The sequence below is a fragment of the Saccopteryx bilineata genome, chromosome 5 (genome assembly GCF_036850765.1).
Source record: "Saccopteryx bilineata isolate mSacBil1 chromosome 5, mSacBil1_pri_phased_curated, whole genome shotgun sequence".
NCBI lineage: Eukaryota > Metazoa > Chordata > Mammalia > Chiroptera > Emballonuridae > Saccopteryx > Saccopteryx bilineata.
In genome coordinates this window covers 257,236,228-257,380,406 of record NC_089494.1, presented here as the reverse complement: position 1 = coordinate 257,380,406, position 144,179 = coordinate 257,236,228, and the positions used below count along the sequence as shown (strand labels likewise).

Sequence of the window (144,179 nt, the reverse complement as noted above, 5' to 3'; positions counted from 1 at the left end):
ACAGTTTCTGCCAGAAAAAGAAAATAGCCTGGCATTTCAAGAAGCAAATTCAAGTCCAAGTGAACTTCTCACTGTTTGTCTTTCTGGGGAGCTGTGTTCTTGTCAGTGAGCCAGGGGCACCGAGGCTCCGCAGTAAGGAGGCCACGCCAGCCTGCCCAGCCTGTCGTGAATGCCCTTGTACCCCTCTACTCGTGCGTCTCCGGGCCGCACGTTGCTCAGGGACTCAGGACACAGGAAAGTTCGTGTCTGTTTGCGTTGGAAGCCTGGGGAATACGTCGGAGACAGAGAGAAATCCCAGGTCTTTCAAAGTTTATGTTAGGAACATAAATAAAAAACGGGGCCCGTGGAGGAAGGTCTTAGGGTTTTCTAATGAGGTGACATAGACGTATTATCATAAAATAAAAAATGAAGATCTGTGAAGGGCTCTAAATCCCGTGAGGCGGAGTCACGTACAGGATCTTGACGAGTCTGCGCAAATCAGGTCTTTCTACTTCCACGCGGTGAAAGGGAGCGGGTTCCCATTCGGTGGTCCGCTTTTGTTGCTGCTGCTCTGTTGTTCATTTTTAATGAACCAACATGCCGACTTTCTGTGAAAATGAACTAATGAATTCACACTTCGTTCCTCTGTTCCAAACAAATATGTGACAGAAAAACAGTGTGTGTGTGTGTGTGTGTGTGTGTGTCCAAAGGACATTGTCAGGAATAAAGAGTGAAGTGCAGATGACCTTTCTTGGATGCGGAAGGAAACAAAGGCAGAAACCCGGGAGAAGGGCGGGAGCTGCAGGCCTCCTGGGCTCGGGTGGAGGGTTCAGCTTCCTCAGGGTGACCGAAACAAAACTTAAGCCACTCCGCAAAGTGGCGAGCCAGGAACGGGCTCACTACTCATGGCCAGTGGATAGCTATGTGGGGTTTCCCACTTAAGAAAATGAGAAAAACACCCGTGGTCCACCCTACCCCACCCACCCCCGGACCTATGGATGAGAGGGCCAGAGACACCCAGGCACCATCTCCCAGTGAGGAATGGGACCACACAGCTAAACACACTGAAATGTACACACCCACCACAAACTAATCCCCAAATGTTCATTACACACAAAGAGCTTTTGGACTTTGCCTCCACTTGATTGAAAGGTTGCAATTAACAGGAAAACTATTCCCACTTCCCACAGAAGAGTCAAAAAGAACAACACTCTACCAGCTTGGCATGCCGAAGGATTGATTATGAATAATGGATTGGCGGGATTTCTACATCACCCAGAAAAATGCAAAGGCGGGCAAAATCTCTGCCCAACGTTCAGGTATTTTATTCATTTTCCTCCCCCCACCCCCAATAAATTTACATTAGACACAACCCTTTACCCTTTCAGATCACAGTTCTTATCAGGATATATGGGTCTTCCCAAAGCTTGACAAAACCAGAGCTGAGAGCCTCTTAAGATACACTGTTTCTCTGTCCTTTCTGGTTCAGGCTTCTATAAACCACACTATTAAAATATCTGGGTTCTATCCACCTTTTACAAGAAGGCAATGAGCAGCACACATGTAAGGAAACTATGCACTGACAAGATGCTTTCCAAAGGAGCACGCCAGTGTACCCTCCCATCTCCAGTGTGCAAAAGTGAGGAAAGGATGCGGTGGATGTTCTGTATACTAAAATACTTACTAACTTCGTAAGCAATAAGTGATATCTCATTACTTCAATTTGCATTTCATAGAGGCTGAAGTAATTAAAAACACACACTTACGCCTATACTATGACCCAGGAATTTCACTTGTAAATTCATGTATATGGCCACCAATTCAGTCTTAGAGTAATACTCAAGGGAACTAAGTACATATCTACCTTAGTTGTTTTGTTCGTAATACCCACACCCTGGAAACAACTCAAATGTCCCTCATCAGTAGAATGGATAAGTCAGTTGGGGCACCTTCATAAAATGCAACATTACAGAGAAATTTAAGAAAGGATGAACTCCATGCAACAAGAATGTCTCTCACAGACATTATGTTACATAAAAGAAGTCAAGAACAAAGAAGAAAATATTGTAAAATTTCATTTATAAGGCTTTTAAGGACAAGCAAAATTAACCAATGATAACAGAAGCAGAGCAGTGATGGAGGAAGAGATGGTGCAGGTATTGACTGGGAAATGGCAGGAAGGACGAATGGGTGTTGGAAAGTTCCTAAATCTTGATCTGGATGGTGGGCAGATAGGTGTACACAGGTGGAAAAATTCATCGAGCTTAAAGTTAGTTCAATTTATTGTACGTACAAAGATTATGCCTGTATAAAAGGTCAAAAGGGTGGAAATAAAAATAAATAAGAAAACAGGAAGTTTGAAGAATTACATAATTATACAGAACCTCTTGTGAAGGTCCCGTAAGGTAAATGGTTCATTGCTCTATTTTATTATTTTATGGGAGTAAGAATTGGCTCTCTGATGATATCATGCTTTGCTGTTCAGGGAGTTAGATAATGAACTCACTGAACTATTTACACATATGTTTGAAGGTTATAGGAAACTGGAATGGTGCCCACAAGACTTCAAGAGTGAAGAAAGTCATTTTAGCAATTACCGTCTGGCAACTCTACCATCTCAGTGATTATTTAAATAACACTTTTAGGGACAGAAAACGATAAGCCTAAAAAGGAAAAATGCTTCATAAAAATCTTCAATAGCAGGGAATGGTACAATACTAGGAGTCAGAATAATTGTGTTTGATTGTTTATTGGGAGGCTCTTCAATACATTTCTGTAACACCACATGTCCTTGGCTTTCTCATACCTTTCTCTTCAGTCTCCTTTAAGTACCCCCTAATCTTCCTCTATTCCTTTAAGTGTCCATGCGCTCTAGGGCACCATCTTTCTAGATAATAGCATGTAATTTTATAATTTTAAGTATCATTTATACCTATACCCATATTTCTCTAAACCTCCCAAGTTTACACCTCTAGATTGACCTCTCACCTGATCTTTGGACTCATGCACCTGCCTGCTTGACATCCCCATGAGGCATCATCTCAGAGGCACCCTCAATTTAAAATCTTTATTTTCCAAAACTACGCCTCTCCCTGCTTCTCCACCTCAGGCCAATGTAACCACACACTGACACACTGATCAAAGCCCCCCAAATCAGAATCAGAGAAAGATTGTTCATTACGTGGTGAAAGCCCTTTCCTGCGTTTGCTTTTATTCATGGCACTCATCAGCATTTTCCATGCCACAGATTAGTATTATTATTATCTGTCTCTACAAACAAGAAGGAAAGCTCCGTGAGGGCCGGGCTTTGTTTTTGTTAATTGCTGTATCCTCAGTGCCCAAGACAGTATTTGTCATGGTACAGGCTGTGCTGGTCCCTGTAAGACAATGTCCTCACAACAACTCTGACATTGGCATTTGTAGGTAGAAGTCAGAAAATCTGAGTTTAAGTCCTGATTCTCTCCCTAGTCATTAATTGCTTACTTATATAATCTCTCTGAACCTAAATACTTTCATCCATAAATTGGAAATAATTAAACCAGTCTCACAAGATTATAATGCAAATTGCTTTAAATGATACAATGTTTATGAACCTGTACTTGATTGACAGGCATCTTATTTATATAAATTCTGCAATTTATAAGTATGCTTTCATGAGATGTCAAGTATACCTTTCAAACAATATTATCATTTAAATAATATTTATTTATTCTCATAAATATATATTTCCTATGTAGAAATTATGAACGATTCATAGAAATATTTATTCTCAGTGAAATAAGTCAGGCAGCGAAAGAAAAATAGCATATGATCTCACTCGTATATGGAATCTAATGAACATAATAAACTGAGGAAGAAAATAGAAACAGAGGGGAGGTCACAGGCAACAGATGGACAGTTGTCAGAGGAAAAGAGGAAGAAGGGACAGCATCAAAAAAGGTAAAGGGATTAGGCAAATTATGTATACATAGACATAGATACAGACAACAGGGTAGCAATAGCCAGAGGGAAAAGAGGGTGGAGCTGAGGAAGGGGGGGGAGGGGGTGATATGAGGCAGAAAGAGACTTTTCATGGGGCGTGGGGGGACACAGTGCGGTGTGTAGAGGATGTTGTATTGAGTAGGACACTTGAAACCATGTCAACACGACAAATTAAAAATACAAATGTTAATTTTTTTAATATTTTTTTCAATTAAAGTTGATATAAAAATCATATTGGTTTCAGTTGTACAGCCTAGTGATTAGACAGTTATATAACTGAGTAAGTGAATATTTTCATAATGAAAGTTCCTTAGAATTCCCACTCTCAGAGCTAATCATTGCTAGCATCTTGGTTATGTATTTTTCAAGTTTTCTTAGTGTACATATCATCATGCATGGTATTTTAACCTGTCTTTGTGTTAATAATGTCACCCACATTCTTAAAGAACATGACTTATAACAGATGTATTTCTTTCTTCTGAGCTCTTATTGATGGTCTATGGCGCTGATTTACATGTTTACAACTATAATAATATATATTATTAATAAATTTTTGTCATTGTTTTTATAGGTGGAATGCCCAAGTAGAATTACTGGATAAAAATGAATTAAGACCTTATAAGGTTTGCATTTTGCCAAATTTTATTTTCAAAAATATCCCCTAATTTACAGTAAAGCGAGTAGTGTATAATTGCCTATTTCTGCACATTCTCATGCAATCTGGAATTATAATATGCAAAATAAAGACAAATGCCATTGTGGTATACACACATAAAAAAGTGTTATTATTATTTTATTTTTATAAGTAATGCTATATTTTAATATCAATTTTAATAATGACTTATATTTGTTAAAATGTGTACTACTATATTTTTCTTTTCAAGTAAAAATTTTAAATTTACCCATCTAATAATAGTAATTTTCAATTCTTTCTGAACGCCATTCCAGACATCTCTCTACAAATAGAAAGATATAAGAACAGGAAGGTAGTTAAGGAAGAAGAGAAGGGAGAGGGTGAAATAAGGTTTTATTGGAAATAGTCAATTCTCTTTTTTTTTTTTTTTTTTACAGAGACAGAGAGAGTGTCAGAGAGAGGGATAGATAGGAACAGATAGACAGGAACGGAGAGAGATAAGAAGCATCAATCATCAGTTTTTCTTTGCAACACCTTAATTGTTCATCGATTGCTTTCTCATATGTGCCTGGACCGTGGGCCTACAGCAAACCGAGTAACCCCTTGCTCAAGCCAGCGACCTTCGGTCCAAGCTGGTGAGCTTTGCTCAAACCAGATGAGCCCGTGCTCAATCTAGCGACCTCGGGGTCTCGAACCTGGGACCTCCGCATCCCAGTCCAACGCTCTATCCACTGTGCCACCGCCTGGTCAGGCCTCAATTCTCATTATTTATGGATTCTGTTGCTACAAATTTGCCTACATACTGTATTGTAGTGATCATTTCACAATATATGCAACTATCTAATCCTTAGGTTGTACACCTGAAACTAACATAATGTTATTATATATATGTCAATTACATCTTGATTTAAATTTTTAAAATTAAAAACAATAACTTAATGCTATCCCAAAGTCAATGTTCTCAGTGATTTAGTCAATCTCTGACATGCACAGAGCCTCACAGAATTGAGTCACTCAAGTTGCTCATTCCCAACCGAGGTTACACAAGGCAATGCCCTGCCTTCTGGCTTCAGAGTAAATAAGTGTTCTTTGTGCATTCTATTTAGTTCCAAGTGTTTTGTATTTTTGAGCTTTTTATAGGGATTTCACTATTTGACTCGGCCCCCATGCGTTGAAGTGCCAAAGCGCTGTCCAGTGCCAAAGCGTGAGAAGGCCATGGTGCGCCTTAAGGAGAAAATGCATGTGTTAGATAAGCATGGTTGGCGTGAGTTACAGTGCCACTGGCTGTGGGTTCACTGTCTATGATTCCACAACATGCCCTATTGAATGAGGTGTTTTTAAAAAGAAACACACGTAAAACATGGTTCTGTGCTGATCAGTTGACGACAATGCTGTGATCAGAGGCTCTCGGGAACCAAACCCTGCACTTCCCCTAGAGCGGTGGTTCAGTATTCCATGAGTAGGTTTTTGCCGTGACTTTATAGGACATAACTACTGTGGACGTCAAGAATCAGCTGTGCTTTAAAAAACTTGGAAATAAAGTTTTCTAATGGACCGTGCTGTATGTGCTACAATGAATGAAAACATAAAATTTACTTTTACTTGAATTAAGTGAAAGTATAAATCTATATAGAGTTAAAGGATTTGCTGAAAATTACTCAATTTCCTTCCCAATGAGAAATGTCAATTCTTAAGCGATCCCTCTGGATTATTAAATCTGAAGAGATGGGAATGATTTTGAACTTGCTAAGAGGCTGCAACCATCATGTTTTTAAACTCTGTGTCAACTTTACCATTCATAGGCTCTCTGATATGGAGATATTGGAACCTGTATCCTTCCGGATCCACATGTCTTCCCTCCACATGTCACCCTGAATGTGTTAAATTACTATTGTGGCATTATATCATTTGTAGTTGGAACTGTGACCATAAATTCAACAGGTCTCAGACTTGATGTGTTTTTAACCTGATTCAATATTCAACACCAGTACTCTGACTGCAGTTTCTTTGCTCCTGAGCTCTGACTTTGCAATGAAGTAGTTCGGTACTATTGTTTCTATTATTCTTATTATCAGTGACTACTCGATTGGAACTGCATGGTTATATTTAGAACAGAGGTACGCCTTTGCATTGCACACACACGCGTACCACGCACATGCACACATGCACATAGAGAACCAAGCACATCCACAGCACCAGAAAACCCCTCGCCGGCCCGTTTACTAGGTTACAAACTGCAATACGTCTGGGAAGCAGCAGCTCCCGCTGTCAGAGAAAGCCAACCACCCAGGGACACTATTTCCAAGTCCAGGGGTCACACAGCTTGGCGCATATTGACAGTCTGAAGCTGACCTAGAAAGAAACAGTGGGCTTGCTGTAGTTCATTGATCCTAAGACACACCCCTTTTTTTTTTTTTTTTTTTTGGTCACATTTTAACATTTCTTAAAATAAAGTGTGCCTTCTAATTGATGGCATGTCAGAGTTTAATCGGCAGTGGTTTTGGTTTGTTTCTTAGTGATACACAGAAGTAATGGTGTGTCTTAGAATTGATGGCATCTTTGATTTAACAGAAGGCAGAGGTTCCGACCTGGAAAAGCAACCGTGAAGGAGGCTGGGGGAACAGTGGGTGATTGACAGGGAGAGAAGAGGTTTGGGTAACTGGGGCAGAAAATGGCAAAGGTGAATGAGTGGGAAGATGCACCGTCATGGTCGGAATATTTCAGTTAAAAGACTGCAAAGGTCATTGAATGACGCAAACACTGCCTATTATTAAGCCAATATGTGATCTATAATTAAATTAGGTGGTTGAGTATGGTGCAAGGTAGCCAGATGCTTAACTACTGTAATAGGAAGTCAGTATATAAGGTCTTCAATTTATAAAACAAAGGATAGCAGTAGAGGCAGCTTATGTAGAGACAGAGGAGTAATTACCGGGAAAAGTAGGAGGAATAAATACGAGTATGTGTGTAAGCTGCCGCTTTAGAACCTATCACACAGGCACGTCTTACATGGTAGCTATTTCGTTATCGTTGTTATAAGAGATAAGATGAGGACAAAGGAGGCACCTTGAAAGCTCAGAAACGGAAAGTTGAGATTAAACTGCAGAGGCTTAAAATTCGCTCTAGAGGTGCTGTCTTATAGTCCATTAAGTTTCCTGTAACAATGAGGTGCCCTGATCTTCTCCCGGGCAGGGGCCTGGTGCTTATCTCAGACGTTTCATTATCTGTTTGTCTCTTTCCCACAAGAGGCCAGAGCTATTCGTGGAGGGACCTGACGGGTCTGATTCTCCTCTACATCCCCAGCACCTAGCAGTATCTAGTACACAATCGTTATTTGATAATAAACAAAAAACTGCTTACATTCTCTAGCTAAACATTTTTAAACACAGTGAGCATGGGCAGAGACAGAATTGCTGGGTTTATCTGGAGTAAAAAGGGGGAAGCATGCCACTCTTGTTGAGTGTAAGCTACATACGTCTGTCTGCAACTCTTTTCTCTGGATCTACTTCATTTCTCGGCAAACGGGGTGATGGGCAGAACAGAAAATTCCTGCTTTAGCATGCTGCCTTTCGTTTCCTGGGTAAGGCCTAACAAGACTCAAAATAGTTCATGTTCAGTCTTTTTATGTATTGTTTTACAAAGTTTCTTATTCATACACTAGGCACATTAAGCAGCGCTGAACAAAACAACCTGATTTGACTCCAACTCTTGGTACAGATCTCCAAGGCTAGCAAATGTCCTACGTGCCTCCCCAGCAGTACTGTCCCCCACTCTGCAAAAGGGCCGGTAGCGAAGGCTTTCTGGAAAAGTCTATGGGGTTGACTGTATTTCTTTTTACCCCATGGCTTATCATGCTTTTCTTATTAGCTTGACATTTTGTCACAGATTATTAAAATGAACAATGCTTCTTAAAACAAATGAAAAAAAAAAAAAGATGCTCTCTCTCATGTCCTAAATTTTACTCTTTGTAGACTCACCGAATTGCAGGATTCTAAAACATTTCCCGTCACCGACAAGAACGACTGGCTTTTTCCTGCGTAGTAGCCAGGATTGAGAAGCATCCTCGGCTGAAACTCATCACTTGATGGTGCCTTTGTACTTGTAGCATTTGGCTCTACCCAGTAATGCGGTGAGAATAATTCCATCTCGCCATGGGAAAGCAAAGACTCCGTGAGGGTTGGGTGACTGTAGTGAAGGTCACAGGAAGGGCTGAGAGCACACTGCATGGCAGAAAGTGACTGGGTGAGCAGCCGTCTAGAAAGGAGACCTGGTTCTCTTCCTGCCCCTGAGTCTGACAGGCCGTGTAACCTTGGGTGTGTCACCTCGTCATTCTGGGTCTCATCTTTCTTATTTGAAAAATGAGGTTAAACTAAGAACCCTCCCAGTTTGAATTACTCGAATGATGGAAACCGAAACCATCCTGGATCTTCTGAGCTTTTTCCACAGTTCAGCAGAAGATAGATTATTTTCTGGGCTCAAACCTCTTCTATCACTAAGAACCGAAGGCATCTCTGTTTCTCAATTTTCAGTTGCTTACTTTGATGAACAAGACACTATCTATGAATAGATTGAGGAGCTGCTGTTTGCCAGGTGCTATACTAGACAGTGACAACAGGAGGTGAAGATAGCCACGGCGCCCTCAGGGAGCTTGCTGTCCGCAGAAGGGTCAGCCACAGCTACAGCGCTGTGGTGTGGCTGCAGTAACGGACGGCCAGCCGACAGATGAGGTGCTGGGGAAGGCTTCGAACATGCAAGCTCAGGTCTGCCTTTCCTAGGAAGTGCTGGCTCCTGATAATGGCCAGGGACAAGCCACTGTGGCAAGGGGTGACAGCAGGTGCACAATCAAGAAGTTTCAATGCATCCAGAGAACAGCCAGTCCTTCTGGAGCTGGGACAGAGCTGAAATAGAAGTACAGGTACAACAGATAAGGTTGAAGAAGTGGGCTGAGGTCCAACCACGAATGACTCCTCTCGTTGATGTGGGCTGTCACTTTGGAGTCCTGTTCTATTCATTTATGTTCCGCCTTGCTCTCAAAAGGATTTGAAGTTGTTTGTTTAAATGGGAACACCGACAATGAAGACTGGCTTAAATAATAAGGGAATGTGTTTGACTTGGGTAAGGAGAAGCCTTGAGACCAGCTGGGGCTCCCAACTGACTGACCTAGAGACTCTAGTTCAGGTTCCCTGCAGGTTGGGGATCACCCCTTCCTCTGCACTTTGACTTCCCTCCAACAGCCAGTGGTTTCCTATTTGGAGACAAAAAATATCTTAGAGCTCTGAGAACCTTCCCGTCTTGTCTCTCTGGCTTGAGCTGGGTCACATGCCCATTCGTGAGTCAGCTCTTGAGTCCAGGGACCTGCCAGGTGCTGGCCGTCCTAGGCCTGGCTCCCGAACCACAGTGCCAGCGTGGAAGGGATTATCGGAGATGGCTCACATCCACCGCCCCCCCCCAGAGCTGAAGATGAAGCCAGCCTCCCTGAACCACGATGTTAAGGGGCACATCAGTTATTCACAAAGGGTGAGGTGAGAAATGGATATGGGCTCTATAAACAGCAATGCCCATGGAATTTAGAATGATTCCAGATATATATATATATATATATATATATATATATACACACACACACACACACGCACACATATACACATACACATACACACACACACACATATATATATACACACATACATAGGTCAATAGATACACACATATATATAAAACAATAGTATTTTAATATAATATTTATAATATATACTAGTATTATAATATTATTTTATGGTACATATAATCATATATACTACATAATAATACATGATATGCCCTGGCCGGTTGGCTCAGCGGTAGAGCGTTGGCCTAGCGTGCGGAGGACCCGGGTTCGATTCCCGGCCAGGGCACACAGGAGAAGCACCCATTTGCTTCTCCACCCCTCCGCCACGCTTTCCCTCTCTGTCTCTCTCTTCCCCTCCCGCAGCCAAGGCTCCATTGGAGCAAAGATGGCCCGGGCACTGGGGATGGCTCTGTGGCCTCTGCCCCAGGCGCTAGAGTGGCTCTGGTCGCAACATGGCGACGCCCAGGATGGGCAGAGCATCGCCCCCTGGTGGGCAGAGCGTCGCCCCTGGTGGGCATGCCTGGTGGATCCCGGTCGGGCGCATGCGGGAGTCTGTCTGACTGTCTCTCCCTGTTTCCAGCTTCAGAAAAATGAAAAAAAAAATAATAATACATGATATGATATTATAAAAATAAGATTATGGGATAATAAGAGTAAAATGGTGAGACAAACACCATGGAAAAATTACTAGATAGACTCCAAACAGTAAAAGTCACAGATATTAAAGATGAAGTGGTAATTTCATTTTGAGCTTTCTAGCAACCAAAGCAAAAAAAAAAAAAAAAGAGAGAGAGAGAGAGAGAGATTGAGAGAGAGAGAATGGCCAGTCAAAAAAGTCACTATAGAGGAGCCAAGCTATTTCTGGCTCAGAGTCCGCAGAGAAAATACTTTTCCCATGGCTCTTTATAGAAGGATCATTAAATAATATTGTGGAACTGTCCATTGCATTGTTACAGTATAAAAAACAGCAGGTTTTAAAACATCTGGCAACACCAACACAAGTTTAACTCAGGCTGCTCTGAGATATTTAGTTCAAACCAAGGCAACTCTGCGCTGCCTTGTATTAATCCAAGGATACAAATCTAAACTGATCCGAGCCATGTTTCTCCAAACTTGGGTAAAATGAGGACCAGGAGAGGTACCGTTTTGGCCTGGCAACTTTCCTGGTGGTAGGGGATCTAAAACATTAAAGATACACCTAAACCAACATGGATGTAGACTGGGTGGAATACCAAATGCGCATGCGATTTGAAAGAGAGGTCATGAAGCCCCAGGGAAAGGAACGCCCACACTCCCCCCCCCCCCCCCCCCGGGGGTTTGTCCAGAGCAGAGGTCTGAACACACCCTCCCTGTATTTCCACCTCTGGCCGGCTGGCAGTCACCCTCTCCAGTCCCTTGTCATTCTCTGCTCACGCCCCTCTTCACATTTTATTGCAGTTACTGGTTTCGTACCGGTCTTCCTTGACGGAGACTACGGAGCTGGCCACTTTGACATTCTCATTCCCGGCATAGTGTCTGGGTTGGTATGAGGGGCCAATGAATGAATAAGTTAATGCGCTAAAGATGTCTGGTTTGTCCCCAACAAATTCATTTGTGGAGGTCCTAACCCCCAGGAGCATGAGCCTCCTTCCCCACACGCACCCCCCTTCTAGGCCTTATTCCAGAGACTCACGGGGCCCAACTCATTTACATAGGAGCGCCGACGTTAACGAGCTATGGGATTTGTGCCTGGTTGACTAACTTTTCTCTGTTCCTTCATCTTAAGGAATGATATATTATACCTCAATCAAAAACCATAGTCCAGCACGTAGAAACTCCTGCTACGGACCCCGGACACGTGAGACTCCTTGCTCTCCTGCTCTCCCTGTAATGAAATACATATTTCCCTGTGGCAGGAAATCGGCAGGCCTCTACGTACTTTACAACGGTAAGGTATTGTTCTCTGTTGGTATTATAATCGGGAAGCCATCTACCTCAGGCGGAAAAATCAAGGAGATGTTTAAGTAACAAGATAACAAAGAAGTGGCCTTTTATTTTGGAAAGAATTAATTATTGTGAGCCCAACATCCACATTGGCATCCTAACATTTTTTATTAAAAAGCAATCCTGGTCCACTGAGCTTACCTGCCAGCTTTGGCTGAGGTTTACACCTCGAACAAATGTTTTTCATCTCGTGATCCGCTATGAAATCAGCCAAATCCTTGTGTGTGTAAACGCAGCCTCCGTAATTTGCAAATGTGGTGTTTTTTATTTTGTTTTATTTTTTATTTTTTGCCTTGTGCCTTATTCTATGCAATTTTCATTGTTTAATTTTTTTTTCTTTATTGCTTCTCAGTAGCTGAGTGTCCCATAAACCAAGCAAAGATCAGAAAGGGAACACTCTCCATCGTGGGTTTGAGGTCGTTTAATCCCAGTGATCTTTGGCTTCCCAAAAAGTAAAGCCAAAACTGAAACCACTAAAGTACTTTTCCAGACCTAGCAATAAAGAGATTATTTCTATTCGAGTCCATTGGCCATGAAAGAATAGAAAAAAGTCAGCACTATTATTCCCTCCAAGCCCTAAACATATTTGTAAGAATTCCAAAACTCCAGGATAACGTTCTGCTTCATTTAATGTGACCCAGTATTAACAGTTATTAACCGGGGACAAACGTGCTGTAAACATTAAAGAACTTTTCTAGTCTATACTTAGCATCATCTATGGAGAATCCAGGTACTTGTCACACATTTGGAATTCAGGAGTAAATCATAAGTGTGCAACAAATTTAAAGAATAAGAAAAGGCAAGCCAGGTCGCTCCGAGCAAGGGGGAAGTGCTGGTGGACATCCTGACAATAAGGGAGGAAGCGAGAAAACCACCAAAATGGGTCACCGGTCTATGAAACGCCAGCGTTCATTTCTGTAGAGGCATGGAGTATTAAATATGCTGCAGGCCCCGGGACATGCTACAGTACAGCCTAGTGGAGGATGACAGGGCAGCTGCAGGACGCGGGGCCCTGACTAGCCGGTCACTTGGGAACATTCACTTCATCTCTCGAAGCCATTCTTTATCTCCAAAATGAAAAGGGTTCTGTTGCTGCATATTGCACATGGTCATCCTGGGGGTCCAACGTAAAAGAGCCACATAGATTCGCTTACTTGGTTTCGTACCTTGACCAGCCCCTTCTCTTTCTCGGCTTCTGGACCCCACACTGTCTTGTTTCCCTCTGATGCATTGACTATGTCTGCTCAGCCTCTTCTCCTGGCTCCACCCTGCGACCTGTAAACTTTGGAGTATTCAGCACTCCTGTAAACTTTGGAGTACTCTAGAACTCAGCACTCCTTCTTTTCCTCTACAGTCTTCCCCTAGATGTTCTCAAATTTTATGTGTGATTCATTTTGCTCCTTATGCCCACGTGTATAGCTCTAGACCTAACCTCCTTTCTGAACTCCAGACTTATAAACCCGACTGGAAATTTGAATCCTCTCTCACTGTACAATAACTATCTCAGACGTGATGTGAACAAACTAGACCTCTTGATTCTCCACCATCTAACTCTAGTCTAGTCTGTTTTGATCAGTGTCGCTCATTCAATTGCAGAAGTCAAAACCACACAGGAATTATTTTGACTCTTGTCTTTCTTTCTTCTCTCACATCCAGTCTACCAACAAAACACATCAACTACTTCTGAAACAGGCCTCAAATCTACTTCTACGATATCCTATCACCATTGCCCTTGTCTAAGCCACCAGCTTTGCTCATCTGAATGTGCACAATCAACTCCCAACTGGTCTCAATCAACTCCACTCTATTACCTATTGGCCTAGGTTGCAATCTTTTTCTTTATATTTCTTATAAACTTTATATAAATTTAATGACATAAACAATGCTTATATAAAAGATAGCATCTTTAATATAAAAACCAACAAATAATAAAAATACCCATTTGTGTAAAAAATCAAAACTCAACAGAAGTCCTAGAAGGATACACACAAACTCTATGATACATTTAACTTCATGGAAAGAAAAACAGGAGAGGAATGAAAGCAAAATAGATTTATTTTTATATATAGCATTTTCTTATTTTATTAAAAACAGAACTGGAAATGAACATGTCAATATGTTCAAATGTCAACTCTTGGTTTAGATATTTGAATATTATTTTCTATAAATTTTTTCTAATTTTCTCAAAATAAAAAGAAAAACTCAGAAAAGGGAAGATAAAGAGCAATAAAATGAGCAAAAATGTAAAATGTCCCTGAGACAAAGAATTAATTAAAAATGTAAACATGTGCTATGCATAAACAGCTGGCAAAATATTTTAATTTCATATAAAAGGGGGGGAAAAGTTTTACTGTGTTCCTGACTTTAATTGAAATGTTTGTATGTGACTCTATACTGTACAAAATCTTGAAAATATACATCATGTTATAGGAACCTGTTCAAAGTCCTCCAATGCCTTCCCAGCATTTATAATCAAATTCAAATTCCTTCCCGTGGCACACAAAGATCTACCTGCTCTGGCCTCCAACCACCTCTCTAGCCTCCTCTGTCGGCAGGCACTCTAACCATCTGGGTCCCGGCCACGCTGCCCTTCTGTCTCTTGTCTGTGGACCAAGCCCTTTGCCTTGGCCCTTCCTTCACCTGGATGGCTTTTACCCCAGTCTGAACTTGACTGGAACCTTGTCATGGAAGCCTTTTCACACCCGTCTGCCTTAAAGAGACTTCCCTTGACCAAGTGGTCTGAGAGAAGTCCCCCACCACTCAGGTTCACACTCCACTATCACTCTCTCCACAGCACTGACAACAATCTAATCTTTCACTATGGACTTCTATATTGGTTTTTCTTCATTCCATGGTCTTCACCCCCTCCCTCCTCTCAGAGCAAACTCTATAATTGTGGAGGCCATTCTAGTTCCAGCGCCAAGAATTGTACCTGGTACATAGGAGGTATATTAATCTTTTTGATTGCCACATAACAACTTACCATCATTCTAGGGAGTGACACTAACACTCATTATTAGCTCCCAGTCCTGGAGGTTAGACATCCAGGCGCAGGTGGGCTAGGGTTCACGGCCAGAGCAGTAGAGGGGAAGTCAAGGTGGCAGCCAGGGTGAGTTCTTGTCTGGAGCCTGCGGATGAGAATGTAGCTCCAAGCTCCCTAGGCTTGATGACAAAATCCAGCTCCATGAGGCCATAAGACTGAGGTCTCTATTTCCCTGCTCTTGGCCAGAAGCCATTCTTAGCTCCGAATGGCCACGTACCCTCCTTACCACGTGGTCCCTTCCCTCTTCAAGCCAGCAAGGCACATTAACTCCTCCTTGTGCTTTGAATATGTGACTTCCTTTTCTACACTCAGCTGGCAAACTCTCTGTGTTCAGTGGAGTCATGTGATGCGATCAGGCCTACCTGGATAACCTCCATATCCTAAGATTAACTCGCCAAGTCCCGTGACTCCATCTAACTCGACCACATACACAGTTCTGGGATTATATAAACCGTGTACACCACAGGGGATGGAACCTTGGGGCCCACTGTGGAATTCTGCCTACCACAGAAGGTATTCTACAAACATTTGTTGGATACAAAAAGTGAATAACAAATGTGCTCATCTAAAATCATAAATAACCTCACCAATGTTAGCACTGAAGTCATTATGACCCATTACAAGATGTCCCTACGACATCATGAAAAGGTTAAAGTGAGTATGAGTGACTATGCTCCATCAAAGCAAGACTATTTTTTTCTTCAAGTGGTGGGGCTCAGAACGGCAAACCCTAGTTAGCTGACAAAGTTTAAAAAAAAACAAAAATAAATGAACAAAAATGATATAGGCTAATCCATAAGGCTGGCTGTTCATTTGACTCAGCTACTTACTGGCTCTGATTTGGGGCAATTTATTTAACACATAGAGTTCAGGTTTCTTCTTTCTAAAATGGGAAGTGACTTCACAGGTGGTTGTGAGGTGTAAATTATTAGTTGCGTGTACACTACCTAGTCTGTTATCCAGAGCTTAGCATTTGCCTGGTTATTATCTCCCAGCAGTCTGGAGAAGTCAGCTTGTTTAAAGTGAAAACGCACAGATTGGTTTGATGCAGGCGAGGTTGTTCAGTGGAGCTGCAGGGTAAATGAGAGGAGTTAGGAGTGTGTCTTGATGTCAGGAAATTATTGTGTGTGTGCATGTACACCATCCACATTCTTTTCCCACAGTAAGTTGCCACACTGAACACTTTCTTAGCCAATTCAGTGTAGCCAGTTTTGCTTCTAGGTTAGGAAAAATTCTTACTTCTTCAGCTGGATATCACGCAAAGTCACTGACTAAAGTTAGAATACATTTTATTATAAACAAAACTTACCTTTAGATACTACAATCTCCGCATAGCAAAGAACTCCTAACATGGAAACAGCACAGTGGGTGGGAAGCAAACTCCAGCCCGGCCATGGAATAGCTCGGTGACGCTGGACGAATTCGCATCGTCTTTGTACCTCAGCGCTCTCATCTGCCAAACGGGAAGCAACAATTCACCACACGGCCTGTTGATGGAGGCGAGGACTAAGTGATTCATGTATGCAAATGCTTAGAACTACGCCTGGCCTCGAACAAGTGCTACAAAATAGTTTGCTACAAACAAACAAAAAAAAAATGAGAACTTAAGAGAACAAACAAAGCCCGGCTAAGGGCACCGCAGATCTGCACGTCCTGCTCACCCGGTGTGTGCCCCTTTCCTAGGTGGCAGAAAACTCTGCCTGCTCCGCCTGTCACTCTTCCTTTCTCTCCCCATCCCTTTTGGTGAACTGCAGACAAGCACCAGGAACGGATGAGATGTGCCAGGGATCGGCTGGGGAAACCCTTGTCGGATGACAGGGAGGGGAGAGCAGGGAGAACGTTTGGACGGTAAGACATGTCAGGCACCTATGGAAGGAGAGAAGGAAGGCAGACTGGCCAGGAAGAGCACGGACCACAGTCTCAGCCAGGGCAACGGGGAACCCACAAGCAGACACTGCCTGTGAGAGGAACCCCGTGTCAGGCGGAGAAGGCCTGGCTCTAGGCGCCTGCCACCCTCCGATGACAGGTAGGCAGAGCCCAGGGGAAGCACAGCCTTGGCACACTTGGATAGGAGAAGTCCAACAGCTGCCATCAGTGGAGCTGCCCACAGCAGGCTGTCTTGGAGGAAGATCTGGGTGGCACGCTTCCGGGACTGCCCCAGCCCTGTGATTCCTTCTACGCGGGTGAAACGCATGCATGACTACGATGTCTGCTGAATGCTGGGCTAGGCCGTCCTTGGAAGAGCAGTGCTGAGAAGTGGGCAGTACACAGGGTGGTACTGCACCACTTGTTATTCTTTGGGGACCAGCCAGGAACTCGGTACAGTTAAGAGAGGTATTAGCAGAGGCAGATAAAGGTCAGTTGAGGTCCTGGGCACAGAAGAAAGTATCGGGCCCCTTACATTAGAAAAAAGTGTAAAGTTGGGGTTTTGCGTGGGCCCGGTACACCCGCCATTAAATCTGCCTCTGGGTATTAGCAATATCTACCGAGACTAAATGTATATAACTATGTATGTATGTTCACTAATTCTTCTTCTAGCCATTTGGCCTAAAAAAGAAAAAGAAATACATACACAAAAAGTGATTAATGAAATTTTTAACTTATTAAACGACATTCGGTACATACTGTGTGCCTATCCTCTTTGAAGAGCTGGAATAACAGTCGTAAAAGAGAGGAAAGTTCTATGTACTTATATTTGAGTGGGGAACACAGAGATGATAAGCAAGTGAGTGGCACATTGCGATTGTTTATTAAGCATTCCGTCCAATTTCAATTCCTGGGCTTCACAATCTCACGATGTAAATGTGTTTTCTGTTTATGCTCAGGGAGTTTTCATTATCTTCAAAGCTCCATTTGTGGTACCGTATAGACTTGCAATTGGAAATAGTTGTGTCTAATTTTTATAGAATTGTGCGCTTTACAAACAGCTTTCATATCTACTGTCTCCTCTCCTCCATATGCACCCACACTGACTTAGGTGAAGGCAGGCATTATTACTATTTTGATCACCCTTGAATCTCCAGAACCAAGCCCGACGTAAGGTATAAAGCAGGCAGCAAATAACTGTTTGTTGGAGGAGTCAAAATTAAGGGTATAGCTAAGGACAAAGAGCCACATAGATAGCATAGCTAGTTATCTAAAGCAATCCTGCTAGTTCTAATTCTTGGACTTTTCCAGCTACACCGTATTAACAATTTCTAGAATCATCTAAACATAAAATTTTAGTTATCCGCATTTTACTTAGTAACCGCCAGTTCTTTTAAATTTGAGGACCTGGGAGTTTTGCTCTTTTGTTGTTAAATAAATTATTAGATATTTTGTAAATGGTTGGTTCACAATATACGAACTACCCTTGTAAAACCTGGAACCAGTAGTAACTAGAGTTCAAAGTATAGAGTGTAAAAAAAATATAACGCTCAAATCTGAGCATCACAAGAAATCTGACTTGTGCTGTAAGTTTAACCACATTTGCGTGACTTGGACCAGTCTTTCTGCCTCCCTACGAAATGAAGTGATTATTCTAATTAGTGCTGAATCCTTCTAGCATTAAAATATGATGATGCACCAACTTTTTCAGCCACGCCTGCTGGATAACTATGAACATCAGTTATCCAGGGCTGTGATTTAGTTGGCTCTGAAGGACAGGAATACACATGGCAAACCAAAGTCATTTCGGGCAGTTCTTTGAGCTACTGAGCATTCTAGGCTCCACAGATACAAACTGAATTATGACAAAGAACAAGCATTAGTTCCTTGACAGGACGAAATGAGTCAACTGAAGAGATTTTTGTCTGAGCTTACCCTCTTTCTCGGAGAAGTAAGACTCATTATTGCTCTGACATAACTTTGCAGATGCCCAGGTAAAGGCAAAGGACGTGGACTATGGGGCTTAAGCAGTGGCTTTGTACTGAAGGTTGACTGACAAAATGAGTCCTTCGATAGGATAATAGTGCCATTAGCTACATCCTTCCATATCACTAAGAATAACAAACACACAGTCTCCTCGCCTAACTTTCATGGCAGCCTCTGCATTGGAAGGAGCTTTGGAATATCAAACAGCATGTTTATCATTTCCAGCCTCTGCCCTGAATAACCTTGAATAAGCCATTCGATGTGGCTACACCTCAAGTTTCTAATCTACAAAATTAAGATAACAATATTTACCTTCCAAGATTTAAGTCACAAATGTATTTAAGCACCTGGTAAGGTCCTGACTCCAAACAGATGGTGAATCAACATATAGATGTACCACAGTTTAACCATTCACCTATTGAAGGAGATATATAGGCTGTGTCCACTTTTGCCTATTATCAATAAAGCTTTTTGAACATTCATGCATAAGCATTTTTATTTTCCTGAGACAAATGTCCTAAAGTGGAATTGCTGGATAATATGGTAGCTGCATGTTTAGGTTATAAATAATTTGCCGAACTGTTTTCAAGAGTGGCTGTAGCCTTTTACATTCCCACCAGCAACAAATGGATGAGAGATCAAGTTTCTTCACATCCCTACCAGTATTTGGAATTGTCACTATTTTTTATTTGAGCTCTTCTGATAACTGTGGTATTAATATCTCACTGTGGTATTAATTTGTACTTTCATAATGGCGAATGATGTTGAACACATTTTCATAAGTTTATTTTCCATCTATTTATCCCCTTTGATCGAATGTCTATTCATGACTTTTGCTCATTTGTAATGGGATTATATGTTTCTTTGCTGAGAAGTCTTTATATATTCTAGATATGAGTTCTTTGTCAGATTAAGTGGTTTGCAAATATTTTCTCCCAGTCTGTAGTTTGTCTTTTCATCCCCTTAAGACAATCATTCCCACAGTAAAAAATGTTAATGTTAATGTTGATGCGGTCCAATGTATGCACATTTTCTTCAATGGACCCCAGGCGTCCCCAAACTATGGCCCGTGGGCCGCATGTGGCCCCCTGAGGCCAGTTATCCGTCCCCCCCACCGCACTTCTGGAAGGGGCTCTTCTTTCCTTGGTGGTCAGTGAGAGGAGCACTGTATGTGGCGGCCCTCCCACGGTCTGAGGGACAGTGAACTGGCCCCCTGTGTAAAGAGTTTGGGGACCCCTGGACCACGCTTTCAGTGTTATAGCTAAGAACTCTTCACCCAGCCCTAAGTCATGAAATTCTCCGTTAAGTTCTCTGCTAAAAGATGCCTGGTTTTATGTTTTACATTTAAATCTTTTATTTATTTTGAGCTCTTTTTGTAAATTTGTGAAGTTTGGGTTGCGGTCCATTTATTTGCCTATAGATCACAATTCCTTAGCACCAGTTGTCCAAAGTGTTATCATTCCTCCACCGAGTTACTTTTTCATATTTGTCAAAAGTCAGTTGGGCAATTTTGTGTGGTCTAGTTCTGGATCCACACTCCAGTCTGACCCATTACTCTATGTGCCCTTCCTCCAACGGTCTTGATTACTGTAGCTACGTAAGTCTTGAAACTGAATAGAGTGGTTCCTCATACTTCAGTCTTCTTTTTCACAGTTGTTTTAACAAGCCTACATCCTTTATCCTCCCATGGACTCCTCTTTATCCCTGAAGGATATGTTTACAGATCCCGAATTTTGAGTTGATGGCTTTCTTCCTTCATCACTTAAAAAATGTTGTGCCACTTCTTTCTGGCCTCTGTGATATTGAATGAGAAACCTGTCATTTGTTTAATGGGAACCTTTTTTTTTTTAAAGATTTTACTTATTGATTTCAGAGAGAGGAGAGAGAGGAGAGAGAGAAGGGTGGGGAGGCGAGAAGTGGGAAGCATCAATTCATAGTTGCATGTTGGATATGCCTTGACTGGGCAAGCTCAGCATTCCAGGTCAACACCTTATCCACTGTGCCAGCATGGGTCAGGTGAGAAATCTGTCATTTGAGTGGTGTTCCCAGTATAAATAATGTGCCGTTTCTTTCTCACTGCTTTTGGGATTCCTCTTCATCTTTAATATTTACATGTATGACTGTAACGTGTCTTGGCATGGATACTTTTTTTCTAGTTCATCCTGATTGAGTTTTCACTCAGCTTCTTGAATCCATAGGTTTGTGTCTTCTGCCAAATTTGGGGAGTTTCCAGCCATTATTTCTTCAAATGCCTTTTTTTTTTTTTTTTTTTTTTTTTGAGTCTCAACCTCTTTCTCCTCTTCATCCAGTCCTTCAGGGACACAAATGTTAGGTCTTTTGTCGTGATCATACAGGGTTCCTGAATCACCGATCATTTTTACTTTAGCCTATTTTCGCCCGTTGTTTAGACTGGGTAATTTGTACTGTTCTTTCTCTCCATCTGCGGCTTCTTTCCTCTGATTGCTCCAGTCAGCTGTGGAGTGCATTCTGAAGTTCTAAATTTTAAGTTTCTTTATAGTTTCTAATTCTTCACTGAGGCTTTAATTCTTAAATCTGTTTCAAGCACATTTGTCATTGCTCATTGAAGCATTTTTATGATGGCTGTTTTAAAATTTTGCCAGCTGCATGGAAGGACAGAAGACAGAACTAGCGAACTGAAAGAAAGAACAATAGAAATGACCCCCTCTGAACAATAGAGAATAAGCTGAAAAGAGAGAGACAGAGAGGCAGGCAGATCCTCAGACACCTGCATGGCTACAATAAATATCCCAACATTTGTGTCACCAGAATAAAAAAAAGGGAGGATAAGAGGGGCAAGCTGAAAACCAAATGGCTGAAGACTCCCCAAATTCTATCATCTCTGTCAGGCTGATGCTGGCATTTACTGTCTTTGTTTACTCATGTTGAAATTGTCCTTGTTCTTGCTGTGATTAATCATTTTTAACTGAAACCTAGACATTTTTTGATGTTTCGTTAAGAAACTCCAGATTTTGTTTCTCTTTCGACTGCCTTTCTGTGATATCGTTCCATCTGGGGAAGCAGGTGTTGGTCCATTAGAGTCAGGTGGAGAGCGACGCCCGAGCTCCTATGGCCTCCGTTAGTGCCCGAGGAGGACAGGGGGCTCCACAGTACTGCTGAGCGGTGGGAGAGCAGCTCCCCTGTGGGCCTCCCGTCATACCCACCGGATTGGAGGAGTGAGCGTGCTCTGTTACTAGTCCCACGTGTCCTTCACTGGAACCACAGGGGCTGGATGACCTCATTCCCACTGGATCCTGGTAAAAGTCTTGACTGTCCTCCAGGTTTCCCTGGTGCCAGCCCAGTGGGAAGGGAACCTCATCACTGCAGTGCACAGGTGGCAGTCCGGCTCTCACCCATGGTCGCCCCCGGCACTGTGGATTGAGTGGAGAGCTTTGTGACCCCTTTTCAGGAATAAGAGCCCTGGCCCCCTACCCAGCCTTCTCTGACACCATCCTTGTTACAGCCTAGCCCAGGTGAAGCTCTACGCTGCCCTTCTGCCTGTCAATATGGATGGGGGTAAAGCCATGATTTTTTCTGTGGTGTTTGGCTGGAGTAGAGCTGTTACTGTCTAACCATTTTCTGTGACCCAAGACTGCCCTCTGCTCAGTCCTGTGGCTGCTGAAAGCAGGCTTTTGTTGGGGCCTGTTTTGTTTGATCTGTTAGTATTTGTAGTGCTCTGGCTCCACCAGATCCAACTTTAGAATATGTAAGTCAGAGTGACACCCAAAGACTTTGCTACGTTAGTGTCCCTCGGGTTCCAAAGTCCCTGGACTGTTTGCTTTCTTCTCTCCACCTTTCAGATGTTGCGTGTCTGTTTCATACATAATGTCCATGGTTATTAGTTGTACTTGGTGGGAGGAATAGGAGAAAATCATCTATTCCATCTTCGTGGAAGCAAAAGCTCTGAATATTCATTTTTAATTACATCTCATAGTAAAAACAATTTCGAGTGACAGTAAATAAAATGCTAAAACTAGACAAAGACTCATTATTTTTACTATTATTGTTGTGATTTCACACAAGATCAAGATTTGCAGGCGGTATTTATTTGTTCCCATCCATAGCGAAGGCATGCACGTGTCTAGCCAGCGATCCAAGCTAAAGCCTATCTCAGTAGGCAGAGAGATAACTGCTTGTGGGCGTGCGGTTTGATGGTGCTGAGTAAGCCAGCCTTCCCCAAATAAATCCTCTCTCTGGTTACTGCATAGTCTTACCAGGCTTCAGCTTCATCTCCTTAGCTTATATCTATAATACCTGCTGAAATATAAACCTCCACGGAGAACGTGTGGTACGAGTCTAGGCCCCCGTAGTGCTGTACGCTATGAACACTCACCAGTAAGGAGGAGCTAACAGATACTTGACAGAAACAAAGGGATGTGAGGCAGTTCACCGTGTCCCCCGAATATGCTCTTTTAAACACACATACACAGTCACACACACACACACACACACACACACATCTCTGACAACCAAATGAACAAACAAGAATATCCAACTGGAAAGGCCCTTTGAATTATAACTAATCTACTTACTGACAAGGGAGTAGATTAACCAAGGGAGAGGACTTGGTTTCAGCCCTTCAGGAACTGAACTCGATTAGTATTTATTAAGCACTTAGTATGTGACAGGCACCACATTATGTAGCAGGGATAAGAATGTATAAATCACTTCTCTATGCTCTCTCTTATGTGATGGCTCTTAGACCAGAAAGATGTTTCTAGAAAATTGGCTCTCTTTATCATAAATCTGTATTGCATTTCAGAAACTGCTTTTCCTTATCTCAAGCCATCGATTCTTAATATAAAGTAGAAACATCACCTGTGATTACTCATATTTAACAAATGAGAGCAGTAAAGCCTGCAAATGTAAGTGTCTTTCCCATCCTCCCCCCATGAGGAGAATTAGAGCAAAGCCTCAAACAGCAGTCTTCTGACCCCCCGGCCCCGGGACACTTTCCCCAACCCACCCCAGGGCTGTAGAGCTCCTGAGAGCCATTTCCTCCAAAACATCTGTCAACCTTTGGTTATAATCTCACCTGATGATTATGGTCATTTTTTCAAAATCTTTCCACCAAACCAAAAACTCCATGAGGGTGGAAACTTTATCATTATATTACATTATAATTTTATACATCTGTTTTTGTTGGTATTTCATTAGTATTTATTGACTCTACTGCAATGACTGCAAGCGAGTCTGAATTCTAAAATTGACCCTTCCCTGGCCAGGTAGCTCAGTTGGTTAGCATGCCGTCCATACGCCAAGGTTGTGGGTTCAATTCCAGGTCAGGACAAATATAGGAATCAACCAATGAATACATGAATAAGTGGAACAAGTTAGTGTTTTCTCTCTCTCTCTCTCTCTCTCTCTCTCTTTCAAATAAATAAATACAATTTATTTTTTAAAATAACCCTTCATTTTCTTCACCGTAATCAATCTACCTGCCTCATTCCCTTCTTAACTCTGTGAACTGTGTTAAATTAATAGAATCCTCTTACTTGCAAAATGGGCATAATAATGCTTACTTTCAAGGTTGGTAAGAGTATAGGAGATACAAATGCTAATTACTTTTATAAACTATGTAAAATTCTTAGGACAATATTTGGCATGAAGCAGGCTTCCCCTTTCCCTAGTTCCACTGGATAGCAAACTTCATGAGGGCAGGGGCCTGTCTGTTTAAAACCCATAGCACAATGCTCGGCACTTACCAGTCATTGGAAACAGACTTGCTAAATGAATGGATAAATTGATACAACACTGCAAAAGGGATGTTTAATTTTCAGTGTTACAAAATATTTAACATTTTTTATTTTTTTTTAGTGAGAGGAGGGGAGGGAGAGATAGACTCCCACATGTGCCCTGACTGACCTGGATCCATCCAGCAAGACCAGTAGGGGGTGATGCTCTGCCCATCTGGGGCCCTTCCTCCATTGCAACCAGAGCTATCTTTTTAGCATCTGAGGTGGAGGCCATGGAGCCATCCTCAGCACCCCAGGGCCAACTTGCTCTAATCGAGCCATGGCTGCAGGAGGGGAGGAGAAGAGAGAGAAGCAAAAGGGGGAGAGGTTGAGAAGCAGATGAGCACTTCTCCTGTGTGCCCTGACTGGGAATTGAACTCAGGACTTGCACACACCAGGCCGGCATTCTACCACTGTTGCCAACCTGCTAAGGCCTTAACTTTTTTTTAATATTTAACTTTACTTAAAGTTCAGGTTGACACAGTATTTTGGCAGTATACTAAATCTATGTATATCTTTTTTTTAGACTAAAATAAAATGTGTGCTCATCAATCACTTTGAATCTTTTCACTTTAACATGTTTACTCTATTATTTATTTTAATTTTGAAGCCCCTATCAGCTCTCTACTACCTACCTTTACCCTTTTCTGGGAACTAATCACTCACGCATGCATGAGATTAACACTTACTGAGTACTTGCTGTCTACCTCAAGCCAGGCTGCAAAGATTCATAAGGTTCTCTCTTTGCCTCTAAAGGATTTGCCTGCTACAAAGAAAAACCAACGCGGCCCTGGCCGGTTGGCTCAGCGGTAGAGCGTCGGCCTAGCGTGCGGAGGACCCGGGTTCGATTCCCGGCCAGGGCACACAGGAGAAGCGCCCATTTGCTTCTCCACCCCTCCGCCGCGCTTTCCTCTCTGTCTCTCTCTTCCCCTCCCGCAGCCAAGGCTCCATTGGAGCAAAGATGGCCCGGGCGCTGGGGATGGCTCTGTGGCCTCTGCCTCAGGCGCTAGAGTGGCTCTGGTCGCCAATATGGCGACGCCCCGGAGGGGCAGAGCATCGCCCCCTGGTGGGCAGAGCGTCGCCCCATGGTGGGCGTGCCGGGTGGATCCCGGTCGGGCGCATGCGGGAGTCTGTCTGACTGTCTCTCCCTGTTTCCAGCTTCAGAAAAATGAAAAAAAAAAAAAAGAAAAACCAACGCAAAAACAATTTATAATTAATGGGGGTGTTATGATAGAAGTACGAGAAAGTGCTATCGTTATAAGAGTGATTCATTCTGCTTGAGGAGCTTGCTCCCGGGAGCTCACGAGTGGGAAAGTGATTTTTCTCTTTGCAAACTAAATTGACTTACTGGTAATAAAAATAGTTTCCATTTGTGTAGTACATTGCAAAATGCTTTCACATCCATTTATTATTTTAATCTCACAAGGAAGGCTCTATAGTGGTTTTTAATATATATGGGCATCAAAAAAAAAGGTAGCTATAAGGTCAACCAATAAATCATATGAAAATTCATCCTAAAATCCATAGGTAGATGATACAAGCCAAAACAGAAACCAGACTTCACTGGAGTCTCTCGGAAATTATTCCAAGAAGAGCTAACAGCAAAGACATGCTTCTTTCCCATCATCTTCATTGTCGTTGCCTTACTTCAAGCCTGAGCCAACAGCTTGCTCATAAGTTATTATAACAAACTTCTAAGTGGGTTCCCTGATTTCTGTCTCATTTGCCTTCAAGTCATTTGCTACATTGGTCACAAAATGATGTTGTACTTTTAAATGCAACTTGAACCATGTCATTTTCCTACAGCGTTGCTCAGTCCTTATAGGATAAAGTCAAAATGCTTCTGCATAGTCATAAAACTCTCAACCATCATCTAAACTTATCGAATTTTTCTTATTCTTTATTGGTCACTCTTTCCAATAATCTTACTGATTGTTCTCAAATCTACTGTATGATTTCCACTTCTACACCTTTGTAGTGTCTTTGTCTTAGGATGTATGTAGCCGTCCATTGTTCTGTCTGGAACAATGATGGTGGACGTAGAACATGTGGTTCTTTTGTTATTGTTTGCATATAGACTTACTCAACAATTATGGTAAAATCCTGGCAGCACAATTTTTGCTCTTGTTTTATTTTCTTAATTCATCACTGCATAAAATATAGTTTGGGAACCACTAGTCCAGCATTTTCTCCTGAAATCTCAAGAAAACTATGTTGTTGTTGTTGTTTTAATTTTTTTTCAAACAGTTTTTTTTATTTATTTATTCATTTTAGAGGAGAGAGAGAGAGACAGAGAGAGAGAGAGAGAGAGAGAGAGAGAGAGAGAAAGAACGGGGGAGGAGCAGGAAGCTTCAACTCCCATATGTGCCTTGACCGAGCAAGACCAGGGTTTTTTTTGAACCGGCAACCTCAGCATTCCAGGTCGACGCTTTATCCACTGCGCCACCACAGGTCAGGCTATGTTGTTGTTTTTTTATTACACATCAAAGATTCATAACATTTATGTTATTTCAACAGAAATAAAATATTTTTTTTTTCCTGCTTAGTGTGCTATATGCTAAGGACCGAGCTGAGAATAAGTCAAAACAAGGCAGATAGAAGTCTATGGTAGATCTTACATTCAATGAAATAAATAAACAATCAAATAAATGAATAAGTTAAACCTTATAAATTGTGGTAAGCACCAGGAAGGAAATAAAGGGTGGTCTGAAAAGGAAAGTACTTTGGAGAGGACAATCCATGAAGCTCTCCATGAGGAAACAGCATTTAGAGAAGACTTGAAAGATGTGAATCCAGCCACGCAGTTGGGAGAAGAGTGTGCGGGCTGAGGAAGAACTGTGGAGTGGGGGGAGGGCTGAAAGGCCAGTGCGGCTGCGCCCAGTGAGTAAGGGGAGGGGGGAGGGGCCACTGGCAGGTGGTGCCGGACCTTACAGGCCGAGGCAAGGAACTCATTGAAAGATTTTAAGGAAGTGAATAATGAAACTGAATGCAACACTGGCTGCAGAGTGGAAAATTGATTAGAAGAAAACAGAAGAAGGAAGAAAAGAAGACAGGTGAGGAGGCTACAGTAATGGTCCTTTCAATATATTTTGATGAATGGGACTATTGGGGTGGCAATGGCAGTGCAGAGAAGTGGATGGGCTGCCGGTAGAAATGGGGTTCTTTCACAGGGTGGCAAGAAAAGCACTTCCGGGGAACCACACACGGGAGGCTGGAGTTCTATGGCAAGACCGTCTGGGGTTGAAATGGAAGGATGTGCCCAGGTTCCCGACGTCTCGATTCCACCCACCTCATTGTAGAAAAAGATTTGCCTTGTCTTCACAGGCTCAGAAATACGGCCAGTGTCCAAACATTTTGCACCATGGGTTCAGTCATGTGTGTCCCTGTCTCCACCTGGCTAGCTTAGCCTCTCAGTTCCTCCATTTCCTCATCTGCAGAACATGGATAATTGTAATATCTATCTAATAAGGCTGTCATAAGAAATGACAATAATGTCCATACAATATGTAGCACAGTGACTTAAGTAATCAATAAATGATTGAGCAAATATCAGAAGTGCTCAATTCTGGATAAATATTATAATCACCTGGGGAGGTTTTCAAATATTGATGTCCAGGCTTCACCTCGAACCAATTAAATCAGAATATCTCTAGGTAGGGCTCGGGTCAACAACAATTTCTTAAAAAGCTCCCTAGGCGACTCTAATATGGAGCAAGGGTTGAGAACTACCCAACTGTAATAAATTACCATATATAAACTATAAGGATGGAATGTGTGTATTGAATTATATCTGTATGATATAATGTGATGCCAATTAAACAAGTGGTCAAAAGAATTTCAAAATCTGTCTAGTAATTTAGTTTGGAAAAAAAACCCTCAGTAAATTAGAAGAGCACATAAATGACAGTTAGGAACAAGGAAATGTCTGGCATCTCTGGAATCAGAAGCCTATACTCAATTCCCATTGCCACCACTTACCAGTTTCGTCATTTCAGTCAAGTTACTCAGCCGTCGTTTCCTTGTTTGTAAAATAAGGATAATGATGCTGCCTCTTTCTCACGGCATGATCTCAGAGCATCACAGGATTTAATATTTGTAAAATGCTTAATGCCTGGTACATAGTAAGCACTGTGTTTGTTTAAAAATATTTATATGGAAATATTCAGAATGAAATAATGCTAACTCTTACTATTGAATCTCAGGAACATATTTTTGTCTTAAATTAGCACTAACAAATAAGCACAGTACCCTAGTTCTGTGGTGATTATTTTAAAACAACAACAACATTCTTTAGATATTATATCAAAGGTCAAATTGATCCTCAGTTCAAACTAGCTATATCTCTCATCAAGGAAGATGATGTGTTCATCTTGCCAGGACCTGGATCAGATACCGGGGAACACGTTGAAGTGTCCAGTATTCTGAAGCCCTGAAGCTCAGGTACTAGATGAGAATTTTTAAGACATGATCACCATCTACAGATGCTGCGTTGGGGGTTAGGTCCTGGTGGTGAGTTTCCCATGCTGGGTCCTCCTTGTCTCACCTGGTCCCCCCTTGCCTGTATCTCTAGCTTTGTTCTAATGGCCTTGCCTCCCACCCTCCCCCATCCAGACCACCTTCTCTCCACTGCCTCCAACCTGTCCTGCTGTTGTCGCCCCCAAGCCTTGGCTGCTCCTGCTGATGCCTCTTTCTGGAACACTCTTCTCATTTTGCTCTGACCATCCCATCCCAACCGACACAACTTTTAAGACTTGGTTCCAGTACTAACCTCTTCTGTGAAGCTTTTCCCAGTGCCCCAGGTCTTAGTAACCATTCCTTCTTTAATACCTGTTTGTTCCGTGAACAATGGCCATTTTAAAAACCATGTTTAAGTCTTCTTAAAGGCCAAGAACCATTGTCTTATTTATTTACATACACATTTATTTAAGGATCAGCACCTGGCATAGAGTCTGGAAGGAAGGGAGGGAGGGTCGAAAGAAAAAATGGCATCTATTTGTATGCTAATGGGCCAAAAGGAGGGGTACCATCAGTGAGCATGAACACATCAGTGGATCTCTATGGCCCCTGGCTCCAGTAATCTCAACGAGAAAATCGTCCTAGCACAAAACCATCTGTTTCTCATAGACCTAGGTCCTAGGACATCATCAAACCTCTGCTGCACAGAGAGACACTGTCCAGATGTCACAGAGACTCAGTGGTCTGAGACAGCAGCAGAAGAACCCCTCAAAGCTACACCGAGAGTTTACTTACAACCCCTACAGTTTCTCTAGCTTCCCATTTTTTCAAACCTTATCCTCACCTTTGAAAGATTCTCTCAAGTCTCACCACAGCTTGGAAGTCTTTTCAGTTTGGTGGAGACAACGTTTTAAGACTCACAATAATCTGAGCCCAGCAGATGAAGCGCAGGAGCTCCGGGATCCTGACTCTGCTCTTAGCTCTGTGATGTTAGACGACCGGCTTGACTCATCTGTGTCTCGGTCCACGGGCCCGCGCTGCGAGGACAGCGACGGCACTGACCATGGGGCTGTGAAGTGGAGTAAATGTTTGGAATAGCTCTTAACATGGAAAGAGCAGTAAATCCGTGTTAATATTTGATATTATAAATTGTTAATATTATGTGTTAGTTAATATTACAGACAAGAACCGCTAAATCCTCTTCCTTCATTACACCTTTCCTGAAACAGGAAGAATGTAGGTACCTCTGTTTTAATTAGCATAACATTGAGAATATATGTTCACCTTCTGTATAAACAAACAAGCCTACACTTAAATTACAAAATGAGCTTTCCCATCTACAAATCCTATGGTATTTGTCCCTTCTGGGTCGATATTAGCAATGGTGAAACTTGACAAAACGAGCAACCTTATATAATGGCAGAGAAATGGCAGGACAGCTTTGCCTATGATTTATTAAAATTCAAGCAAGGCATTCATTATCTGTCAGATGCACCAGGACATTTTCTTTCTCTCTCTCTCTCTTTCTTTCTTTCTTTCTTTCTTCCTTCCTTCCTTCCTTCCTTCCTTCCTTCCTTCCTTCCTTCCTTTCTTTCTTTCTTTCTTTCTTTCTTTCTTTCTTTCTTTCTTCTTTTTTCTCCCTAAACTGGAATAAGCTGAAGACAACTATAAAGCTTATTTTCTATCTCATTCTCAAGTCCTTTGAACTCTTTAGTGAGTCTCTCCCAACTGAAGAGAGCAGCCATCAAAGAAGAGTCCATGTGTGGTAGGGGATTAGGTTGAACAACGACCTACAGGAATTCGGTATGCATCGCTTTCCCTTCTATTCTCTTCCTAGAGGACCAGCCTTAGCCTCCTTCATAAATGAACTACAGAGAGCTCTCAAGAGGCTGGGGTCTTTAAGCTAACAAGGAACTCCTGATGACATGCCTGAAGACGGGTCCCAGATTATGTCCCCAACAACGATGAATAAACAGGTCTATAGGTTTTATTTCACTTATGTGAAATCAACAAACCATTTTTATGCATGGGTTGTGCTTAAATTTTGAACATTCATGATTATTAATAAAAGAGCCCGTGTTAGCATTCAGAAGTAAGTGTGATCCACAGACATCTTATAGCCTTACCAAAACAGAGTTCCGAAGTCCTCTGAGGAATGTGATCTGCTAGTTGAAAAGTTTTCTGGTTTTTCCCACAGTCTTTCTCTCTCCCCAGATTTTTTATTCCCCCAGACACCTGCTGAGGCAGCCTATATTGTTGAGCAATGGAGCAGACAACTGACCTCACAGAGAGCAAGACTGGGACAGAGCCCAGGGTTGTAATTCAGAACATGGTTGGTTTTGCTCTGCACGCTGTTTTCTCATGAATTCACTAGAGAGTTCACTTATTAAATAGTAATATTGCCCCCTCCCTCCATCTCGCAGAACTACTTTGAGGACATTAGGATTGACTATGAAGACAATTCTGAACTGTGAAGTGCCACACAGATGTCACCCTGACTCTGCTCACTCCATAGCATGGGCATGAGTGTCAGTGGCCTCTAGTGTAGACTGCCTGAGTTTTGATCCAGGTTGCCATTCACTAATCATGACCTTGAACACATTAGTGCTTCCATTTCCTCATTTGTAAAATATAAAACAAAAGGGCAGCTGTATGGGACTTGAAAAAGATGACTAGAACCTGGAAAACATTCCATCAAAGTTAGGCTGTGATCCAGACAGGCCTTGTCAGTGGCTCCCACTTCTCCCACTTGGTTATGGATGACCTGTGAGGATGTTGAAGAAGAGAGAAATTCTAGCTCCACCTTTGGGGTCTCCCAGTCTTGTCATGGGAGACAGGGGTTCTTCTGACTCCCCTGCTCGGTTCTTCTGCCTTTACTGTTTCCCGTCTCTCCCTTGATGCATTTCCTATCATTGCATTTACTTTCATGGATGGCTTTAGTTATCAACCATGTGCCACAAGAGCTAAGACCCCCTAACCCAGAACTCAGCTCTTGCTGCAGGAAATCCCCAGGTAGTGTACTCCCTCCCCCCATTTCTGAATCTGTACCTCTTTCAAATAACCCCTCAACCTAATCACTGACCACACCATGACAATTCTGCCAGAGAAACATCATACTCCACTTCTTGACATCTACACACATTTACTTCATTCATCTTGACTATGGCAGGAGCTTCCTAGGCATCTTAGTGCCTCCGGTCTCAACCCTTCTACCCACCACTCACTCATTCCCATTCAGCCACCTGAGTTCTTCCATAGCTTTTATCTGTTCACCATATCCCTCTAGGAAAACCTTTAGTGGTTTCCCATTGCCGACTCAAGAATATCTTTTCAGGCCTACAGAGTAGAAGCAGTCCAAAATTTTCCGACCTCAGCACAAAGAGAACTCGATGTGCCTTTAAACACATGCACCGCCTATTCCTCTCCACTTGTGCTCTTGTTTAGGGTAGGTGCCACCCCCCACCTACCCTACTCAACTATCCTACTCAACTTCTTCCTCATCCTTCAATGTCCAGCTCAAATGCTATTGACTACATGTTACATTCTCTGATTAATGATTCCCTGAGGAATTATTGTTCTTCAACTGGATATACACATCCTACGTAGGCTGAACCATAAGAATAAACAGTTTTAGTAGGTCAAAAGTGATCAACAACTTCAGATAGTTTAATCTAGAACAGTCTATTCCTCTTAGAGTATCTATCCTGCTCCTTTAGACTTGGTTAAGTGTATTCTTCACGTATCTGTCTTCATCATCATGTGTTCAGTGCCTAGCAGACTGCCAGACAGGAAGGAGATGCTTAAAATGCTTGTAGAATTCAGGGTAATTGCTATTTATGGATTTTCAAACTTTGTTGAGCTCCCTTAAGTCTAGGTCTCAACTTTTCACTTTTCTGGGGTCTGACAAGGGAAAAGTTAGTCACTCAGGGCTGTTTCTCAAAACAGAAATGTAAGTCCTTTCTCTGTTTTTATCAGGACTCTGTTCTCTCTACTACCAGCTACCCCCAGGGTCATCCTTTGTTTAGGCAGCAAGTATGTAATTTGCAATGTTACCATTCAGGAAGTTCATTCATTTAATCATTCAGTCACGGTATGTAACTGGCATTTGGAATACAGTAGTAAAGAAGGCAACTAGGGCCATGCACTTGGAGTGCCTTTATTCTCTCGTCTAGTCTTCAAATATATTACCTCAAGAATCGCCTGAAGAAATAGTGAACATTTATAAAAAAATTTATATATTTAAATACTTTAAAATATCTTATACATTTTAAGTTATATAAAACATTTAATTATAAGTTTAAATTGTTGCAAAGGATGTAATTTTTAATATATTTATATATTTAATGTTGTAACTTTAATCATTACATAATTTGAAATGTATATAGTGAGATTTGAATAACAACTTAATACCTATGACCAGTTATTAAAAAATATGAAATAATTATTTTGTAAAATTTTGCAATTTTAGATTTTTCTTTTTCCTCTTTGAACTCACATTTCCATTATACTTTGTCTCTGGATTTTATACATACAAACACACACACTCACACACACACACATACACATATGAAATCAAAACTGTGGAAGTACATATATAGCTCAATTTTTGAAAAATGTTCATCATATACTTTATTGGCAGACCAATAAGCCAAATTGCACTTTCTTTCAGGAAAGTTCTGCCTTTATTTTTTCAATTCAAATAACTGTGCTAATAAGCTTTACAATAAATATATTTTTAAAATGGAGAAATAAGTTATAAAATAAACCTTGTAAAACAGATTATGAAAATTAGCTGAGATTAAAATACTGTAGCTCTAATATATATGTAATCAATTTTCATAAATGTTAAAAGAGGATGAATCAATATGTTAGTTCTCATTAACTAATTTGAAATAAAGCAGTGAGTGTAAAATTCATGAAAAAATGATGGTATCATTTTTCTATTAGGAATGTGTGTCTCTCCCATTAAAATGCAGAGACTGGTGGAATGAAGCAAATATAATCCAGCTATATGCCATCTACAGGAGACACACTAGATTCAAGGTAAGCTGAAAGTAAAAGGATAGAAAAAATATACAAACAGTATCCAAAAGAGAGCTAGAGTGGCTATACAAGTATCAGACAAAATAAACTTAAAGACAAAATTTGTTACTAGAGCCAAAAAAAGGACATAATAATAAAAGAGTCAATCCATCAGAAAGACAAAACAGCCTGACCTGTGGTGGCGCAGTGGATAAAGCGTTGACCTGGAAATGCTGAGGTCGTCGGTTCGAAACCCTGGGCTTGCCTAGTCAAGGCACATATGGGAGTTGATGCTTCCAGCTCCTTCCCCCTTCTCTCTGTCTCTCTCCCTCTCTGTCTCTCTCTCTCCTCTCTAAAAATGTATAAATAAAATTTAAAAAATAGTTTTTTTTAAAAAAAAGAAAATAAAGACAAAACAAATATAAACATAATGAACCTAACAACAGAGATCCCAATAACATAAAGTGTGAATCAGAAAATTCAACAATAATATTTGAAAACTTTCATAACCCACTTTCAATACTGGATAGAACAACTAGGAAGAAGATCAACATGGGAAAAACAAAATTTGAACACTATAAACCAACTAAATGTAACATGTCTATAGAACACTAATCAATTGCAGAATATATATTTTTGTCACATGTCAGAGCATATGTTAAGGATAGAGCATACACTAAGAAGCCATAAAACAAATCTCAATACATTTAAAATTATTTTAAATCATAAAATATATAATCTTTTATTACCATGAAATAAAATATCATAACAGAAGAATTTTGAGAAATTCACAGATATGTAAAAATTTTTAAAAACTCTCCTAAATAACAAATGGGCCAAGGAAAAAATCACAAGGCAAATAAGACTTGAGATAAATGAAAACAAAAGAAAATAATAAAACTTATGAGATGCAACTAAAGCAGCAATCAGAGGAACATGTATAGCTATACTGCTTATATTTATACAGTAAATAAAAACCTCAAGTCAATAACCTAAACTTCTACCTTAAGAAAGTAGCAAAATAATAATAAACTAAAATTAAGGCAAGCAGAACGCATAAAATAATAAAGGTTGGAGTACAAATTAAATAGAGAATAGAAATAATAGAGAACAGCAATGAAATCAAAAGTTAGTTCCTTGAAAAAACATCAACAAGATTGACCAACCTGTACCTAGGCTGACCAAGAAAAGAAGAAAAGACTCAAATAACTAAAATAAAAAATAAAAGAACGGACCTCAGCACCAACTTCACAGAAATAAAAAGGATGGTAACTAATAGTATAAACAACGGTATGCCAGCAAATTAGAAACCTGGACATGGGACAAATCCCCAAACAGAAACAACTGAAACTGCCTGACCTGTGGTGGCGCAGTGGATAAAGCGTCGACCTGGAAATGCTGAGGTCGCCGGTTCGAAACCCTGGGCTTGCCTAGTCAAGGCACATATGGGAGTTGATGCTTCCAGCTCCTCCCCACCTTCTCTCTCTGTCTCTTTCTCCTCTCTCTCTCCCTCTCTGTCTCTCTCTCTCCCTTTCTCTCTCCTCTCTAAAATGAATAAATAAAATTAAAAAAAAAAAGAAACTGAAACTGAAATGAAAAATTTAAAGATACCTGTATAAACTTATACCAAGACATTGAATTAGCAATTTTAAAACTTTCCACGAAATAGAAGTCCAGGCCCAGATGGCTTCACTAGTGAATACAATTACACATTTAAAAAAAGAATGAACACCAATACTTTCACACACTTACAAAAATTAGAAGAGGAAGAAATACTTCCTAACCGGTTCTATGAGACTAGTATTACCTTGGCACCAAAACTAGACAAAAACATCCCTGATGACTATAGATGTAAATAACTTCAACAAAACACTAGCAATCCAAATCCAAATCCATATATATGTACATATAGACTACATACCATGACAAGAATGATTTTCCCCAGAAATGCAAGAACAGTTTGAAGTCTGAAAAAGAATCAGTGCAATACATTTTATTAACAACAGAAACTGCATTCATCTCAATAAAGGCAGAAAAAGCGTCACGTTTTGACTGATTACATAATAAAATGATAATATTTTGTATATGTTGAGCTAAAATACATTACTCAAGTTAATTTCACTGTTTTCTTTTCCTTTTGGAAGTGTGGCTACTAGAAAATTACCCATTAGACATGTATCTCACACGTGTAGCTACTATTAACACTTCTACTAGACTGGGATGGCCTAGGATGTCCTCCAGTTTGAAGAACAGTTCTCTAACAGCATGAGGTGCCTCTCCTGTATAGTTCCCTAAGTCACTTATCAGGAAAGAAAACTGAGACTGAGAATGGTCAACATGTCCAGGTTAACACATTCCACCTGGTTGACTGTCAGAACAGGTCCTGGACTTCAGCTCTGTCCTTAAAGCCAGAGTTTGCCCTATTTACATCACCGGTCTTCCTTGGGGGTTGAGTAGTCATTGAAAATGCTTAATATTTAACTTGTAGAAATTTTTGTTCTTGTTTTTTAACTCCAGGAACAATTTAGGCTCTCGTTTTCTACAATATTTTTCATTTGGATGTATCTTTCCATTTCTGTCAATGGGACCTTACTATTACCGTTACTTATCATTATCCATTTGCGTGTTTTTGGTAATTTTTTTTGTTTTTATTAATGCTTTTGTTATGCATCCCCCAGGACTACCACTCTGACCTGGATGGCTTCCTAGCTTACTTTCAGCTGCATGGCGGATGACAGCTAAGGTTTGCTTAGTTGTCTGAACATCTATTCTGTGTTAAACGTCATAGAAGATTCTCCATTTAAAATATTGCTAATCATCGTCACAACAACCCCTACCCCACACACAACGGCTGTTGCTCTTTCTCCTTCAAAGATGAGAAAACTGAGGTTCTCAAAGTTTAACTGCAGAAGTTACTCAGTAACAGAGGGAGTTAGGACTAAAACCCAGGTCTCTGACCCCACAGCTTCTAGGACCTCCTCATACACCTCCTCCATGTCACATTATGTCTTAATGTGACATAAATCAGGATCAACTCTGGGTCTAAAAACATTAGAATTTTCACATGATTTGTGCCCTTACGTGAAAATTTGCTGACATTTCTGTTTTTCCCCCATAAAATGTTTATAATTTCTTTCTGTTGAAAATTGAGATCTGTTTTTCTTCGTATTGTGTTGGTTTGTGTTTTGCAAATTTAATACAATGACTTTTGCTGGAAGATGAATTTTGGGTGCAGGAGGACATAAAGCTCTAGAGTTCTATTTAAAGCACCACCCTCAAAGTGGAGATTTAGTGCAGATACCCTGAGAGCAGGGGGGCCGATGCACTGACCTGGGCTCCTACTTTCTACCCCGCTTTCCTCACAATGCTGTCTGTCTGTCCATGCTCCTGACACCCAGCCAGACCTCCTACAACGGCTGGTGATAATGCCTGCTACTGAACACACTCTCTGATTCTTTTCCTTACTCAACATTCATAGTCTCCAAAATAAATATTTAAAACTTTTCATCTTTTTTCTAAGATTCTAAAAATATTAAAACAAATTTGACAGATTTGGCCCTGGCTGGTTGGCTCAGTGGTAGAGCTTTGGCTCAGGGTGTAAAAGACCCGGGTTTGATTCCCAGTCAGGGCACACAGGAGAAGTCACCATCTGCTTCTCCACCTTCCCCCTCTTCTTCTTTCTCTGTCTCTCTCTCTCTCTGTGTGTGTGTGTCTCTCTCTCCTTCTCTCTCTCTTCTTCTCCTGCAGCCTTGGCTCAAATGGTTCGAGCAAGTTGGCCCCAGGCATGAGGATGGTTCCATGGCCTCCCTTCAGGTGTTAAATAAAACAGCTCAGTTGCCAAGTAATGGAGCAATGGCCCCATATGGGTAGAGCATCTCCTGTTAGGGGGCTTGCCAAGTGGATCCCAGTTGGGGCACATGTGGGAGTCTGTCTGCCTCCTCACTTCTTGCTTAATAAAAAATTAATAGATTTAATATTCTTCATCTACATAAAACCTAAATATTCAGCATTTAGTCAGAATGTATCTTCAGTTTTCTTTGCATAAACTAACATCAATGAAAGGAGTAAGCTTCTAGATAGAATGTAAAATAAAATAATTAAATGCAGTATTTTCAATCTGTACCACCAGGCCTCTTTGTTCTAGTAGGAGAAAAATGAGGAAGCACATTTGAGGAGTATTTCTGAATTTTTGTGGGATATGTATTTTGAAAATAAGGTGCTTTCACTTTGAGATCACTACAACCAGTGGTTAATTATTTAGAAGATTGCAAAGGCTTATCCTTTCTATCCCTAATCCTTTGGTAGAAGTAGCAGCAGGGTCACTGTGGCTCTGTTTTGCTCAGATAGGTTGCACATCTTTGGTAATAGCGTGGGGGACAAGTCATGGAGCAGGAGCCTGAGAAATGGGGAGAAAGGGATATTAGGCCCAGGCTACAAAAACGACATAAGTAAATTACTTTGTTTCTAGGTTTTAGTTTTCCAACTATAAATAAGAATGTTGTTTCCTTTCTCTACTCACAAAGTATATTGTGACAAGTAAAGGAGATAATAAATGGAAATTCCATTTCAAGCTAGAATTACAGTGCATTTCACTGTGTAATTTCTTCTATCCTCCTGCTAAATTTGCCTTACCTCAATGTACCCTAGTCATCTCAGGGCTCCACCCATGACCAGCCCAGCAATGCTATGTTGCAGCACATAGGACTCTCATTTAGTAGGTCAGTTTCAGCCTTAAATCTCATTATTTATGACTCTGTCTAGACCAGGGGTAGTCAACCTACCGCCCACTTTTGTATCTCTGTTAGTAGTAAAATTTTCTAACTGCCCACTAGTTCCACAGTAATGGTGATTTATAAAGTAGGGAAGTAACTTTACTTTTTAAAATTTATAAAGCAGAGTGACAGCAAGTTAAAGTATATAATAATAATTACTTACCAAGTACTTTATGTCAGATTTTCGCTAAGTTTGGCAGAATAAATCTTTATAAAACAACTTACTATATAGTTAAATCAATCTTTTTATTTATATATCCTTTGGTTACTCTGCTACCGCCCACCATGAAAGCTGGAACGCCCACTAGTGGGCAGTAGGGACCAGGTTGACTACCACTGGTCTAGACAATTAGGGCTGGGATTTATCACCACTAGTATCAACAGCAAACAATTATCTACAACCTCTCTGATTATGCACAGAACAATGTGTGTCTCCTGTTTTGTTCAGGGTTGTATCCCTAGCCCATAGCACAGGGTCTGGTGCGTAGTAAGCACTCAATATTTAGTTTTTAGATAGAAAAAGGAATCAAAAAGATCTAGGAAAATAAAGGACTATATAAGACATAGCCACCGCCTTTAAAGACCTATAATCTAGTCAAGTTGCCTAGGACTAAAGATAAAAGGTAAGAAACAATGGAATAGGTAAGTCAGTCTACACAAGTGCCCAGGGAGCACCATGGAAGGTACTGGAGAGATCGAAGGCTTCTCTCTTAGGCAGAAGTACTGGAGTAGGATGACAAATCTCTAAAGCATTACAAAGAGTGACACCACCTGCAAGACATTTTATCATGGTCGAAGGTGATCTTTTATCATCAGCCAAAGATTCTAGGTCTTTCCCTGTGTCCGTGAGTCAGCCTACCCTGGACGGCCTGGACCGGCTTGCTTTTGGTGGGAGTAGTGAGAAGTGGTTGGAGTCTGGATATAATTTAAAGGTAGGCCAAACAGCATGTAAATGATGGCTTAGCTATGCTGGAAGAAAAATAGAAGTCAAGGGTGACCCCAAGGTATTTGGGCAACTAGCTACAATGGGGTGCCATTCATTGAAACGGAGAGGGAGGCAGGGGAGTTCAATTTTGCACACGTGAAATTTGCGATGTCATGAAACGTTGGGATGTCTGTGAAGCCATGTTCTAAGCAGGCTGGGGAGAGGATCTGATGTACCAGTGGAGGGGCAGGCCTTAGACCTCAGGTGGGAGCGTGGGGCCTGGACAGGCCCTTCGTGTAGCAAGAGAGAAGATGAAGTGTACAGGGAAGAAGTGACTGGAAACGGGAGCAGTGAGGGCCCGCTGAGCTCTCCTGTAACTGCTTCTGTTTCTCAGTTTAACAGAAAGCCTGAGAATGAGGTAGAAGAGGTTTAAAGATAAAGGAGAAGGTGTGAGATACTCAATGTCAGCTCATGACCTAATTATGGGTCTTAAAATTAACCTAGCAATTTCACATCCATTTACTGCCTTAAAAAAGTAAATAGAATTTAAAAATAGTTTGTTGCATGTATTTATTAAGAGTAAGAAATACTTAATACAAGCTTTATTTCAGTTGCATGTTTGTGTGCATAAATGAGTGTGTGTGTGTGTGTGTGTGTTTAAGTCTTAGAGGTTATAGCAAAAAACATTTTTTAAAAACACTAGCTCAGGAAAGTGGGAAGAAATAAACAAGGGATTCTTATTAAAGTCAAGGACCGAGTTAATGGTCACAGAGATAATATTTTCATGTGAGAACGGTTGTAATACAGACTCATAAGATCTCGATATTAGACCAGTTATAGGAGCACAGCCCGTCCCTAACCACCCACCTCCACTCCCTCCCTATGACTCCCACTATAGGAAAACTTGTCGTTTGAATATTCTGAAGGGTGGGATGCTTACCAGATTAAACGTTTTAGAATGCAGGCTGTAATTTCCCTTTTATTAAAAAATGGGGCCTTCATTAACACTAAGATGTTAATGCAGTGAGTGGAGGAGGGTCTGGGAGCTAGACTTTGAAATTTGGTGTTCTTAGTATGAAGTTGACCTTATGTAGTACCAAACTGATGGCTCCCTTCCATTTTGAAGAGCTCTGAATCCTCTAAAACCAGTGCCAGACATCAAGAAATCTCTTTTTTCCTTAAAACTTAGCCCAGAATGTCATGAATCAGCCTTTAAATGTATGCATTCTGCAATTTTAATGGATGATTGAGCTAAAGTGTATGCCTATATGTCCTTCCTCTTTCCAATGTGTTGTTGGGTCTGCAGCTGATTCCAATCAAATATAACTTTACTTAGAAAAAAAAAATTTGTTCATTTTTAAGACTTTGTATGCCTTGATTACTGAAAGCTTTTTTCCTATAAAATACATTAATAAATGTGTCAATAGGTGCTGTGACAATGACCATTTATAGTTTTAATTTCAAGGAGCTCAGTTTATTTTCTGGACAATGTAATTTAGAATAATAAAGTACTTCTCCAGTTCTATATTTTGCTTGTTAAAAATGGCTTTAAGATTATTAACTCAAACTAATTTTCTATTCACCTGACCAATTTCTGAATCACTTATGAATTTTTAAGTATTTTCTCCCTTATTTTAAAGGCAATATTACACTTAGTTCATTAGAGGGGCTACCAGACATACACATTATATGTAAAACCTATTTCCCTCTAGCAATGTTGTTCTCTCTCTACTGTATTTATTCTGTTTTATTTAAATTTGAAGCACTGAGCTACAAAAGTAGAAATGAAATTTAACTAAGAAAATGAGGGCTCATAAAAATGTACACTCTGCCTACATCAGTAAGTGTACACTAATTTATGACACTATTTAATCTTAGCCCAGTTGTAAATCAAAATCAAGTAGAGTGTGAATCCATTTTCTATCTCTCTGGGAGTACTCTATATTCTTGGATTCATTCAGTAGTTTCACTTCCTTAAGTGCCCAGAAAAAGTTGCAAAACAGGAACAAAAAAATCCATATATTTTATGCAATGTGGATACTTTGCTGTTCTTTATCTAGTTCCTTAAATAATTTTCTGTAGGCAAAGGTTACTTTTTTACTATTTATTTGAGAGACAAAGAAACATACATTTGTTGTTCCACTTATTTAGGCATTCATTGGTTGATTCTTGTATGTTCCTTGACCAGGAAGGCTTATGGGGAGGACGCTCTAACCAAATATGCGGTCAAGGCTGTAAAGTTTTTCTTTATGAAAGGAAATAGGCAAGATTAGTTCCTCTTCTATTGCTTCCAAGAAGAGCCCTCCCATGGAAAAGCTGTGTCCCCTTCCATTTGCAAGCCTCAACAAGTCTGTTGCTGAGTCAGAAGCTTCTTTTTTTTTTCCCCGGATGTGAGAACTCTTTTTCTCCCTCGAATTCATAAAGCTTCGGAAATGTTTAAATTAGTCTCCCTGGGGGTAAGGGGTGGGGATGGCAGACTGAATGTGGTGGGGAGGAGTCCCACACACAGCAGTCCTGATGACAGCACATTAAGTGCTTTTATGAAACAGGACGATTTGGAGCTGGCCCAGGGTTACCATGGGAGCTCGCCTGGGAACCTATTATATGCCTCTGTGTGGGTAAAACACCACAGGGAGCCGTGTCAGGTTCCAAGGACTTTGTTCCTCATTACTGGAGTGAAAATGTTTGGTATACAGCGGGGGCTGCATGTTTACCCTTACAGAAAACACCTTCACGTGGCCTCAGGACTGGATGACAGCACGCCAAGGAGAGGCTAAAACGGGAAACCAGCTCGAGGAGGCGCTTTCCAGGGTAACCCGGAGGGCTCCATGTCTGGGCCCACGGGCCCGGGCTGCAGCGAACCGCCCGGCCATCTGCAAGGCAACCCGCACAGGCGAGCCGGCCATAGGACCCCAGAGCCCAGGCCGAAGGCCAGAGGGACCGGTCACTGAGCCACCAGGACTGGGGGGCCGTTCCCAGTCGGACTTCCTGGCCTCAGTTTCCCCCGCGGGCCAGCCCCTCCCTGGGAAGGCCCAGTCTCCGGGACGGCCCTGTCCATAGTGCCAGGCCTCACGTGACCGCGGGTGGGGCGGAGGTGACACGAAGGAGGCGGGGCCGCGAGCGCGACCGGACGGGAGCGGCAAGGGGCGCGTTCGACCAGGAGCAGAAGGGGCCGTTGCCCCGGAATCGTCCGCGCCGCCCGCGCGTGCTCGCTTTCTCTCGCGCGCGCCCGTGGCTCCGAATCCAGTGAGCCGCCCGCCACCGCCACCGCCACCAGCCATCCCTTTTCCCTGGGCTTGGAGGGCCCAGCAAGACACGCCGCGCGCTCCCGCGCCCCTCGGCTCCGCCTCCCGGGGGCGCGAGCGCATCGCCGACGGAGCCTGCATAATAATGAGGGGCGGGGCGGGGGCGGGGCAGCGGGGGCGCGGCGGTCCCGCGCCAGCGCGTGCCGGGACGCACCGCGGGGGGCGGCGCGATTGTGAGGTGGCGCTGACGCACGTTCCGGGGTTCTTAAGCGGCCAGGGCGGCGGCGGCGGTGCCCGAGCCCATCTCGGGAGGCGGCGGTGGCCCCCGCGAGGGGTGGCGGGGCCGAAGCCGGTGCCCCTGCCTCAATCACCGTGTCCCGCTTTCACTGACTCCCCCTCCTTCCACCAGGGCCGCGCCGCCCAGATCTGGTGGCTTCTCCGGCGGGCAGCGGACAGGGCACGTCCCCTCCCGTGGCCGCCGGCCTGATAAATGAGGGAGTCCGGGTTTGGGGTGCCGCACACCGCCCCGATCCGAAGCAGCAGCCCCGGGTCCCGGGGCGGCGGCGGGGCGTACCGTCCTGACGCCGCGGCCGCCGCCCCGCTGCCCTCAGCCACGCCCTTCGGCCCGCTCCCGCCGCCGCCGTTGCCTGTCACCGGGCTCTCGGAGGCCGCCTCCCCCTTCCCTGTCCCCCTCAGCTGCGGCAGCGCGGGCAGCGCGGCCACCGCCGCTTCCTCCTCCTCCCCGTGCCCGGCGCACCGGCAGACCATGCAGGATGAGCTGCTGCTGGGGCTGACACAGCCGCCGGCGCGGCCGCTCTCGGGGGCGGTGGCCGCGGAGCAACTCCCCAGCCACCACCCCGGCGGCGGCACGAACGCGGGTGTGACCCACCTCCTCCCCTCCCAGGACTTCAAACCGAGTCTGCACCACCCCGCCTCCGCCTCCGCCTCCTCCCGCCGCTGCTGCCGCGCCTCCTCCCCGCAGGACTTCAGTCGGCGGCAGGAGCAGCAGCTGAGCAGCCAGAAGAGGAAGGACTTCAGCCCTCCGCACCTTCCCCAGCCTCCGGACTCGAAGCCGCCGCCGCCGCCGCTCCGCCGTCCCGGCCGGTTCAGCCCGCCGCCGCTGCCCGGCCCGCCCCTCCAGCCGGCGCCGCTCGCCCCGCGCCAGCCGCCGCTCAGCCTCCCGCACCCGCACCTCCCGCGGCAGGACTTCGTCCCTCGCCAGCGCCCGGCCGACCTGCCCTCGCTCCCGCCGCTCCAGCCTTCGCCGCCCGCAGCCCCGCGGCGCCGCCACGGAGGTGCGGGCAGCCCTCGCAAGACCCCGGCCGCAGGCGAGGGCAGCGCCGCCGAGCCCCCCAATGCGGGCTTGGCCCCCTCGACGCCGCCGGTGAACCCCGCGCCGGGCTCCATGGAGTCGCCCAACCACCCTCTGCTCAACAGCCCCAGCAACCTCCTGCCCGGCGGGGCGCTCGGCGCGGGCGCCTTCGGCAGCCTGCAGAGCCCGGACCTTCCGCACCCGGGCGGCGGCGGCGGCGGGGGGCCCCCCGGAGGTGCAGGGGGAGGCGGCTCCGCGTCGCCGCCGCCGCTGCCCGGCTTCGGCACCCCCTGGTCGGTGCAGACCGCGTCGCCGCCGCCCCAGCCGCAGCCCCAGCAGCCGCCCCAGCAGCAGCAGCCGCCGCCGCCCCAGCAGCCGCCGCCGCCCCAGCCGCAGCCCGGCTCCTCGGCCGCCACCCCGGGCGGCGGCGGCGGCGGCTCGCTCAGCGCCATGCCGCCGCCCAGCCCCGACTCGGAGAACGGCTTCTACCCCGGGCTGCAGTCGTCCATGAACCCGGCCTTCTTCCCGAGCTTCTCGCCCGTGTCCCCGCACGGCTGCGCGGGGCTCAGCGTGCCGGCCGGCGGCGGGGGAGGCGGCGGCGGCGGCGGCGGCTTCGGCGGCCCCTTCTCGGCAGCCGCGGTGCCACCGCCGCCGCCGCCCGCCATGAACCTAGCGCAGCAGCCGGCCGCCCCGCCCGCGGCGCCGCAGCAGCCGCCGAGCCGGAGGTCGCCCGTCAGCCCGCAGCTCCAGCAGCAGCACCAGGCGGCGGCGGCCGCCTTCCTGCAGCAGAGGAACTCCTACAACCACCACCAGGTGCGGCGGGCGGCGGGCGCGGGCGCGGGCGGCGGGCGCGCACCCGGGTGGCCCGGGAAGGAGCGACGGGGGTTACTCGCCCCAGTGACAGGGGGCCGGGGGACGGAAAGCGGGGCCGGGCTCGGGACGGCAGTCCCCGGCGGGGCGGGGCGGGGCAGGCGGGCGGCGGCGGCGGCCACCGGGGGTTGTGCCGCCCCGCAGACCGGTTCGCGCAGGAAGCCGCGGCCGGGCGCCCCCTCGAGCGCCGGGAGCACCGGTGGGGCCGGGGACGGCGGGCGGGGCCTCGCCTCGCGCGCCCCTCGCCGCGGGCCACCCTCGCGGCCGCCGCCCCGTCGCCTCGCCTGGCCGGCTGTGCCGGGGCGCCTGGGTCCCGGGAGCCGCGCCGGGGACGGGCCGGGGACGCGGCGCCAGCAGGCTCGGGCGGCCACCTCGGCGGAGCGGCTGTGGGAAGCGGGCCTGAGAAGGAGGGCGATGGTGACCGGGACGGTGCGTGCCGTCCCGGGAGGCAACCCGCGGGAACGCTCTTTCTCTCGAGTCCGTTTCGCTCTCAGCTGGCCGGCGGCGGCCCCGAGGACCGGCGGCTGGAGAGGGACGGCCGGCCGAGCGCCCGCCACCGCCGCCCCGCGGGCCGCGTCCGACGACTTGAGAGAGAAGCGGGTGGCGCGGCTCCCGCAGCTTCCACTGAGACGCGCTCTTGGGTCACACGGGCGGGTTTTCATACAGAATTAGCATCCGGCCCGGAGTTTTCCCCCTAAGGGGAGACTTGGGAACACCTTGCCGGTGGCCTTAACCGCCACCCGAGTGACCCGCGTTTGTTTCGAGTGGGCGGCGTAATTGTGAAATAACTGGGCCGGGCTGCCGTGCATCGGCCGTTCCCACTGAAGACGTGCCTGTAGCCCCCCCCCGGTGCCATGCCGGGGTGACCGCAGGCCGGGTGGGTTGACATTGAAAGGGTCTGTTGTTCTGGTTCTGACCCAGCCAGCACTTACGATGGCGACCGTCCTGTGTAAGGTCGTTGTCGCGATGAAGGGTTGGGGGAGAAGCGGCGGCGGACCTTAACCAGTGATTCCTATACTCGGGGAACTTTTTCCTTCGCCCTGCTGAAGTTTCCAGCTGTTGACCTTTTAAAGGGGTGAAGAACTATCTAAATTAGCCGAAGCGACAATTATACAGTTGATTTAAATTCATCAGAGCAACAGTTAACAGGTTTTGTGTTGTTGTTATTGAAATTGAATCCCTGGTTTCTCCCTGAGAAAGGAGAACTTGGCCTGGAAGGATTGAAAATGGAGAATTTTGAAACACTCCACTTTTTCATGATTTGCATAATGTTAAATAACTGTCTTTTGTGTGTCAGGGTCATCGTCGTCCTCTATTTCGTTTTCTGTTTGTTTTTTTTTTAAACTGGTAACTTGCTACAGAAAATTACAGGGTTTTATTTTGAATTCATAAAGCCGTGATGTGTGGAACATTAGAGAGCCATGTACCATGATCCGTATTTAGCTATAAGCTGCTTTTTGTCAGAAGATGAGTCTGGCGGTGAGTGTGAGAGGTCGCACAGCTGTCACGTGGAGTTTCAGATCGGGGAGAACTGAGAGAGCCCTGTTGTCAGCGAGGAAGAGTGGGCCGAGAGCGATTTCCCATGGTCCCTGAGCTGTGCTTTCTAACTGTGTGGAGGGTGACCCGGTCCTGTAGATTTCATGATTGCATTAGCATTTAAGAAAACAGTGTTTATACTACGTATCAGGTTGGGTTTCCTTGTCTTGTGAAAGGCGGATTGATTTTAAGGATGCTGTATTTATTGACTAGAGTAACTGCATGGTCCTATACTTAGCGTTGGCTACATGTTACCACAAAATTATTAAACTGTGAGCCTTTTTGATAACATAATTGCTGGCAATTAATACATTTTAAAAACCTCCAATTAGAGGCTTTGGGTGGGTTTTCTTTTCTTTGATGATATAACTTTTTTGCATGTGTTCTAGTTTGGAATATAATTTACTTTTGGAAATGAATGAAGTTAGAGACTTGTGTTATTAAGATCTTTGCTAGAATACTCAAAGCATATTGTAGCTTATTTTTGTATATCTCAGTGGATCCACCTATGGGTAACATTAGATAATTGCTTAACAGTTCACGGAAAGTGAAAAGAAAAACAAACAAAAGCACTTTAAAAGAAACTACACTAAAACTGGAATAAAACATCTTAAGAGTTCAGTAAACAGTGCAGAAAAGGACATATTTTCTATGTTGTCCCTATCCCAAAAGACCTCTTTTAATTTGTACAACAGAATAATAATACCAAAACATACTATTATTCACTTTTGCAGTGATGCAACTTGTTTTGGAAACTTTACAGTCTAAATATTTCACTCTTATAGTTGGTATATTTTGATTAATCAAGACCAAATTTTCAGTTGTGTGCTTAGCGGGACGTGGTTGCTTTAAGATCACAATGTAAGGTGTATCTCTAACGATCTTCAAAGTTAATTTCAATTTAGATGCATTTTTTCCTTCATATTTGTCATGTATATGACATGATCTCTGAAGGGAAAAAATTAAGTGCATGAGTCTATTTTAGTAATTGTCATGACTGATAATTTACAGTAGACCAGAGGACGAAAACTCAGCTCACATTAAATAAATGTTTAATATAGCAAGACCTCAAGTTTTTTGTAAGTAGTTTAAGGATGTATTCTGTATATTCTATTTTTCATTTTTTAGAAATCATATAAATTCTTAGCTCAGGTCTAAAATTTGAATTTTAATTATCCACTCTTTAATGCCTACCATTTAAGTAGATGTGTTTTCCCCAGCCTCTTCTGAAACAATCTCCTTGGAGCAACCATCAGAGCAGTGGCTGGGGCACTGGAAGTATGTCCTGGGGAGCAATGCATGGCAGAGATCATCGCAGAACTGGAAACATGGGCATTCCAGGAACTATGAATCAGATATCGCCACTGAAAAAACCCTTTTCTGGTAATGTCATAGCACCACCGAAATTTACTCGCTCTACTCCATCACTGACGCCCAAATCTTGGATTGAAGACAATGTGTTCAGAACAGACAACAATAGTAATACACTGTTACCCTTACAGGTAAGAATGGTATGTAAATGGTCTTATTTCTAATGTTAATCTTTCAGAATTGGAAATTGGGTGGTGGTGGTGGTAGTAGTAGTTGGTAAAAATTAATGGATTAAAAAAAGTTTTAATTTTTAAGCATATATAATTTCATTATCGGAGGATAAAATATCTATACGAAGAAAATTGGCACTATAAAAATTCTGTAAGCACGCAATAGAACATAAACTTCATAAAGTATAAAAATACTTGCTGTATTCCTTAAATACATATAGAAACTTTTAATTGGCAACTCCTTAAGAATGCCTTAACGTATTAATCTTTAACAGGCCACAAATATGAGTTACTCCTACAATATAGCTAAACTAAAATGTTCACAATCCTGCACATTTAACTATGGTCAGCTGTATATGTATGAGAATATATTTAGTACAGCTGAGATTATGGCAAAATAATATTAGAGCTTTTTACATCAAATTAAAAGACAAGTTAAAATTTGTCTTTACTTGGTTCAATGGCTTTTTTCCTAAACGTGGCTTAATAGTTATGACGATGAACATTTTTTCAGGCCTTCTAGTATTTTGTTAAAAATGCAGATTAATGAAACTTTTTTGAGGCTATTTAAAATAAAAGGTTTTTTTCCCCTAAAACCTTAGAAGATGGAATAAGATGAAAGAACTTTGTTTTTTGTTGTTGTTTTTTTCTTCCTTTCTTTTATGTGGGTGGGTGTGGGGAAGAGAACTGCTTATTTCTGATGAAAACTTCTATGCTATTGAAGGTGAGATCTAGTTTGCAGTTACCAGCTTGGGGCTCAGATTCACTCCAAGATAGTTGGTGCACTGCAGCCGGAACATCCAGAATAGACCAGGTAGGCTGCACAGTGTATATTTATCAGGATTTGGGCTAGGAGTTTAGTATTTACATTATGAGGAGGATTTATTATTTATTTTCTGATTATACCTACTTAAGTCTATGTCAGAGAGCATTAAAGCAATTTAGTTTTAAAGGGTCACTTGATTTAAACTATTTAATATAAAATGCTTTGTTTTTGTATTGAAAAGTAATTCATAATCATTTTATGTTTTTAAAACATAATGAATTTGTTTTTGGAAAAAGGAATTATATACCTAAGAGCACCTGGCTTTAAACATCATTCAAATGAATAGATATCTCCTTTCAAAATTATTTGCAATTGGATACAAAATCATGTTTACTTAACCTCTGACTTAACATTTCATCAGTGTTTTACAAATTTCTTAGTAAATTTTTTCATGAAATCTGCTACTTTGGTCTTGAGATATATTTCTTTAAAAAGCCCTATCTTAGTTGGGCTTTTTCAACTAGATAAAAAGCTTTAAGGTACAGTATTTTTCTAAATTTTATTATTGCTCATATATTGGCTTCTTCCATATATCAGTTTCCAAAGCTGGCCTTTGTAGTGACAAAATGCAATCTCTCTTCCTACATTTGAATGCATACTGGGTACTAAGTGATAAGAATTGTTACAGGATAGATACAAAACTCAGTCCTGACATATGAGGAGTCTTTTCTACGAACCCAAGTTTGAATGAGCACAGAGTTGACATTATGGGAGTCCACTGAATGGAGCTGTGTTATCTTGAACTGAGGCCCTTCCTTATATACATGGGGTGGTTTTACAAGTAATGACTGTATTAACAGACGAGTAATATACTTGTCAATAGCATTCTAATCTGGATGGTTAGCAGTAACTTCAATAAGCAGCCTCCCCACTTGTTTCAGACAAGTCCTACCTATTTACCAAAGTAGCCCTGCCAGGATCTCCACTTAGATATAAGAAGTCATCTCATGTAATTTGTAACTTACTGTCTTGTTAGTGTAAGTTAGCTAGCCGTTTATTTCTACTCATTCTCATCCTGCTTTGGTTAGGCCACATCAGTATCATTTTTGTGGTAGCATTTCTGTGTAATTCAAACTGATTATATAAATAAATGCCTAGGAGATGGTGTTTGAGGAAAGAAAAATTATCATTCTTTTGGAGGTGTCAAGGGACATATTTTTAGAAAGGAAGAGACAAAATGATTCCAAGATAATAGAATACACACAAGAGAGGGGTGTGTATCTCCAGAGCAGAAAGAAGACAGATTAGCTGTCATTGAAAGGGCCCGTGGGCTGGGGGAGGGAGGACTGTATTGAGAAAATAGCTTGCTGAGAAGGTGTCGTTGGTGGAATGCCAGAGCGCAGAGGCGATGAAAGGCAGCCTGAAGCGTGGGTTCTGCAGAGCTGCTCCGGGCTGTCCCGGGAGAGGGCCTCCAGTCCTCCCATTCAGACTTCAGCCAAGGCCACTCTGCCTTTACCTATTTTATAGTCGAGGGTTTTAAGTCAATGAATTCATTTTGTTGATGAAAGTTTTGGATTTGTTCTTGTTAATTGCTGAGATATTGACATTCCCGATGGCCTCACGAGCAAGAGATTTAATGTGATCATTTGAAGACAGTGATTAAAAAAAGATAGTGAAAAGTGAACTAAACTGAAAGGAAAGGAGGTTTGAAAGCGGCATTATCTTCCTCTCACAATCTTTAGGATGTTGTATGACACCGTGTGTAGGCCTTCCTCAGTGTGGGTCGTAGTCTCGTTATGAAAGGAGAATCAAGAACTGGGTCGTGGAAGGCCTTGGTGGCTCTACACTTTCTCTGCTCTCTTTGGCCATTTCTTTTCCTCCCTCCTCCCTGCACCCTACTACACAACGCACCCCCCTTATTTTTAGAATTCAAGGATCTTGATTTCTTGAGGGGAAAGGTTGGGTACTGATTGGCTCTAAGCCGTGGGGGGATAGTATATGCCCTCTCCACTGGTCCTGGAAACAGGGTTGTCTCCTTTGAGTACCCTTATGGGACTTACATAAAGTTTGTTCTGTTTCTACCATAAAAGGTTGAGGTATTTGAAGTTGAGGTTCTTAAAAATACAGCAGCAGCTACAAGCTTTAATTGGTATCTTAAACCGGTGGGTAGTTTTTCACTATTTGGCAAAGTTAAAATTATAGAAAATACTTAGCACTTAAATATCTGGAAAGATTATTTTCATCTCTAATCCTTTTGCATCATATACACCATTTTAACACTAATAAATTTTAGTTAACAAATACATTATTTTAAAACATTTAAGTTTTTATTTCCTTTAGTCTCAAATTGATTAGGCCTGAAAAATACTAAATTCCAGAACTGAAGTCTTCATTCTTTTTTTTTTTTTTTCCTTAAGTGAGAAGTGGGGAGGCAGATAGACTCCTCCCTCATATGCCCCAACTGGATCTACCCGGCAAGCCCCCTATGGGAGGTTGCTCTGCCCATCTGGGGCCTCTGCTCCATTGCTTGGCAACCAAGCTATTTTAGTGCCTTAAGTAGAGGCCATGGAACCATCCTCAGTGCCTTGGGGCCAACTTGCTTCAACCCAGCCATGGCTTCTGGAGGAGAAGACAGAGATGGAGAGAGAGAAGGGAAAGGGGGAGGGGTGGAGAAGCCAGTGGTTGCTTCTGTGTGCGCCCTGACCAGGAATCAAACCGAGGACATCCACATACTGGGCTACATGCTAGCATTGAGCCAACAGTCAAGGCCGAAGCCTTCATTCTTAAACCTAGATATTTCACGGCTTACCTATGATTGATTGAATTTAGTAAATGGGAAAGAAATAGCTTTATAGATTGGTTTCATTTCAGGTGTATGTAAAATTTTTAGATTGATATGTCCTTATTTTAAATAACTGAATTTTTATGAAAAATGCTCAAATTTAAAACTTTTAAAAACAAATATAAATTATTGTGCACATTTCTGACTTTAAAATGAATATTAGATATCTCTTTAAGTTTAAGAATTATTTTTTAAAACCATATTAGCTAATTACCCTTGCAAGAAATCATATTCAAAAGTGTGAATTCTATATTAATTCATTTCCTTTAGATGTTAAGGTTGCAGTCTATTTATTAACACTTGTGTATTTTAAGTCAAAGAGTAGACATACTGTAACTGAGGTTATTACTTACAGGTTTTTATATAGTCCGTCAGTTCTTTGTACATGAAACATCAGGGCTTTAAATTTGCTGTCACGGGGGAAGCCTGTGAGCTGGGTGTTGCCTTGTCCTCTGGCTGGGGCTTATTAGTATAGTCAGCTCTAGACTTGTGCTCCATGGACGTTCTGCCGCAGTCCTTGAGCATGTCACATAAACTACCTTGAATTAATTGAAGGTATTATATGCCAATCTTTAAAATTCAGGGTGTTAGGATAATGTGATAAATGATACAGTGGACACCTCTTTCAGAAAAATATATTATTTGGAGTCTTAATTCACGTTACATAATAAACAATACACAGTAGTAGACCAAGTCTACTACTAATTTTTCATTTAATAAAGAACTTCTTAAATTGTTGTTAAACTACATGAGCTTCAGGCCATTGGTGATCACCAAACCATTGCACCTATTGAAAATGAGAGAGAATGGGCTCTCTACACATATTTATGTAATGGATTCTTTCTTTTTACATTTACTGTCCTGTGTTCAGTTCTTTAATTATACTTTATATATATATATATATGTGTGTGTGTGTGTGTGTGTATATATATGTGTGTGTGTGTGTGTGTGTGTGTGTGTATATATATATATATATATATATTCTTACAGCAGTATTTTCTACTTCCCTGTCCATTTTCTTTAACCCTTCTGGCTTCTAGACTAGCTTTGTCCATTTGAGTTTTTTAAAATTATGAAAATATTTTTTTTCAGAACCACTGTTAATAGTACTTTGTTGAGGATCAGAATCATAAGGCAGTTTAAGAAATGAATGTTCATTATGTATGTGGTAGTGTTTTAATTACTCTTGGGACAATTAGGGGAAAATTCTATTCCCTACCATTGGAAAGGTGAAAGTCCAGTGGGATGAAGAAGGGGGCATCTGTGTGGACCCAGTAGAGAAGAGGGGAGAGTATGCCACTGAGTGCTGTGTATCATAGTGAGGCAGAGTATTCCCACCTGAGCTGCTAATTCAGTGCACTAGCAGTGTGGGATCAGGAGTGGATCATCAGTATTCTAGTCAAGTTGAGGAAAATATTAGCAAAACTTTGCTTATTTATTTTAAAACTGGAGAGCTAAACACAGAAATAATCTTTGTACTTAGGCAGAAGAATACATGCTCAAGCATCTGGTATATCTTTAAATATGAGGATATGGAGTTTTCTTTAATATATCTTGTTCTTTTTCTTTGGGAGAATACTTCATTGTCAAGAGGGAAGTGTTCTACTTGACCACTATTTTTTCTTTTGAAATAGAACAGGGTTTTAGCTTTATCAAAGCAAAAATATGACATCTCATAAAAAGTTCCCTTTTAATTGATTTGGAATTCCTCTTGTACTAATTGTTTTATTGTTGTCTTAATTATTTTCCAGTGTTTATCATCTTTTCTCAGGCCATCCTTTTTTTAAGATTATGATTACTTTGTGTTTTTTGCCTTTTTCAGTTTTTCTAGGAATTTACTGTCATTTCTATAAGTTTTTGTGGCAAATGCCTGGGTTTACAAATAAGCAATAAAATATCAGAATATAAGATATTATAGCTTTTCCACCAATGCTTTTTAATTTTTACCAGTTCGTTGTTGTGGGATTCTGTTATCTCAGTTTCTGAAAGCCCATTTAGTTGATTCTTTGGTTTTCCTGTTTAAAGTAGGTTGAAGTGCCCTGGCCGGTTGGCTCAGCGGTAGAGCGGCCTAGCGTGCGGAGGACCTGGGTTCGATTCCGGGCCAGGGCACACAGGAGCAGCGCCCATTTGCTTCTCCACCCCTCCGCTGCGCTTTCCTCTCTGTCTCTCTCTTCCCCTCCTGCAGCCAGGGCTCCATTGGAGCAAAGATGGCCCGGGCGCTGGGGATGGCTCTGTGGCCTCTGCCTCAGGCGCTAGAGTGGCTCTGGTCGCAACATGGCGACGCCCAGGATGGGCAGAGCATCGCCCCCTGGTGGCAGAGCGTAGCCCCTGGTGGGCGTGCCGTGTGGATCCCGGTCGGGCGCATGCGGGAGTCTGTTTGACTGTCTCTCCCTGTTTCCAGCTTCAAAAAAAAAAAAAAAGAAGGAAAAAAAAAATAAAATAGGTTGAAGTAAACATCTTTATAGAGATTCTTATTTGAAATATCTTGGCAGTTTTCAAGTAATCATGTAGCAATAAATGTAACTATGATTTTCCATTTATGCTAATTAGTACTGTTGTGTTCATGGTTACTTTAAAATGGTTTCAGGATTTCAATTTGGTTTTTAAACCAATGGCAGTTTGTGTGAACACAAATTTTTCTGATATTTGTATTTTAGGATACATAAGTGTTCTACAATCATATTTGTTTCTTTTTTCTGTTTTTTGGTTTTTTTTAGCAGTCAGATTTTGATTCTTCACATTTTATGTATAAATGAGCCATTTTTTTAAACATGTACATGTAGATCTCATAAAATCCAAATAGCAATTTTGCAGTGTCATGAGTTCTTTGTGTTAGGTGCTTTAAAATCATGTGGGATGCTGATGATGAGTAACAAAGTAAAACAAAGCTGATAGTTTTTACAGAGCTTTGCTATTTTCTTTGCTGAAGTAGGACTTTGTTTCATGGAGAAAGACTTTTCTGGGAAGGAAAATAAGCAACCTTATAGTGGGTATTGCACTATTTCAGTGGGATATAGGCATTACAGCTAAAGCTATTGAAATACATATACCATTTTTGTATAGCAGTTTCTGGAGTTGATTGTGTGGTGGTCACTGTTACCCACTGAGTAGCTTTCCTTCAGGCCTTAAATATTACCCATGCCCATTGACAGTGCATATAGGATTATTTCATTAATTTTATTGTGTTCTGAACAAGAGGGGATCAAACCCCTTAAAATGGAGGTGGGTGGCCACACACACAAAAAAATAATAATAATTAATAATAATATTTGAGTGATGTTGATGTAATGGTCACCATCAATTAAGTTCATAGGTTGACTGAAGATGGGGTATACATAGCCTGTATCTTCACCCTGAGAAGATAGCCCTGAACTGTAACCTATTTTCTTACCAAGAATTTCAGGTAAAAAGACTGTAAAGAATTTATAATATACTGTGTCTTAGAACCTATTTGATACAGCATACATTCTGAGAGTTTTTTTATTTAATTATATGAAGTTTTTATCATAAAAATTTATACTTTAAAATTCTATTTTAAACATTTCTGGGAACTTTGAATATAATAGCACCTATTGTATGGTCAGAAATTCAAGTTGAATAGCAAGGCCACGTTAAAATCTGTTGCTTGTCTAAGTTTAATTAACATTCGAGTACCTCCCTATCCTGTGGAGGATTCTGGGAAGGCTTTATATATAGTCTTACATAATTGCCATATAAAAATACAGTCTTTGCCCTCACAAACTTCAACTTAAACATTTTTGCAAAGTTTTTATGGTAAAGAAAAAGTACTATTCAACAAACATTTGAAAGCAGGGTATATTCCATAATTAAAAGGTTGCAACACCTTTGAAGTTTAGTGGGAGAGGCAGGAAATTTTTTAAAAATTAGTTATGAACAAAGTATAGTGGAAGCACAGAAGATGAAAATATTTGCATGGGTTATGAAAATTGTGTGTCGCTTTTGCTGAAGGGCCATGCTCTTCTCTGTTCCGGTTTTATTATATAGTACTTGGAGTCTTTTGATGTTCTGTACATGGTTTTAGAAGTAGATTTTAGGTATCCTCTAGTTTGACTTGGTTATTTTCTTTCCTAGAAGATGGAATAGAGTCCTAAGAGATTTAGTAACTTAAGATCAAGAAGCTCAATGCTTCTTAAAGTACGGTCCTGACCGGCAGTCTCTGCATTGCCTGGGAACTTGATGGTAAAATACACTTCAGGCCACTCCAGCTTACTGAATCAGGCGCTCTAAATGGGTCTCAGCAGTCCGGGTGTTTAACAAGCCTTCCAGATGATTCTAAAGCATGCTGAGTCTGAGACTCGCTGTTAATGGCTCAGTGATTCTCTGCACCTCCCTCAGCAATCAAGGCTGTTTCCTAGAGAACCCCTTTCTGATGGGTGTGTTCTACCACAGGAGTCCAAGTAAAAATACTACGGGGGTGGGCACCACTATTGCTCATTGGTGCTGAAACTGGAGTAAGAACCTTTTGTCTGGTATTCTTTCATCAGTCAGTGTTACTTTTCACAGTTAAATTTCTTGACAGCAACTTGTTCAATCTATAATACTGATTCTGCTCCCTTATCTTTATAAAGCTCACAACCCTAATTTAAATATCAAAGTAGAGAAAATACCGTAAATCAACATAGTCTCAGGAAAGCTTCTTATGTTTTTCTTTAGCTTTCTAAAAGACTGGTTCTGAATCTTTTCTGGATTGTAAACCCCTTTGTAAAAACTGATGAAACCCATAACCCTTTTTTCAGAAAAAACGATGTGTACTGTACACGCACATGCAGAACGTTGTATATAATCTCAGAGATTTCATGATCCTTCTTGCAGCTCATGGACCCAGGTTAAGATGGGCCAAACTCTGATTTCTGTGGAGGCTCTTTTTCTACTTATGGTTCTTCTCATTTTTTAGGGTATTTTCTTAGAGTTAGAAATGTTGATCATTTTAGGAAGTAAAGTGGCCTGCCTGGCCTCCGCCACATAATCACACACTTGCACAGGCACACACACTCCTATGCACATATCAGTGGGTACGGGGGAACGCTGATATATTTTGGTGAAGATCTCTCTAGTGATTTGGGGGCAAGGGCTGTGGTGTGTGTCTTTGTTCAAGTACATTGTATATTGAGCAGAATACTGTAAAAAGTCACGAATGTTAAAGAATCTACTAGGCAAGTTGAAGAATTTCACATTCAGCAAACAAAATTTCTAATGACACAAAAGACTTTGTTCTGAGACTTGATGAGGTAGGAAACTTCATGAACTGAGAATGCTTTTGCTCTTCCTCTGACCTTTTTGCAGGAGCTGGATGGGAGGGAAGGTTAAAAACGCAGAGGCCAATATGAAAGGACTTGAGAGAGCAAGACTTGAATATAAATATTCTAGGTTTTCGTTTGTTTTGATATTGTTATTTTATGCTTTTGCTTTTTACTATTTTACTTGTTTACACATTCATTATTGTGAAATTCTGACTAAGTCAAATAACATACAATGTTTGGTAGATGTTTAAAGTATGGTGCAATTGAATTAAGTCCTTTCCCCAAAAATATTTTTTTCAAGTACCAGTCTTCTCAGATACATGAAAAAAGTCTAAGATAAATAACAATTAAAAATGCTTTCTGTATATAGCATAATTCAGAAATCTTTATAAGCTGAGAATGATAGCAATAGAAATTATTTTGCTGCATTGCATTAATGCTGCCAATGAAATAAGATTGCTTTGATATGTGATTTTGCTGATAAATGTATTATATTGTTCTTTAATACGAGAGTTATTATGATTTAAAAAATCTTTAGTTATTAGTAGTACTATCTTGGGGTGCAAACTGATTAGTATATATTATTAGTATGATTAGTAATCAGATGTCCTATTTAATGTAAGAAGATTAAGATAGTACATTATCACTGCATAGATTACATTGAATCTTTATTTCTTCTCTTCTAGGACCGAAGTAGAATGTACGACAGTTTGAATATGCACTCTTTGGAGAATTCCCTTATTGATATTATGAGAGCAGAGCATGATCCTCTTAAGGGTAGGTGACTTTAAAAAAACCACATTTGTCTGTTTCTCTTACCATTTGTATATGAAAGAAGCTTAGAGCAGGGGTCCCCAAACTTTTTACACAGGGGGCCAGTTCACTGTCCCTCAGACCGTTGGAGGGCCGGACTATAAAAAAAAACTATGAACAAACCCCTATGCACACTGCACATATCTTATTTTAAAATAAAAAAACAAAACGGGAACAAATACAATATTTAAAATAAAGAACAAGTAAATTTAAATCAACAAACTGACCAGTATTTCAATGGGAACTATGCTCCTCTCACTGACCACCAATGAAAGAGGTGCCCCTTCCAGAAGTGCGGCGGGGGCCGGATAAATGGCCTCGGGGCCGCATGCGGCCCGCGGGCGGGCCGTAGTTTGGGGACCCCTGGCTTAGAGCTTGAGTACACTAAGTAGCACCTATGCCACGTATAAAATACTGTGACACTTGTTAATATGAACCTTTGTCTTGGTGAAATGTCATACTTTTTCCTTTGTAGCTTATTCTGATTTATGCTGATTTATACAGAGAGATGTAAACCTACCTCTCTGGGCTTGTTTTTAAGGAAAAGCCACTGTTTAGAGATAGTTTGCAGTTCACCAGAAGATAAAGAATGGGTCTAAAAGTATGTAATATAATCACTGTTCTAGAATTCTATCAAATACAGATTTTTTTTTAATTTCTTAGAGTACTTTTATTCACAGTTTGCAGTGATTCCAACCTAGAATTGTTCTAGATTAACTTTCCTGCTTGCTTTTCTTCTGTTTCGTATCAAATGTTTTAAAAGGGGATACTTTATAGTAGCTTCTCTGAGGTAGAGGATAGCTCTTGAAAAAGTTGAAGCAAATTAGGAAAAGGAATCAGCTCACTGATCTTACAGTATCAGCTTTATTATTAACTAACTTTATCTGAAGAAATTTTACTAGCATTCTTGTTTTGTTTTTAATATTTAGTTCACATTTCTTTATAAGTATATCTCATTACCTTTTATATTAATGGTGAAAATCTAGCAAACTGTGAGATTGAATGACGAGAAATATCAGTTGTCTACTATTGCATAATAGAGTATCCCAAAACTTAGAAGCTTCAGACAACAAGAAGTATTTATCGCCTCACAGTTTCTGTGACTCAGTTCAGGAGCAGTGGAACTGGTTGGTGAGGCTCAGGATCTGTCCTCGAATCAAAACCAGTAATTACTTTGTAATCTCTCTACATTTTTAATTCTATAAAGCCAAGTAAGAATTTCCTTACTAACTCTAACCTAAAAATTTTAGAATTTCAGAGTTCAACAGCAAGAGGGTGGCTCAGGGCTGACTTGGCAATATTGATCAGCTCTCTAAACATTTTTGTTTTGTTTATGGATTTTGGTCATAATGGAGTTTCTGGTTTTCCTAATTTTTTTTTTTAAATTCGAAAGCAGCTTGAGAAGCCCAAGGACTCATTAGTGATGGCTGACATGTGGCAATGGTAATTCTCCTCATAGACTAATAAAGACAGTTTTATTTGTTTTCTGTGGCTATTTTTTGCTTCTAACCAAAATCTAGCCTAGTTTTTAAAAAAAGATTTGTATATTATTAGGATCTTGTTCTCTTCCGCTGTGACGTTGACAGTTCTGGCAGCCTTTATCTTGGATCTTCTGTTTTAGAATAGAATCCCATAGCTTCTGATTATGAAGAATTTCCATTTCCTTGAGTATCAAGAAAGAAAACTCTTAGAAATTCTAATACAAAATAAAGGGAACATTAACTATTACCAGTAATAGTTAATTACTGGTAATAGTTAATTACCAGAAAGTGGAAAAAAAAATCCATTGTCGTTTTTCCCAGCCTTCTTGAAAAGGGCCTTTTGAAGATGTTCAGAGGAAACCTGTGCTGCACAGTTAATTATCCAGCCTTTCTTCCCATCGAGCCTGTGTTGTAATAAAGATGGTGGGAGACCTCGAAAGACTTTGAGGAAGGAAGTGAAAGCAGCACAAGGCTAAGAGGAATTTAATGATAACCAAAAAAAAAAAAAAAAAAAAATTCTCAAGTGAACTCAAAATTCTTTTCTTTGGAAAAATTATCTCTGGCCACCGGGAGGGGAAGGCACGCTCAGCCCTCCTCTAGCAATCACAGCGACAGGTCTGTTTCTAACTGGAGTGTTTTATATTCCACGTTACTGTGGCGGGGAACAAAGAGCAAAGGAAAAGCGTTTGAGAAGCCTTCTGTGAACAGAATAAAGACGAAAGACGAGCACAGTGGGAGCTGCCATCGTAGACCCACCTATTCAAAACAGTATTAACACCCAGGTGCCGCCCTGTGAAGCTTTTACTTGCTTTCTCACCAGTGCAGACTCAACTAGCTTCTGGTGTTACATTGCCGGTCTTCCTCCCATCCTCTTATGATTTCCTGTTTTGTTTTTCCGGGTAGGGCGTGGCTGGACCTCAGTAAAATCTGCTCAAGCAGGGCTCTGCCGAGTGGAGGGAACCCATCTCGTCTCTAGATTTGTTTTGTTGTGCCCTCTTCCCATTCCTGATCTTTAGGGTGGCACTGCCCTCTGCCCGTTTCCTCTGGCTCATTCTTCATGTCTGTCAGAAAAGCCTGTCCTCTTTACCAGAAACACAATGAATCTTATTCTGTCCTTTTACAGTGTTTTCAAAGAAGCAGACAGTTACTTTGTCTTCCTTATGGGATTAATAAAAAAGGTGGAGGGAGTTGTAGGGTAAAAAATTTTTAATGAGCTTTCTTATTGATGGAAGTTTCTTGACAATTTCTTTGTGAACTTAATTGATAAGAGATTATGTTATCTGTTGCCACACAACAAATTATCCCTAAATTTAGCAGCTTAAAACAAGAATAAACGGTTATCTCACACAATTTCTGTGGATTAGAATTCAGGGGCGGTTGCGCTGGTTGGCTCTCTGGCTGAGGATCCCGTGAGGCAGCAGTCAGGATGCTGGCTGAGGCTGCAGTCATCTGAAGGGTTGATTGAGGCTGGAGGGTCCTTTTCCAAGATGACTCACTCATGTGGCTGTTGGCAGGCAGCTCAGTTCATCACCACGTGGACCTCCAACAGGGCTGCTGGAGCGTCCTCACCGTGTAGTTGCTCGATTCCCCCAGAGAGAATGGTAAAGCTCAAGGGGAATGCCCCGATTTCTTCTATGACCTCGCTTTAGAAGTCTCACTCCATCATTCCATGACATCTCCTGGCTCTGGGGGTCAGCCTGCTCCCCTGGGGGCGGGTCTGCTGCTCAAGGGATGGGAATGCTAGGAGCAGGAGACAGTGGAGGCCATCCTGGAGGCTGGCTTCCACAGAGATGGAAGGTGGAAACTGGAGAGTTATATTCAGTTCTGCTTGGCTAAAGGAAAAGAGAGAAACTACTCAAGGTAAGAGTTAGTGTCAGTAGAAAGAATAGCAGCCAAGCAAATCTCTGGAATCCAGAGAACAGGACGGCAGTGGCAGATAACTGGCCTGAACACTGGCCGAGTGTACTGACGTAAGAACCCTCCCTCCTACTTCAGCTCAAAATACTTCTCCCACTGCTGCTTCTGTGGCTCCTGTCCTCAGTGTTTTGACATGTCCGAAGGGGCCTCCATTGTTTAGGGTTAAGGTTTTTATGCTTTAGCACATCAGGTGGCATAGCATGTCTTTTTGGGGCTCTATCGATGTTGAGTGATGGCATCAAAAGATGGAACTCTGGGCCCTGGCCAGTTGGCTCAGTGGTAGAGCATCGGCCTGGTGTGCAGGAGTCCCGGGTTCGATTCCCGGCCAGCGCCCATCTGCTTCTCCACCCCTCCCCCTCTCCTTCCTCTCTGTCTCCCTCTTCCCCTCCCGCAGCCAAGGCTCCACTGGAGCAAAGTTGGCCCGGGCGCTGAGGATGGCTCCATGGCCTCTGCCTCAGGCACTAGAATGGCTCTGGTCGCAACAGAGCAATGCCCCAGATGGGCAGAGCATCACCCCCTGATGGGCATGCTGGGTGGATCCCAGGTGCATGCGGGAGTCTGTCTGACTGCCTCCCCATTTCCAACTTCAGAAAAGAAAAAAAAAAAAAAGATGGAACTCTGAGTGTGCTTTCTTCCATTGAGTGTGCCTACTTGGTGCCAGGCAGTGTCCAGGACCCTGGCTGCATACATTGTGTGAAACACACATGCTCTCTGTTCTTGTGAAATGTATAGCCTGCTGGGGAATAGAGAGTGTATAGTTATATGTATAATATTCTAGTATACGTATAATATACTAATACAGTGTAATGTATAGATATACATGTAACTACAAAGTGTCAGATATACTATGGAGGGAGATTATAAGGTGTTTAGGGAGGTAGTAAGTGGGGAGAGGGGATATTATTTGAGATGTGGAGTAAAGAACGCTGCCACCTGAAGCCTTTTAGCAGCACAAAGATGAAGAAAATCTTGAGGGAAAGTGTCAACTAGATGAAGGGACCAGATGTGTGGAAGAGCTGTCACTTGCAGAACTGAAAGCAGAGTAGTCCTGGCATAGCGCTCTGGGGGAGCCCGACGCCCACACGCAGCCTGCCCTGTGGCCTGGGTGCCGTCCTTTGCTCTGCATTGTGAACACTGGCACACTGCTTCATGGGCCTCTCAGTGTGTGTGGCACTGACCACTCTCCTTGTTTATTCTGCAGGGGTTTCTCACCATTAACATCTGATTTTCTGATGACTGTTTTGATTCTTGGCAAACGTTTTCCTTTGCAAAGAAACAGATTCTTTTAATGGTTAAAGTAAAGCATGCTTTACTAGGTATAGTTTTGTGAATTTGCAGCTTTGTATTTGCATGCCTGTAGTAAGGAATCTGTGATCTTATGTGTGAGTGGGTCGGTTCATTCTACTTTAAACAAAAAACAAGACAGCAGTTGTTGTTCAGCTCTCTTCTCTCCATGCCCTCAGCAATTTGAAAAATGGTCTTACTGTGCAAGCATTTTTACCAAAAATTGCTTATCCCTTGCCCAAAGTTTAAGGGCAAACAAAAAAAAAATTAATTTCAGCTCATCAAAGTTGATTTGAACATTGCAGGAAGAAATGCACTTTATGTAACAGTTCTTGGTAGGATCTGTCTCAGCAAGTCATAATACCATTACCCATGTTCCATGAATAATTAAAGAGAATTCAGGAAAAAGGAATTAGAGCATGATTTTATGCCAACAAATGCTTGAAATGGATGCCTTTAAAACTTTTTATTGACTGTGTTTTTGTATATCTAGCTTTCTTTTTATTCACTGCGAAACTCCTATTTTTAAGGCTCCTGAACTAAGAATATTTGCTTAGTTTAATGAAAAGAACCCTGAGAAAATAAGGGATTGCTTCTGAAGGTGATAACTTGTTGTGATAGTACCAAATTGTCTGTTCCTGTTCCACTTTTCTTCTTCCTTAAGTCTGTTTGCCTGAACTTAACATAAAATTGAAGTACAAAGTTGCAGAATAACTTGTAGGAATTTCTGAAAGTCTCTAGAGTGAGAACTTATATTTTAGGCCTACTAATAACCTTTTGAGCTGGATGATATTCTTAGAATAATTTTGAGAGTACATTTCTCATGCAGGTTTTGGGGGCCCCTCCTAGAGGTTGTGCATTGCAGGCTGATGGAGAAATTCTCGTGTAGGATAGCAAAATCAAAGAGCTCCATGAAAAATTGTAAGAACTTGAATGGCATGTATTAAAGTATAGCACAATGCACCATAAAACCAGTGCCCGTGACACACACACCGAAGCGGTCCCGTCGTCGCTCCTTGTGCCCCCCCCCCCCCAGGGACTGCACTGCCCCCCCCAAGGGACTGCACTGCTCTCCCCCCCCCCCCCAAGGGACTGCACTGCTCAGAACTGGTTTTGTTTTACAGCCACTTACGTTTCCTGGAATCACACTCTTCCCAAAAGAGTATGAACGAAACATGTAGATTAGAATGTCTTCTGAAAAGGACAAGGAGGTCCTGCTTTGTATGCTTTCAGTCTTTAAAATGATTCCTTTTATTTTTAAAAGAAATGAGTACAACTTACGTATTCCTTTTATTTTTAAAAGAAATGAGTAGAACTTTCGCATTCCTTCCTATTTACTTCCCCCCTTTTTCCTGTAGACCACTGGCCTTTGATAAGATTATTATTAACTTTGTAATAAATTACATTTGTGTAGAAGCCGTATACATTTTTATTAACTACTCTGGCTTTAAGAAATGATCACTATTGTGATATACCTGATACCTTACTATTTTACTATCTTCTCAGACTTCAGTTCATTGTAAGAAAACCACAGTTTGTAAGAGTTTAACTTGTGTCATCAGTGAGAACATCTGCAGATTGAAAAGGATATTATGAAAATGTCGTTTTAAAAGTTCTTGTTTTAGAAAACTTATTTAAAATATGGTATCATGGATAATGAATTTTAAGTTTTATTTACTTTTATTTATTTTTAGGTAGTTGACTTAATTAGCAGTGATTCTATTAAATTTGAGAACATAGTTGAGTTCTTTCTTCTAAGCTTCATTGAATATTTAACTAAGCCTGACCTGTGGTGGCACAGTGGATAAAGTGTCGACCTTGAATGCTGAGGTGGCCAGTTCAAAGCCCTGGGCTTGCCTGGTCAAGGCTATGTGGAAGTTGATACTTCTTGCTCCTCCCCTCTTCTCTCCCCCCCCCCTCCTCTAAAATTAATTAATAAATAAAATTTTAAAAAACAATGAACACTCAGTTTAAAAAAAAAAAACAATTTGAGTGACAACAGACTGCACATTCACTTTTTTGGTTTTTGGTTTGTTGTTCTTTTTTAAACTGGAACATCAGGCAGAAATAACAGCAGATTTTCTTCAAGTCTTGTATTTTTAGAGCATATATGTATTTATTAAAAACCTGTTAATTGCCTGACCTGTGGTAGCGCAGTGGATAAAGTGTCGACCTGGAACACTGAGGTCGCCGGTTCAAAACCTGGACTTACCTAGTCAAGGCACATATGGGAGTTGATGCTTCCTGCTCCTCCCTCCTTCTCTCTCTCTCTCTCTCTCTCCCTCTTTCCCTTTCTCTCTCTCTCTCCTCTCTGAAAATTGAATAAAATATTTAAAAAAAAAAAAAAAAAAACCTGTTAATTGCCACAAAGTATCTTTTTTAGGACTTTAAATATGGGCTTATAACTTATTTTTAAATTGAAAATAAAACAAAAATAATATTTATATAGAACTTGCAGTGATAAAAGGAAGTTCATGGGACAATTAGCCCTTGGAATTAGCTGCTTATAGTATTTGAAGAGTATCTGCAAATCTCTAATGAAGATTTTTTTCCTTCAGACTATAGGACTTCTTTTAAAAGTTTATTTTCTTATTACAAAATTCATATGGATTCATTAAAGAAAATCTGAAAAAAGTAGAAAAAAAGTTAAAATTATTACTAATTCTACTGTTCTACAAGATAAAATAACCATGTTTGATATTTTGGTGTATAATTTGTCTAATCTTTTTATATATATAGATGATTAAGATATTTGCAATATTTAAACCTTTACCTTCCCTCCAACCTGGTTAACATAAAATGAATTTTAAGAATATATGTAAATAGGTTAAGAAGTCAAATATCGCCATATGGCTTATATAACAAAAAATAGAAGTCTTCCCCCTCGTTCTCTACTTCTGATTCCCATTCATTAGAGGTAGCCACTTGCAACTTTTACTTTGTTTAACAGATTCCTCATGTCATTATTTGCAATATGCTTATGCTTTATATTTCCTAAGTTTTAGGTGTCTGGTAACTCTACTTTGGCTTACCTATCCCAACACTTCCCCTGCTTTTTGTTTACATTAGGGCAGGGGTCCCCAAACTTTTTACACAGGGGCCCAGTTCACTGTCCCTCAGACTGTTGGAGGGCTGGACTATAAAAAAACTATGAACAAATCCCTATGCACACTGCACATATCTTATTTTAAAGTAAAATAACAAAACGGGAACAAATCCAATATTCAAAATAAAGAAGTAAATTTAAATCAACAAACTGACCAGTATTTCAGTGGGAACTATACTCCTCTCACTGACCACCAATGAAAGAGGTGCCTCTTCTGGAAGTGCGGCGGGGGCCGGATAAATGGCCTCAGGGCCCCTGCATTAGGGGGTACATTCTTATGATAATACCAATAATATTCATAGAGGGACCATATATGTTTTATACTGGAACTGCGATTTCAGTGGATATGCTGCAAGAATCTTTAAGACCTGCCACACCTGACTGTAGTCAGGGGCACTGACCTCTTTTCCTTTAGATCGGGTCCCCAGACTTTTTACACAGGGGGCCAGTTCACTGTCCCTCAGACCGTTGGAGGGCCGGACTATAAAAAAAACTATGAACAAATCCCTATGCACACTGCACATATCTTATTTTAAAATAAAAAAACAAGTACAATATTTAAAATAAAGAACAAGTAAATTTAAATCAACAAACTGACTGGTATTTCAATGGGAACTATGCTCCTCTCACTGACCACCAATGAAAGAGGTGCCCTTTCCGGAAGTCTGGTAGGGGCTGGATAAATGGCCTCAGGGGGCAGCAGTTTGGGACTCCTGCTTTGGATTGTCAAATAAAACAATAACAGCGGCCAACACAGCAATAGCCATCCAGTGTGAATAATCAGAATTATACCTAGTTCTACCTATATTTTGTCCAACTGGCACAAAAATATAATATTTTAATAATTAGTTTATGTGTTCCACGAGATGAAAAAGGTTGAAGATCCCCACTATATAACATTCTTTTTCATATAATTGTTTTTCCTAGAATTATCTTTGTCTCTGTTAAGTACTTGTCAGTAATTTTCCCCAAAATTTATTAAGAGAGCTCTAAAGCTTCTCTCTATACATGTAAAACCAACAAGTGATTACCTAGATTGATTTTTTTCCTGCCACCGAAGGCACTGTTTTTTAGCCCTCCATAACTGCCATTTTGGGACTTCCCTAATCCTGGGAATTTTTTGCCTGTAGAAGTCATGTTCTGCTTTCCATATCATTTCTTGCTGGTTTAGACCTTTGTTTATCAGCCCTGTTTAAAGTACCTTCCTTCGTAAGAGACACACATTTTGAGAACCCCGTATGTTTGAAAACGTGTTTATTCTACCTATATAAGGTGATAGGCTGGTGTGGAATTGTATATTAGCACTTCATAATATTGAAAGCATTGCTGAGAACTGTTGCTTATTTTGTGTTTTTGAATGTTTTGCTTTATTTTCTGGAAACGTGTAGGATATTGTCATGCCTGTGGTGTGGTTCTGAAATTTCATATAAAAGAAATATACGGGCCTTTCAGGGTGTGTGTGCACATTCAGTGGTTCCTTTTCGTTCAGATACTCATTTCTTTTAGTTCTTGGAAATTTTGGGATTTCTGTGAAAATGTCATTCTATTTTTTTACTACCTCTTTCTGCAATCCCTGATCTTCAAGTATCAAACCCCATCATTATCAGCCTTTCCGCCCTGAAACTCCTGGTTAATAGATTACTTTGTAAAGAATATTAAAGAATCATGTAGTCCTTTTTAATCAGAGCACCTGTCTCACTTATGCATTTGAGATGCAGTAATTAGGTTTTTGTGTCATGGGACCGGGGCGGCCTCTGTTTCGCCTAATCTTCATCTCCATCTGTGAAAATGTCGAGCACGTAAGAGGGGCTTAATAAATTAATGGTTGAATGGTTAAACATTTTTCAAAATTATTCATCTTTTTCAATAATATTTACTTAGAACTTCTAAAAGTTATTTACATGCATGTAAAATAGCTTGCACATCCGTCTCCAACAGAGACTTTTAGGTATTTCAGATTTTTAAGTGCGAGTTAGTGAACTTTTTTTTTTTCATAAGTAAGACAGTGCAATTGGTTTTGAAGCTCGAGGCATGTATGGCCAAGGTGTGTTTGTTTCCTGTCAGCTTACGCCCCACTGTCAGTTTTGATTGTCCATTTGATATGGATATGATTGTCATTTAAAACACTTTCGCAGCATAAAGGTTTGCAGCTATTATGTCAACTTGATTTTAATATTAATTGCATATATCTTGATTAGTACCAGTTTTATTTTAATACATTATTATACTAGATGATGAATGACTTCAGTTTAGTCTTTTGTTATTATTGCCTTTCTTTTGTGCTTATACTTTATATGAAACAAACTTTTTGATAGTCTACATCCTTGATGTTTCTTAGTATATTTTCTGGTATAGCTTAGATAAAAGTTTTAAATAATTATTAGGTGAAAAAAATTATGATCCTGATTTAAGAGTGAGTTAACGTTTTCCTGGAAACTGAAGTAGATTGATGGCTTTTATTAGATATAGGTAAGGAATGATTCTGTTGCTCTCTTGCGATCTGGTACTTTGGATCTAAGGGTCTTTTCTACGTTTGTATGATCTTATTCTTAGGCTTTTATGAGGCATGCATTGAGATTTGGGAGTGAGGTCAGGAATGACTGTCCTGCCCCTTGGATCTGAGCAGAGGTTGGAGTTTTTCAAGGTTGGTAATGACCACATTCTAAGTGGATTTTACCAGAGATCCTGTGAACCATTTATTTTCCTAATTGGAATTGGAAATAAAGGTAAAATGTAGATTATGAAAAAATATTAGAAAAGTCTTCCAAACCAGTGGAAGCAATACATTATTTAATGCACATGAGAAGGAAGTGCTAGATCTTTTTATTTCAGGCTGTGTATATATGTGTATTTTCAATATACACACACACACACACACACACTATATATATATATATATATATATATATACACACTACATACACATATATATATAAAGCACACAGTATATAACATATCATACATTTCATCTGTTGAGAACCTGACATGTATGTGCCAAGCACTGTTCTCTGGATTCTGTGTATATGCATTTATTCAATTCTACAACTGTGAGGTATATAATTTACTCCTATTTTACTTTACAGTTGGGTGACTGTGGTGGTTTATTCATAATCATTTAGTGCTAATAACTGGTGAGACTTAGTAGCTCTTGAGTTTGAGGTTTTACCACTACAGCAAACTACCTATCTTATTAATTGTTCTAATGTTAATTCTCACCCAAGCGCTTTATAATTCTAGTATGTGATTTGGATGATGCTTTAAACAGACAACAGCATGGTGGTCACCAGAGGGAAGGGAGTGGGGGTTAGTAAAGGGTAAAGGGGTCAAATATATTGTGATGGAAGAGTTGACTTTGGTGTGGGCACACAATGCAATATATTGATGATGTATTGTAGAATTGTACACTTGAAACCTATGTAATCATATTAATCACAGTCACCTCCAATAAATTTAATCTTAAAAAAGGAGTTGGCAGAATGTGTAGCATTGTTCTTTAGCAGTTTCTCACTTCCAATGAGAAATGGGAGATAATATTAAGATACTGTAGGTCCTCTAACTATTCACTGATACCTAAGAGTAAATATATATTTTTTCAAAATTATTTATGTTAAATTCTGTGGTATGTTAACATAAAAGATGTGCTAGGAGGTAATATGTACTTATTATTTCAAGATATAATAAAACCATTCTAAAATTATGTTATATATTTTCACAATAATAAGCATTTTGTCCAAATTTATTACTAAAGGATTATTTTGTAAGATTAGGTTCTTCTGGAACCAAAAAATAAACAAACAAAAAACCCCCACCTCCTAAGTAGCTTAAACAAAATAGCAGTTTATTTCTCTTACATAAACATAGCACTCCTAGAAGTGTTCTGATCATTTTCATGGATCTAGGCTTGTTCTGCTATCGGTAACGCCCGACTTCTGCCTCCTGATCTGACATGGCTGTTGGAGTTCAGCCACCTCTGCTCTCCAGCAAGCAGGAAGAGAGTGACGGGGAGGTCTCCCCGCTTAACAAGACTTGCCGGAAACTGTACCTGCCAATTTCGCCTCATGTTTCCTTGCCCAGAGCTCATACACATGGGCACATGTATACAAGGAAGGCTGCAAGGTTTAGACTTTTACTCGAGGCAGCCCTGTGCCTGTCTAGCATCTGGGCCTCCTATTATTAGCAGGAGCAGGTGTTAGTGTGTAACTACCAGTCTCTGCAAATACAGCTTTTAGACAATAGGAAGAAGAAATTGGTTTTCTAACAATGTATTTTTTTCCATATTGAAGTAAAAGTAATCTAATACACTATAGAAAATTCAGTTTCTTTTTCTTTATTTAGAAATTAAATTTAATAGGGTGACATTGATCAATAATGTTTCAGGTGAACATCTCCACAGCATTTGAGCTGTTGATTGCATTGTGTGCCCTTCTGTTACTTTTTTTAATGGCTGAATTTTTCCTATTACTAGCCATACATACTGTCCTTTGTATTATGTTATCAACTAGGAAGTCATTATAAGATAGTGGTTAAGATTATGGAGCCAAACTGCCAGGGTTCTAGTTCTGGCAGAGCTGCCTGGCAGTGGTGTAACCTTGGGCAAAGCGTGTCATCGTTTGTGGCGGAGTCTTCACCTTCAAGTGGGAAGACAGTGGTACCCAACTCGGGACTGCTGTGAGATTCAATAATTGGTTGTAGAGAACTCAGAGAAGCTTCTGGCACAATCCCTTAAATGTTAGTTATTATCAATTGGCAGGTTTTTAGTGGAAGTAGTTTCACTACTATCCTTAAGTAAAATATAACTGTAGAAGTTAACTTGTAAAGGTAAAGGTGTATTAATAGTTTCACTAAAGTAGAAGAAAGGTAATTGGATAATTTTAAATAGGCTATTTGTTTATTTTATTTTGAAGTATTTTTTTAGTTACGCTGAGAGATTTTTCTATTTAGAGATTTATAGTTTAATTAGAACATATATACAAATATATATCTATTTGTAAATAGGTATTTTTCTTTTGAACCTACCACGTACAGTGTGCCTTTTAAGTCCCTTCAGAGCCAAGAAGTCAAAACACACAACTGCCAGCAGTTCAAATGCTGTGGAGATGCTCACCTGAAACCTACACACTTATTGATCAGTGTCCTTCCATTATAGTTCATTCCTAAAATTTAAAAAAAGCTGTCAGCAATGAAAATATTCTTGTTACTTGTGTCTTTGGGTAAATAAAGTGAACAATGAGTCTGTTAGGAGATAATTATGTGGCTATTGAGAGTTGAGTGGTTTCTGTAGTTTTGAAGTTTAGCAAGGCTTAAGGCTTTGCTCAGTTTCCTTGTTCTATAAAGTCTTGCGGGAATCCCTGATCTTGGTTAAGTGTGTGTGTGTGTGTGTGTGTGTGTGTGTGTGTGTAGCATACTGTACCTAACTCTTCACATTTAGAAGATTTTATTGCAATTGGTTTGTATCTTCACTACTACATCATAACCAGAGACTCTGCCTTGTCATATTTGCATTCTCAGCCTCCTACACACTGTCAGTATGCAAGACTTCATGAACTTTTATACTGAACAGCACCACAGGTCGCCTCTTTCAGAGTTTTGATTTTCAGTCTCAAGTCAGAAATAGCAGCAGTTTTCTCAGGGCCTTAAATTGTTCTCTAAATTTGCTCACCTGCAACAAGATGTTTAGAAATAGAGATGTTCCCAAAATAAGCTATGATACTGCAGGCAAAGTAAGACCCTGCTCTTGAAGCTCTGCTTCCTGACTTTCTGTATTTCTTACCTTCTGTATATACTAAGGTATCACAGCAGTAAATGTGTTTCTATGTTGTCAGAGTGTGCTAGCTTTATTTAAGAGATCACTTAGTTAACTAATGTCATACTGCAGGAGACTCAAGAGGAAACGGGAAGTGCTAAATTGTCCTTTGAACAACAATGCGTTTATTTTGTTTGTTGACTCTGAAAACAAAATGTGCTATAGTGTGCATTTATAAATATGTTTTATATCTGTGTATCTATTTAATACATATGTATTTTAACATCAAAATTGGATTATCTTTACCTCTCGCTCTTACACTGGTAGATGATGTTTAAATTTGTTATTAACTCAAAAGCCAAAGACAGTCTTGTATGGAATATTTGGATAGACTAAAGGGCCCGAGAAATGTAGAGTACTTGCAGAGGCGGCAAAGGTAATGCAGTTAGCCTGTCCGTTTTACTAATCATGTCAAATCCATTCAGATCTTTATCAGTCCCCTGTGTGGGGGCAATACATTATATGCTATGATAGTATCTTTTTAAAGGGACTGTGCTGAAAGTTGCTAAAATGCCTAAAATGCAATCTCACAGACATTTAATTTTTAGCAGATTTCTAAGTGAATTTTAATGTACCTTTCAAATAGTCGGTTAGAGACTGAGGCATTAGAGAAAAGTTCTGTGTTTTAATGGGGTGAAAATAGTAACTATCCTTGCTGTTGATATTGTGTCAAACAAGTGTTAAAATACTAAGAAATTGGGGCCCCGGCCAAGTGGCTCAGTAACAGAGCATCGTCCCTGTGCACTGAGGTGCAGGCTTGATCCCAAGTCAGGGCACAGAGGAGAAGCAGCCAATGAGTGCACAACAAAATGGAGCAAAATGGTGATGCTTCTCTCTCTTTCTCTCCATCCCCACCCCCCATCCCCTCTTTCTCTCTCTCTAATCAATGGAAATTTTATTTAAAAATCACACATTTATTAATTTTGAAAGACTAGGATACCTACATTGTTTTTAAATTTCAAAAGTAAATGTTTTTATTTCTGTAGGGATTGTTTCCAAATCATACTGTATTCTAGACGCTCAGATTAACAATTTTTATGTTCAGCTTTTCAAAAATAATTTCAGTTAGTATACTTGGAGTTAAACATTACCTTTTTAGTTCTGAGACATATGCTATGCTCAGTAATTCCCTCCTTATGCCCCTTCCCTTTTTTCAGTTTCAATAATATTCAAACTTTCCTGTCTTTTTAAAGGTCGATTGAGCTATCCACATCCAGGAACTGACAATCTGTTGATGTTAAATGGTAAGTTGTATAAAAACATTTTTTTCCAATTTATAAAGATGATTGAATACCTTTCTCTAAACATTCCCTGTACATACATTAGTCATTTTATGAGTACAAAAATAAAGCTACAATCCTTCCTGTACAGAAAGCAGAATTGAATGTTTGAGTGTACTCCGGCTGGCAAAGCAGACACTGAAGTGTATTTTTGATAGTATAATATAGTTCGAAGATCACAAAGTTTGGAGATAGTCCTGAGTTTGAATATTGGCTTTCCAGTTTATGTGTGTGCCCTTGGTCCAGTAACTTTTTGAACTTTATTAAGTTTTCAATTTGTGAAGTGGGAATAAATCCCAAGGTTTATTGGCAGAATTAAATGAGATAATGTTTGCAAAGTGCATAGACTTTGTTATTAGTATAGCACCTGTGTTTATGTTCAACTAAGGGATATACTGGTGATTCTGAAAACATGGTTGCCATACTAACTAAATTTATTCTAACTAGAAAGTTTACAATGTGAAGTTCACACAAGTTAGAAAAAAAAATGTTAAAGAATGCTTATTTTCTTTCTATTGGACAAACATTGTATTCAGAGAGTTGCAGTACTTAACATATCCATGACCATGGGAGTAGACGGGAAGATTAAAATATCCTTCACAAAGGTATTTTTAAATCAGGGTGGGATGATAAACTAGAAATTAATAATAATAGAGGTATTATTTACTTTAAAATATATAATTATATCATTAAAATGGCTTGACTCTTCTGTTTGAACTAAAGCTTTGTTAGAAAGCCGGCAGTGAAGTTGAGGGACAGATGCTGAGTAAAAGGCCAATGTAACGCCAGACCACATGAACTAGACTCAGTAGAGACTGTAGCAACAGAAAGGCGGATTCAAGTTCAGGCTCCCTGGGAGATGGTGAAGGTGAGTAGGATTCTGGAAGGAGAGAACAGTTGAAGGATTAAGGTGAGGTGAGACCACTATATTTTGAGTTACCCACTAAAGTCCAGCCTAATCTAAGCCCTGGGTCATCTGTGAATGCAGATCTTTAAGGACAGCTATAGGTAGAATTGCTAAGGTAGCCACACTGGGGCCAGACCGTGCACTCTCGGCTGCAGCCATGGCCATGCTTGGCCTCACAACAGCCTGGTAGGCCAGGTTTATAAATTCACTGAATCATGGTGTTTACATAGACTTTGACCAGAAGCATACTAGAAATTACATTCCAGGACTTCATTCAACTTTTTTCTGCCACAAAATTAAAAAAACATGTCATTTGATAGCTGATCCATGACTTCTAAATCTAGGACTAAAAATTAAGCAGTATTGTTGAAATTGAGTTTCCAGAACTGAAAACAGATCATAATTTTTTTACTCTTGTGACTTGAATGATAAGGTAATGATTGGTTTAGGCAACAATAAATTATTTATATATTGATTCTTCTTTAAATACTTTTCTTTGAAACATTCTTTGTGGTAAATAAAGATCATTCACGTTTTATTTTGAATTTGAAAATGGTTCACATCTATCTATTAAAATCTATCTGAAGAAAAAAATTCATGAGATAATCTGTTAAATCAGTGATTGTTAAATACATAATAAATTAAAATAATTTAGAGGTATATTATAATCACATTAGAATATGTCAGTTATATTTGAGCAAAGAGCTTAGTTGCCTGATTTTACGATTTATACTTTTGGTTACGCTAAATATAATTAACAGATTGATCTCATCAGTTGCTTAAATCCCTTATAAATAATCTGAATGTTAGATTAAAAGTATGTCATCACACTATAGGTACAAGCATATTTTCTTTCAGGAGCGAGTTACCTCCATCTTGTCAACACTCTGCTTTCTAATCAGTCTTCTCAGTCTGCCTCATGAGGGCCACAGCTCAGTACAGTCAGCTGTCCCAAAAGTTCTGAGCTTTCTCTGGAAGGGACTGACTGGAGAGAGAGATGATCATGAAACCAGGACGTTAAAATGTATTGGGTCAGTAGGGACAATTTGATCCAAAGAGAAAACATTTCTTTTAAGCTCATTTGAGATCATTGGTTAATAGAAAAAGCAAGAATCAGAGATTGAGTGTGTGTGTGTGTGTATATATATATATATATATATATATATATATATATATATGATAAAGAGACTTGGGATATTTATAGGATAAAGTAGTATTTGAATATTAAAAGTTTAAAGAATTTTCTGTAGACATTAGGGCTTATTAAAGAGAGAAATAGGCAAAGGACACCAAAAAGTCAGGGAAATTTTTTTGAGCTACTGTTTAACTACTTGTAATCCATTATATTATTAACTTATATGTCCCCCTGAGAAATGTGGAAATTAAGTGATGTTAATAACAAGCCTCTATCCCAAATTATTACTAAATATTATTGACCAATTAAAGAAATTGTAGCATCTCCATACATAGTCCTTAAATTATTACATTTTTTGTATCTCGCAGACTTAACTCACTAGGCAATTGATTAAATAGGTTGTATTATTTAACCAGTAAGCATAGCTCATATTAATGACTTTGAAAATCATATTTGATAATACATTAGTATTTTTTGTATCTGTAGTGGTTCATACTGGTTGGTGCCACAGACTCTTTGAGCCAGATTCTCTTGAGTGTAAACTCAGTTTGCTTATTCCTGGCTAGGTGACCTCGGGCACTTTACCTAAATTAACTTTGACCTAGATTCTTTCGTCTGAGAACGCAAGCTGCCTGCCTCAGGCTTGCTGTGAGAGGTGAATGCGTCCATTCATCTGAAGTGTGGATCCAGACCAGTTCCTGGAAGGAAAACTTATCTGTGGCAGTAGGTGATGGTAAACAGAGACAAAAATCACTTGGAAAGATGAAAAACCATGTCTTGCGAATAGATAAAGGAGTTGGGTCTGTTTACTTTGGGTAATACAAAATTAGACAAGAAAAAACTGATATTTTCAACTATTTGAAAGATGTTACATATAGAGAACAAAGAAGTCTGGTTTTATGGCAGAAAGCCAAACCATTTGGAACAACAGGGTATATAGAGACAAATTTGGGTCCATAAAAGCAAAATGACTCTCTCAGGCAGTTCCCTAAAGTATGTTGTGCTTGCCCCCAAGTGACTTGATGGTGCACAAATACACATTACAATAAATGCATGACTATTACAATTGAAGGTCATTTGTTAGAAAATACAGAACTAGCCAAAATCTGTGATGTTATAGTGGTACTCAGCTTGTTCCCATATAATAAAAAATAATATGTAAATTTTAGTATAGTTGTTATGCAGAAAGGCAAATATAAATGTTTTGTAATCCTGTCCTCCTAGTTAATTAGTGTTATGGTTAAACTTTTATATATTATTTTAAGTAAGGGATAAACAGGGTATGGGATAAAGGTCAGCAAGTTGGTCAAACTAGGTAAAACTATGAACCTTTGGCAAATCTTTAACTCTGAACCTGTTAACTCAGATATAGAAAAAGAGGTATAATCCCCCACACATATGTCTGATGAAGTTGTATAGATTTTTAAAAAATCTTAACAAAAAAATGCCAAAGAAATATAACTGCAAGCAGCTCCTTACTTTGGAACTGACCGTGTTCCACAAATCAAGTAGAACGCAAGTTGAATTGACTGGTGGAGACTACCACTGTTAATTCAGATATTCTAGAAGAGTCCAGCTTGAACACCAAGAGACATTTTAGGAGCCTGACCAGGTGGTGGGGCAGTGGATAGAGTGTCGGACTAGGACTCAGAGGACCTGGGTTCGAAACCCCGAGGTCGACAGCTTGAGCGTGGGCTCATCGGGTTTGAGCAAAGCTCACCAGCTTGAGCCCAAGGTCACTAGCTTGGGCAGGGGGGTCACTCTGTCTGCTGTAGCCCCCGGTCAAGGCACATATGAGAAATCAATCAATGAACAACTAAGGAACCTCAATGAAGAATTGATGTTGCTCATCTCTTTCCCTTCCTGTCTGTCTGTCCCTGTCTGTCCCTCTTTCTCTGACTCTGTCTCTGCCACACACACACACACACACACACACACACACACACACAAAGACATTTTAGGAAAGTCACGTTATATAGAAATGGATAGATTGTCTAAAAATTAAAGGTTAAGTACTATCTAAACTTAGAATGACAGTTTGAATGGTTGTATTTCTATAAATGTATAAATCTTCTAATTCTTTATCATAAAAAAATACAAAACAAAAAATACTTTGTCTTCTGTAGCAGTATGGAACAATAAAGAAGGATGCATCATTCATGTGTTGTTTCTATTTGAATTGTTTCCCGCTTATCTCTCTCCCAAGGAAAATGGTATTTTTATGAATACAGTACATATGGGTTTTCTAAAGGAGAACAAATAGAACAAATGTATGGAAGGATGATATTCACAACTTAGTTTGAAATGTAAATTTACAGTTATTAACCACATGCATCTCTGTTTGTTATCAAGAGCTTGGTATACTTTTGGGAGGAAAGAAGCTATGTGAATCTTTTCATCAAAATTTACTCCGAAATGAAGTTGTATTTCTGAAGGCAAAAAGCTCTTCATATGCTCTATTAAGTCACGAACATAGGAAACCTGAATGTGCAGTCGGCTTTTGGGTTTTATGCTGATGGAAACAAGTGGAGTAGACAGCAGATTTATTTGGGAGTTGGAAAGAGGTAGTGTATTTCTCTCCTGGGCTTTGGCTCAAGCTTTTAGAGTAAGAAATCAGAATTTCTTCAGTCTCACACCAAGATAACTTTATCCTGTAAGTATTTCCAGCTGATTTGGTGTGTTTTTCTCTCACTTCCTGCAGCTGCAGCAATTCGGGTACCACTTCTGAGCTGAGAGCCAGTGCACAGGGCAGAAAGATCCTAAAGACAGTGTCAGACTTTTTCTTTTTCTGTAGCGATGAGTTAGAGCCTAATATCACTGATAACCCGGGACCAAATTGTCAAACCAGTTATACAGGCAAGGTCTTCAAGCATTTCTCTCAACCTTTTATCATTAATAAAAGATATACATACATGCACGTATACAAACATATACACACACATATATAATATTTTAACATACTTGTGCATATACATATATCTACACATGTAAACAGCCAGTTCCTCACTTTTATATGAGGCATTTCTTATAATGCTCTATAAAATATATGTACCTGGAATTTTATGTTCTTAATACAAGTTTTTAATACAAAAATTGTTCTTTTTTTTCTAAATCATATTCTAAATGATTTTTGAGAGGCATAGTGTTTAAAGAAGACTTGTTTGAAACATAATCTATAGTAATTTAATGAATGTTTTCTTGCTAGGAGTTTCTGATAAAGTTATAGCAGAACATACCCCAGAAATTCTCATAGAAACATTGGTGGAAAAGGGAGTCCGGCCACCTGTGTTTAGCATGATGGCAGCTGATTGGTCATTTCCATGACCCGGAATCAGGAGTGTTTTACATGGTTTAGCTCCATCTGCAGTCAGTTCTATTTTTGGTAATGTAGAGACTTGGAATCTGAGAGTTGTCCAAAAAATAAGTGGAATCGCTCTTAAAAGATTCTAAAATTCCTCAGGTATGAGCTAGTTGGAGAAATTTTCTACATAATTTTGTTCAAGCCTAGGAATGGGATGCAGTCTAAGATGGCGTGAGCATTTGTATTTACTTTTAGTATTTTAGTGTTGAGGAGCCTCAGCTAAAGAGCGTAGCAGCTAAGAACCTAAACTAGTTCCAGTGTCGTTCATTTCCTCAGTCCATTAAGAACTATGTGTCACATTAGACTTCATCATAATTTGGAATTTGGCTTTAAAGTTGATGAGGATAATTTCACTTCCTTTATAAATGTTTGAGCCTCTGCAGCCATGACTGAGACGCCACAAAGCAAATTGATACTGGATTGATATTATTAGACCAAGCCGAGGCCCGACAGGAGGCCCAGCTCCGGAGGTTGTGCTGTAAGGTGCTTGGGGAACTACTGACCATTTCCAACCTTAGTACAACATTGAAGACTTGAGGGAGTTCACTCCTGCATAGCCTTTTCTTGATAGCTCTATTAAAATTCCTATTTTATCTGATTTTCCGCAGTTGATGTTCCATCTCCTTGAGACGCTGTTTTTTAAGGCGTTTATAAGTCTTAGAAGAGAACTAGATAACAGAATTTTAAATTGACACTTCCACCCCTACCCTCACCCTAAACTAATATGTAGGTGGGTAAGCTTTATGTAAATTGTGTATACAAGGAAGGGCAAAAGTAGGTTTACCATTGTGAATACATGAAACAGTTTATTCATATATTAGTATTTATTAATCTATTGTTTTCTACACAACTGTGAAGCACTCTTGCCCCACCCTATGTATACACATCCACACACACCCACATAATATGGCTTACATATTTGTATACACATACAGGTAAGCTATATGGGTTAGGTAAGTCTGTAGAGCTCTGAGGTCATTGGTTCTCATGGACAGGTTGAGTTTGCTGTAGATTATAGCTAAACAAAGACAGTATAATGGCAGCAACTTTATATAAAAGACTGATGTAGCCTTATATTCATTAACTTATTTCTTGAACTATAAGTGACTAAGAAAGTTGACTGGTTTGTTTTTTGTCCTTTTTATTATAGGAAAACTAATGCTATATTTTCACCTTGTTGACACATTTATATTACAGTCTTAGTATAAAATTTAAAATATATATTTGAACACTTCAATAATAGACTATATTTAAATGGGGTGAAATATTTTCTTTTGGTTTTTAAGTTTTATACTTTTTGGAAGACATTTCTGATAACTTTTAATATTTTTGATATAGAATATATTCATTATCAATTTTTTCCAGGCTTAAAATGCGATGAACATGAAATAAGATCTGAACTTTAACAGTCGTTTTTTGTTTAGTGCCTTGGTTTTATTTATTAATTCCAAGGTAAAAGTACTTAGAGTAGACTCAGATTTGGGAGGAGGTATTTTTTAAAAACTAGTTGTGAATATTAAACTGGTAGTTTCTTATGAAAAATAAATTGTAGTAACAGATGAAAATGCCTTACTACCGAATACTTTCCCAGTATTTCACATACCTACTAATTTATGGTGATACTAATAATAATTTGTATCTGAATCCCTAGTACCCCAGAGGTAGAGTCATAAATGCTTTAGATAGCTGTTGTAAAAGAATAGAAAACATTATTAGCTGTAATATATTATTAATAATTTCTTAAACTAAGCAAGTTTGAATGTGGATTGATTTCTTTACTGTGTCTTCCTGTACTTTTTTAATGCGGGGTTTGTTATAATGTGAATTGGAACTGAAACTATTTGTTGGACTATATATGATATATCACTGTATAATAATTATAAAAATAAGGATTTAATTCAAGTTGTTCCCACTCATTGAAAAAATTATTTGTAATGGTGTTTAACTGTATAGTGTTAAAGTCCTATCCTTATATGATGAAACATATTTATTCATGAATTTTCATATGAATGAGAATAAATTGTATATTTTATGTTAATTTCAGTTTTTATACTGCTCAGATGGCCTATAATAAAAGCACTCTGTGAATGGTAAAACTACATGCAGATGTGATACAGTGACATTGTAGCTCTGAAAACAAAGTGGCGCTCACTTCCAGATGCCCAAGTACCTTCGTATCCCAAGTAATTGTTGGTGTGGGTTTTCTGTTAGTTCTGACATTTTACACTCTGTCCTTTGTTTGCATGCAGCAAGGAGTTATGGGCGAAGACGAGGTAATTCCTTTCTGTTTGCTGTGGTATAACTGTTCCCGCTTGGGTTTTACTGATCAATGTTGTATTAATTATCACAGATTTTTATACTGATCAATGTTGTATTAATTATCACAGAAAACTCACAGAATAATTGTATTTTGATTTGAGCACTTGTCAACGTTTTGAATCCTAAATCTCTTAACCTTTAAAGAACATTTTATACTAATATGACTATTTAATAAAATTATCCATTTTAAACTGTCCAGATTTTAATTATTTTTAAAGTTGTTTTATACTTTAAAAATAAAGTTGTCATTTTAATAGCTTGCTTAAGAAATATATTTAATAAATTCTATTGGAGGTGACATGTAATACATGATTTTTCTGCTCTCTAAATCTATAACTGATTGTCTTCTCTATGGTATATAATTTATATATCTAGTTTATTAATTTGATGTTTGACCCAGTTGAAGGTAACAAATGAATTAACACTATATAGAAGTCATGTTACTAATATTTTTCTGTCTTCTAAGAATATAATCTTTTCCCCACATTCTCCCTCTCGGGGTCTCTCTCTTTCTTTCTCTCTCTCTCTCTCTCTCTCTCTCTCTCTCTCCCCTGCAACAGTCTTCCCCCCAGGATTCTTATTATCTTAAGGAAAACACTAAGATTGTGTGATGCTGGACTATTAAACTTTCTATGAAAGCGGCTGACATTTTCTGTGGCTTAAACTTGGATTTTTTTTTCATGTGCAAATGGTGATGGGAGGAGAAGCAGCAAAAGTAACTTTATACTACTAGATTACTTTTTAAGTGAATGGTAATCATATTTATAGAGTTGTTATATGTGCCAAACTAAATAGAAAGAATTTTCCTTGACCCTTGAAATCTCTCTTGAGCCATAGAGAATAGACAGTGATAATAATACCTTTTGATACATATTATATGTATGTACTAGTGCTCCAATTTATTTTTTATCTAGTCTTGAGTGCATATTATATTTTGAAAACAAACAAGCAAAAGCATTTGCCACTACTGAGGATAGAAAACAACATTTTTTATTCTTAGGAAGTATTTCCAGTTTTATATTATACATCGTCTGAATTTAACTTCATTTTTGAAATCTGAAACTTCAAAAGCTTGACTGAATTTCCTGATTCTTCAGTATTCTAACTAAAAATTAGAGCTATAGAAAACAAGCTAGATAACTTTCTAAAGACCATACTTAACAACTGAGAAGAGAGAAGGGAATTAGAATTTTAATGTCTGTTTTCAGATCTTTGGACTAGCTCATTTCACTATGCTGTTCTAGTATGGAGCTTCAATTCTCTTGGGAAAAAACCCTCGTATGAAGCTTTATTCTTAAGGCATTTTTGAAACTATAGAGCAATGTAGGATTCTTTTCCTACTGTATACTTTTCATCCATTACCTTATTCATCTATTAACCCTAGCAGTTTATGTTTAATCTAATTTGGCACACTCCAGTGTAAATGTCATGATCTAGGAAGTTCTTAGGAGGAAGATAACAGAAATTCACATTGTTACTTATTCTTTCATCTTAGTTCTATACTTGTAGACTATGATTAAAGTAGTAAGAAAAAATGCCTTACTGTATTGTGTTTTTACTATTGTTCAGTTTCACTCTTTTGGGGTAGAAGAACCTACAAATATGTCCTAGTCTTAGAGCAAAAAAGAAGAAAGGTTATTTAATTTTAGTTGAAAACTATTGTAAATATTTTAGTCTAAATTATATTTTAATTAAATTTTACTTCTCTCAGCATATATGATTTTACCTTTATTGCCAATCATCTTGCACTAGATATATGTGTCTATAATTCTTGGAAAGTATGTTTAAAGTGTACTGTAATGTAAGACATAAGTATTTAGTGATTCTCCTTTTATTATCAGATTAATATGTTATCAAAAAGGAAAATTGACAAAGTGAAAAGTAATATTTTTATTGGTTGTATTTATACAATTAACTTCTCTTCTAAATAAATGTAACTTTTGTGGCTTCTAGAAAGAAAATGGTCATTTTTTAGCAATGAAGACTTGTTAGTGTGGCTATTGTGTAATATGTTCTACTTTTCATTATATCTTTTGTTCAGCTGAACTTTGGTTAATAGATTATAGATAGATATTTGCTATTTTACTAACCATAACATTTGACTTAAAATAGGACATTATTGTAGTTAGTATTATGGAATAATTGTCAATGTCATTATAATTATACTTACAATATTATAGTTAACATAAAAAGTTTGTCATTTTGAGTCACCTCTGTATCTGACATTGCTTATTACATAGTGATTTCTTTAGCCACTGCATTCATGGACTCCAAATATTTATGGTCTGTATTTTTTCTCATGATAAATCTTGTTAGACTTTATTGTATTCATGCAACTACTAAATTTGTGTGTATGTTAAGAAACGTTAAACGGAAATAATTTCCAAAGTATGAGTATATCTGAAATGAGCATTAGATAAATGTCTTATCAATTATTTGTATGCATGTTTTTCTCTACCTTTTATTATTTTTTAAATGTAGAATTATTTATTTAAAATTCATCCTTGGAAAGTTGAACCAGTTATCCACAATTAGTAACAGCTTTACTAGATCTTGATAAGGTTCATTTTGTTAAGTAAAATAGTTTCATTTTGAGGAGCTTTCTTTGCATAGATCACAAAGAATATTATTAACACTTGCTTTTTATTAATCCTTATGTCTCATAGTAAAGATACTGGGAAAGTTAAAGTTATATTCACAAGGTTACTCAGGGAACATGGATATCTTTCAGAATAATTTACTAATTTGAATTTGAATCTAGAATAATAATTTCAGTTCCTTATACTCAGTATCATTTTTTTCTTGTTTTTATACTTATACATTTCAAATGAATAATTTCAACATTTAGCTAACTACAGTTTACAGACATAGGCCCCTCCGTGTCACCCCAGCCCCAGTTCTGTGCAAGGCAACACGTTTCAGACTTGCTGACATCACTAGCGTCATTATGTGTTATATTTTTCAAAATGATAACACAAATGACATTTTATGTTGAATATTTATTACTTGTATGTATTAAGGCACATACATAGATTATATACATTGTCTCCTTATCCAAAAACAAAATTCTTCCTCCATCACAGGATAAACAACCTGTCTGCATTCTTACTTTCTTTTCTAATAAACTTCTAAAGAATCATTATTTTAAACTATTACCTTTGAAAATAATACATGTTCTCAAACATAGTTGTCATTTTAAAAAATCATCATCTTAATATCTCACATTGTTATTTCATTGCTGTTTTTTTCTTTTGTTACTTTTCTTTTACATTGTTTTTTCAAATTGAGTTGACTGGGGTGATTTTGGTTAATAAATGAGAAGTGTCAGGTGCACAGTTCTGTATCACATCATCTGTATGTTGCACGGTGTGTTCGCCACCCCAAGTCAAGCCTCCCTCCATCGCCATTGACCCCTTTACCTTCTTCTGCCTCCCCCCTCTTTCCCTGGGCTGGACTTACACGATGGAATACTACTCAGTGGGGCAAAAAGAATGCAGTCTTACCAGTTGCTACAGCGTGGAAGGACCTGCTCGGTGAAATAAGCCAGTCAGAGAAAGACAAACACTATATGATCTCACTTAGATGTGGAATCTGATGAACAAAGTAAGCTCACACAATAGAAACAGACCCCTGACTATAGAGAAGACTGGCAGCGCTCCTGGGGGAGGGCTGGGTGAAGAGGTGACAGGATTAAGCAAAGAAAACACCCTCCTAATGGAGAGGAGAAGGCACTGCATTATTTTTTATTGCCACTGTCACAATAATATTTTGGCTTTCCTCTTATTTTTCTTAACACTGCTCTCTATTTTTTTTGAACGTTTTATTTATTTCTCCTTTGTAAGTTTTCCAAGGTACTGTCCTCATCTATTCCTCTGGAGTTTTTATCTATGACATTACCAAGAACCTTAAACTGTCACCCCTGTGGAGGTGACTCCTTTTATTTCCTCGTATATAGGACTGATTTCCTTTCTCCACTTCATTTGCAATCTCCATACATTTACTTTTTTGATATCCTGTCCACTTATGAAATATCAGATACCAAAAACATTTCACTTCTTGTACTGGTTTCTGGTCTTTACTGTCCTTATATTTAGTTAATGATTCTTACCCTCCTAAAGCACAAGAAAGATGTTATCTTGCTTGAAACCCTTGTATCATTGTTTTCTTTACCTACTAAATGAAATGTCTCCTTTAGCCTGGCTCTTCTACCTTGACCACTCTATTTCTTAAGTAAATTTATTTTTCTTACTCTTAATGTTTTTTTCTTCCACTTGAGAAATTTTCTCAAAACCATGTCCTTTATAGGCCCTGGCCAGTTGGCTCAGCGACAGAGCGTCGGCCCAGTATGTAGAAGCCCTGAGTTCAATTCCTGTCCAGGGCACACAGGAGAAGTGCCCATCTGCTTCTCCACCCTTCCCCCTCTCCTTTCTCTCTCTCTCTCTATCTCTCTCTTCACCTCCCGCATCCAAGGCTCCATGAGAGCAAAGATGGCCCAGGCACTGAGGATGGCTCCATGGCCTCCACCTCAGGTGCTAGAATGGCTCTTGATTGCAGCGGAGCAATGGCCCAGGTGGGCAGAGCATCGCCCCCTGGTGGGCATGCCGGGTGGATCCCAATCAGGCACATGTGGGAGTCTGTCTGATTGCCTCCCCATTTTTAACTTCAGAAAAATATAAAAAACAAAACAAAAATACCATGTCCTTACAAATATTTCTACTTATAAATATCATGCCCTTTCTGATGCCCTCCCAGTTTTAGCATAAATGCTGTTCATTTTAACTGGGGGATTGAAGAACTCACCCATCTGTTAACCGGATTACTCCCTTCCTCTGTCTCCTTCCTATGAGGCGTTGGAAGCTTCCTTACAGATCTGTGCCATGGTTACATAATAATGGATCTCACCTCTTCTAAATGTGCATTGCTTGAGAGCAGGGAGCTGTGTTCTATCAAGAGATTTTAATTTTTGATCCCCACATGGTCTAGCTTATGGTTGCTGCTGAGGATTGCACAGGGTGTGCCCTATACGAAGATGCACTCCTGAAGGGCAAGCTCAGATGGGGACCGAAGTGCTAGACGAAATGGCTTTTTCTGTTCTGCACATGTCAGAAGCCCTCTCGACCCTGTCAAATAATTGGCACGTGTAATAAATTAATGCCGGACCTTATTTTACAAGTATTGCTAATGCCTTTGTCCTTCCTGTAATGTGTCTGTAAGTGGCTTTTCTATGTCCTCTTATCTATCTAGTTAGTCTGTGCCGTTTCCTTTCTGCCACCAGAGTCTAATGGTGTCTCCTGTTACACATCCAGTCTAAGCGTCCCCATCCTCAGATTCTTGTTGCTTTCCATAAAAATGTGAAGTGATCTAGTGTTTATGGTATAATTGTCATATTACTGTTCATTTTAAGTCATTTCTCTGACTGCTTTCTTGACTCTTAAGTAATCAAAACCTTAAACTATCAATTTCCTTTCACTTTTATGCATGTATCACCTTCATTTTTTAAACCATTGAATTTGTCCTTGCTCCTTTTATGCTTGACTTTTGATGTATCATTTTCTCAGGTCTGAGATTCAAATTACATTTGTTCTTATATTTCAGGTCGTTCTTCCCTTTTTCCAATCGATGATGGCTTGCTGGACGATGGTCACAATGATCAAGTTGGTGTTTTAAATTCACCTACATGTTACTCAGCTCATCAGAATGGAGAGCGAATAGAACGCTTCTCTCGGAAAGTCTTTGTTGGTGGTCTTCCTCCAGATATTGATGAAGGCAAGTTGATGATTTGGGCTTAAAAAAAAATTGAAATGTGATGTTTATGGGGTACGGAATTTTTTTACCTCTAGAGATTTTCAGTTAGAATAGATATCCTCGTTTTAAATACTTTGTCACTTGCTAAACTGTGGATGTAATTGAACAAATAATTTTTTAATGTTTATTTTTTTACATTATATTTTATAATCCTTACTGCTACTGTGAGCATTTTTTTATAAAAATTTTCATACCCTAGGTCATATCCCACTTATATTTTTAAGTATGTTCTTTTGTGGGAAATCTGCTATTCTCTTTCACAACTAAGAAGTGATTCAATGATTCAATAAATTACTAGATTATTCTGTGTAGTGATCAGTATAATAAGGTTTCCACGGGATGAAAGGACCTAGAGTGGGTTTGGATTGGACCTGTGCATGTTTCAGTGAAGCTTCCTGGAGTGTGTCCAGTTGTAGTATATTTTATGAGTGTTCCAGATTTCCACGTCTCGTTTCAGCTGTGTTTCTCTCCCAGACTTGACTCAGGGAGCAGTGATGGATCTCTTTATTTCACTTAGCATAATGTTGGCATGTTCTGCAAGCCAGTGGTATTTAAAGTTTAGTATACTATAAATTCATTATTATCCATGCAGTTTTATATAAAACTTTGAAAGTCACACTGAATTGATTATTCTAGCCAGTATGCTACTTAAAAATGAATTTATTTGGACAAAATAGCTATTTTTATATGTAATTTTAATAAGGATATTAAAATGTAATAAGTATATGTTTTCAGTGATTGTATTCTAGCTTATCTTAGGCTATTTGATACTTTTAAATATTAAATCTTTAAAGTAACTTACAAAGTACGGGATATTTGTAATGAATCAATAAAACTTCCTAATGCGTCTTACTGTACTTTGTTCAGATGAAATAACTGCTAGCTTCAGACGATTCGGGCCTTTGGTAGTGGATTGGCCTCATAAAGCAGAAAGCAAGTCCTATTTTCCACCAAAAGGTAAGAGTTTCTAACATTCTCTCGGAAATCAGTTGTGTACAGATGAAAGAGACAATTTCAATTACTTCTGTTTTCTTTTAAAATTGAAGACGACTACATCTTTGTATAAAAACTAGCAATATGGTTGTAGAGGCTGGTAATAGGTATGGAGTGAGGCCAGCTGCCCCTCAGAGCTATTCCTTTTCTCTGTGAGCCAGTAGGGAGTCAGGGGGCATGCTGTGCTTCCTCTGTGATGGTTTGATGATGAGTTCAAAGACTGAAATGGCTAAAGCATCATTTATGTCTAAAGCATCATTTCAAGTCATGTGAATACAGACATATGAAAAGCTGCCTCCCATTAGGAGGGGGTGGTGACCACAGGACACCTCTGCACAGAGATGTGTTATGGAATTGTGCGCCTGAAACCTGTATAGTCATGTTAACCACTGTCACCCCCATACATTCAATTCAATACATAAATAATGTTAAAACTGCCTCTCTACTCAGTGAAAGTAAAGTCTGTGTGAAGTGAGATTAAAAAGAAACCTGTGAGTAGTTTAAATATTGCCGAATTCCCGTGAGTGTTTTCCAGATAACATGGACCAAAGCAGAGTAGTGTGTTCAGTGTTGGTGAACTCAGCCAAAGGAGAAAGTGACCGAGCACCAAAGACCAACTAGAGAGAGACGGGTGTCAGGAAAGACCTAGGTGCCAGTCACTGATGCTGGGGTGCGTGTGGCTGGCCGCCGGAGGACGGAGCACCAGCCATGCTAACACACGTTTGAGTAAAGCCAGGCCCCCCTCAGCGGGGAGCAGGGAGGGCAGGGAGAGAGCTGAGCGGTACTCCACTTGGTCAGACTTCTTATGGCGGCTGCCCCGAGGTGTTCAAGGGTGAGGCTGAGACAGTGAGACTTTTTACTGTATTATTGAAGTACAGTTTTAGGGGAAAAAATACACTTATTTTCATGGCTGAGTGAATTTTCAAGCCTGAAAACACTCCACTAGATCTAGTAAATGGGCTGATTTGGGCTCTGGGAAAGGAAACATGTTAGAGTAATTGACGCAGAAAAATTAGCTAAGGGTTTCTGGGGATGAATTATACGGGCTATCTCTACTTTCTGTCATTGAGAATCATAGAACCTCCATTGCTAGTTCATGTAATATTTTAAAGAAATTTAATAAAGCAATGATTTTTTTTATGCCTTTAGACCATATACTTAGGGATTGAGAACGCCTTTGGAGCAGGGGTTCTGGTCCCAGGCCTCTATAAGAATCTATTAAAAGCTATGGCCTGGCCCTGGCCAGTTAGCTCAGTCAATTCAGAGCATTGTCCCGAAACAAGGTTGCAGGTTTGGTCCCTGGTCAGGGCACATCTCCCTCCTTCCTTCTCCCACTATTGCTTCCTGTTCCCTCTGGTTCTGCCGTCTGGCCTTGCCCCCTCCTACTCTCAGGGCTCTCCTGTAGAGCTTTCTCTTGGCCTGAAGGCTCTAACAGTGTCCTTGCATCTCCACCGCCTGTTTATCTCAGCTTAAATATCATGCGCACAGGACTCTACCAGGACCCCCCCCAGTGAGGTCAGATCGAAGTTTAGTCTGTCCTAACACCATTCTCTTCCCCAGCATTTGTCAGTTTGCAGTATGACACTCCCACAACGTTAAAAATACATGGTTATTTTATTTGTCAGAGTCTTCCAATAATCTGTGAGACTGTCTTTACTCATCTTCTCATCTTTGTGTTTTTAGTAATATGTATTAATAATTGCTTGATAAGTGATATCAACAACTGTAGGCTAGAGAAGTCACTTGGACCTGAACTAGGCAGGGGAACGCCTCACAGAGAAGTTTGGAACTAAATCCAGAAGGTGCTGAGCAAGTCGACAGATAAAAAGTTGTTGGAAAGAGTTACAAGCAGGAACTGAAGTATAATTTTAAAGAGACTCAGACTTGGTTTGTGTGGAGACATACATGTTTCTACCCGAGCCGAGGGGACAGTGCACAACAAGCCTGGGAAGGTGGGTTGGCACAAATGGAGTGAAACTGAACACTGGCTGTCTTTGTGGCTGTGGTGTGTGTGTGGTCGTCGCTGTGGCTTTTGAGGTGGTTGTTAGTTTATCTGAGACTGAAAACAAAAATATGTATATATCAGCATGCCAAATCAGGGTTGTTTTGGAACTACAATTGTAGTTCATTGTAGCCGTTGCCAAAGACCAGAGTTTCCGAACTCGGCAAGCGTTTTTGTCGTTGCCGTGATTCATCGTTGTTCATGGATTGGGAAACTGGTGTAGAAGCTTCCAGTTGGTGAAGCTACCTTGCAATTAAGGCTGTGAGTGAGGGTCGCCCTTTGTAAATATTAGAGTTCTCTAATAAATTCTAGACAACTATAGACGGTTTATTTTTGGTAATAGTAATTTAATATTTAATGGTCTTCCTTAGCTACATCATAGTTTATTCACCATGTTGCTTATTTTTTCGTGATATAAACATTTCTTTCCTAATAATCACAAAAAATAATTAGGCAATATTAAAAATATTGAATTTAAAGTATTTTCAAATTAATATGAGAATAATTATATCAAAAAGTAATATCATAAAACTTAAGCAACATTAAAAATATTAAATTTAAAATACTATTTTAGTACATTAGCCTTATATCTTTTCTATTATTATAAAACAATTACAGCTCTCAAATGCTCAGCTTTGTATCAAAAGTAAAGCCTTCACTTAAAGAAAAGCAGTCTTCATTTTCTTTTAATTTTTTCAAGCATATTTAAATTGTTTCTAACAGAAAGGTTCCAAGATGCACTGCTTACTTAATCTTATGTAATTGTACCATTATAAGTTTTTATTTGTGTAAATTGGTTTGATGTTTTATTTATGCCATCAAATGATGTATTTTTATTAAAATGTAGTAGTTCTGTGTCACATCAGACCTTTGTGGCAGTAAAAGCCACTGTTGGCAGCAAGCAGTGTGTTTTGAGTTCTGTGTAGAATATGACCTCACACTTCCTTGTTTAGTGGAACAGACGTGCACGGACTGCTGGGTGGCTTCTTCGTGTAGGACTGGGTTAGAGTGCTCCGTGTCTGCACAGCAGTCTTGTCAAGGACAGGGAGATTTTTAGGTTATTTATAGTTATCAGCTGCTGGAAATAATCACATAATAGCAAACCTGGAATGTAAATTTTGATACCTTTTAATAACAAAATCTACTCTGCCTGCTGGGGGCACGACTGATTAAGGGTTGACAGTTGGTGTCACCAGGAAAGGAGGAAGTCCGTATTTCCGGTGACAAGGAACCTGAGCAAGAGCCCGGGTCTAGCAGTCTAAACAGTCTCCAGACGGATAAGATTGTTCATCCCAGTGAGGCTGGCTTTGAAAGTTCTGACCCCTCCTGAAGGAACTTGCTTCACTCTAACCTCTTTAAGATAGTTTTCTTAGTACCATTTGGAACTTGTCAAGTTGACCGTAGAGTTATCCCTCTACTATGGAAATTCTTTGGCTTTTCCAAGTGTGCTATAGTCTAAAAATATGTTCGAGTCCTTGTTTTTCAACCGCCAGTCTGTGAACCAATGACAGTCTGCCAGAAATGAAGATTATAGAGTCTATAATCATTGGGTCTATAATCTTTATGCAACATCTGGGTGGTTTACTCGTTCTCAGACCAGCACAGAATTTCTGGAGGACCGGAAGCAGCCCACAGACCAGTGGTTGAAAAACACTGTTTACCCTGAAGGCATTTATAGAAAACTTCAGGTTCTAATGTGCTCAACTGATTAATCTTTCCAAATTGTTTGAGAAGGCATTATCACTACCAGAAAGAGCATGGGACTGACCTGAGTTTAAATTACTCAGCCAATTACTTGCTATGTGACTGCCTTCAAACAAGTTATTAACCATTTGATACCTCAGTATGTTCTCTATAAAGTAGGAATAATGTTTCTTAGACTCATGTACAGCAAATAAAATAGCTAATGTAAAAATTTTACCACGGTACTGGATAGTAAGTGCTATATATAAAGTAGCTCATTTACTGAGGATGTTTGTGTATGTGTTCCATTGGGTATTGTGTTCTCCTGTAGAAATTGTAATGATTCTAGTCCTATTTGATAAGTTTCTTTCCTTAAAACAACTTGTATTTTCTAAACAGTAATGAAATTTGGGATATTATCACATCTGTTGATATATTGCCTCCTTTGTCATGGTTACTACAGGCTACGCATTCCTCCTCTTTCAAGAGGAGAGCTCCGTTCAGGCCCTCATCGATGCCTGTATTGAAGAAGATGGGAAACTCTATCTGTGTGTTTCCAGCCCTACTATCAAAGACAAACCAGTAAGTAAACACCACATGATCACAAAGCTACAAGTACACATTTTCCAAAAAGTTTTGAAATGATTGTTAGTGGAAAACAGTTAAACCATGTTGAGTTTAGGTTTTAAAAAGTTGTTTAATTTATAGTTCCTAGATAAAAAAATAACAATTTGTTTCCAAATCCAACTATCCAAACTTTTAAACAATGGAAAAAATCATTGATAACCAATACAAAACAGCATACACTGTAAAGGGAATAAGACCCAATAAAATAATGTTCTTTTCTTCATAGGTTCAGATCCGTCCTTGGAATTTAAGTGATAGTGACTTCGTGATGGATGGTTCTCAGCCCCTGGATCCCCGAAAAACCATTTTTGTGGGAGGTGTTCCTAGGCCACTGCGGGCTGGTGAGTAGAATGCTAACAAGTTGTGTGGGATTCTTTAATCATTTAAATACAAATTAATTCAGTAAACATTTGGTGACTATCATGTATATGACACTATTGGGCAGGTAAGGGCCAGATTCCTCATATTTCTCATGCTCTAGTAGTTGCTAATGACAGAATTCTGAGACAAATTCTGAGAGCCGTTCTTGAAACCATCAAGTAACTGGAGAATTGGACACTCATCTGTCAATATCAGTAGCTAACTTCACAGACTGTAAAAAAAATTGACTTCTTATGTATAACTTTCTAAGATAGGAGAATTTGTGGCCATTTTTGTTTTTTTAATGTGAGTTGATTCTGATATGTAAAATAGAAATATAGGGTATAAAAACCAGCACTTGAGTTAAGTGAGTGATACACTCATGTTGTCAGTACTCAGGAAGCAGAGATTTACTGGAAGATGCCTAGAGGACCGTAACTGTAGCTGTAAGTGGCCACTGTACAAGGAAGTGTCAGGGCACTGTGTAGCCCGTGCAGGGGTCAGTGCCTCGTCACTGGAACACCCTCTGCCAGTATGGGAGAAATAGGCTACAGAACTGTTCACACATGTAAAAGCTCCAAAGGAAGACCGTAGAGAATAGAAAAGCATATGACCACAGAAGGTGATATAGTCTGGCACTTTAAATAGACTTGTAGTTGAGCTAACATCTGAAACTCACACAGAAGGAGTAGTTTGGAGTGGTCAGGAGTGTTAGGAGGAGTTTTCAGATAAAGGGAACAGCCTCGTCAAAGGGCCTCAGTGGAGGGCAGCAGAATGCGTGAGAGGGACTGAGAAGCCCAGGGCACCTCCTCGGGCGTCGGGGTGAGGGGAGACACGAGGAGGCACTGGACAGGTAAGAGGAGTCTGCACCTACAGCTCTAGTAGGGTCACTTTGGTTTTTATTCTCAGAGCAACAGGGAACCAAGAAAGAGTGTTTTTAACAGAAGGAGATATCATCACATTTGCATTTTTGAAAGATCAAATTAGCTAATGACTCATGGAGTGGAGAGCCAGGTTGAGAGTAGGTATTGGTAGACCAATTTGGTTTCCTGTTATTGCAGCCCAGGGGACAGGTGATGGTGGCTTGGATTTTGGTGGCAGTGGAGAAAGAGCCAAGTGAACAGATGTCATAAGATAAATGCAAAGGTTGAACCTGAGCGTTCAGTCTTTGGGCGCTAGGTAGGAAGATAGTGCTACCTTTCACTACATTAAGAAATGGTGGAGAAGGGGTGGGCTGGGGGGAAGATTCGGGTCTTGGTTTTGAAAGCTGTGGCACCACTCAGAGCTCCCAAGTAGAGATTTTAGGGAAACTATTGTTATCTAATATAGTATTTCTGCCTTTCAGAATTTTGAATTCTTTTATACTACTTCCCTTTTACAAAACTACCTACATTAGTGCCTGTTTACGATCAAACAGAAATATAGAGAGAATTTTTGCTTTTAAATTTTAATAACCTTTACAAAAGGTTTCAGAGGGAACCTTCTACTTTCAGATGGCAAGAGAAACCTGTATATTTTTTAAAGAACCACACTTGCTGCTCTTCTGCCAAAACACTTGGGGCGGCCAAGGGAGGGATCAGAGGCAGAGACCAGACTGTCGCCGTGGTCCGGGAACAGGATGTTAGTGGCAGTGGTGAGCTGATGGGATTCTAGATAATGTCTGAAAATCAGGTTCCTGCACTACCTGTGCGGCGGGGAAGAGGGGAAGGCCCGGCCCTGACTTGCCAGCTCGTCTGTCTCCCCCCGTCCTTGCTTACTCACCGGCTCAGCAGAAACTCGCTGGGCAGGTTCAGTGGGTGGCGCGGGCTCAGGAGTGCCGTTCTGAAAGTGCTGAGTGTCGCTGTGTCTGAAGTGTCAATGCGAGTTGTCCGGTAGACAGTAGACAGATGGATCTGGAGGCCAGAGGAACGGCCCCAGCGGGAGGGATGGAGGAGCTGAGAACGGATAGGTGCTAATAAAGCTATGACAGGACCAAGTCACCAAAGCCACGAGTGTAGCGAGAAACCCGGACTGAAAGCTGAGTCCTCTGGCCCTGGAAAGTCAAGGGGCTGAGGAAGGGCTGGCAGGAGAGCCCAGGAAGGGGTCACAGTGAGGCAGGAGGAGAACTGGTAGAAAAGTGGATCCTGATAGCTGGATGGAGAAAAGATCTCAAGGGGAAGAAAGAGATGAACTATGTGCAGTGCTGCTTACGGGAAGATTGACCATGGAACTTGAGTGTGGGAAGGTGACTTGGCATTGAGCAATTAAAGTGGAGTTTTGGGGTGAAAGTCTGATTGTGAAGGGTTGAACAAAGAATGAGAAGAGAGGGATTAGGAAGTATAGAAAAGAAATGTTTAGCAGTTAGGGGAACAGAGAAATGAAGCACTCACTGGAAGGAAGAAACAGTTGAGAGTTTTAAGATGGGACCAGTTACAGTCCACGGGGAAGACCCCAGTGCGGAGAGGAGCCCGGCGGGCGGGCGGCACAGAGAGCTGAGGACGGCTCCCACAGAGCCGCTGCCTCGGAGAGCAGCGCGGGCTGACGGACCAGGGAAAGCGCTGGGGGCGGGGAAGAGCAGGAAGGGATGTGCATCCAATGGATGTTTTAAACAGAATAAAAGCACTTCGAAGCAGTTGCTTTGCAGTGTTTTCTCAAAGTTGACGTGAACATCTTTTTCCTGTGAAGTGGAGCTTGCCATGATCATGGACCGGCTGTACGGGGGAGTGTGTTATGCCGGCATCGATACCGATCCTGAGCTGAAGTACCCGAAAGGGGCCGGTCGGGTGGCGTTCTCCAATCAGCAGAGCTACATCGCTGCCATCAGCGCTCGGTTTGTCCAGCTCCAGCACGGCGACATCGATAAGCGCGTAAGTCATGCACGGGGAGGAAATGGCTCATGTCCCACAGTAAGGTGCTGAGAGTCAGGGTAATAGAGTTAATATAATTCCGCATTTTTATAGTCCTTTAACTCTGAAAGATACATACATCAAAATATCTCTGAAATGTAAAATTCTTCAATGTACTTTCATCTTTAGGTATAACATAAAAAAGGTGTCATTTTAAGGCATGTCAAAAGTGTGTGTTAACCAATGAGGTCTTAATGTCCTTCTAACCATGGAGGCCGAGCTTGGTTCCGGAGCTTGTGCCCTGGAGCCCGACTGCCGGGGTCCCCCCTCCACTGTTACTCTGTGATCTGGGCAGGGGACCCTCCTGTGCTGCTGCTTCCTCGATCATAGGGCAGAACCAGTCCTGAACCTCCCTCCAGAGTTCTTGTGAACATTAAATGAATGCACATATGTGTATTCACACTGAGAACAGTGCTGGGTACTAAGGGCTATGCAAGTATTACTTACTTTTCATTGTTAAAAATCTAAAATAAAAATAAGTAATAAATATGCAGATAAACTAAGTATACAAAGTAAAGTAATTATGCTACACTTGAACACATTTACTCCCCAGTAGCATTGTTGGGTCATCACAATAAGAACTCTTAGGGAGTCCTGTGAATGCTACCTGGAAGCCAGCAGTGATTCTTAGTATTGCTACCATCTACGACAGGGGACAGGAGGGGACAGGACTCGGCTGTGCACTCACAGTACTGCCACCATCTACGACAGGGGGAAGGGGGGGACAGGACTCGGCTGTGCACTTACAGATTTCGTACTAAAAACCTGTGAATTGTTTCTGTATAAACCTAATCAATCTTGACCTGTGGTGGCGCAGTGGATAAAGCATCGACCTGGAAGTGCTGAGGTCGCCGGTTTGAAACCCTGGGCTTGCCTGGTCAAGGCACATATGGGAGTTGATGCTTCCAGCTCCTCCCCCCTTCTCCCTCTCTGTCTCTCTCTCTCTCCTCTCTAAAAATGAATAAATAAAATAAAAAAATTATAAAATAAAATCCTATTTGTTTTTAAAAAAAATAACCTAATCAATAGTCTAAAATAATCGTGTTTACACTTATACTACATATGAGATATTCTAAGAACATTAGGTAAATAAACTTTTTTATACCCTAATTAGTAGATATAACTTGAGTGGCTTCTTACTTTCTCAGTGTAACAGTGTCTTGAAACTTCTTCTTCTTGGAGGCTGTTTGCTCAATTAAAGACTGTTTGGGGAGCAGGAGAGCTGATTAACTAACGCTAATTGACTACACCATAGACTTGAGAAGTGTCATCAGTTTAATTCCCAAACCATACCATTTAGAAAGGCACAGCATAGATAGGTTCAGTTCATGCATGTAGATTGGCTTTTTTGTTTATATTGTTGCGTAAAATATTGCAAAAAAAAAAATTAAGAGAAGGGCCTCTGCTTTTATTCAAACATGCATATCAAAATTTTTTGAACTGGTTCGAACTGTAGAGTTCCTCTGATTCAGCCGTTTTCAACCTTGGCTGCATATTAAAGTCACCTGGGAGCTTTAGGAAAACCTTGGCATCTGGGTCCCACCCAGAGATTCTGCTGTAATTAGTCTGGGATGCAGCTAAGTCTCCCCCCGGGAGGCTAATGTGCAGTCACGCTTTAGACCCCGAGTGTTGTCAAAACCCTACTTTTGCAGAGAGGTGATACATCACAGAGGAGGTTATCTCCATTATTTATTTGCAGTTTTTTAATGTGCAGATGCTGAGGGAAGAGATGGTTGCATGGTCATACCTCTATTTCCAAAATGAGAGTGAAGGACCAATTATTTGGGGCAGAGTACAGATTCTTTTTTTTTTAATTTTGAAATTAAATTTAATAGAGTAAAAGTGGTCCTTAAGAACACATAGGCTTCAGGTTAACATCTCTATAGCATTTAGCCTAACCAGGAGGTGGTGCAGTGGATAGAGCATTGGACTCAGGCGTGGAGGACCCAGGTTCCAAACCCCAAGGTCACTGACTTGAGCGTGAGATTGTAGATATGACCCAGTGGTCACTGGCTTGAGCCCAAGGTCGCTAGCTTGAGCAAGAGGTCACTCACTCTGCTGTAGCCCCCCCAGTCAAGGTACATATAAGAAAGCAATCAGTGAACAACCAAGGAGACTAAGGAGCCATAATGAAGAATTGATGCTTCTCATCTCTCTCCCTTCCTGCCTGTCTGTCCCTATCTGTCCCTCTCTCTGTCTCTGTCACAAAAAACAAACAAAAAAGCATCTCTATAGCATTTGAACTGATTGCATTGCATGCCCATAACCCAAAGTCAAATCATTTTCCATCACCATATATTTGTCCCTCTTTACTTCCCTCCTGCTCCCCTTCCCCAGGGTAACCACTTCACTTTTAATCTCTGTCTATGAGTCTCAGTTTTATATCCCACTTATGTATGAAATCATATAGTTCTTAGCTTTTTCTAATTTACTTATTTCACTTAGTGTAATGTTCTCAAGGTCCATCCATGTTGTCGTAAATGGCAGTATGTCATCATTACTTATGGCTGAGTAGTATTCCATTGCATGTATGTACCACATCTTCTTTACCCAGTCCTCTATCGAGGGACACTCTGGTTTTTTCCATGTCTCAGCCGCCATGACTAATGCTGCGATGAACATGGGTGAGAGTATTGATTCTCAGATGGCAAATCAGACGCAGAACAAGTGAATTACATGGGCCTTCTCAGAAAGGCATTGACATCCCTACGAGAAGTGGATCACTTCAGATCTGTGCTACTAAGGCACTATGAAAGTAAGAATAGGCATTGACATCTCTACGAGAAGGTGATCGCTACGGATCTGTGCTACTAAGGCACTATGAAAGTAAGAATAGGCATTGACATCTCTACGAGAAGGTGATCGTTATGGATCTGTGCTACTAAGGGAGTATGAGAGTAAGAACAGGCATTGACATCCCTATGAGACGTTGATCGTTTCGGATCTGTGCTACTAAGGGAGTATGAGAGTAAGAACAGGTGAAGGACTGATGCAATTCTCTTTTACACAGACACAAGTTAAGTGCTAGAGATTATTATTAATCAGAAACATTGATTATTATCTAAAATCATAAATCAGTTTATTTATTTTTTTACAGCGACAGAGAGTGAGTCCGAGAGAGGGATAGACAGGGACAGACAGACAAGAATGGAGAGAGATAAGAAGCATCAATCATTAGTTTTTTTCATTGAGCGTTGCAACACCTTAGTTGTTCATTGATTGCTTTCTCATATGTGTCTTGACCACGGGCCTTCAGCAGACCAAGTAACCCTTGCTGGAGCCAGAGACCTTGGGTTCAAGCTGGTGGGCTTTTGCTCAAACCAGATGAGCCCACACTCAAGCTGGCGACCTCGGGGTCTCGAACCTGGGTCCTCTGCATCCCAGTCCAACGTTCTATCAACTGCACCACCACCTGGTCAGGCCATAAATCAGTTTTAAAACCAATTTTCCATCTTTGAAGTCTATGATTTTAAATTAAGTAGATTACGGTAGCTTCATAAAGTAATCTATAATTTTAAAATGCAATTAATTGAAATAATTGCATTTGTAAGATTTTATTCAATAGTTTAACATTAACTCCTGATACTTGCAGTTAGCATTTTATGAAGTATTATAGCAGTGAATTAAATAACACAGAAACTGTCTTCAGTTTGCTTAAAGTCCATGGCAAGAAATAACTAGGAGAAAGAAACCCAGAAAGCATGTGTAAATGTACCACATTGATTCAAATAGTCTTAGAGTTTCTGCTTTGCTAGATGTTCTTCTAGGTCCTAGATGCTAAGTGATGAGCAAAGGGACACTTCCCTGTGGTCACGGAGTTTGTCATCTGATGAAATGACATCCAGTTATTCCCATGCTACCTTAATATGTTTTTTGGTCATAGTAAAGTTCTTCCTTAATTATAGTTATAATTAAGATAATGAACGAAAGTAGCAGCCTGGCAATCAAGATAGAATCCATAAAGGGAAAGATGAAAGATAAAGATTGAACATAAAAACTTTTAGAATTTGTTTCAAATATTAAAAATAAAAGGCCAAAGGAAAAAAGGTTAAAAATCCTTACTTGGCAAGGAGAACTTTTCAGTTAATTTTTTTTTTTTGTATTTTTCTGAAGCTGGAAATGGGGAGAGACAGTCAGACAGACTCCCGCACGCGCCCGACTGAGATCCACCTGGCACGCCCACCAGGGGCAAAGCTCTGCCCACCAGAGGGCGAGGCTCTGACCCTCTGGGGCGTCGCTCTGTCGTGACCAGAGCCACTCTAGCTCCTGGGGCAGAGGCCAAGGAGCCATCCCCAGCACCCGGGCCATCTTTGCTCCAATGGAGCCTTGGCTGCGGGAGGGGAAGAGAGAGACAGAGAGAAAGGAGGGGGTGGGGGTGGAGAAGCAGATGGGCGCTTCTCCTATGTGCCCTGGCCAGGAATCGAACCCGGGTCCCCCGCACGCCAGGCCGACGCTCTACTGCTGAGCCAACCGGCCAGGGCTTTTCAGTTAATTTTTTTAAAAATGTAAAAAGTTATTTGCATTTGTTTGTCTTCTTAAGATACAATTTAGAAAAGCAAAATAACCCAATGTAAAATGTGTTTACCCTAACCGCAGTTCATGAAATATAAATACACGCAACAATATTATTCCATCATCTTGTGAAAGTTTGTGTTACAGTTAATCAACTTTTAGGTTGTTTCCAGTTTCTCGTTAGTGTTTTTATTACAAATAATACTGTAGAAAATACCCTTATATATTCAGTTACTGCACACATACAAGTATTTTGATAGAATACATTCAGAACAGAAATTGTTAGGTCACTGTTTTTTATGGTGGGCAAACACTACCTTATCTCAAACCTAGCTCTTAAAATACTGTTTTCTCTGCTCTCCTCAGGGAAAGCTGAGATCTTAGGCCGCCTGGACCTCTTCGTTCATAAAGTTATTACAAGCAAGAAAGCAAGGCTATCTTAGCTAATAGTAGCCAATGCTAATTTGTGGAGTATTTATCCTGTGCCAAGCCCTCTCTTAAATGCTTTCATTTGCATAGTCTTCACTCTGTGAGGCAGGTTCTTTTATCCTCAGTTAACAGATGAGGTTAAGAGGTTTAGCATTCAGGGCCCTGGGCAATTGGCTCAGCAGTAGAACATTGGTCCGGCCTATGGGAGTCCCGGGTTCAATTTCCGGCCAGGGCACACAGGAGAAGTGCCCATCTGCTTCTCCACCCTTCCCCCTCTCCTTTCTCTGTCTCTCTCTTCCCCTCCCACAGCCAAGGCTCCATTGGAGCAAAGTTGGCCTGGGCGCTGAAGACAGCTCCATGGCCTCCGCCTCAGGCACTAGAATGGCTCCGGTTGCAGCAGAGCAACGCCCCAGAGGGGCCAAGTATTGCCCCCTGGTGGGCATGCCAGGTGGATCCTGGTTGGGCACATGCGGGAGTCTGTCTGTCTGCCTCCCCCCCACTCTCACTTCGGAAAAATACAAAAAAAAAAAAGAGGTTTAGTGTTCCAACCTTACTGGAATCTGAGGTCTTCTACCAAGTCAGGCCTTCACATTGGGACTTTGACTTTCTATCTTATAAACCCACAGAAGTCTAGACGTGCCCTTTATAAAATGATCTGCAGCCTGGTCCTGACCAGCTACTAGAAGCCGGGCACAGCGCTGGCCGCAGCGGAGAGGGGCTGCCGTGGCCAGTGCCTGCTGGGGGCGCCGTCTCCCCAGTGGTACTGGGATGAAGGAGAAAGGAAAAATGCAAAAACCATTTGTCTTCTGTGACTATTTGATATCCCTTTACTTTTTACACGTAGTCATCTCTGAAAATATTAACACACAGCACACAGGTTTTTTAAAGATGTTAACTTCAAGAAAGGCGAGGGTGGAATGTTTTGCAAATCAGTCAGGTTTTTATAGTTTTTTAAAGTATTTTCTGTCAATGGAAAATATAGTAAATACCATTCAGTTTATAGTCCTCTGAAGATTAAGTTACTGAAAATACAGTAAAATTACCAAACCAAGTGCTTATTTAATCACATGGTCAATTATGAACATGAAATATCATATAAAAAGAACAAATTTTTTTTTTAACCTGCTATATGGTAAAGTATTTCTCTGGGAAACTGCCTACTGTCTCATCGCTAATGATGATGTTGTTTTTCCTGTAAACATTTTAAATTGTTACAAACTTGATTTCTGAAGCAGGCTTAATGGGACATTCTCCTCTGTTTCCAGGTGGAGGTGAAGCCATATGTGCTTGATGACCAGATGTGTGATGAATGCCAGGGCGCACGCTGTGGTGGAAAATTTGCTCCCTTTTTTTGTGCCAATGTCACTTGCCTGCAGTATTACTGTGAGTTTTGTTGGGCAAATATCCACTCGCGTGCAGGACGTGAGTTCCATAAGCCATTGGTCAAGGAAGGCGCTGACCGCCCGCGTCAGATCCACTTCCGCTGGAACTAGGAGTAGCGCCCCTGCCTCTGTTTGACAAGGACGGGGAGGCTGCATGTGGCTTACTGTGTCTGAAGATACTGACATGCAGGAGAAATAAGTGCATCTTCTGCGTTCACCCAGCTGTCGATACATGCATCTTTATCAGCAGCCAAAACACTACGGGCCTCTTGTTTTTCACCAAAACCCTACATCTCAGGCTTACTGATTTTTGTGATATTTTCATGTTAAAATAAAATGTTTTTTTGTATTTTTTCCAAGTTATTTTTATATGTAAAGTTAAAATTAGATATGAGAATGTTTTGCGTAGGGGCAAACAGTCTGCTGCTATATAGTGGGTGAAGCGTGCACTTATTTCTAAACGTGGGTTTTTAACGTCAAGATCCGCCCCAGTAATTTACCAAAGGTAGCAAAATAATAGTGAAGATGGAATATGTCTGCTACAAATGCTTATTTTTATTGTTGCTATTTTCAGTGTATACATAAACTAAAATTAGGGTTGATTTTTTTGCTCTCCATTTTGACTTGCAAGAAATAATACCTCAAGATAATTGATTTATTAGCTATTTTTAAACATTTTTAATCACAAGCTGTATTAGCTTTGCTGCTATATAGGTGTTATGTGTAAATGCCACCTGTTAATACGGGATTGAAAACGTTAGAGACACACTGCATTGCAGATAAATGCAGGCAGCACAATATGGCCTAAACTGCCATAGTTTTAGAATGTGAAAAAACTTGCATGTTTACTTACCTGTATACACCATACGCATGCACTAGAATTATTAACTAATGAGAGGTGAGGTATTGCAAACGTTCACAAAAAGCTCTCTTGAATCTAGGTAGCATGAACAAATTATAAAATTTGTTTAAAAAAAGCAAACTTGCATGCATTATTGTGACTTCAAGTTTAAAAAATTGTCCTACATGTGTACAATATGCAAATTAGTTTTAGATTAGAGAGTGCAGCCATTTTGTGATCTGGTCAGTAGTGGAATTCGATTTTATGCAGACTGGATGTAATATTTGTAATCCCTGTGCAATTTTGTGATGTGCGGTTCTAATTCATGTGCAGTGATTTAGTATAGATAAAGACTGAATAAAAGAGAAATACTAGAATTTTAAAGAAAGTTGATTTGAGCCCCTTTGATAGTTCATGGTTACGACATTCTTTATAAACCAAAGATGGCCAGCACACTGCTAACCAGTCACCAAATGTAAGACCCACAAGAAGCCCATATTTAAACAAGTGAACTTTATAGAAGAATGCAAAACTTGAGTCAATTTAAGTAAAGTCAAAATGGAGATGGGGAAATACATAGATGGCTAGTTGCATAAAATTCAATTGTACCTTAAAGACAATGGTGAAATCTGGCTTGAACTTGCTTACATGTTTGACCTATGTATATTGGGGTCTTCTGTCTAAACTGGGGTCACTGTTGCATGGAACATTGTTGTTCTTAATGGTTAAGAATTGCTTTTTTAAGGAATTTTGTTGAAGGAATTTTGGTAACGACTTTGCTTGCCGTTTTGGGAGCAGTGGCGTGGGATTACGCACCGCTGTGTTTCTCCTGGTACTGAACACTAGTAGAATGCCGATAGGGAGGTTTTTTCTCTTTAGAACATTTTTAATGCAACCAGCCCCTCTATTTTAATGTAAGAGTTACTCTGCAATCTAAGCAAAGCACCAACAATGGTAAATGTTTTTTAAAATGCAGAGCTAAGATTCTTGACTCTAAAGAGAGAAAATTACAAGGGTGTTGTCTTAGAGCAACCCCTTGGGACAATCCTTCACGTGAGCAAAGTGTTGATCTGAACATTGGTTGTCCACGGTGTGCTTTTTGTACTGTACAATACGTGGTTCATGTCTAACTCTGCTGTTTTATTGTGGTTGTGGTTCAAGTTTTTAATGTTTAAAGTTGATGCTGTTTTCAGAAGAGCTTTTTACTAATTTATTTGTCAATGTTCCCTATTTGTTACTTAACCATGATCCTCCAAATTTTTGGAGTCTTCTTTTCTATCCTTAGCCCTGCCAACCTTGATCCATCTGACATTTGTTATGCACTATTTTTATATCTCCGTGAGAGATTTTTCCAGCAGTCAGCTGTTTTCTGGCACACTTTTTTTGACTGATGACATCTCCTTTGCTATACCTCAATTTTTGGAATTTAGAAAAGAAATCAGTAGTTTTGCAATGTTAATTACTTAGATATTTAATTTCGCAGATTTTTAAACTTTATTTTCATAATTTCTGCTTAATGTTTAAAATTGAAGAGCCTTTTCATGTACTAAATAATGAACACTAAAATAAATTATATGATGAAAATAATTGGAGATGTTGAAAATCACTATCCCTTCTTAAACAGAAATAAATATTGGGAACGAAGGGACTGTAATGGGGACACCCTCTTGGCCACGGGTAACAGTGACAGAGACGTGGGGTTGGTTTCACCTGCGTTTCTGTTACAATTACAGCTTGTTAGTCTAATATTTCGTTCCTTCCCCACCTCCCCCCTACCTCTTTTTTTTCTTTTATGTACTACATTCTTATTTTCTAACTGTTGAACACTGTATTGGAGTTTGTTTTTTTCATTTACAGATCATATTTATTTTACTATTTTTGTAGAAAATTATTCATTTTGATTGTATTTTTGTATTTTCAAAGCTTCTTCACTTGTGTTCTCTAAATGTTCTTATTGCTGCCCAAAAGTATGACTGTGGAGGAAAAAATACTTTAAAAATCCACACTTTGTGTTAAGAAGGAAACATTTAGCATTTATATATTTGTGTATGGAAACACTTGATATTTTACCCCTCTTGCATCTGGCTGCACAGAGCCTCTCCTCAAAGATGCTACAAAACTTGAATATAACACATTTTGGAAGGCTGACTAACCTCGATTCTGTGTTGTGATGTGCAATACTGTTTCTAATGTTTGTATAAAAAAAAAATAACAGTGTAAACCTTTTTAAGGCAAATTTATTTTTTTCATTGCATATTTTGCAGATTTTATCCACAGTGTCATTTTTTACTGTCAGAAAAGATACCCCTTTTGTCATTGCAACTATTTTTTAAACCCAGAAATCTTTGTACTGATGTAAATGATTGTAGTTATTTTGGATAGTGTTTTGCTAACAAAGGGAGAGACTTTTTTCATGCATATTTCTATTTTGTTTTTTTGGGTTTTATTTTATTTTAATAGTAGTAAAATACTTGGAATAATTTTTCATATTCTTGTCATTAATATTATTTTGTATTTTTATGTGGAAATATATAATTTTATGACACTAATTGCTAAAGTTTATTTTATGTTGAATTATTTTTGGAGCTGAAATCTTTGTAATATTAAAGCAACTAGTTTCTAATTCCCAGTTTCTGTATAGAATCGCACAAGTGGTTTATGGAGTGTTTGGATTGTAATTATAAATGGTTCTTTGATATGCAAATTAATATTTTCAGTTGATTTTATTTTATATTCCTAATGAGGTGTTAAAGCCGTTTTTTATTTTTTCCTAAATAAAAAAGAGAACCCATGCTTTTATGGACACTAGGTAAACGCCTTCAGCTTAAAATTTTTTGTTAAAATATTTTAGTTTATTTTATTGTTATCTTCCAGGTGTCTAAATCTCCAGTCTGTCTGTTGTACTGGTAATTTAACTCTGTAATGGAATAGTTTGCTGCCAACTATTTATATTAAGTAATTTTTAAATATTTGTAATATTGTTGACTGACTAATAAACTATTAAGTTATTGGCATAGTTGTGGAACCTTATTCTTCACTTCAAATCTATCAAAATATTCATCGGCTCCAGTAAAATCTTTTTATGAGATTTTAATGACTTGAATATATTATGAAGCCCAAGCCAACTCTACATTTAGTGCAGGCATGGGGAGGGAGCTGTGGGCGTCATCTGGCCCAGGGTTGACATCAGTGCTCCCCACCCTCACGGTCAGCCCCTGCACACACCAGAGGGAACTGGGTGTAACATCATTACAGGTAGTCGGTGTGACCGTATCTGCAGTAACTGATGCTGCACTCAAGAAAATGGAAAACTGTTGGCGTTTTACTGAGTGCATGCTCCCCGTGGTGCTTCCTCAGATCCCCTCTGGTTGGATTCCTCTTGTCTTGTTTCCCGCACAACCTGTGAGTTCTTCAGTGAGCACATTGCAGAGAGAGGAAGAAGAGGCATAGCGTAAGAACCCTGCGATCCAGGGTCCCCGTGCTGATTATAACGAGAACAGCTCTACTTTTAACTTCACCAGAGTTGAAGTTCTTCAAGATTGGTATGGAAGGAAAGGATTCTTTTTTTAGAAAATGCTTTTTTTTCTAAAAAAAAGCTTTTCTTTTTTTAGAAAATGCTTAAGGAACCAGTGATCACGAACAATGACTTGTTTTACGCATGAGACAAAGGTGTCTCATAGAAGGTATAATGGGGTCTCCTCATGCTCTGCAAGACATCACCGAAACTCCTTACGCGGGCTACGTGACCTAGTCAGCCCCTCACACCCTGCTATGCCTTCTCACCCAACGTCCTCCGAGAAAATCAGGTATCCCCACACAGCTCTGTCTCAGTATGTGCTATCACTCTTCTATCTGAAATCATTTTCTCTTTGCCAAGCAAGTCCCCTTACATAACAAAATCCAAGAACCCCTTCCCTCTGCATTCTGGCGGATTTTTAAGACTTGGCAGGAATTTCACATTTCTTGACCCTTACCCTTGCTATTGGCATAAAGATCCTTTTGCTATTTAAGAAAAGAATAAACTTTGAATACTGACCAAGTATCAGACAATAGTCATATGGGATCCTTGGTTGCCAGGCCATTTCATAGCCTGGTCAGTGAAAAACCAGGCTAACTCCCAACTCCACTAACACCAGAAAAGACCAGAAGTTTTAGTAATTGTGTATCAAGTGGGATCGGAAGGACTTTCTACTGAAACGATTTAATTGCTTGGAAATTTTACTTAAGAATTCACTTAAGAGTTGGCATTTGACTTGAGTTTTTCCATGAGCAAAGACTTAAAAGAACTCAAAGTTTAGCACTCAAACCATTTCTGAGAGAATTACTTGAAGATCTGTTTCACTAGAAGGAAGAGAGAAAATACCCAGGAAACAGGAAGGCATGTGATACTGTGATTTATAATAATAAGTATACATTTAGTCTTCGTCCTCATTTTTGGCACGGAGCTGCTATAACCCTGAGAATTTCCTAAGTGATAGGAGCAATAAAAGTATCTTGATATTTAACACAACCCCTTTCATCCATACTTGAGTTGACATTAATAAGGGGACTTGCAGAAAGCTCCTAAGGATAGCCGTTCATTGTCAAGAAAACCAACATTACGTGATTGGAGGGTTGGGATTTTCAGTTCCCCCACCCTACACCCCTGTACCTTATTACCCCCTGACCTTCCAGGGACAGGAAGAAGTTGGAAGTTGAATCTACCTCCAGTGGACAATGATTTAATCATGCCTATGTAATCAAGTAAAAATAAAAGCCCAAAGGAAGGTGTTCAGGTTGAACTTTAAGGGTGCATAATTAGAGGGGGCATGGAAGCTCTGTGTCCCTTCCTGCCTTGCCCTGTGCATCTCTTTCACCTGGTTGTTCCTGAGTTTTATTCTTTTATAAATAACCAGTGATCTAGTAAGTGAAATGTTTCTCTAAGTTCTGTGAGCCACACTAGCAGATTAGTCAAACCCAAGGAGGTGGCTTCAGACCGTCGGATCGATAGCCCATTGGTCAGAAGCACCTGGACTTGTTGTGATTGGCATCTGAAAGGAAACAGCCTGGTAGGACTGAGCTCTTCTCCTGTGGGATCTGATACTATCTCCTGGTATATATATGTGTGTCAGAATGGAGTTTAATTGTAGGATGCCTGGCTGGTGTGTTGGGAAAAAACACAATGTAACTGATGTTAGAATTATAACATGGTATGAGCCCTTCAATAAACATATTAAGAAACCCATTCACAATTGGTAAACTAGAAAAATTTCATGCATGAGACATCACCAAAGGCCAAATCCTACTGGTCTTGTGTATGTCTTTTTCTGACTTTCTTACTGAATATAAATTCAGTAGTTCAGTAAAATGCCATCTCCTCTTTTTGTAATCACTGTAAAACATAGGCACCAAGCAAGTAAATAATTAGTTAATCTTGGTGTGTCAATATGTTTAACCCTCTCTACAGCTGATGAACCGTTTACTAAGCACTGGCATTCTCAAACATGTTCCCCCTCCTTCCCCAGACAGGGGAGCATGCAGCAGCCCTGCTGTGTCAGGTTTGGTTAACAGCCCCGGGAGGTCGTCCAGCCAGGACCGCCCTGCCGCAATCTGTTAGGTCACTGCTGATGCTGTCTCCTTTCCCCACGCTGCCTCACATGCTCCTGTTTTCTCTCTTCTCCTTACTGTATGTTAGATTTCCCAGTAAGCAGTAGCTTGTACTGTTTTCTTCCTTCTTCTTTAGTTTTTTGTTTTTTTTTACACAGAGTATAACAGTCACACGTTTTAAAGGATTAGCTTACTGACTTGGGTAAAGGTACATAATCATAAGCACCATTACAATCCAGCTACAGAACAGTTCCCTGGCTCTAAAAGGTGCCCCTGTGCCTGTCATTCTCCCTGCGCCATCTCTCGGCCTCCATCCTTCAGGTCTACTTTCTCTGCCTCTAGTTCTGCCTTTGCTAGAATTACATGGAATTGGAATCATAAGGTACCTAATATTTTGTTTGACCTTCCCACTTAGGGTTAAGGTTTCTGAGACTTCCTCATGCTATTCTGGGTACTGATGCGTCCTTGAACTTCATATCAGTGTTCCTTGGTACACAATGTGTTGGCCCACTCATCAGTGGATGGACGTTTGGGTTTCCTCCTGTTTGGGGCTATTAGGAACAAGGTCCACAGATTTTTGTGTGAGGATATGTTTTCATTTCTCTTGGATAAACACCAAAGAGTGAAATTGCTGAGTCATACAGTCAATGTATGTAACTTTACAAGGTATTGTAAGCCACACTCTTTTTCCAAAGCAGCCGGACTGTTTTGCATTCCACTAGCCATGCAGGAGAGTAGTCCAGTTGCTCCACATTCTCACTCATCTTTGGTCCTGTTGGTCTTTTTACTGTGGTCGTTCTAATGGATGTGAAGCGTTATCCATCTATCGTGGTTTTAATTTGCAGTTCATTTCATTTACATAGGATGATGAACATCTTTTCATATGCTTCCTGGCCATTTCATATCTTCTTTGGTGAAATATCTGTTCATGTCCTGTGTTCTAGTTTCTTTTTTTAAAAAACCCAAGCTGTCTTATTGAGTCATGAGTGTTTTTTATATATTCTGAATATAAGCTGTTTGTTCAACATATGTTTATGTTTAGCAAAACTTTCCTCCCACTCTGTGACTTGCTTTTTTGTATTCTTAACTTGGTCTTTCAAAGAGCAACTATTTTACATCTTGATGAAACTGATTTTATCGTTGCTTTTTTCTTTTCAAGTTTCTGTTTTTCATGTTTTGTTCAAGAAATCTTTGCCTTATGCAATGTCTTCTAGAGTTTAATAGTTTTAGCTCCTATATTTAGGTCTATGTATGTTGAGAAATATGGTTCATGAGTTTTTTGTTGGTTTCTTTGCTTCATACAGCTATCCAGTTAGTCCAGCATTATTTGTTGGAAAGACTATCTTTTCCCATGGAATTACCTTGGCATCTTTGTCAAAAATGAATTGATCACATAAGTGGAGGTCTATTTTTGGACTCCCATATTGATCCATTGATCTATATGTCTGTTTTCACATCGATATCACACAGCCTGGGTGACTGTTAGACTTGTATTTGCAAAATACCAGCTGCTAAGTCCATTTGTCATTTAACAACTGCTTCAGATTCTAGAAGACCAGTCAATCTACCTGAGCACTTCCATCATACGGAAGACCGGAAGAGAAAAGCGTAGCTGAAAAAAAAATGTGTCATCCATAGACGAAGAGAGAAGGGACTCAACATTTTGAAGTCAGTGACAGCATGCAATACTTTGAAGCAATTGCCTCACCAACAGGAGCCGTTAAGCCTCCACATTGCACTCAGTTCCCGGTGAGCAACAGTTGTGCAGAGCACTGAGTTCAGGGGTTCATAGAGCAGGGCTTTCCGACCACCTCTGGATTCGAGCTCAGGTCCACTCCAGGCAACATTAATCAAGCCTGCTGCATCTTTAAGGAGAGAGTTTTAGCATAAAGTCATCTTGCAGTTCAACTTGAAAATGTTTATCAAGCATGTAATAGTGGATGTCAAGATGAGAGAGAGAGATTAGGTAGGGAGATAGGGAACTACGAATATGAAAAAGACAACATCAGTTCTAGTAACAGACAGATAGTGCCAATAACATGTTAAAGCAAGAGGAAGAAGTATGCAATGGGCCCCAAGTGCACAGAGCAGGATTAGTAAGTAGCCCAACCTGAGCATTTAAAGACGTTTCCTGGAAGAGATGAAAACTGAGATTCGGCCTGACGGCTATGTAAGACTCCAGCCCAGGAAAAGAGGTGAGGTGAGTATTTCAGGGGGACGCAAGAGTCTGAGCAAACAGCTGACAGTATCTCTGGGGCAATCTAACTGCAAAGCTGGGCATAGCTGCCAGTGAGGCTAGAGATCACACTGTGCCAGCTTATGGACATTTTCAAAACCCAGCTCCACAGCCCTCTCCTCCAAAAAGTCTCCTTTCAATTAGTTCCCTCTCCACCCACACCCACTGGAGCTGGGACCGACCATGCTCCCCTCTGCTCATGCTCACTGCTGCGCGTTCTCTCGGTGCCAGAACCCGAGCTGTGTCTGCGTCACTCCTGTGAGACCCACGTGGGAAGTGGTGCTGGCCGCGTCCCCGGGGTTCCGGACAGTGCCCAGATCCAGCAGAATCGCGAAGTGTGCTGACCACAGTGCTAATCCAGTCTGTTGGCAAAGCAGCATTTAACAAATATATGCCCGCTTGCTGTGTTTCGGAAAACTACCAGAACAGGTTTGAGGAAGGATTAGGCAGGTGCAGGTATTAGCAAAAGTTTAGAGACGTGAGGTCTATCCCTGGTGCCACCTTCTCACCCGATTACTTCAGGCCTCTCGTCTGCTTGCCTAAGACTGAACAAGACACTGCCCTGGGTCAGCATCTGGGCCTCATGCTTCAAATGGCCGGCACGGGGTGATACTCTCAAGGTACAGACAGGAATAGGGCACGTTACGGGGCTCTGTCCCTGAATAAGCCCCGTTCTGACCTGTGGACAAGTCCTGCAGGGGTGAGGATGATGGAGACCAGGTGACGCAGATCCATTTTATTCAGGAAGTAAACTAGCCTATATACATGGGTTCAGCCAATAGGATGTTACACTAGGACAAATGGCCAAAAAAAGGTCAGGAGGCTGCCTGGCTAGCGCTGAGTCATTTCCATACAGCGGGGGAGCTCCCTCCCAGGTGCGCCGGGGAGGGTTTATCCTTGCTGGCGTGTTCTCACAGCACAGCATCAGCCACAGCTGCCAGGTAAATGCTCTATGCTCTACCAACACTGATCCAGAAGATTACAATTCTTTACAGCTATGGGTGCCAGCCTCGACACTGACAAACTTAAAGTTAGACTTCTACTAGCATCTAAAACTGGGGTCCCCAAACTACAGCCCGCGGGCCGCATGTGGCCCCCTGAGGCCATTTATCCGGCCCCCACCGCACTTCCGGAAGGGGCACCTCTTTCATTGGTGGTCAGTGAGAGGAGCATAGTTCCCATTGACATACTGATCAGTTTGTTGATTTAAATTTACTTGTTCTTTATTTTAAATATTGTATTTGTTCCCATTTTGTTTTTTTACTTTAAAATAAGATATGTGCAGTATGCCTAGGGATTTGTTCATAGTTTTTTTTATAGTCCGGCCCTCCAACGGTCTGAGAGACAGTGAACTGCCCCCTGTGTAAAAAGTTTGGGGACCCCTGATCTAAAACAACACAGACTTGCCTGACTCAAAACTTGAAGTGATTTTTAATCAGAAACAACAGACATCCGAGATTTTAGAAAACACACCTTTGAATCCTTTATGACGTTTTAAGGTACATTTGCAAAGTATTTGCTGCCAACGGGTGATGTTGGATCTTGCAGCTAGCTGCCCACCCGATTGACTCACAACTGAGTACTTGCCCAGGAAGGAAAGCCCTCACCTGAGTTAGCTACGGTGAGCAATCCAGATGGATCCGTCCGCTTCCCAGAGACAGAGCCAAGAGCATGTACGTAGATGTGTGAGTAGGGATGCATTGTGGCAACGGGCTGGCATGGTCAGAAGCCACAGTCTGTTTGCAAGCTGGGGAACCAGGAAAGCCAGTGCTGGCTCTCAGTCCAGGTCTGAGGTCCTGAGAGCCAGCAGCTCCAACGTCCAGAGGCAGGAGGTGATGGATGTCTGAAGGCAGTACAGGCATTTCTCCCACGGTGTAACTTCCTGGCGTCAACCAGATACAACGTGGCGCACTAATAAGGGGACTTGGTTTGCACGATGCGAGCTGGTCTCAGCCAAAGTACAGTTGGGCAGTTTAATCATGAAGGTAAAATGCTGTTGCCCATGCAGCCCAGTTGTCTTGTTTCGGTGTCTCTTAGCTTCTCAAGACCATGTCAGGCTCTTTGTCCCTCTGAGCCTTTGCATTAGCTGTTCCCTCTGCCTGCAATGCTGTTCCCCTTGGTCACTGTTCAGTCTTCAGATCTTAGTTTCCACAAGACCTCCTGTGTCCACACAGCCTAAAGCGAGTCCTTCCTTTCCACCTCCATCTCTGTGTCCTGTCTGGTTTAAGTACACCAGCTCGCACACTGCTGTTCCCACCTGTAATCCCAGCCAAACTGGTGAGCGATTCTGTGCAGGTTTAGACCTGCTTGGGACTGAGGTGTCTCTTCTCCTGCCTGCTGCTCTGCCCTAGTGTTTTGCCCTAGGTCACCTCTCTTTCCTGTGACAGCCTGCTCCACACTCATCCATGAGAAACAGAAATACATGGGGGCATTTAGCAGCCTGTGGGGCGACAGTCAGGGCACAGACACTCGAGACAGTGGTTAATTGCTTCTCCCGGGCTCCCCTCTGGTGAAAGACGCTGGGGTTTCGGTTTTCTTCTGAGGACCTCCCAGCTGGCGGGGTCCCGCCACCTGTGCACCGCCACAGCCAGCTCGGACGTCCTCAGAGTGACTTTGCTCCCTCCCTTGTTTCCTTACACCTTTTTCCTGCACATTTGCTTCTCACTACCACTTCCGGAACAAACCTTCTGCATGTAAGCACTATTCTTGGACGCTGTGTTTGGGGGGGATCTGGGGCCAGACGTGCCCTGACCTTCCTGGAACCAACCAGAAGTCGGAGGGCAAGGGAAACGCTGATGCCCTTCACAGAAGTCAGCCTCCCCGTGACCGGGCATACGGAGGGTGAAGGGTGGGTCTGGGCGGCCGATGGAAAATAAACGCAATGCTTCCCGAAAGTTTATTACCTCTTGGCTTAGGATCAGATAAATAAATGTCATTCGACAGGACGTGTTCTCATACCAGTCTCTAACCCGATGACATATACAGGCTGCGATAAGGAAGTGGTTTGTCGGCCTAGTTGCGTACACCAAGAGCTTTCATTCGAAGTGAGGTTGCTGGGGATTGTAGTAGAGGGTTTATGGAGCCCAGTTCAGGCAGAACAGTGGGAGCGTCCAGCGCCCTCAACCCTCAGAAAGGCGGTCCACCCGCAGGATGGACTTCGATAGCACCGCCAGCTCTGAGGGCATTAGTTCCCGCTCATGAAATGGAAACAACCTCCCCTCATGCGGAGATGGAAGCCGCTTACTGAGGGGCAAACAAGTGTTTTGCGAGGAATATGTTTCCAGACAGGCACCACTAAGGAAGACTCTCCCTCTGCCGACAGGACGCTCCACCCCACAAGGGTGCAGGGAGAGAGGTTTCCGGGAGGGAGCTGGGCTGAGAGTCAGGGAATGGGGTGGGGAGAGGTGGGGAGTCCGAAGTCTCCAATAAACACGAGCAACCCTGAGCAGGGACGAAACCCCGAGAAACCCGAAACGGAATGCGACCCTTGGATCCAGCTCTCCAGCGGGAGGACCTCAACAGGCCCTTTGTTCAATAGTTGGCACATTGTTCCAAGGCAGCCATGGTCCGTTTTGGGGTGACACATGACACCCTCCGGGAAACTGGACTTGGAAGAAGCAGAAGGAGCAGCCCCTGCAGGAGAAACAGAGCGAGGGTGTGTTCTCGCCCAGGGCCAGGCGGCTCCCTGCACACCGGACCTAGCTGCTCCCAAACAAAGGTCCTTTGCTGAAGGAAGAGCAGCTCCTAGCTGTTCTTGGTTGTGAGCAGGCACTTTTCTGAGCGAGGGAGCTGTGAGAGGCTGGCTCCTATGCAATGCCAGGTGGGCTGGTTCGATTTTGCATCGTGGTGTGATTGTGTAGGAAGCCCGGTGAGTACCAAGGACGGAACATTTACCTGGAGGCAGAAAGAACTGAGCGTGATCACATCAGCTCTGCTCATAATCTCATTTAACCCTCGGAGCAACTCCACGAAGTAGCTGCTGATACTAACTTCATTCCACAGATGTGTCAACCAAGGCACAGGGAAGCAGAGAAATGATCCTAAGGTTACAGGGCTGGCACGTGATGTGTCTGGGATGTCAGCGGAAGCCTGTCTGACCTGGACGGTGATGCTTTACTAGCTGGAGGGCCTCAGCCAATGCACTTCCTCCTTCTGAGAGTCGTCTCCAAATCTTTTCAACAGAGCCAATGATACTCTGTTTAAACAAGGAGCAGATGAATTTCTTCAGCAAGCACTTCTGGAGAACTGAGGGTGTTCATTCAGGACCCGACGGCTCAAAGAGGAATTGCCCAGAACAATGTCTGGCACATAGATGTGCTTGTTCAGTTGAATATGAAAGTGGATATGTCACTCTTTGTCCATTGTAGCACCCCACCCTCTTCACCCTTCCACCCCACAAATGCCCAACCTCCATTTTAAAGCATCCCCCATTGAGTGCAGGCTTGGTTGGAGGCAGGACCCCTTCCCACCTTTGAAATCTGTTGGGACAGACCCTCTCTGTCTCTGTACCTCATGCCCACCTCCCCTCTGCCGGCCAGTGGCAGGTGCATGACAGGCTGGGTTGACCAGCCCCACCCACAGACAGCTGGCACCCTGTTCTGATCGCTGGGCCTGAGGCACAGGCCAGGCTCACAGTTCAGCCCACCTGCCCATTCCCTCCGCTCTCATCCATTTCCCCCTGTCACCCTGCGCCCCGCCCCCAGGCAGGGGGAACACCTCCCACTGGGACTCACCGCACCAGTGGCCTCCCAGCTTCTCCTCTTGCCTGCCCTCCCGTCCACTGGTCAGCCGGCATTTACAAAATAAATAGGGTCAGTTCATTTTCCAGCTGAAGACCATGCACTGGCCTCCAGGGTGCTGGGAGTCAATGCCGAACCTCTGCCCCTGCCACAGGCGGCCGTTGCTGGTGACCTTATTCCCTAGCACGCCCCACCCTCCCTCAGCGGGTGTGTCCTCAGGATTCCCACCTGACGTCCAGTCTGCCAGGCATGTTGTTGCACATTCGTTCAGCTTCATGCTCAAGGATTTTCTTCTCAAAGAGGGCTTTCCCTGGTGGTGTTATTGAAAATAAAACAACAACTCATCTGCTATGCACCCTCCTTTCTGCTTCTTCACAGTGTGTTTTCCCGCCTCAAGTTCTCTAGTCTTCCTTTGCTTCTGGTCACTGTCTGTTTCACTCTCTGGAATGTTGCTCTAGGGTCTAGAACGGTGCCTGGTGCACATTGAGATTGCATAGATAGATAGATAGATAGATAGATAGATAGATAGATAATAGATAGATGAATGGATAAATATGATTAAGTGAAATAATTAGTATACTACTACTGTGACCAAAGATTTAACACCATTGATGATTAATTTTATAAGTAGACCTTACTGGGCCATGGGGTGCCCCATAGTTGCTTATAAAATTATTTTGGGTGTGTCTGCCATGATGTTTCTGGGTAAGATTAGCATTTGAATCTGTAGACAGTACAGCAGACAGTCCTGCCAGCTATGGGCCAGCCTCATCCTGTCCCCTGGAGGCCTGACTAGAGCCAAAGGCAGGGTGAGGGGACATTCATTCACTCTGTCTTCCAGCTGGGGCGTAGGCCTCCTTCTGCAGTCAGACTGGGTCTCACACCATCGGGAAACCCCTCGTGGCTTTTCCTGGGTCTCTACTCTAGATTAGACATGGCAGAGGTGGCTCTCCTCAACCTCCATAAACTCATGGGACAATCCCTTCTAATATATATCTCTCTGTAGCTATATCTCTATGTATGTGCATATATAGAGACAGATTGTAGGGCCAGTAGCCATGACCACAATCACACCTCCTGGCCTATGCAAATTCGCATTTGATTCAGACAGATGGTAATGAAACAACGGAGCCAAGAACTGGTGGATCATTACTTTTAATCCTAGCTCGCACCCAGTGGGTGAGAAATACACACAGTGGGAAAACACTTCCCTTTCAATTCAGGGTTCCCAAAGCCACTGACTTATCTGAGTTTCCTAGGATCAAAAGTTTCTACCTCACCAGCCTTATTCACCTCTGTTCCCCATCTCCTTCTCTGCACAAACTGCACAAAATGGCTTCTCTCTCAGCACTCTGCCATTTTGGCTGCCTCTCTTCTCCTCCATGTGGCCTTTTTCTGCCCTCTTCCAGCATGGGCTCCTCTGCCCCATTTTATACTATAGAAATCAAAACCTTTAATCCAATAAACAAATAAGGAAGTCTCTGATACAAAGTCACTTATCTGAAGCATAATGGGATTCCTCATAAGAGTGCACCACCCCCTATCATGCAATAGTCAAGGGTGTGAGGAAAGGCTTAGTCTTAAAACTAAGCTTTAGGCTATAACCACCCTGCCTGCTTACAGCCTGTCCCCCACACCCAATGCAAACTATAAGCGAGCAAACATATATATCATATTTACAAACTTACTTGACCAACACAGATATATATGTCTATTTCTGTTTTTCAGAAGACCCTAATATAATACCTTTTCCAGTTTTGAAGACAATTGCTCCAATTGTTTAGATTATTTGCCAGAGAAGTAGCATCTTATATCAATTTAGAAAGTTCAAAAAGATAGAAAGCTTGATAATTCAACTTTTCAGTGTTGTAAAGTAGCATTCCGTGGGTTTCCGTAGAGACACCAAAGCAGGATACAGAAGAATTTTTAAGAGATTTATTGATTAAGCTGGCTGCATATGACATACACAGGGTATAGTTGACCCAAATCGTGCAGTGCCAAATATAGCTCTGAGGCTGGTTATATACCCTTGACCACATACAGGTTGGGGGAAAAGAAGGGAGAGCATGACAGAATCATTAACAAGCTTATAACATTTGTCTAGAGCAGGGGTAGTCAACCTTTTTATACCTACTGCCCACTTTTGTATCTCTGTTAGTAGTAAAATTTTCTAACCGCCCACTGGTTCCACAGTAATGGTGATTTATAAAGTAGGGAAGTAACTTTACTTTATAAAATTTATAAAGCAGAGTTACAGCAAGTTAAAGCATTTAATAATAATTACTTACCAAGTACTTTATGTTGGATTTTTGCTCAGTTTGGCAGAATAAATTTTTATAAAACAACTTACTATATTAAATCTATCTTTTTATTTATATACTTTGGTTGCTCTGCTACCACCCACCATGAAAGCTGGAATGCCCACTAGTGGACGGTAGGGATTAGGTTGACTACCACTGGCCTAGAGGATCTATAAAAAACATTAAAACTTACAAGGTAACACAATAGTGATGTCGCTTTACATATCAAAAACATTCACAAATCTTTTTTGTCTATTTCCCCTCCTTTGCCTAGAGCAGGGGTTGGGAACCTATGGCTCGAGAGCTAGATGTGGCTCTTTTGATAGCTGCATCTGGCTTACAGACAAATTTTTAATTAAAAAAAATAATAACGTTAAAAATATAAAACATTCTCATGTATTACAATCCATTCATTTCTTACCGCTCATGTTCATGGTTGCGGATGGCTGGAGCCAATCACAGTTGTCCTCCGGGACAACACCAAACTTTTATTGGATAATGCATAGCATACACGGGTCATTGTGAGATCCCTTCTTTTAATCAAGTAGTCAGCTAGCTAATTGCAGAAACCCTTTTGATGAAGAAGATGGCTAAAAGAAAAAAAGATGAGGAGTATTATACTTTTCAGCAGGAATGACAGAGGAATTTGCCTTTGTGGAGAGAGCAGGTTCTGCAGTGTGTCTAATATGCAATGATAAAATTGCATCGATAAAATGGTCAAATACAAAGCTGCACTTTGATACACACCATACTACATTGGCATCAAAATACCCAGCGGGAGACAGCAGGAAGAAAGCATGTCAAGAGCTACTGTGCAGAGTGCAAGCTAGTCAGCAGCAACTCTGTGTTTGGACCCAACAAGATGACTAGAATTCGGCTAGTTTTGCTGGTGCTTTAGTAATTGTGAGAAACAGAAAGCCATTCACAGATGGGGAGTATGCCAAAACATTCATGCTTGATGTTGCCAGTGAACTTTTTGACGACTTTTCAGATAAAGAAAAAATAATCAAATGAATAAAAAACATGCCTCTGTCAGCAAGAACTGTTCATGATTGTACCATCATGATGGCAAATCAAATTGAGGCAACATAAGTGAAGGACATAAATGCAGCACCATTCTTTTCTCTCGCTTTGGATGAGTCAACAGACGTAAGCCATTTATCCCAGTTCAGCCTAATTGCAAGATATGCTGTCGGTGACACACTACGTGAGGAAAGTCTTGCTGTTTTGTCTATGAAAGAGACAATAAGAGGGGAGGATTTATTCAAGTCTTTCACTGAGTTTGCTAAAGAAAAAAATCTACCGATGGATAAACTTATTTTGGTGTGTACTGATGGTGCTCCGTGCATGGTGGGATTCATAGCGCTTCTTCATGAACATGAAAAGAGACCCATCCTAAGTTTTCACTGCATCCTACATCAGGAGACACTTTGTGCTCAGATGTGTGGTGAGCAGCTTGGTGAGGTGATGTCACTGGTCATTCGGGTGGTCAACTTTATTGTTGCCCGAGCTTTAACTGATCGCCAGTTTAAAACATTGCTGGATGAAGTTGGGAATAATTACCCTGGTCTGCTTCTGCACAGCAATGTGCATTGGTTGTCAAGAGGGAAGGTGCTTAGACGTTTCACAGCTTGTCTGAGCAAAATCTGGACTTTTCTTGAAATGAAAAACATCGAGCATCCTGAGTTAGCTAACACCAAATGGCTCCTGAAGTTCTACTATCTCATGGACATGACTGAACATCTGAACCAGCTCAATGTAAAGATGCAAGGCATTGGAAATACAGTCTTATCCCTTCAACAAACAGTGTATGAATTTGAAAACAAGTTGGAACTCTTCATCACTGACATTGAAATAGGTCATTTACTATACTTTGAAAAACTGGGAGAGTTTAAAGATGCATGCACAGCAAATGACCCTGCTCAACATCTTGATTTCCAGTAGCTAGCAGGTTTCACATCTAATCTTCTGCAGTCATTCAAAGCACGCTTTGGAGAATTTCGTGAGCACACTTGTCTTTTTAATTTCATCACCCATCCATACGAGTGTGCAGTGGACAGCGCCGACCTGAGTTACATCCCCAGTGTCTCCATCAGAGATTGTGAGCTACAAGTTGCTGACCTGAAGGCCTCAGACATGTGGGTGAATAAGTTCAAGTCACTGAATGAAGATTTGGAAAGACTTTCATGACAGCAAGCAGAGTTGGCGAGCAAACACAAGTGGGGAGAAATGAAAAAACTTTAACCTGCTGACCAGCTGATTGTCAAAACTTGGAACGCACTTCCCATCACATACCACACACAGTAATTTTTCTCACATCTAAAGAACGTTAAGACCAACCTATGATCACGTTTAACGGATGGAAGTCTCCGTGCCTGCATGAAGCTTAACCTCACCACGTATCAACCAAACTATAAAGCCATCAGCAAAACCATGCAGCACCAGAAGTCGCATTAACGGTAAGAAGTACTTTATTCATCATTGGTTAGCAACAGCATAACATTTTAAAAAAAAAAATCAGAGACTTACTGTACTTTAAAAGCGTTGGTCTTACAGGAAATGCACACATTTACTTGTATTTAGTGTCAAACAGATTGTATGGCTCTCATGAAATTACATTTTAAAATATGTGGCATTCATGGCTCTCTCAGCCAAAAAGGTTCCTGACCCCTGGTGTAGGGTATGTAAATATTGTCTCTTATTGAAAGGGAAAGGAAGTTCTCCAGATAACCTTTATTCTATAGTTAAACTAAATGACCCAGTCGTCCTCGCAAGCCAGAAAGCTTCTGCATTCTTTTCTCTCCATTCTCTAAAGAAAGGACTGGGAAAGAGGCCTGACTTTTCTTCCTAAAATATCAATATTAACTTTTGCAATTCTTTGGTACCTTACCACATCAGATTCGACAGTTGCTCACATCTTGTTGCACTTCTTTCCAGCATTTTCTTACACACACCCTTGTTGTGTTGCTAAGATGTAATTACACTATCACTTTATATCATTTTTGTATTAAATTGTAGACATTTCTCACTGTTACTTCAGTCTTCATACCCATCATTTCCTTTTAATACCTGCACAAGAGGGGAGGAATAGGAGCCATAATTGACTAAAATTCCCACCACTGGTTCCAAATCTAACTTGCTCCCATTTTTCATTATTGCAACAATAAACACCTGCCTGCATAGAGCCCTTTCCATGTTTAGAATTATTTCCTCAGGAGATATTGTCCAAAGTGAGATGATTGCATCGAAGTCTACAGATTTACTTGAGGATCTTTTCTTACAAACTTCCAACCAGCTTCCCAGAAAGATCCTTCCAATTTACATTCAGCCCAGCAGAGAATGAGCGTGTCCATCACACACACAGTAACCGGCACTATGGGTGTAGAATGACTTTTCAGTTTCATGAAGAAATAAAATTGGGGAGGCGGGTAGCATTCGGTAATCCTGCCTCCCAGAGACAGCGTATGGGCCCGCGTCTCACCATAATTCTGGCACGTGTCATGGTGTGGTCCCCTTCAGGAATATAATTGAATAATGGTATTTGCTACATTATTATATATACATGCATTCTCAGCAGAAGAACTTCTAGTTTGACCAGGCATTGATGAGTACTGCGTTTTCTGTCTGTGATTTTACAGGAGATGGATTCAAAGGTTAGCTTCTGGCTCTACACATTTCAGACTTTGTTTCTTCTTCACTGCCTTTGTCTGCCGACACAAAGCGTGTTCTCTGGTGGTGAGTTTGGGATGCAGGTCAGCCCTCCTTCCAGCAGACAGAGGTCGTCAATGCCTCATCCACCACTCCGAAATCAGGAAAGCCCTCAAACTGACACTTAACTTAAATGGTGGCAACGCCTCACTTGAGCGGAAGTGGGGATGCTCAGGGCCCCTGTGGACCTCCGTACCAACTGTAAGGTATTTTTCCCTGCCAAGGAAGAAGGAAGAGCATAGCCACGAAGTGTGGCATAGCCAAAGCTTTGTTTAGTACAGCGCATCCTGCCCGACGAAGTTCTCTGGTTCGGGGGACAGGGGCCAGAGAAGTCGCATGGAGGAAACCGAGTGGGGGAAATTTAAAGGATCGTTAGGGCGGTCAAGGTCATATGACGTGGCGAAATTTCACTGGCTGACAGATGGTCGCTCTTTTCCAGAGGACTCCTGGGAAGTTTCTTGTGGCACGCATGAGTGTGGGCGGTTCCAGCCGAAGTTCCCGGGTCTGGTTCCTCACGTGACCTTTCCCGGTTGCCCACCCACCTCACACCGACGCTCTTGTGTATCTCTGCCTAAGTATCAGTGATGGGTTGTCAGGTGCTGCCCATCCTCTCCTGAGAGTCTTACACACACCTTCCTAAAAATTCTGAAACACAGCAGAACTCTGGCCCTAAGGGTTTCAGATAAGAGGGCGTGACTGTTATTAAAGGCTAGGAGACTTTGTACTGTAACACTGTTTAACGCATACATAATGGTGATTATTTACTCAGGGACACATGCTTTCCATGTATTCTGGTGCCAAATGGCATACAGGAGTTCCATTCCTGGACTAGCCACCCAGAAGGAGTGCGGACCCCACAAGTGAAAGGGCACAGCTCCAACAAGACTCCCCTCACGGCAGCCACCAGTGAAGTCCCCAAGCCAGCCATGCTTCTGACCAACAGGCTGCAATTCAGGAGTTCCCCTGACCTCTCCTAATATGGCAATTTACTAGAATGACTGACAGAACTCGGGAAAGCATTGTATTTATAATTACAGCAGAAGGAATACAATTCAGGAACTGCCAAGCGAAAAGACAAATAGGGCCAGTCTTAGGAGAGCCCTGAATGCAGAACTCCCATGCCCCCACCCCATGGAACCAGGGAATAGCCCTCCCCCAGCACATCCAGGTGCTGGCCAACCAGGAAGCTCCAACAAGCGTGGTGACCAGCTTTTAGAGTGGCGTCTCATTCTGTGGGCGTGACTGACCAAATTGTTGGCCACATGGTTGAACCCCATCTCCAACCTCCTTCCTTTCCCCACAGTCAGGCTGTCTCCAAGTCTCAGCCCTCAAATTATGTGGTTAGTCTTTTTAGTGACTAGTCCCCAGCCTGAAATTATCTAGGAGTCATTTCATTAGCATAAACCTCAGGTGTGGTCCATGAGACTCATAAATAACAAAGACACTTTTATCACTCGGGAAATACCCAGGGTTTTAAAGCTCTGTGACAGAAACCTTGGACAAAGACCAGACAAATGTTTTGTTATACAACACATTCTCCTGTCTCTTAACATCACTAGAATGTTCTTCCTTTACCACTAGTGGGGTGTTGGTCAAATAAGTTTGTAAATAAGATATATATGTTTGCTTGCTTATAGTTTGCATTGGGTGTGGGGGACAGGCTATAAGCAGGCCAGGTCATTATAGCCAAAGCCTTAGTTTTAAGACTAAGCTTTTCCCCACACCCTTGACTGATTGCATGATGTCCGGTGGTGCACTCTTATGAGGAATCCCATTATGCCTCAGATAAGTGATTTTGTATCAGAGACTTCCTTGTTTCTATATTGGATTAAACCTTTTGATTTCTATACTATAAAGTGGGGCAGACCGAGAGCTTGCTCTCTCTCTCAGTTCCTGAGATTAGCATTAGAGGAGAGAGCAGAGAAAGGCCACGTGGAGGAGAGGAGAAGCAGCCAAGATGGCGGAGTGCTGAAGGAGAAGCCAGTTTGTGCAGTTTGTGCAGAGAGAAGGAGATGAGGAACAGCAGTGAATAAGGCTGGTGAGGTAGAAACTTTGATTCTAGGAAAGTTGGATAAGTCAGTGGCTTTGGGAGCCCTGAATGGAAAGGGAAATGTTTTCCCACTGTGTGTATTTCTTGCCCGCAGGGTGCGAGGTAGGATTAAAGCTAATGGCCCAACAGTTCTTGGCTCCATTGTTTCATTACCATCTGTCTGAATCAAATTCGAACCTGCACGGGCCAGGCTGCTGTGATGGTGGCCATGGCTACTGGCTTTACATGGGGCCACTGGTTACCTGAGATTAATGGTCCAGGTTTTAACTTCTAGTCTGCTTGTGTTGTGACACCAATGGAAAGAAAGACTCCTAGGATGTTCCCACTGGGTTAGTGCCTAACTCCACTCCCTTTTCTGCTCCTGGGTGGGGACCAGGGAAGTTTTTATTTAAATCATATGGATATTTTAGTAAAGATATATAAACATGCATGTTTTTTGCTCAAAATTATTGCTTAATGTTTTATTATTAACTGCCATTCTGCATTTGATTTATATTTTCCTTATGTTTTCACACTAATAGTTGCTGGTTTAAAGGAATGTCACTGATTTTTACATATTTATCTTCTCTCAGCCCCTTTATTCGTTTTAAATTTTTATTAATTCTAATAGTATTTAGTTGATTCATTTGGATTTTGGTAAGTACTAAACCATCCTCATTGTAAGACTATTCTTTCTTATATTGATACTTATAATGCTTATTTTTGTGTAAGTCATAGACTACCCAGAATATGTAAAATACAATTAAATAATAAGTGTGACACTAAGAGCTTGGTTTTATTCTTGATTTCACTGCAGAATCGTCTGACATTTCATCATTAAGCATGACATTAGCTGTTTTGGAGTTTACTTTGTCTTGTTAATAATGTAGACTTCAAGTCCTTGCATATTAAGCATTTTTATTATTAATAGATGTTAAATTTTATTCACGGCTCTCTTGACATCATTAATTTTTTTGCACGTTAATTTTATTTCAGGAGACTAACAACAGCATCCTTTTTGTGTTTGTTTGTTTGTTTGTTTGTATGCAAGTATGCTTGGAGTAATTATTCTAGGAGATGGGATCATCAGTAACAGCTAATTTTATCATTCTTATAAAATCTCAGATAAAGAACCCCTTCTAGATATTTTCACAGATATCTGTATGGAATGGGCTCTGCCTGAATACTGACTTCAAGATTCTGAATGCTGCGTGGGGAGCCCAGGCACAGTGTGTGTCTGCTCCAGCCCTCTGTAGACAATCAGCGGACGGAATGTAGGGAGAAAAGCCAACTCACCCTGAGCTACGTTCTAAGCAGCGGAAGTTATCAGGGGCCAGAAAGCCATGGCCTGTGGGCTCAATCTCCCCCGTCCACCACCTGTCTCCGAAAACACAGTTTTATTGGAACGCAGTCATTTGTTCCCATTCATTTGTTTGTCAGCAGTGGTTTTGGTTTCTGTTACTCTTTGCCATCTTACAATGGCAGAGCTAAGAAATCGCAGCAGAGACCTTCTGGCCCACAATGCACAACGTGTTTACGATTCGACCCTTACAGAAAAACATTGCCTACCTCTACTCTAGATACAAATTAGTATTTTGAGAAGAAAAAAAAAATAGTGGAAGGATGGGATTCCACCACCGGGAACCTGTCCTCGGTTTATAAATGAGGTCTTTCTATGCTGACCTGAAGGTTTCCCTGGCCCCCTGACCAGTCTCCAGAACAGCCACCAGCACCCGCTATGGCCTGGGCCTCTCTGGTCATTGAAACGACTTTGGTATAAAACAAGGCACCTTTGAGTCATGGGAACCCAGCCAAGCAAACTCACTGGGAAAGAGCAGATTTGCCAATAAAAAGGCAAACCCATGAAGGCAGCTCCTGGAAAAATTTGCTTCTTCGCTGGCTCAGGCCTACCTTGTCCTGATGTTTGTTGCTGTCACCAATAAGCATCAAAGACAATTTGAGGCATGTATTGGTCCACCTGGCCCCAGCAGAACGTCCTTCCCTTGAGTACTAACGTGACACTAATTGGTGACAGGGAAAAAGAATTGCATCTTATCAGACTTAAATGCAATATTGAATCATCTTAAAATTAATTGAGAAAAAAAAAATCCGATGCCTAATCCCTACTAATTCAATATTCTGAAAATATATGGTGGTGGCTTCAGGTGAGATTGATTTTAACTTTGTGAATCTTTTGTTAACATTTTACTCCCTAAATCCCCTTTTCAATCACTAGTAGCTGAATTATGTTGTGCTGAAGACAGGAACCGCCCCTAAGGTGAGCTCAAACAACGTCAAGCCATAGCAACTTGACTCCTGAAACGAGAGCCCGTAGCTGAGCCCGTGGGAGTCCAGGATGAATGGGGCGCCTGGGAGGCCTCTGAGTGAGCGTCCATGTAGACTATGCCCCGCATTAAAGTATAGGGAGCAAAACAGAGCTGATCTGGAGCTCGCATATATATTAAAGCGTAGTGGTAACCGCTGAATTGTTTACCACCATGAGTGGCAAAAGATCTTTTTCAGAACAGAGCATTTGATCACTGACATTGCTTAGCATTATCGGGGCGTAGCGGTCACACAAAACAGACTACTTTTAACTTGTTTCCCTACTGTCGTTAGGCTGTCTTCAGATAACAGACCCTTTGGATGCTGATGGAGGATCCTCCCACCGCTGGTATCGAGGTGGTGCCCACGGCAATGCCCAACTTCCACAGCCTCAGACATCGCCGGGGTCTATCCAGCCTGTGTGATGTCATCTTTCTCTTTCTATGATGGCTCTACGAATCGCTTCCTGGCAGAATCCTTGTGAGAATTACACAGAAAGGGTATATGATACTTTTAAATGCTTGGTCACGGCATATACCATTATTAACGGAAGGGTAAGGGTGGCCTTGTTTATCTTTTTTTTTTGTTCAGAAATAAAACAAGCAGGAGCAGGGCTGACATTTCTAAAAAACGATTGAATTGAATCTCTCATGTTTTTAGCCTCACTCATGACATAGACTGTCCTGAGGACCTCAGGAAATGTTGCTTAAAGGCACAATGGACGGTCAGACATTGTCCCCAGGAAACTTTCCCCAAGGTTTCCTTAGGACAGGCACTGGACTTCTGAGGTTGGCTCCTAGGGGGGCAATAAGAGGGAGAATTTTATTTCAAGTTCTGGTCTAGAAAGTGGAAGACTATCTCGCCCACAGTACCTGCTTTTGTCTTGCTTTGGTTTCCTGCTGGAAAGACAAGGTAGACAGAGTAGGGATCGCAGGGCAGCCAAGCTCTGCCTCAGCTAAGGGCTGTGTGACTTTGGGCATTTTACTTAACATCTCTGATCATAACTATTCTTGCCCTCCACAGGTTCTTCCTTTTCCTGGGATTATCATGAGAATCAAATAATCACACTGCATACCCAATAGGGTATCTAAAACACAGTGAGTGCTCATAAGTGTTAATTTGCGATTGTCTCCTTTCCAGCCCTTTTTTGTGTTGCATGTGAGGAGAATGGGAGAGGAAAGGGAGCAGCGAGGGGCTGGGCAGAGAAATCCTGTGATGTCTGCAGGATACAACAGGTTTCTTGGAAAAGCCAGTAAGAGCAAGAAGCAGCGCTCAACCCAGGCCGTGTCCATGCCCACGGGCTCCACCCTGCTGCTGTTTGCCGATGGGCGGTTGGGGAATGGCAAATATTAGACTCAGGCAAATGTGGCCTTTGTGATTTTCCCCCTGGGCTTCTTTCTGAGAAGTATCACTTTGTGTCTCCTCTCTCCACCTCTGCCTGTTCCCCGGCCTCCGGAATGGGGCCCCCGCTGTGGAACCCAAATCGTTACCAGGGTGATGAAGGTGTCCTTGGCTCAGAGTGTGCTGGTGTGGGCCTGAATGGCTTAATGGCCAGGGCCTCTTCATGTGCAAGGGCAGCTCTAACTCCAGGGTGGCGTGAAAACCGGCCATCCACGGAGGCTGGCTCACTCCTCTCCGTCATTCAGGATTGCGATTCACTTCATCTCCAAGGCATCCGGTTCAGGGGTTACGGGGCTCTTGATCATGGTGTTTGGAAGATCCTCCTGTTATGGACTCAATATTTGTGTCTTCCCCAAATTCATGGGTTGAACCTCCGAACCCCAATGTGATGGCATCAGGAGGTGAGGTCTTTGAGAGGTAGTTTCAGATGAGGTCATGAGGATGATGTCGTGATGGGACTGGTGCCCCTGGAAGACATCAGAGAGCTTGCCCTCCCTCTCTCTCCCCTGTGACAAAGCAAGAAGGCAGTCTCACAAAGGGAGCCTTCACAGAGAACCTAACAGACTAGCTCTTTGAACTTGGACTTCCCAACTTCTAGAGGTGTGAGAAACTAGAGAAACTATGTATCTCTTGTTTAAGCCACACAGCCTATGGCATTGTGTCATAGCAGCCTGAGCTAAGACACACACCTCCTTAGAAATGTGTGTTCAATGGAGTCACATGCACCTGCGTTCCACGCCCAACTACACATCCTAGTCATGTGACTTTTAACTCCCTTGAGGACTTAGAAGGCACAGGGAAAAGAGAAAAGGGAGTCTTCCACTTATCTCTAGACTGTATTACAGAATCTAAAATTTGGCTTGAAACAATTTCTTATTATCTCCCATAGTTCTATAATTATACCAGCCTCAGCTGGGCCGTCCTTGAATGGGGCATCTGGAGCTGTGGTCACCTGGAGGCTGGGCATCCAGGATGGCTCCTCGTATGGAAGGCATTTTGTGCTGCTCTCACCCGGCAGCTCAGGTGAAGATGCCGTCCAGAGAGCCCGCACGTGGCCTCTCCATGCCGTATGAGCTGATGACGGGACGGTAGGTGGGTTCCCAGAGGAAGTGCCCCCCAGCAAGAGCATTTCCAAGGACTTCGACGAAAACCTCACAGTTTCTTGTGACCTAGTCTTGGGAGCCCCAAAATATCGCTTTTCTTTAATTCTCTTGGTCAAGTAAGTCACTGAGGCCAGCCGAGATCCAAAGGAAAACAGCCATCAGTTCTTAAGGAGATGGAGGCAAGGTTACGATGCAAGAGAGCACGGAGGTGGGAGTCATAGAAGCAGCCATTTAAGAATATACCATCGAGGCCAAAAAGACATAAAACAAACGGGTGAGATTGGTCCCCTGTCGAAGTTTTTGAGAGACAAACCTTGTCATTTCACAGTTTGGTATGAATCTGTCTGCCTCCTCTGGATACAGGTAGGGTTTGGTCCTGTGGTCCATGTCATTATTCATGGAACACCCTTTGGGGAAAGTGTCCCTCTTCAGCCTCTGCTGTCAGGTCCAGCTGCCCGATCCCTTCACCTGGCACGGTGTCTCCTCACTGGGTCGCCATTAAAAGAGCCTTCTCCTTCCTCTTGCCCCTTCCTCTGTTGGGCAATGCTCCTTCCAGCAGAACGCAGGGACCAATGAGATGTTCTTCCCCCGTCTCTAAGGGATGGAGAGAGCTGGAGATAATATCAGGGCTGCCAAGAACACTATACTATTGTCAAGAATCCACAAGCCGCCTGAGCTGAGACAGCTTCCCATGAGAAGCAGCCACCACTGACTACAGGGTGCCCGTGCCTCGCGGCCTTTATTAATTCTCTATGCGGCTAAAATAAATTACCACAACATTCCGGTTTAAAACAATACCCAGTCACTATCTAACAATTCTGCAGGTCTAACATTCTCTGGGCAGCAGAAGACTGCAGTCCAGGTGTCGACCAGGCTGTGCGCCCCTGTGGAGGCTCTGAGGAAAATCTGGTTCTAGAAAAATGAGGTTCTTGGCAGGATTCGGTTCCTTGTGGCTGGATAACTGACGTTTCTATTTTCTCACTGGTCTCTGATCAGGTTCACGGACATTGTTTAGTGGGGATGGCTTTACTGGTCCCCTCTGTCCTCAAGTCAGCAGAAAGAACTACTCATGTGCCTGCTCTTCTTCGCACTGTGAGTGCCGGACTTCCCCTGTCTGGGGCCTCTAGACCAAGATGTATGGGTCTCACATGATTAGGTCAGGCCCCAGATCAACTCCCCATCTCCCATCTTAAGGAAAACTGATTGGAGACCTTAATTACACCTGCAAAATGCCTTCTATTAGCATTGGAATTGGGGACTGCCTTCCAATGTCAAGGTTTGGCAGAAGCCTCACTGGACAGCCTGCGGCATTATGGTTACCTGGGTGACGTCTGCCTTGGAAACGGTGCCCAGGGAGGAGGGCTGTGCAGTTCACAGACCTCAGGCCTTTAGAATCAGAGCCGGTTTCTTTTGCTTGGAAAGCAACAAACACCACCAGGGAACACAAGTCTACACGTGCTGTTTTCCGTGATGGGAGGTTAGGGACTCCTGAGCTGAGTTCTTACGCCATGCACCACCCCGGGCCGGTCCTCTTCACCTACATCATCACTTTTACCTTCTTTATCACTTACTGCATGAACAATGTTCCTGCCTGGCACGGAGGTGGTGCCCATCAATAGGAGAACACAGGGAGCTTCCCTCGTATCCACAATGCTTCATTCCTGGCTATATGATGGTCATTATTATTGTATTTATACTTTTGTGTATATCTAAAGTATTTCATAGACATTATTTCCCCCAATGTCCCCACAGAATCCTATAACATTATATTAACCTGTTTTCTCTACCGAACAGAAGAGGTAAAAATCTCTATTTTTTTTTTTTTTTTTTTTTTTTTTGAGACAAAGAGAGGGACAGATAGGCAGGAAAGGAAAGAGATGAAAAGCACCAAATCTTTGTTGCGGCACCTTAGTTGTTCACTGATTGATTTCTCATACGTGCCTTGCCTGGGGAGTTACAGCAGACCGAGTGACCCCTTGCTCGAACCGGTGACCTTGGGCTCAAGCTGGTGAGGCTTGCTCAAACCAGATGAGCCTGCGCTCAAGCTGACGACCTTGCGGTTTCGAACCACGGTTGTCCGCGTCCCAGTCCGACTCTCTATCCACTGCGCCACCGCCTGGTCAGGCCAAACGGAGGAGGTGAAGAGCACAGGGCAGCTCACTGGGGCATTCCCAGCCACGCACGCAGAGCCTGATGCGGACCAGCGATGAAGAGCTGTCTGCAGGTCGAGTCCAGGATGTCCTGGTGGCGTGTCAAGCTGGCCTATCTCTTCCTTCTCATCCTCCATTACACTGGACTCGGCGCCCTCTCCCCTGACCTTCCCTGAGTTCTCACTGATGAATACAGTCTTCCCCGGCATCTCTCTGAATGTCTCTGTGCTTTCGGTGCTACAACAGCGATTTCGTCTCCTTTCATGCCACTCGATCCCACCGACTTCCGTGACAGACATTATCCTCAGGTTAAAGTCCATGCCGAGATAATTTAGTAAACCGCTGCTCTTGACCATGTATTGTAGAAAGCTCTGAAGATACAGCAATGGAAACAAAATTTTTCAAAAAATGTTGTTGCTTTCTTCAAGGAGCTTGGAATCAAAAGAGGAAAACAGAAGGCAGGCTCAGAGGTCTGTGGTCTCCCAGCACAGCCAGAATCGACCTTACAGCACAGCGTTTATGGTCCTGACTCTCCGCCCTGTGTTGGGTGTGTCTCCTGCCTGGCTTCCGTTGGCCTCAGCCCAGGAGTATAAGACTTACCGTACATACCATCCAGGAAGGAACTTCCCCTCTGAGCACCTTGTACAGCTTCTAAGAGACTGCACCAAGTGAATAGTGCTCCCTAAAAACTCCTTTTCACCCGGAATCTCAGCATGGGACCTTATTTGGAAATAGGATCTCTGCAGATGTAATTAAGATGAGCTCATCTTGGGCTGCTATACTTTGAATAGGCCACGTGAAAACCCAGAGGGGCACACAGGAGAAGCCACGTGGTGACGCAGGTGGAGATCGGAACCAACCATGCACAAGCTAAGACACCGAGGGTCGCGGTCAGCCGCCAGCGCGACTGGGGAGGCCTGAACCCCTCTCCTTTAGAGCCCTCAGAAGAGCCAGTCCTACCAACTCCTCCAGGCCAGACTTCCGGCCTCCTGTACTGGGAGACAGTAACTAGCTCCTGCGCTGAGCCACCTGGTTTGTGGTCGTTGGTTAATGGCAGCTCTAGCAAACTCACGGGGGGGGGGGGGGGGGGGGGGGCAAGGCGGGGTCAGGCCACCTGGTCCAGGCTCTCTGTGGCTCTCCTCCGTCCCAGTGGGCGGGACCACGAGCTCACAGGGGGCGGATGCGCTCTGCACGTCTCAGCCTGCTCTTAAAGGTCACATGTATTTATTGTGATGATCTCGGGAGACTCGGCTCCCAAAGTGCTCTGAGAACTCAGTAAATAGAATGAGATACAGGACACACTGCTTTCTCATGATTAAATCAACTCCTTGCAATGGTATTTCCAGAATTTCTCCCGCTGTCTCTGCCCCCTACTCTGATCACATAATGCCCGTGCGAGAAAGCCCAGTGACCCTCACAGCGGCCCTCCTCGGGGTGGAAGTCACCCTGGATGCGGGCGGACGTAGGCGGCCTGGACCGCTAACGGGCTTGTACACATCCCCTCGGTGTTAGGTTTTGTTGTTGCTCTTATCAGCAAACGGTGCCCTAAAAAGTCATCTTTGCATAGAATCAGGCTATAAATAGAGAGGAACTGAGTCTGCTGTCGGAAGAGGGTTTTCTTAAGGACAGGGATGGACTTTGTCTTGTCTGAGTTTTTATGCTTCTTCTTTTTCCATCACAGCCACACACACATGCATGCACACACCTGTAACACACACATGCACCTCTATACATGCATGTGCACAGGCACCCGCACTCCCTAGAAGGAGCTCCACGCTCTGCATTCCCCCAGGCCTCCCTGGTTCCTCTGTGTCTTCACGGCTGACCCCCCCCCTTCTGCAGAACTGTCTGAGCTGTCACGATGCTAACAATCAAAGCTGTGTTTCCACAGTGTTGCCACCTGCCAGGCACTGTGCAGTCCCCGTGTTACAAGTGTGTAAGGTGTGACACAGGAAGATTACGCGAGGCGGCCCAGCTCTTCGCCTGGTTCTTGCATCCTCTCTACAACCCTTCTCTACAGCTTGTCCTGGGGATTTCAGTGCCACCCCCTGATGGTGACTCCAGAGCTCTGTCTCCAGCCCTGACAGAAGCACCACTGGCACCTTCGCTTGGATGTCTCTGAGTCTGCACATCTCAGACATCTCAAATGTAATGTGTTGGAAACAGAACCCCCCTTCCCCTCCCTCCCCCACATCCTATAAACTGTTCCAAAGTCATTACCTATGCTTCCCCACCCCCTTGTCACCCAGTAAACATGACACCATCCCCTCAGACAGATGCTCGCTCAATAGACGAAACAAAAGAATTTCCCGTGATTTTCCTTTGTTGTCTCCCCCTTCTAAATCACACACAGCAGGGAGTTCTAGCTCTTGTGCCCCCAGATAGACCCCTAACAGGTCTGCGTTTTCCCTCCTCCACTCTTGTAACTCCTGCCCATGCCAACTGGCACGTAAGGGTCCTCTGACCCATCTTCTCGCTGCTACTCAGACCAAGGGATCATCTTAAAACCAAAATCTGATCCAGTATCCCCCTGCAAGAATACCCAGCACATCACATCATCAGGAGACATGCCTTTCCAATCAGTCTTCGAGAACAAACAGAAACGCCATCAAATGCTGACACCAAGGGTTGCAAAAACCTTGTGGTTCTCGATTCAACAGCTTAGGATACTGGAAATAAATGGCAGCCCTGAATGGTGGGGGAGGGGGCGCTGGGCCAGGCTGCCAATGAGCACGTTGCGGGGCACCAGGGCTGTGCCTGGCCGTTGGAAGCCTGCTGGACCATGAAGCCCTGGGCAGCATACTCAGAGCCAGTGACTTCCCATCACCCTCCTGACTCCCCCAGTTCCTGCCACGGTGGCCACATTCCAGAGGGGGAAGCAGACCTGAAAAGAAATGTCAGAACCACGAGGGTCTCATCAGTCACAGGAAAAGGGTTGGGTTCTATGCCAAACAGTAAGGTAGGAGGGGCCCTGTGTAATCTCCGGCTCAGGTGAGCAGCTCACCTTTGAGGTTGGTTTTACAGGAGCCACTTTGCCCAAATCCCAGCCCGAGGGCAGGTGGGGAGCAGGCGGGCAGGCAGGATCCTGGCATCCGAACGACCAGGAGTGAGGTGCAGAGCATGCTGGGGTGGGGGCGTGGCCAGAGCTCGGAGGAAAGAGCGAGTCAGTCTGCTTGCGAAGCACCCATGGGGAATCTGACATTTAAGCCATGCTCTCAGAGATCGCCAGATGGAGAACACAGGGGTGGCTTTTCAGGTGGCGAGCACAGCCTGGGCAGAAGCCACAGAAACAAGAACATGCTGGTGGAAACCAGGGCTCCGGGTGGGGTTGAGGGTGGGTACATTCTGATGGGCGCCTGATACTTGGAATCAAGGCCAGTCCAGGTCATTGGAGATGTATGTCCTCGGGAGTCAGACGCGGAGCGGAGAGACGCTCACTCGGGAGGGGATGAGTACTTAGAAGAGAGGGAATGTCATGAGGCCGAGGGCTCAGACCCACGCCTGGGGTCTCCTGGGGGTTTCAGGGACCTCTCCCCTGCACCCCTCCCGCACTCCGCGCTTCCCTCACCCAGGTCACAACCCGCCACCATCACTCTGTAGTTACTGTTTTGTGATTACAGAATCCAGTGTTCTTTTTAGGATACTCAGAACATTGAGACCAATTAAGTAAATAAAAAACAAAACGGAACTGAAAAGCACCTGTTAATCAATCACCCAAAAATAACCTGTGTCTTCCTTTGCGTGCGTGTGTGTGTTTGTGTGCACAGCCAAGCTTAGGTTCACAGCACACGTATGCTTTCCCAGTCTGCGTTTGTCACCCCCTAAGATGCAGATTGGAACTAGATTCCAATGTCTGTCCATGTCCGTCTGTATCCTAAGCGAGAAGCTGCCAGGCAATTCACCGCATGGTTCTGATAACCAACCTGTAGCCTTGAACGTTAGGTTGTTTCTAATTTTTCACTTTTATAAATAAGTTACAGTCAGTAGCCCACCCTCATACCTTTTCACATTTATATAAATGTTTTTAGGATAAAATACCCAGAAATATCAATACTTTTTTCCATTAAAGATATATACACTTTGAAGGGTTTAGAATATACTGCCAAACTCTTCTTTTGAAAGTTTAACTCCGTTGATCAGGATCTTAAGGTACCCATCTGTTCACAACATAGCAAGCATGGGCAGTTCCTACTCTCCTTTTTAATTACAATGCAATAAGTGCTTAGTGGCATTTTGTTATTACTTAACTGTAAGTAATGTTTCCTTCATTATTGACTAAATTCATCTTAGTATATTCATTGATCATTTGCATTTTCTCGTATTTTTTTTCTTTTGAAAATAACCAGCTTATATTCCCTGCCTATCTTTCTATTGGGTTATTTGCCATTGTTTTTAAATGCTGTAAAATCATTTAAAGGTAGGCTTTTGTACTTTATATGGCAATATATATATATATATATATTCATTTCAGCTTGTCTTTGATAATTTAACTTTGTTTATGGCATTTTAACCATTCGGAATATGTTTTGTGTGATGTGGCCATATTTAGCCCTAGTTTCTTTTATGGTTTCTGCCGTTGGGGTCATGCTTTGAGAGTCTGTCCCCACCCTGTGATTAGGCAAATGTAATCCAGATGTCAACTCAGTCACTCCAGCTGTGGCATCTGCAGTCACAGGCACTGTGTGGAGGAAGCTCAGCCCCCTTCACCAGTTTTCACAGTAAATCCACTCGCGACAATTGGTGAAGACTGGGGGAGTTCCTGGAGGGAGGAATTCATGATGGACACATCACCATGATGTACAACCGTGCCGCTGTCTTTTTCTCATCTTGCCAAATCTCTCCATTTCTCTCTCCAATGAACACCAAAAGTTCATTCATTATGCAGAGCAGTTAATGGGTCATCATTTGATATGTAAGTGTCCCTTAGAGGTCTTGATCTTCCCAAACAACTATACTACTGTCTTCCAAAAGCTTTTGGTGAATACATTTTTCTTCAACTCATTACACGAATACATTGCTATATTTTCTTTCAGTGATTAATAACTTTACACTTAACATTTGAATTCATGTTACTCAAAAACTGCTTTTGTGTCTGGAGTATAGATGGCAAGGTAACTATTGAAATTCTTGTCTTCCCCACCCCAACAATCATCATAGGACTAAAGGGGCATCAGGTGTACAAGTTCCCCTTTGTACCCTTAGTTCCTTTCACAGGAGATGCATAGTAAGTGCTTAATAAATAAGTGGGGTGTGGGCCCTGGCTGGTTGGCTCAGCGGTAGAGCGTCGGCCTGGTGTGCGGGGGACCCGGGTTCGATTCCCGGCCAGGGCACATAGGAGAAGCGCCCATTTGCTTCTCCACCCCCTCCCCCTCCTTCCTCTCTGTCTCTCTCTTCCCCTCCCGCAGCCAAGGCTCCATTGGAGCAAAGATGGCCCGGGCGCTGGGGATGGCTCCTTGGCCTCTGCCCCAGGCACTAGAGTGGCTCTGGTCACGGTAAAGTGACGCCCCGGAGGGGCAGAGCATCACCCCCTGGTGGGCAGAGCTTCGCCCCTGGTGGGCGTGCCGGGTGGATCCTGGTCGGGCGCATGCGGGAGTCTGTCTGACTATCTCTCCCCGTTTCCAGCTTCAGAAAAATACAAAATAAATAAATAAATAAATAAAAATAAATAAGTGGGGTGTGAACAGGGATAGTACAGCGAAAAGTTATTGAGGCCAAACTCTGACTTTCTCCAATTAAAGTGAAGCTTGCCTTCTCCAGATGAAACTCAAGAACTGTTTTCTCCGCTGAACAGATTGGGATTTTGCACCTTTGTTCATAGTGCTCTGTAGGGAAGACTGGTTTTAGCTTGCCCTGGTTCTCTCTCCCTTCTTCTGGTAACTTCACCCTACTTACTCCTTGTAGAAATGAGGGTGAGTTGCTTGGAGCCAATCAGAACACAGAATCCCTACAGCCACACTCCTTGTTTCAGGCATGGGCATGTGACAGACCAAGGGGAGGTTCCCAGGACTGCTGGTGAAAGTTTCAAGCAAAACTCCTCTTTGCAAGAAGGTGGAGGTCAGTGTGCTAAACTAAGATGAGTGTGGAGAGAAGGTATACAGCGATCATCTTTAGCAACCTGGAGAAGGAAGGGAACATAAAGGCAAGTAGAACTGGGAGACAAAAGCAGATTACTAAAAGGATTATTTGAACACTGGCTCTACTCAGTGTTTGTGAGAACAAGTTTTTTTATGAGAACAAACAAATTCCTCTTTTAGGCTTAAGCTAATTTGAATTAGGTTTCTGTCTCTCACATCCCTAAATAGTATTTACCATCTCGATTTTGACAGACTAGTATATAACCCCTGTATCAAAGATGCAAACTTGTTAACACAAAGATCTCAAAGTCAATGGCACTTCCAGTCACTGTTGTCTCAGGCTACCCCTGTGATGTCCTGGGGTACACTAGGGTTCAGAAAGCAGCATCTTCTCGGAAGAGAGTGTTAATTAGAATTAACGGGGCCCCTCCTAGGCATTGTGCACTGTGAATACATTCATAATCTCTATTTCTTTCACCAATTACATATGGTTACTCACGAGGACCTGAGGTTTTCACTAAACCACATGAAACGTAGGAGTCGTGCAGGTGGCCGCTGAAAGGCGTGGTTATGAGTGCTGTCTCTGGAACTAGGCCATTCACACCTGGATATCTCGTTCTACCACCTGTTACAAAACTGGAGAAGTTACTTCCATGATCTGTGCCTCACTTTCCTCACCTGTACGTGAGGGTAATAATAAAACTAGGTTGTAGGGCTGCTCCAAGGACTCAATAAGATAAAACATAGATACAAAAAAAACAGCAGCTGCCAATAGGTAGGTGCTCAGGAGGAATTAACTGTTACAGTGCCCTATAGGTGGGGCTAGACCGGGCCATCAGAAGCTCGTATCACTACGAAATCCACACAGTGTGGGCCTTGGACAGCCCATAAATAACTCTGAAATCACTTGACATCGTGTTGTCAGGATGCTGTGTTAGCTGTTGATGCCCAGGACATGCCCCTCTCATCATCCTGACCACAGAACAGGAAGTACATGAAGGTTAAAGTGCTGGTGTTGTCTGTGCTCTGAGTAGGGGAAGTGTGTGTGTGTGTGTGTGTGTGTGTGTGAGAGAGAGAGAGAGAGAGAGAGAGAGAGAGAGAGAAGACTGATACCATTACTTGAGCCCTGAGTCAACTCTGAGAAGGCAGCTTGGTCCCTGTGCTTTCCATTTTTAGGAGCCAATAAATCTCCCTTTTTGTTAAGCGAATATCTGTAGAATCTCTGGTAAAATTGAAATGGTCCAACAGATACAATCCCGCAGATTTTTAAAGGACCTCGAGGTGAACATTACCCTTCCCTAACTCCTAACAAATGACATTTCTGTCGGAGCAGAAGGGAGCTCACTGCTCTCATTGGTCCATTCATTTACTGTGTAAATTCTTATTGAGTATCGGCCCCAAGCCCACATGCCTTATGTGTCTCTGCGCTGGCTATGACATTAGCCTGGTGGCCTCACTCGGTCACTGCAAAGCCCTTTTTCACCCTTTGTAAGTGGGCACTAAGTATCCCTAACTCCCAGGATTGTCATCGTGACCAAAAAGACTTTGAAAACCCTGACATGCTCTATGAATGTGGGACGGCAGCTCTGTGTTCTGGAAGTCTGAGCAGCGAACAAGACTTCTCCAGTATGCTGATTCTACAGCTCCTTTTGGGAGCAGGTCGGGTATAATGGTTAGTTAAAGCGTCTAAGGTATGTTAGACTTACCATGAGGATTCCATATGTGAATTAGCACACGCGGTGATAAACATGTAAGTCCAAAGTTGTCTATCGATTCCATGATTTTTTTTTCATAGGCTTTCTCAAGTCTTCCAGGAATTCTTTCAAAGGCAGACTTTCAAAAATAATTGGAATCTATTTCTCACGACCGTAAAATAAAAGTAGAATGCAATTTGCATAAAAATGAATAAAAAGTGGACTTTTAAAGCATCTACTACATGCCACAACAATGCTAAGAACTCTGTAAGATTTTTTTTTTTTTTCAGTTAAATTGCACGCTGTCCTGGAATTGATTTTCAGTTTTGCAGCTAAGGCTGCAGGCTGCTGCAGCCGCAAATCATCTCGCTTGTCAAGAAAGGTCAAGTCTAGAGGAACTCTGCGTTTCCTAATGAATGTGGGTCGGGAAGCCTTTGTAGAAGGTACAGCGTCTGAAGTCGGTATCTCAGAGAAGGCGGAACTGAGACGTGGGCAGGTGGGGGGTGCGGAGGGCACTGGGAACCATGGGAACCGCGGGAGGAAGGACACACGGAATTGAGCAGGAGGTATGAATGGGGAACAGAAAGCAAACCTGGTTGTGGAGGATTTGAGTGGCGGGACCAAGAGTCTGAGCTTATGTTATAGGCAACGAGGAGAGACAGAACGTTAAATCCATCAAATGACATCATCACCATGCTACATGATGTGGCCACTCCGCCTGCCACGTACCGGCAGACAGGAGAAGAGGACGGCGGGGTCAGAGAGACCGAGTGGGAGACCACATCCTCACCACGAGACAGACTGCGTGTCTGCCCCTCAGACGCCAGGAGGAAATCTGATTGTCCATGCCCAGGAGACGTGTTTTCTCATGAACTACTTTAGACATTTTGGGTTTGTCTGGTGGCTTTGTTTTTTGCAGAGGACTAACTTTCCGGTTTAGAGTCTAGCAGAGCACGTGCTTGCCTTGAAGAGTTTGCAAGCACGTAGGCAGAGAAAAGGCTACCCTGGCCGGCAGCTTCATGAGTTTGCCTCATCCAGAGACTCTCTGGCCAAGAATGTGCCGGATCCGATCCGTGCCAGCAGGTTCTGGCGGGGTTCCCACACCCCTCCTGGGCCCCGCGGGGCCCCGCCCCGCCCCCCACGCTCCCGCTGGGGTCCACGCTCCTGCCCAAGTTAGAAAAACAGCCCACGCCTCCACCCCTACCTCCCATCTGACCTCGCTCCCTCCCAGTTCAGCAAGTTTGGCCTTCTGGCCGAAAATCGAATATTTTGGACTATAAAGAAAACATGCTCTGTTTCCCCTGATGGCATCTCCTGCGCGGAGGGAAATAGACTGGTCTTTGTTACTTTGTCCCTGGTAGGAGATGACGGGCGGTCCCCAAAGCTGGAGGCGGGGTGGTGGCAGGAGGTAAGGTCTGGTCAGTTGACTTAGCATAAGGTCTGTATTGTCCCGGCGGAGCCTTGGAGAAACAAAGCCGGGTCAGGAGCTGAGCTGCGCCCATGGGCTCGGCGCTGGTGGCCCGGTCACCTAGTGCTGTCTCACTTTCTAAGCTCTTCTTGGGCTTTGCAAGGAGCTTCCGTATCGACCTGCAGGGTGGTGGCTTCCTCACACGAGATGCTTTCTGAAACAAAAGAGAAAGCAGAGACTTGAGGAGAAAAAGCTAGACATGTGTAAGCAGCTGATTTATAAGCACCAGCACGTGGAAAAGCCACCATTAGCTAGAGAGCATGTATGAAATACCTGCAGTCAGACACACACTGAACTGGGCAGAGCTGAAGTTTGAACCTAAGACCACCTACCCCTAAACTTCACATTCTTTCTATCAACCAAGTGTGTTTTTGTTTTGGGGGGGTATTTGTTTTGTTTTGTTTATCAATGAAGTCTTGTTTTCAGATGCAACCTTACCGAGAGAGCATATATGCCAATGATATCTAAAACTAGAAATGGTATGCTAGCTTAAACATAATTTATCTGTTTAAAACTCTTAACCTATATTTAAGGACAATGAAATCAATGAGTAAATTCTAAGTCACAGAATATTAAAGTCACAGACAACAGTTATGGCTTTTTTTTATAAGCTTCAGAATTTATTTTTTTAATTTTGTTTTTTTTCCTCAGAATTGAATGAACTTCATTTCTACACAGACACATAGCTGAAAACAACCGGCTGTTCCTGAATCACTCATCTTGGAATCTCAGAAACTCATTCTTAAATAAATCGAGCCCAAATATTATAAAGCTAGATTGCTATTAATATTTAACTATAACTCTACATTCTTTATTATAAACTTAAATATTTAAGTCAGATGAGCAGCTCCTAAAATCTGCAGTCACCTGAGAAATGGCCTGTGTTGATATTGTTGGCATTAGTGTGTCTAACAATCCCACTTTCCTTGCCTGATCCACAATCATGCATAGCTGCACTGTTAAGAGTTCCTGTATATGTGGTTTTGCATGAGAACACTTGAGTAAACCTGGATTTAAAAAAAAAAAAAAAGCAAACAAAATAATAATAAAAGACTTTCCAAATTGATGTTATATCCCCCCTCCCTAAATTTCTTTTAAAGTGCTATATTCCAAAATTTTTTGAACCCTGGCTCTATCACTTACAGGCTATGTGATCTTGCAAAATGGTGTTAACTTTTCTGAGACTTAGCAAAATGAAGATGACAAAACCCTCTCTGTAGTAGATTGAATAGTGGCCCTCCAAAAGATATGTCTGTGTCCCAGTTTCTGGAAGCTGTGAATGTGACCTTATTTAGAAAAATGAGCCTTCCTAAGTGTATGGATAGTAGCCACAGCCACCATCACAGCCACATGGCCCATGCAGGTTTGCATAGGATTCAGACAGACGGTATTGAAATAACAAAGCCAAGAACTGGTGGGCCATTAGCTTTAATCCTAGCTTGCACTTGGCGGGCAAGTAAAAACACACACTGGGCTCCCAAACCCACTCTTTCAGTGCTCACAAAGCTACTGACTTATTCAAGTTTCCTAGAATCTAAGGTGTCTACCTCACCAGCCTTATTCACCTCTGTTTCCCATCTCCTTCTCTCTGCACAAACTGTCTTCTCCTTCAGCACTCCGCCATCTTGGCTGCTTCTCATCCCCTTCACGTGGTATTTCTCTGCTCTCCTTTCTCTGCTCTCTCCTCTAATGCTAATCTCAGGAACTGAGAGAGCAAGCTCTCGGTCAGCCCCCATTTTATTGTGTAGAAATCAAAACCTTTAATCCAATATACAAACAAGGAAGTCTCTGATATAGTCACTTATCTGAGGCATGGTGGGATTCCTCATAAGAGTGCACCACCCCCTATCATGCAACAGTCAAGGGTGTGCGGAAAAGCTGAGTCTTAAAACTAAGCCCTAGGCTATAACCACCTTGCCTGCTTATAGCCTGTCCCTCATACCCAATGTAAACTATAAGCAAGCAAACATATATATGATATTTACAAACTTATTGGACCAACACTAGTATAATTAAATTAAGAATCTTGAGATGAGATCATCCAGGATTATCCATGTGGGCCCTAATCCAGTAACAAATGTCTTTATAAGAGACACACAGAGAAGAAGGTGGATGTGGAGGCCAAGACAAAGGCTAGAATGATGTGGCCACAGGTCAGAGAATGCCAGCAGCCACTAGCCGGTGGGAGAGGCACAGGGCAGAGTTTCCCCCAGGGCCTATGCCGAGAAGTATGTCCCCACCGACACCTTGCTTTCAGATTTCTGGCCTCTAGGGCTATGAGAGAATAAATCCCCATTGCTTTACACCAGCAAGTTTGCGGCCATTTTCTATGGTAGCCACAGGAAACTGGTACCCACCTCTTCACGGTTTTGGGAGGATGAAATGAACCCCCCGGCACACGCTGGAGTCGGTGTTGTCAGTATTCTCTCTTCCCAGTTCTAGTCCGTGAAATGATGTGAACACCACCCACCCGGGAGCGAGATTGGCTGTGAGATGCAGAGGAATCACAGTGAAGGTAAGAAGTCTCTATTCCAAAGCCCCTCTCTCTTGCATTATCTTCTTATATGGTATTCCTCATGCCATCTGTTTTGGTAGAAACTGCAAAAGGGAGATACCTTTGTCTTCTTCTTTTTCCTGACTATTCCAGTTCTTTTCAGCACTTCTGGACATAAAGAAGAAATCCCGGAGCCTGCTGATGGTCTGTAAGAGAAGGCTATGTGTCAGGTATCTCAGGTTCTCCCGTTCATAGGGCCACACCGCTTGCACTGAGTGTATCTCCCCGGGCAGACCCTCCCAGCCCAGAAGGCCGTCCCTCAGTCCCAGGAGTCAATTCCTGTGTGAGTCGGTGCTTACACAGAGCCAAGTCCAACTTCCTGCAAGGTTTGCCCACCGTGGGCCCGAGTTTGGTTTTCCAAAACAGGCCTGGTCTATTATCTAGGTTTGGCCTTTCAAACACTTACTTGAAAATAGAAGTCAACAGCTTGAAGATTTCACTGAGCAGAGAGTACTCTGGCCTTGCATGGCGCAACTCTGCACTGGCTGGTGAGTTCCTGACGCTGGGCGACTCCCTCGCCTTGTCGTTGTCCTTTTGAAAACGGAAGAGCAACAGGTTGACACAGAAAGAACTCCAGAGAAGGTTTAATCCATGCAGGACCATGCAGGCTTATCCCTGCCTTTGATCTGGAACTTACTTATTTTGTTAACTTTCTAAATAGTTGTTTTGTTGCAAGCCTGGCTTCACAGGCAAGGCAATTATGGAGTTAAGAATGGAAAGTAGATAGAAGTCTAGAGGCTCACATGCTGCGCTGGGCTGTTGTACCTCCAGACGATGCAAAGCTTGATCTGTTACTAGACAGGGACTCTTATCTCCTCAGTGCTTTCTTTTCTGTTGAATTTTAAGCCAAAATGTAAGCATTTCCTTATGCCCTGCCTGTGTTCTGGATTGACATGCCCCTGTCTTGCCCCCCGGACACTCCCTTCTGGGGAGAGGCTGGATTCTCACTTATATCTTCCTCCACCCAAGGAGACTTCCAGTTCTTATCTTTAAGCACAGCTATATATATATTAAATCCATTCATTCGTGTAATCTTTTCTTTAAAACAAAACAAAGCAGTCTTGCATTCATTCCTGTTCGGTCTCACGATGCAGATTTCACCTCCAGAGGCTTTTGCCTCTCAAGGCCAGTTTGAATTCCGATCCTATCATTTACCCTATTATCTCTCCTTCTCAGAATTGTGTGACCTTCAACTTTTCCCCTAAGCCTTCCATATTTTGCCCAAGACAGAAGTTGGAGCCTGGCACATTTTAAGCACTTCTGAAATAAGTAAACGTGGAATCTCACTGGAACGATGAGCATCGAATCAAACGACCAACCCTGGGAGGGCAGAGGAATCCCAGACAGCAAGGGAGTCGCCCTTGGGAGAGCTGACCTCAGACAGGATGGCAGAGGAAAGTCAGTTTGCACCCTCCAGTGAGGAGGCTGTTAATGTGCTGAGGCCGTTGGGGGATGAGGAGAGACGGTCAGAAATCCAGAGGCAGAGTGAAGGTAGAATAAAATCACTGTTGATTTTTCACCGAAATCTAGAAATAACCCAAATGCCTATTGACAGGAAAATAGATAAATAATTGCTGGGGTATTTAGACAACAGAACAGTACAGAAGTGGAAATGATTGCGTGAGCTGCTGTTGGGCAGATAAAATATGTTATGCTCACTTTGTTAAAGATAGCACTGCCCACGTGAAAGCCCGTCGCCCAGGTGATATTAGTTGCCCTTCTTGCTTGGAATGGGCATGATTATATTAATGTGTGTTGGTGGAGGGCTGTGGGCAGGCAGGATCCTTGTAGCCTGGGACCTGGTTTTAGAACTAAGCCTTTCCCACCCTTTTTGATGTGGGGTGGACTTTGTATCAGAGACTTCCCTATTTTGTATATTGGATTAAAGGTTTGGATTTCTGCACTTTATATAACGTGGGGCAGACCGGGAGCTTACTCTCTTGGTTCCTGAGATTAGCATTAGAGAGGAGAGAGCAGAGAGGAGAGCAGAGAGAGGCCACGAGGAGGAGGCCAGGAGAAGCAGCCAAGATGATGAAGTGCTGAGTGAGAAGCCAGTTTTGTGCAGAGTTTGTGCAGGGAGAAGGAAGGAGATGGGGAACAGAGGTGAATAAGTCTGGTGAGCTAGAAACCTTTGATTCTAGGAAACTCGGAAAAGTCAGTAGCTTTGTGAGCACTGAATGTGAGTGGGTTTTGGAGCCCAGTGTGTGTTTTTACTTGCCTGCCAGGTGCAAGTTAGGATTAAAGATGATGACCCACCAGTTTTGGCTCCGTTGTTTCATTACCATCTGTCTGAATCCAATGCGAACCTGCATGGGTCAGTCGGCTGTGTATACTGGTCACACAGTTGCCATAGAACAAGGGTCTTAGAAACATAACTTTTGGTGAAGACCACCTATAGCATGACACCCATCAATACAACTCAGTAAATACAGAAACCAAAAAATATATTTCTTTTAGGCATAAATATAAATGCCTTAAAACTGTTCAAAAGAAAACCAAGGAAATGA

General features: G+C 41.9%; 1 protein-coding gene across 6 annotated transcripts; it reads left to right on the top strand.

Moving 5' to 3' along the window:
- The first annotated feature begins 43,608 nt into the window (after positions 1-43,608).
- CPEB2 (cytoplasmic polyadenylation element binding protein 2) lies at positions 43,609-105,321 on the top strand. Of its 6 annotated transcripts, XM_066278629.1 has the most exons (12): positions 43,609-45,377; positions 48,191-48,472; positions 49,236-49,325; positions 58,067-58,157; positions 72,978-73,028; positions 80,717-80,740; positions 86,382-86,552; positions 87,459-87,548; positions 91,733-91,851; positions 92,123-92,237; positions 94,921-95,102; positions 101,348-105,321. In XM_066278629.1, exons 1-12 carry the CDS (start codon positions 43,743-43,745, stop codon positions 101,573-101,575), a joined length of 3,078 nt encoding a protein of 1,025 aa, XP_066134726.1. In that variant the 5' UTR covers positions 43,609-43,742; the 3' UTR covers positions 101,576-105,321. The 6 variants fall into 6 exon arrangements, with proteins under 6 accessions (XP_066134726.1, XP_066134729.1, XP_066134727.1 ...); XM_066278632.1 differs by lacking the exon at positions 49,236-49,325; XM_066278630.1 differs by lacking the exon at positions 80,717-80,740.
- The last annotated feature ends 38,858 nt before the right edge of the window (positions 105,322-144,179 follow it).

Coding starts and splice junctions, on each gene's coding strand:
- CPEB2 (XM_066278629.1), top strand. CDS start 43,743: ATGAGGGAGTCCGGGTTTGGGGTGCCGCACACCGCCCCGATCCGAAGC. Junction 49,326..58,066: donor GAACATCCAGAATAGACCAG/GTAGGCTGCACA, acceptor CTTCTCTTCTAG/GACCGAAGTAGAATGTACGA. Junction 91,852..92,122: donor CTACTATCAAAGACAAACCA/GTAAGTAAACAC, acceptor TTTTCTTCATAG/GTTCAGATCCGTCCTTGGAA.